The sequence below is a fragment of the Hemitrygon akajei genome, chromosome 14 (assembly GCF_048418815.1).
Source record: "Hemitrygon akajei chromosome 14, sHemAka1.3, whole genome shotgun sequence".
NCBI lineage: Eukaryota > Metazoa > Chordata > Chondrichthyes > Myliobatiformes > Dasyatidae > Hemitrygon > Hemitrygon akajei.
In genome coordinates this window covers 5,842,292-5,986,470 of record NC_133137.1, presented here as the reverse complement: position 1 = coordinate 5,986,470, position 144,179 = coordinate 5,842,292, and the positions used below count along the sequence as shown (strand labels likewise).

Here is a 144,179-nt window from a genome sequence, read left to right as displayed (position 1 = left end):
GTATTAACGTGCTGTAGATTTCTATGTTTTTAAAGAAACTGCCCCTCATCTCTATTCTAAAGGACATTCTTCCATTCTGAGGTTTCTGGTCTCATTCTCCTGCTTTCCCCCCGTAATCTTTGACACCCTTACTAATCGAGGAACTATCAATCTCTGCTTTAAATATTTAAATAAATATTCAGAGGAAATCCAATAGAAAAATTACCTCAGATCCACTGAGTTTAGTTGTGCTGTGAAGTTGAAAGACTCCTTTCATTCTTTGCAGTTAGCAATGATTTCATTTGCAATTTTATTGCTTGATTTTACAGCTGGGTGAACCCAATTTGAATCCGCAATGGTTCCCTAAATTTCTGCCTGCCTTTGGAATCAGCACATTTCCCGACAGTGACTGGGATTAACTGCATGTCACAGTGAGACAGGATTAAGAAACAGAGTCAGGTCGATATGGTGCAGATCTGATTTATGTTCTTCTGAATCATAAAGAACAAACAGAGAGGCGAGGAAATCTGCAAATGTTGGAAATCCGAGCCACACACACAGAACGCTGGTGGAACGCAGCAGGCCAGGCAGCATCTATAGGGAGAGGTACAGTCGATGTTTCGGGCCGAGGCCCTTCGTCAGGACTAACTGAAAGAAGAGATAGTAAGAGATTTGAAAGTAGTGGGGGGAGGGGAAAATGTGAAATGATAGGAGAAGACCGGGGGGGGAGGGGGGGGGTGAAGCTGAGAGCTGGAAAGTTGATTGGCAAAAGGGATACAGAGCTGGAGATGGGAAAGGATCATGGGATGGGAGGCCTTGGGAGAAAGAAAGGGGCAGGGGAGCACCAGAGGGAGATGGAGAACAGACAAAGTGTTATTGTGAGAGGGAAAAAGAGAAAAAAGGCAGGGGGAATATAAATAAATAAATAGATTCATAGATAAATGAAATGAGGTGGGGTAAGAAGTGGGGAGGAGGGGCATTAACAGAAGTTGGAGAAAATCAATGTTCATGCCATCAGGTTAGAGGCTACCTTTCTTTCTCCCTAGGCCTCCCATTGCATGATACTCCCCCTTCTCCAGCCTCGTATCCCTTTAGCCAATCAACTTTCCAGCTCTTAGCTTAGCTTCATCCCTCCCCCTCCTGTCTTCTCCTAATATTTCGGATCTCCCCCTCCCCCGCTCAAATCTCTTACTATCTCTTCTTTCAGTTAGTCCTGACGAAGGGTCTCAGCCCGAAATGTCGACAGTGCTTCTCCCTATAGATGCTGCCTGGCCTGCTGCGTTCCACCTGCATTCTGTGCATGTTGGTCAAATGGAGAGGCCATGTTCCTTGGATTACTGACATTCCGAGATTGTCCAAGAGGATTAGCGGAATAACCTCTTGCACATTGAATTCAACAAAACAGGAGAGAATTCATAAGGAAATTATAAAAATAATCATATGCCTCACAGCCCATGTTATGTCCTTAAACAGCGCCACCTATTGACTCATATGGAATTTAAATCTGAAAACTGGTTGTGACATACAACCTCAGCATTGTGTCATAAATGCACCTTATTATTTGTTGATGTACTAGTGGTAATATTACTTTGTGTTGTGTGTGAGTTATACGTACTGTGCTGTACACTTTGGTCCAAAGGAATGTTGTCTCATTTGGCAGTATACCTGTGCGTGGCTGATACTGAACTTGATTATAGAGTCTGAGAGGAAGATATGGTGTCTACAGTCTGGCAAGTCCCTTCAAACACCTGTTTTACACCTATGCTACCCTATAAACCCATTTTATTGCTCATACCTCCAGATTCTGACACTCACCTACACACATTGACTCTTTATTCCTCTCCACAGACGCTGCCTGGCTACATGTCCAAAGGGGGCTTAGGGGAAATAGAAATTGTCGGAGGGGCATTCAAGATTCTTGGGGAGGGCAGTAAGCCGCAGCCTAACTTGAGGCACGAGACCTGATCGATCGTGTCAATTCACAGCCATTGCCAACATCCGATATGCTTTCCCAGTTTGTGTTTTTCTTATAAATTTTAATTTTGCCCTGTTAATGATGGATAAATACATACGGCACAGTCTCTACGAGTCTGAAGCGGTGAAGCTTTGAATTCTAATCCTGCTAAGAAACAGAAACTATAGAAAGTGCGTCAATACAATGTTACATACCTGGTTTTATTCTGTTCCAGTCAGAATCAGCGATGACCCATGTGTCTTATTTTTAATACTGTACTGTCTAATGAAGCCATGGAACCATCAAGATTGCAGGAACATTTCCGTAAAAGACACCCTGAAAAGGCCACTTATGGTATTTCTCAGTCCCAGACACTGAAAGAACATTTAAAAAGTGTTGCCCACTCGAGTCATTTGCCCAGAAAGCTAAAAATGACTTTGATAGAGGTCTCATTGCTTCTAAGAACATTTCCAAAATGACAGCAAAGTGTGGAAAATCTCATACAATTGTTGAAAGATTAATAATGCCTGCTGTATCAGAAATGCTCACTACTATTCTCAAAATGGATACCAGTATTTTAAAATCAATTCCTCTGAGTAATAACTCTGTAGTTGGTCGTATTGACGAAATGAGTGAAGACATTGAGTATCAACTATGCACAGAGCTACAAGAAACAGAATTTGGGATACAACTGGCAAGACAACAAGGCATTACTAATGGCATATGTACGGTTTATAAAAATGGAAAAATTTATGAAGAGATTCTCTTTTGTAAAAGTTAAAAACAATTATCAACAGAGAATCAATCTATGACAACCTCAAAATGTATATTGAAGATAAAAGTATTTCAATTAGGAACATGATTTCTTGTGCAATAGATGGAGCACCATATCTGACAGGTCACCATGCTGGTTTAGTGACATTTATGAAAAAAGAAATTCCTAATCTGTTTGCAATCCATTGTGTAATTCATCGTCAGCATCTCGCAGCCAAAAACCTCAGCAGTGACTTTTTTTCCAAACATGGCTCTGCTAATACCTACTATTGGCTTTCAATAGGCTGCTGCTTTAAATGTTTCTTTGACACTGGTTGAATTTTTGCTTAAAGTTGACAAGAGTTTGGGAAACAAGATTGAACTTCTACACGGAGATAAGGCATACCTAGCCAATCTGTGTGACAAAATGAACATTCTAAACATGAAACTGCAGGGCAAGAGTTTCAATTTAATCCAGGGAAAAAGTGCGGTGTCCACTTTTATCGGAAAATTGGAAATATATAACCAAAATATTGAGAGGAAAATATTCTCGCAGTTTCCCTGCATGGAAAGTATGGCATTCCCTTTCACAGATAGCGATTTGCAAGAGTGCTGCTTTTATCTGTAGTCACTGAAGAAGGATTTTCAGAATTGGTTCAGAATTGAAAGATCTGGAAATTCTGGACTGGGTAACTAACCCATTTCTTTGCAAGGTTGAAGAACAGCAAGAGAGCTTGCAAGAAGAAATTAACAAAATTCAGAATGATGAAGAAGCAAAAATGCTTTTTAAAAAATGTTGGTTTTTGTTGTATGTGGCTACATTGTCATATGAAGTTTCCTGTCCTTTGGAAAAGAGCCAAACTGCTCCTCATTGTATTTCCATCCTCCTACCTTGTGGAAAGAGGCTTCAGTGCAGTGAACCACATACTCACTAAAAACAGAAACCGCTGGGACATTGTGACACGTGGAGACTTGAGGCTTTTGCTATCACAACTTGAACCAGATATTTCAACTCTTGCTAAAAGCCATCAAGGTCAAGGATCACATTGATATCGAAGCTGCTGTACAGCGCACAGGTATTCTGTAAGCTAGATTTAAAGATAACTAAACATTTAAAGCAGAATCATTTTTCTCATGTTAGCATATGGTAGACGTGTTTTTACACTGGGGGGGTGGCAGAAAGTGGATTGTGCCTAAGAGGGGTGTTGGCAAGTATGAAGGTGCATGAAGGAGGGTGTTGGGCTAAAAAAAGTTGGGAAACTCTGCTCCTGCATTTTACCTGTATTACACTTCAGACTAGATAATTTGCAGTGGACAGTTTTTGGGATGTGGAAGGAATCCCCTGCAGATATAGGGAAAACGTGCGAACTCCACACGGGCAGCAGGTGGTCTGGATAGAACCCGGGTCACTGAAGTTCTTTTAGCTGTAACCCTCTATTATCTATTCTTCACAATCCTTCAACACTAATGCCTTACGACCAGTGAATCAATGTAGTCTTCCAACACACTTGGAATATTGTGTTCAGCTCTAGTCGCCTCATTGTAGGAAGCTTTAGAGAAGGTGCAGAGGAGATTTACCAGAATTCTCCCTGGATGACGGAACATGTCTTATTAGGATAACTGAGCGAGCTAGGGTTTTCCTCTCTGGATTGCAGGGGGTTGAGAGGTGACTTGATAGAGAGGTACAAGATGATAAGAGGAATAGATCAAGTGGAAAGCCAGAGACTTTTTCCCAGGGCAGAAATAACTAATACCTGGCAGCATAGTTTTAAGATGATTGGAGGAAAATATAAGGGGGATGACAGAGGTAAGCTTTTTGAGAGGGGGGAGTGGTGAGTGTCTGGAATACCCTGCTGGGGACAGTGGTAGAGATCGGTACATTAGGGATGTTTAAAAACTCTTAGAGAGACACATGAATGATAGAAAATTTTGTACTATGTGGGAGGGGGGTTGGGTTGATCTTAGAGTAAGTTAAAAGGTAAGCACAACATTGTGGGCCAAAGGGCCTTTAGTGTTCTGTGAGAATCTTTTCAAGCATAACCGCAATAATGTAGGTAATACATCAGCTTCTTCACACATCAAACACCCAAGAACAGCAACGTAATAATGACTAGATTTTCTGTGGGTGGGGAGAGGGGCTGGTGGAGATAAGTTAATCTGGAAATCGCTGATCTGCTGTGTGCTTTGCCCCCTGCTCTGCCCGGTTTACACTTACATCTGTGAGGCTGGACACAGCTCCAATGCCATATTTAAGTTTGCTGACAACACTGCTGTTGCAGGACAAATCAAAGGTGGTGTGAAGCAGCATATAGGAGGGAGATTGAAAATCTGGCTGAGTGGTGCCATAGCAACAACCTCTTTCTCAATGTCAGCGAGACCAAGGAGATGATTACTGACGGCAGGAGGAGGAAATTGGAGCTCCAGGAGACAGTCCTCAAAGGAGATCCAGAGACGGAGACTTTGAATTCCCCGGTATTATCATCTCAGAGGATCTTTCCAGGGTGCGGTGCACGTGTCATTACGAAGAAAGCATGACTGCACCTCTACTTTCTTAGGAGTTTGTAAAGATTCAGCACATCATCTAAAACTCTGACAATCTTATATCAATGTGTGGTGGAGAGTCTGGCTACACCATAGTCTGGTATGACACCAATACCCTTGAATGGAAGCGACTACAAGACGTAGTGGACACAACCCAGTCCATCGTGGGTAAAGCCCTCTCCAAAACTGAGCACATCTACAAGGAGTGTTGTCACCGGAAAGCAGCATCCATCATCAAGGACCCAACCATCCAGGCCATGCTCTCTTCTCGCTGCTGCCATCAGGAAGGTGGTACAGGAGCCTCAGGACTCACACCACCAGGTTCAGTAACAGTTACTACCCCTCAACCATCAGGCTCTTGAACCAGAGGGGATAACTTCACTCACCCCAACACTGAATTGTTCCCATAACCTATGGGCTCACTTTCAAGGACTTTTCATCTCATGTTCTTGATATTTACTGCTTATTGATTCATTTATTTTTCTTTTTGTATTTGCACAGTTTGTTGGTTTTTGCACCTTGACCGTTATTTGTCTTGTTGGGTGCAGTCTTTTGTTGATTTTATTGTGTTCCTTGTATTTATTTATTTATTGATTCAGCAATTCCGTGTGGAGCAGGCCCTTCTAGCCTTTGAACTGTGCAGCCTCAGAATCCCTGACAACCCCAACAAATCCTAACCTAATCACAGGACAATTTGCAATGACTGATTAACCCACCTGGTAAACCTTTGGACTGTGGGGAGAAATTGGAGCATCCGAGGAAAACCCAGGCATTCCACAGGGAGCACGTAGACTCCTTACACACGACGCTGGATTTGATCTCCGAACTCCGTTGCCCCGAGCCATAACAGCTTTGCACTAACTGCTACACTGCTGTGATTGCCCGTAGGAAAATTAGTCTCATGGCGGTATAGTCAATGATTCAAAGTACATTTATTATCAAAGTATGTACAGTATACAACCCTGAGATTCGTCTTCCCACAGACAGCCACAAAACAAAGAAAACAATGGAACCCATTCAAAGAGAACAGCAAGCCCCCCCCCCCACTCCCCCATGGGCAACCAGCTACCAAAAAACCTACAGAATATAAAACAAAAAAGAGAGAGCCCAGGTTTATTTAGTTCAGCTCGTGTTCATTATCCATAGGCCACCCCGATTCAATGGCGCCCATTTCTCACCAATATCGCGGTCGAGGAAGATTGAAATCAGAGGCGAGCGGGCCTTCAGTACCATCCACCAGCCTCTCGCTCGCTGCTGTTGGCGTGTGATGGTCTCGCTCGGGCCTTGTCTCCAGGCTTCTTGGCCTGCGGGCTGCACATTTTGCTCAAAACCTCACCGAACACCCTCGGAGACAGCAAAGCACCAGATGGCTCAATCGGCCCGCTAATACATCACCAAAATGTCGACCACAGGCTCCAACGGTAGCAGAGCCACATTTGAAAGAAAAAGACGTGAAAGAAGTAGTTCTGTGATCTGTCTGGAGGATGTCGTCCTTGGTCAGGTTGTTTGCTCTTTCGGAACTTATATGCACTCTGATGATAAATTTACTTTGAACTTTGTATATTTTTCTGGGACCCTCATGCACCAGACAGGATGGACAGATCCTTATATAAAATGCCTCTTTTTTTTGTACGGAGGGCAATGGTTCAGGTGCAGGTTGATGGGACTAGGCAGAGCAACAGTTCAGCATGCACTAGATGGGCCGAAGGGCTTGTTTCGGTGCTGTAGAGCTGTGTGATTCTATGACTTCCTACAGTACAGCATCACAGTGAGCACCAAGCTCTGGAATGGAACTTGAACCCAAACTATCTGACTCGGAGACAAGAAACCTCCAAGCCAAGCATCTTCAACAACTGCACTATTAGGACACCATTTTCCTCAGCTTGTTTCGGACTGTCCCTTTCATTCTGGTTGAAATGCAATAATTGAATGTGCCTATTTGAGGGTGAGGCCATGTAAATATATAGAAAACGCTTCCCTTAGAGTCAGTTTATCTCAAGTCACGTTATGGACAAAAATCCCCGCAATGCAGACGCTAGCCACTAGAGGGAGCTGTCCACCACCCCCGAGAATGAAGTTAACACAGTTCACATTCCCTGTCCTCTTTAATCCTCTGCCGGCTTCATCCACAGCCAGCCACCGGGGGCTGAGTAGAATCAGATTCCTGCAAAACGACAATAAGAATAATACCAGACCGACCAGCTGTCATCAAATTACCTCTGGCACAATAAAAGCATGCTCAGTCCCAATATCCTCACTGCCGCACAAAAACCGGGACCCTGTGAACAAAGCCAAACCTATATTGGCAGCCTTTATTATATACATTTGGAATCAAGGGATTCAGCTGAAACTTTAGGCTCTATGCAGCCACATAAAAATTGAGTGCATTAATTAAAACAAATTTAGGAGGAAGATTAGAGATCTGGCTGGACGTTGCCGGTACAATCTCTTTCCCTCTCGCTCAATGTCAGCAAATTCAAAGAGCTGATTATCGACTACAGGATGAAGGAACCGAAGGTACATCAGCCCATCCTCATTAAAGGGGTCGGTGGCGGAGAACGTCAGTAACGTCAAATGTCTCGGCATTGTCATATCGGAGGATCTGTACTGGCACTGGCACTTACTGGTACAAAGGCGGCGTGAGCGCCTCTAACTTCTCAAAGGTTTGCACAGACTCGGCCTGTCTCTTTAAACTTTGGCAGACTGGTGTAAATGCGCAGTGGTTGCATCGTGGTCTGGTGTGGAAACAGCGGAAAGTGGTGGATACCGTCCGGGCACCCCAGGGTTACCCTGGGTAGTTCCTCGACCATAAGATACAGGAGCAGAATTAGGCCATTCGGCCCATTTGATCATGGCTGATCCATTTCTCTCTCAACCCCAATCTCCCTCCTTCTCCCCGCAACCTTCTTGAAATCTATCACTTTCTGCTGTAAATACACCCAATGACCTGGCATCCACAGGGGCCCGTGGCAACAAATTCCACAGATTCACACACTCTGGTTAAAGAAATTCCTCCTCATCTCTGTCCTAAACGGATGTCCATCTATTCTGAGGTTGCATCCTCTGGTGCTAGACTCCCCCACTATAGGAAACATCCTCTCTACAGCCACTATTTAAGCCTTTCAGTATTTGATTGGTTTCAAAGCAATCCCCTTATTCTTCTAAATTCCAGCGAGTACAGGCCCAGAGACATCAAATGCTTCTCATTTCATTCCTGGATTCATTCTTGTGAACCCTCTACAGTGCCAGCACATCCTGTCTTAGATAAGGGCCCAAAGCTGCTCACAATACTCCAAGTGAGGCCTTAGCAGTGCCTTAGAAAGCCTCAGCTGTCATAGGGTGGGCGTTAGGAACAGACCCAATTGCAAGACACAGACATGAAGTACTAGGGATGGGACTAGGTGTGTCAAGAAAGCAAGGGAACTGGGGGAGAAATGACACTGGACAAGACACAGGCTCTGGACGAGACTAGGACACAGGGCCTGGGCTAGGACTAGACAGGGGAAGTGGAACCTGGACAAGGGCTCCGAGCTAGAGACTGGACAGGGACCGGGAACCTGGGTCTTGACTCGGGCTCGGACTCCGGATCCAGGCTCGGACAAGACTGGATGTAGGGGGCAGGAAGTGGGACTCCAGGGCCAGATGAGGACATGAAGCTCAGACTTGGTCGAGGGAGAACAGGAACGCAGAGCCGGGACCCCTCCTTGGGAACAGGACATAGGGCCGGGACTCATACACAGAAAGCTGCACATGACAAGACAGTTCCCAATGCTAGGTAGCGGCAAACATCCGGACCTACCTAGTGAAGGTGTGGACACAAAGAGACAGTTCCAAACAATGAAAGATGGTTCCTTATCTGAACACAGCAAGGCTCCAGTCTTACTCCAGTGCTAGAACTTGACAGCAAGAATAGGCAAGAGGGGAGCAGGCAAGGCTCCAGCCAAGGGCTACAGAAAGAAGGGAAGGGGAGGGAAGGGAAGGGGAGGGGAGGAACACCCCAGCCTCAGGGTAACAGCAAAGACAGCCTGACTTACCTCACAGAGGCGAGGACAGGATACCAACAAGACGAACCAGCACCTACACTCAAACCCAGGGCCACTTATATTCTCGGCCCCAAGATGAGCATCATGTGCCTATGATTAACCCCAACTGAAACAAGGGACAGCCGGAAGACCTGGAGTCTGGAGACCACAGACTGGACCGTGAACCGGAACGCAGACTTTACGGACCGGACCATGACATAAGCATTACATCCTCGTTTTTATATTCGAGCCTTCTCCAAATGAAAGCTAACATTGCACTTGCATTCCCCACCATTGACTCAACCTGCAAATTAACCTTTAGGGAATCCTGCACGAGGGCTCTCAAGTCCCTTTGCATCTCGGATTTTTTGTATGTTATCCCCATTTAGAAAATAGTCTACGCTTTTCTTCCAAAGTGAATGACCACACACTTCCTAACACTGCCACTTCTTTGCCCAGTCTCCTAATCTGTCTAAGTCCTTCTGCAGCCTCCCTGTTTTCTCAAAACTACCTGCCCCTCCATCTATCTTCATATGGTTTGCAAACGTGGCCACAAAGCCATCAATTCCATCATCCAACTCAGAGATATACAACATAAAAAGAATCCGACCTGAAACCATTCTCTGTGGAACACCAATAGTCACCGGCAGCCAGTCAGAAAAGGCTCCCTTTATTCCCGCTCTTTGCGTCCTGCCAATCAGCCAATACTCCATCCATGCTAGTATCTTTCCTGCAATACCACGGGCTCTTGTCGTGATAACCAGCCTCGTGTGTGGCACCTTGTCAAGTGGCTTCTGAAAATCCAAGTGCACAATATCCACTGGTTTTCCTTTGACTATCCTGCTTGTTATTTCCTCAAAGAATTCCAATAGATTTGGCAGGCAAGATTTTCCCTTAAGAAAACAATGCTGACTTTGGCCTATTTTACCAGGTGCCTCCAAGTACTTTGAAATCTCATCCTTAATGGCCTGATTCCAACATCTTCCCAACCACTGAGGTCAGTCTAACTGGCCAATAATTTCCTTTCTTCTGCCTCTCTCCCTTCTTGAAGTAACACCTGCAATTTTCCAGTTCTCCAGAACCATTCCAGAATCATCTAGTGATTCTTGAAAGATCATTACTAATGCCCTCACAATCTCCTCAGCCACCTCTTTCAGAACCCTGGGGTGGATTATTGTGGGTAATATTAACTCTCAAAAAATCAGATGAGTTATGATCAAACAGGAAGCAAATATCTTGAAACAGACTTTATCTTACCCATAGTCTCTTTCAAAGTCAAAGTCAATGTCAGTGTAAATTTATTATCAAAGTATGTTTATGTTACCCTGAGATTCATTTTCTTGCAGGCAGTCACAGGAAAATGATGACATTCAATAGAATTTATGGAAAACTATAACCAAAGACTGACAAACAAACATTGTGTTAAAGAGGTACGGAGGTCACAGGCAGTGGTTTTCAAGGAAGCAGTTCGTCTATTCTAATGTGCTGGCATTGGAGAGGGTCCAGAGGTGGTTTACCAGAATAATTCAGGGCGTGAAATGGTTAATGTATGAGAAGCGTTTGTTGGCTCTGGCTCCTTACCCATTAGAGGTTAGAAGAGTAAGGGGAATTTCTTTGAAACTTATTGAATATTGAAAGGCATAGATAGAGTGGGTGCGGAAAGGATGTTTCCAATAGTGGGGGAGTTTAGGACCAGGTGCACAGCCTCAGAACAGAAGGACATCCCTTTAGAATAGAGGTGAGGAGGAATTTCTTGAGCCAGAGGGTAGTGAACCTGTGGATTCATTGCCAAGTCGTCGGGTAGATCAAAGTGGAGGTTGATTGTTCTTGATTGGTAGGGGTGTCAAAGGTTACAGGGTTGAGAAGGATAATAAATCAGCCATGATGGGACAGCAGAGCAGACTTGATGGGCCGAATGGCTTTGTTCTGCTCCTATGTCTTATGTTAGAATAAAGGTGAGGGAGGGGAGAAGGAGAGTGCTCCTGTGGCACTACTGTAGACATGGAGAAGAGCAGAGCAGCACACCAAGCCCACTTCTACACTGCCAAACAGGAGCAATCCAACCATTCCATGACACTCCACCCCACCAATCTCAACCGCTAACTGCCCGTGCAGCCTCTGGCTCCGTACGGTTCCACGCAGCAGGGCCACAGAAAGGGCTGAATGTGGAGATCCCGGGGAGCGGGCAACGCAGACGCAATGGCAAGGATTGAACTCACACAGCTTGAACGCTCCTCTGTTGGAACATGGAGACACAAGAGGCTGCAGACGCTGGAAATCTGGAGCAACACACAAAATGCTCAAGGAACTCAACAGTTGAGGCAGCATCAACAAAGGGAAATGGACAGACAATGCTTTGGGTCAAGACCCTTCATAAAGATCGTAAATAAAGAAGGGAGAAGCCAATATAAAAGGTGGGTAGCAGTTGGAGTAAGAGTTGGCAGGTGATAGATGGATCCAGTTGAAGGAGTTGATGATAGGCAGATGGAGGGCGGGAATGTGGAAATGATGTCAGAAGCTGGGAGGTGATAGGTAGAAGTGACAAAGGACTGAAGGTGGAAGCTGATTGGACAGGACAGTAGCCCATGGAATAAAGAGAAGGGGGTGGGGAGGAAGATGTGGGTGATGGGTGGATGGAGAGTGTAGGGGACGGGAAAACAGATGGGGTGATGGGGGCTGGGGAAAAGGGGAGAGAGGGAAGTGGTTACCAGAAGTTAGAGAAATGAAAGTTTGTGCCATTAGGTTTGAAAGAATATGAGGTGTTGTTCCTCTAATCTGTGGCTAGCCTCAGCCTGGCAGTAGAGGAAGTTGTGGACACACATGTCAGTGGGGGAATGGGAAGTGGAATTAAAATGGCTGGCCACCGGAAGTCCAGGCTGTTACGGGTAATGAGCTGGCAGAGGTGGTTCTCCAATCACTGACGTAGAGGAGGCTGCCGGATGCAATAAATGACACGAGAGGTTCACATGGGAGGCACTGTCTTGCCTCGGTAACCTGTTAGGTCATTGCTGTGTACCAGCAGTGTGTGAAAACACTTGGAGCAGTGCCCCGCGGGACACATCCCACCAAATCCTGGGCATCTGACTAGAATATCCCCCTCCATCTCAGCCGCTTGCGCATACAGGCCTTCCTCATCAACCCTAGCACTTAAACCTCCTCGCTGTCCACCCATTCCTCAAAGTGTCCCCGTGTACATCGTCCCGTGACTCGCTGCCCTCCCCGCGGCTGCAGTGTGGCTTTGCCTTTCAGAGTGACAGGATGCCGTTAACGGGATATTGTGTGTATTAGGCTCTCTCAGCTAACACACACTGCAAAGCGTTGCAGGTTGTCCAAGCCGCGGGTGGCACTAACATAACGTTACGGTCTGAAATACCGGGAAAGGTTACAGGTCTGGGGGTGGTTGCGTAGCGTAGCGGTTTGGATCTCACCGTTTCAGCACCGATGATCCGACTTCAATTCCACTGCTGTCCGTAAGGAATCTGTACGTTCTCCCTGTGACTGCGTGGATTTCCTCCGAGTGCTCCGGTTTCTTCCCACATTCTAGAGTCAAACGGGGCAGTAGGTTAATTGTTCACATGGGTGTAATCGGGCAGGAAGGGCTGTAACTGCTGTATGTCTAACAAAGATGAAAATAACTTAACTGCCATCCCTTTGCCATTTCAGGGATGAATTAATCTCATGGAGTCTTAAACCGTACAGAACTAGGTCATTCAGACCCTCTCAACTGTACTGGTTTGTTGAAATTATTTTCGCTCTTCGTCCTGGCCTTTACCCAGAGCCCTGAAAATATTTTTCCATCAAATGATTCTCAATTTCCTTTTCAGACACTATTATTATTATCATCTGCTTCTTGAGCTCTGAACTCCAGACCACGAGAGCTCGCTTCAGGAACATTGCCTGCTGTCCATCCCAGTTTGATTTTTGTTGGTTACCCTTGTCCTCTGGTCGCTCCACGAGTTACTACACCCTGATATTCTGTGATTTTCCTCCCAACTCCATGGAGAACTTCTCCACCTTCTCCAGGCCGTACACCCTGCCCCCTGGCAGTCATTCTAATGAATGTCTGTGCCCACTTTAAAGCCTTTACATCCTCGCAGGAGTGTTTAGTCCAGAAGGGAGCACAATATTCCTGGCAGAGACTAACAAGTGTTGGCTAATACCCCTGATTTTATATTTTATGTCTATGATGCCATGGATTCCATGTGCACTAGCCCCTTTCCCCAAGTGCCCCTTAACCTCTTTCCCTCCAGTAACTGACTCATTCTGAACTTGACGGGTCAGCTGGTCGAGCAGCATCCTGGTGTGGGTGCTGATACACAGCCTCAACACAAAACATCGACAATTCCTGTCCCCCTGTTGACGCTGCTCGACAGACTGAGCTCGTCCAGTAGATGGTTTGATCCTGTTCCAGGTCGATGAGCTTCCATCAGAACTCATTAGCACTTTAAGCTGAACGTTGACCCTGTTTCTCTCTCCCAGGATGCTGCCTGACCCGCTGAGTAGTTGTCACTTCTTTTTCTTCCGCTGTTGGTTCTCCTTGGATTGTGATTCTTCATTTTGTCTCCCATTGACAGCAGAATAACTTTTCCCACCAGTTAAATATTAGAGAGAGAAATTCTGGAACCGTGAGTGAGCAGTGCACAAACTGAAACAATTCTCAACACTTGACCACCTCAAACCAGTTCTTGGCTGTTACAAGCACAGCCTTTCAGTCAAATCACAATTGCTAAAGTTTACAACATGAGAGTGGGGGGTAACCCCCATTAATTTCTCCTCAGCGTGACTGACTTGCATTCAGTACCTGTCAGGGAATTAGGGGGAAGAGGAGACAGTGAGCTCCAGAGAAACGCTGTGTATCGGACACTAGCCCCTCTTAAGGAGAGTGAGGAGGCCATTTGAAATTTAATTATGATACTAGAGTGTAAACAGCAGGCAGCTAAAAGGTAACGTATTATCACACACACTCAAGGCTGTCACAGTCAAACGAAAACACAGATGGGAGGACCATCTGGAGGTCTGCACGCATCTTTAAAAGAGCAAGTGTTTACTCACACAGTCTTCAGCCGGCCCCTGCTGTTAACCTCCGTAATCCACCACAGCTTGGTTAGGGGACATTCAGCCCATCAAGTTTGCATTGGCTCCTGTCTCACTGTTGGCTCCTCAGCCAAGAACATACACCAAGTGTCTGAACCTGTGGTTCTTCTGATACTGAGCAGGGTTACAGGTGATCAGTTGGGTAAATCTACCCTGTTGGATGACCGTCTAAACCTGGCTCCCGTTCCCTACTAGTGAGTAAACCATTCACTGCTCGATGACCTCTCCCATTCCGAGCCAACTCTGAGGGCTCTGAAAACCACCTCAAACCAGTTATCCATGTGGCAACTTTTCTGACACCTTCTGTTCCCCACTGACTTCCAAATTCTTTCAGATACCTATCCAGTCCCATTTGGATGGCTACATTTGAATCAACATCCATCCCTACCTCAGCTTCTTACTTCATTCCTTCTCCCACCTGGGTTCACTTATCACCTACCAGCTTGTATTCTTTCCTCTTCCCCACCTCCGCTTCTTGTTCGCTTCTTGTTCGGGCTTCTTCTCCCTTCCTGTCCGGTCCTAATGAAGGGTCTTGGCCTGAAACGTTAAATGTTTATCGCCCTCCATGGATGCTGCCTGAAGCCTAAATTCCTCCAGTACTTTGTGTGTGCGCTGCTCAAGATTTCCAGCATCTGCAGAATCTCTTGTGCTCATGTTGCTTGTGGTTCTTTTGCCAGTCAGCTTCGCTCTATGTTTAAGATTAGGAGAAAAAGGTTTAGAGGGAATATTTTCGCCAGAGTTTAGTTGAAGTTTCGAATGTGTTCCTTGAGAGAATGGGGGAAGGCAGAGACTCTCAGAAAAATTAAGACATATCTAGACTAGCACTTGATTTTATTTGTCACGGGAATTCACCTCTGTCCTTATATTCGGTGTCTACATTCCCCCCAGCGCTAATGCTAAGGAGGCGCTCTGTGAACTGTACGGGGCTATTAGCGAACTGCAGAACGCACACCCTGATGGGCTGTTTATTGTCGCCGGTGATTTTAACCACACGAACCTTAAGTCAGTGCTCCCCAAAATCCATCAGTAGGTGGACTTCGCAACGAGGGGGGAGAACGCGTTGGACCTGGTTTACACAAACATGCCCGACGCGTACGGGACAAAGCCCCGCCCCCACCTCGGATACTCAGACCACATCTCGGTTATGCTAATCCCAGCATACAGACCGCTCGTCAGACGCTCCAGACCAGTTCAGAAGCAGGTGAAAACCTGGCCAGCAGGAGCTATCTCTGCTCTTCAAGACTGCTTTGAGAACACTGACTGGCACATGTTCAGGGAGGCTGCAACCGATGGCGACTCTACCAACTTAGAGGGGTACACAGCGTCAGTGACCAGCTACATCAGCAAGTGCATTGATGATGTTACTCTGTCCAAGACCATCACTATACGTGCCAACCAGAAGCCATGGATGACCGCAGAGGTGTGTGCACTGCTGAGGTCCCACAACTCCGCCTTCAGATCAGGCGACAAGGCAGTTTTAACAACAGCGAGGGGCCAAACTGTCCCGAGCCATCAGAGGGGCAAAACGTGCACATGCCCAGCGAATCCACAGCCACTTCCAGGACAGCGGCGACACGCGGCGCATGTGGAAGGGCATCCAGGACATCACCAATTACAAAACAACATCACCTGACTGTGCGGGTGATGCCTACCTCCCTGATGCACTGAATAACTTCTACGCCCGGTTTGAGGCAGAAAATGACGTGGCGGTGAGGAGGTCCACCCCTCCTACAAATGACCGGGTGCTGTGTCTCTCCGTGGCCGACGTGAGAAGAACCCTGTGCAGGGTCAACCCACGGAAGGCTGCTGGACCAGACAACATCCCTGGTAGAGTGCTCAGAGGATGTACAGACCAGCTAGCAGATGTTCTCACTGACATCTTCAACATCTCCCTGAGAAGTGCCACCGTTCCAACGTGCTTCAAGGCCGCCACCATCGTCCCCGTGCCGAAGAAGACTTCAGTGTCCTGCCTAAATGACTACTGTCCCGTTGCACACACATCCATCATCATGAAGTGTTTCGAGAGGCTCATCATGAGGCATATCAAGACCCTGCTGCCCCCCTCACTGGACCCCCTGCAATTTGCGTACCGTCCTAACTGCTCAACAGACAACACCATTGCCATCACCCTACATCTGGCCCTAACCCACCTGGACAAAAAAGGCACATACATTCAGATGCTGTTCATAGACTTTAGTTCAGCATTCAACACAATCATCCCTCAGAAACTGATTGGAAAGCTGAGCCTACTGGGCCTGAACACCTCCCTCTGCAACTGGATCCTGGACTTCCTGACTGGGAGACCTCAGTCAGTCCGGATCGGGAGCTGCATCTCCAACACCATCACACTGAGCATGGGGGCTCCCCAGGGCTGTGTGCTCAGTCCACTGCTGTTCACTCTGCTGACCCACGACTGTGCTGCAACACACAGCTCGAACCACATCATCAAGTTCACCGATGACACAACCGTGGTGGGTCTCATCAGCAAGAACGACGAGTCAGCTTAGAGAGGAGGTGTAGAGCCAACAACCTGTCTCTGAATGTGAACAAAACAAAAGAGATGGTTGTTGACTTCAGGAGGGCACGAAGTAACCAATCCCCACTGAACATTGACGGCTCCTCGGTAGAGATAGTTAAGAGCACCAAATTTCTTGGTGTTCACCTGACGGAGAATCTCACCTGGTCCCTCAACACCAGCTCCATAGCAAAGAAAGCCCAGCAGCGTCTCTACTTTCTGCGAAGGCTGAGGAAAGTCCATCTCCCACCCCCCATCTTCATCACATTCTACAGGGGTTGTATTGAGAGCATCCTGAGCAGCTGCATCTCTGCCTGGTTCGGAAATTGTACCATCTCGGATCTCAAGACCCTGCAGCAGGTAGTGAGGTCAGCTGAGAAGATTATCGGGGTCTCTCTTCCCGCCATTTACACTACACGCTGCATCCGCAAAGGAAACAGCATTGTGAAGGACCCCATGCACCCCTCATACAATCTCTTCTCCCTCCTGCCATCTGGGAAAAGGCTCCAGAGCATTTGGGCTCTCACAACCAGACTATGTAACAGTTTCTTCCCCCAAGCTATCAGACTCCTCAATACCCGAAGCCTGGACTGACACCTTGCCCTACTGTCCTGTTTATTATTTATTGTAATGCCTGCACTGTTTTTGTGCACTTTATGCAGTCCAGTGTAGGTCTGTAGTCTAGTATAGCTTTCTCTGTGTTTTTTTTATTACTTAGTTCAGTCTAGTTTTTGTACTGTGTCATGTAACACCATGGTCCTGAAAAACATTGTCTCATTTTTACTATGCACTGTACCAGCAGTTATGGTTGAAATGACAATAAAAGTTGACTTGACTTGATGTGTTAAGGTATAGATGGCCCAAGTGTTGGTAATTGGGATAAGTATAGATAGGCACTTAATGGTCAGTACAGACACTGTGGGTCAAGAGGCCAATCTGACTCCATGACCCACTAGTGAGGGTCAATCAGGCCCAGTGGTGGGACCACACCTCCTTCAGTCAGGCTGTGAGAGGGACAGAAACTGTCCCAGCCTACAGACCACACCTCCTTCTCACCTCAAGGTCAATGGCTGATGGCCACAGAAGAACAGGAGGCAACCCCATTATTCACAGTAAAATCCTTCTAACTGCATTAAAAGGTTTCATATAACTTAAGCAGATTTTGCCCCAGAAATAAACATGCCAAATGACCTTTGCAAAAACCATATTATCAAATTTCAATATCAATTCCCTGCAGATTCCTTCTTCCATTTTGCTTGCAACCCGGCTGGAATTTTGTGAAGTTTAGTTTAGGCCTTAACCTTCCTCTACATTCCAATCTCCAGGTCATTTATTTCTAACCAGGAAAACTGTGATCTTGGCACTGAGCCTCAGGGCACATCACTAAGATACTCTTGTTCGCAATGCAAACATTTTCTATGACTTGCTACTTTCTATTTATAACGTTTTTTAATCTGGGCTTACTCTGATCATCCTGTTCCATAAAGCTCAGTATTTGTAACCAGCCTTTCCTGTGGCACTGTCACATTCTTAAAATCCAAGCTGATGGCCACTGCCTTTTCCTTCCCGGTTAGCATTAAAAGAATTCAATTAGGTTAGCCGAGCATATTGAGCTGCCTTTTGTTAATTAACTCACATCTCTCTGATGCCTGTTAATTTATTCCATGGTTACTGTTCCTGAAGACCTGCTCACCGCTCACATTATACTGACGGACCTGGTTCCAGTAAACAAGCTGTTAGACACCCTGAGTTCTCTGCTGCTTGCGTAAATCCCTTGTGGGTGCTAATTCTTAAACGGTGCTGGCTTTTTAAAAATCTACGTTAAACTGTTCACAACGAGAAGACTGGAGGCAGGAGCCTTAGATCCAACATCAGCAGGTTCAGGAACAGTTATTACCCTTCAGCTTTTGTGGATGGCTTCACTCAGTTCAACACTGAACCGATCCCACAACCTTTGCATTGACAGTCAAGGACTCCACAGCTCATGTTCTCAGTATCATTAACTTGTTTGTTTGTTTATTTATTTATTTGTATTTGCACAGTTTGTCTTCTTTTGCACATTGCTTTGTTTGTGCGTAGTTTTTCATTAGCCCCTGCTAATTTTAAACTGCCCCTAAACAGAGGCTACAGGGTACAAATCTGTGGGCTTGCCTATCATTCATAAGACCATGAAACACAGGAGCATAATTTGGCTCATCAAGTCTGCTCTGCCATTCCATACCCCCTTAATTCTTAAATCTACCTTTGTAATGTTCCAGAACACACAGCTGTAATGCGTTCCTGCTACGTAAGTTCACTTGATCTACCGTCAGTTCTTAGAGCCAATCTCCCCTAAGCTGTTGTTGCTTTGTTTACATAATTTGCAACCTCGTCTTGTCTTGCCTCTTCCATGACACATCCTACCAGGTCCCACATAGAAGATTGGTGGGTAAAATCAAAGCTCAGGGCATCGGGGGGAAGACATTGACATGGATAGAAAACTGGTTGGCAGATAGAAAGCAAAGGGTAGCGGTGAATGGGTGTTTCTCGGAATGGTAGGTGGTGACTAGTGGGGTGCCACAGGGCTCGGTATTGGGACCACAGCTGTTTACAATTTACGTCAACAATTTGGATGAAGGCATTGAGAATAACATCAGTAAATTTGCTGATGATACTAAGCTGAGTGGCAGTGTGACATGTGATGAGGATGTTAGGAGAATTCAGGGTGACTTGGATAGGCTGGGTGAGTGGGCAGATACTTGGCAGATGGCATTTAATGTGAATAAGTGTGAGGTTATCCACTTTGGGAGTAAGAACAGGAAGGCAGATTATTATCTGAACGGTGTAGAGTTAGGTAAGGGAGAAATACAAAGAGATCTAGGAGTCCTTGTTCATCAGTCACTGAAGGTGAATGAGCAAGTGCAGCAGGCAGTGAAGAAGGCTAATGGAATGTTGGCCTTTATTACAAAGGGAATTGAGTACAAGAGCAAGGAAATCCTCTTGGATTTGTACAGAGCCCTGGTGAGACCACATCTGGAGTATTGTGTACAGTTTTGGTCTCCAGTGTTAAGGAAGGACATCCTGGCTGTAGAGGAAGTGCAGCGTAGATTCACGAGGTTAATTCCTGGGATGTCTGGACTGTCTTACGCAGAGAGGTTAGAGAAACTGGGCTTGTACACACTGGAATTAAGGAGATTGAGAGGGGATCTGATTGAAACATATAAGATTATTAAGGGATTGGACAAGATAGAGGCAGGAAATATGTTCCAGATGCTGGGAGAGTCCAGTACCAGAGGGCATGGTTTGAGAATAAGGGGTAGGTCATTTAGGACAGAGTTAAGGAAAAACTTCTTCTCCCAGAGAGTTGTGGGGGTCTGGAATGCACTGCCTTGGAAGGTAGTGGAGGCCAATTCTCTGGATGCTTTCAAGAAGGAGCTAGATAGGTATCTTATGAATAGGGGAATCAAGGGATATGGGGACAAGGCAGGAACCGGGCATTGATAGTAGTTGATTAGCCATGATCTCAAAATGGTGGTGCAGGCTCGAAGGGCCAAATGGTCTACTTCTGCACCTATTGTCTATTGTCTATTTGATAACTCTCGCACTCGTCTGACCTCCTGATAGTATTTGTGCTGATGTTCTCTGTCAGCCATTCCTCCTCTGCATCTTCAGAGAACTGGTCCGTGGATGTAACTGTCTTGCACATCCATCAAACACCAGCCCTAGTGTGCTTACTGCCCTGCTTGTGATGTGGTCATCACTTACCCACACACAAATTCGTCTCACAGCCTGTTCCACCAGCACATCAAGTTGCAATGCCACTTAAGGACAATTGTGATCATCTTGCATTTGACCAGCTCCCAAGTCATAACATTCCTCAGTCTCAGACACCGGGCAGAAATGGTTTTGCGGCAGTTTTTTTATTGCCTCAGTAAGTGGAATTCTTCCCCAGGGATGCAAGTAAATCACTGCCAGTGGGTGAAAGTCTGTTCCTTCTGGGGTGACACAACAGCAGAACAGTTAGCATAAAGCTGTTACAGTGCTAATAACTTGGGTTCAATCCTGCCTTAAAACAATGCTATTTCTACTTGAAAACAATCTTTATTTTCATTTAAAGAAGTAACTTGAACTATTGGTATAAGTGTTTGCTCCATATTTCTACCAGAAAAGATTCCATTAACTCCTGCTTTCCCATTCCCTTCTGGGGCTCTGACCTTTTGAATTTACTAGATTTTTAAAACCTGCTGGAAGTCAAAATGGTAATTATACACTTGCCCGTGACCCAGGTTCAGCTCTGCTGCTGTCTGTAAGGAGTTTGTAAGTTCTCCCTGTGATCAGGCGGGTTTCCTCCTGGGGCTCTGGTTTCCTTCCACATTTCAAAGACGTACGGGTTAGCAGATGAATTGGCCACATGGGTGGCCTGTGTTCATTGGGCTGGAAGGGCCTGTTACAGTACTGCATCTCTAAACAAACGTCATCATCCCAGAGTACTTACAGAGTATATTGACTGGCTACGTCACAGCCTGTCACCGAATCACCAATGCCCTTGAATGGAAAATCCTACAAAAAGTAGTGGATACGGCCCATTCCATCGCAGGTAAAGCCCTCCCCACCACTGAGCACATGTACGTGAAACGCTGTCGCACAAAGCAGGGACCCCCACCTCACAGGACATGCTCTCTTCTCGTGACTGCCATCAGAAAGAAGGTCCAGGAGCCTCAGGACTCACAACACCTGGGTGAGGAACAGTTAACACCCCTTCAGCTATCGGTCATTTGAACCAAAAGGGGAAAACTTCACTTGCCCCATCACTGAAATGTTCCCACATCAAATGGATTCACATTCAAGGGCTCTTCAACTTCAACTTCAACTTATGCTCTCAATATTTATTGCTCATTTGTTTATTAATATTATTTTTTTCTTTTTTTGATTGAACGCCCAAGTTGGGTGGTCTTTCATTGATTCTATAATGGTTATTATTCTATAGATTTACTGAGTATACCTGCAAGAAAATGAATCACAGGGTTGTATATGGTGACATATATGTACTTTGAACTTTGAACTCATTCTGTGCTCAAGGTCGCTTCCTTGTGTTTCACTCTGGCCTCATTCTGACCATTTTCGCGCTCACCCTCTGCTTTAACAATGATAATGGCCCTAAAAGTCATCTTCACATCTCAATATACAAATGAAAAGGCTGCTGCTCTTTATCCAGATCTCCAGCAGAAACACCACCCAGGCCACGGTCGCTTCTTGCTGTTGCCATTAGGAAGGTGACACAGGAGCATGAGATCCCACACCACCAGGTTCAGGAACAGATATCACCTTTCAACCACCAGAGTGGGTAACTTCACTCACCTCAACTCTGAACTCATTCCACAGCCTACGGACTCACTTTCAAGGATCTGGAGCAGGAAGGCTGCGAGTGAACTGCTGATTTTTCGGAGTGAAGGGAGTTTTTTACTACTCGGGTTAAAGAGAGGCGAGACTGCGCAGGTGTGTGATGTCAACCAGTACAGCACGAAAGGTTTAAAAAGAAGATGGTTGTATCCAGCGGGCAGCGTCAGAGTGGGCAGCAGAGTGATAGGGCTTTAGGTCAACGGGATTAGGTGGTAACGGGACGAGGCAAGGTAGGAAGTATGTTTGTGAGGCAGGTGTTCTGTGCTCAGTGTCAGATATGGGAGGTCCTGGAGTCTCCCAGCCTTCTGGATGGCCACATCTGCACCAGGTGTGTTGAGCTGCAGCTCCTGAGGGACCGAGTTAGGGAGATGAAGCTGGATGAAATTCGTCTGGTCAGAGAGAGCAAGGAGGCCATAGAAAGGAGTTATAGGCAGATGATCACACCGGGGCCTCGGGAGACAGACAAGTGGGTCACAGTCAGGAGGGGGAAGGGGAAAAGTCAGGTACTAGAGAGTACCCCTGTGGCTGTACCCCTTGGCAATAAGTTTGAGTACTGTTGGGGGGGACAGCCTACCTTGAGGAAGCAACAATGGTCGTGCCTCTGGCATAGAGTCTGTCCCTGTGGCTCAGAAGGTAGGGAAAGGAAGAGGAAGGCAGTAGTGTTAGGGGACTCTATAGTCAGAGGTTCAGACAGGCGATTCTGTGGACGCAGGAAAGAAACTCGGGTGGTAGTTTGCCTCCCAGGTGCCAGGGTCCGAGATGTTTCAGATCATGTCCACGATATCCTGTGGTGGGAGGGAGAACAGCCAGAGGTTGTGGTACATATTGGTACCAATGACATAGGTAGGAAAAGGGAAGACGTCCTGAAAACAGACTACAGGAAGTTAGGAAGGAAGTTGAGAAGCAGGACAACAAAGGTAGTAATCTCGGGATTACTGCCTGTGCCACATGACAATGAGAATAGGAATAGAATGAGGTGGAGGATAAATGTGTGGCTGAGGGATTGGAGCAGAGGGCAGGGATTCAGATTTCTGGATCATTGGGACTTCTTTTGGGGCAAGTGTGACTTGTACAAAAAGGACGGGTTGAACTTGAATCCCAGGGGACCAATACCCTGGCGGGGAGGTTTGCTAAGGCTACTGGGGAGAGTTTAAACTAGAATTGTTGGGGGGTGGGAACCAAACTGAGGAGACTGGGGAAGAGGTGGTTAGCTCACAAATAGAGAAAGCTTGGAGACAGTGCGAGAGGGAGGATAGGCAGGTGATAGAGAAGGGATGTGCTCAGACCGAAGGTTTGAGATGTGTCTATTTTAATGCAAGGAGTGTTGTGAACAAAGTGGATGAGCTTAGAGCATGGATCAGTACTTGGAGATATTATGTGGTGGCCATTACTTGGATGGCTCAGGGACGGGATTGGTTACTTCAAGTGCTGGGTTTTAGATGTTTCAGAAATGACAGGGAGGGAGGCAATAGAGGTGGGGGTGTGGCACTGTTGATCAGAGATAGTGTCACGGCTGCAGAAAAGGTGGATGCCATGGAGGAATTGTCTATGGAATCTCTGTGGGTGGAGCTTAGGGGTCAATAATTTTACTGGGTGTTTTTATAGGCCGCCCAATAGTAACAGGGATATCAAGGTGCAGATAGGGAAACAGATCCTGGAAAGGTGTAATAATAACAGAGTTGTTGTGATGGGAGATTTAATTTTCCAAATATCGATTGGCATCTCCCTAGAGCAAGCAGTTTAGATGGGGTGGATTTTGTTAGGTGTGTTCAGGAAGGTTTCTTGACACAGTATGTAGATAATAAGCCTACAAGAGGAGAGGCTGTACTTGATTTGGTATTGGAAAATGAACCTGGTCAGGTGTCAGATCTCTCAGTGGGAGAGCATTTTGGAAATAGTGATCATAATTCTATCTCCTTTTCAATAGCATTGGAGAGAGATAGGAACAAACAAGTTAGAAAAGCATTTAATTGGAGTAAGGGGAATTATGAGGCTATCAGGCAGGAAATTGGAGGCTTAAATTGGAAACAGATTTTCTCAGGGAAAAGTACAGAAGAAATGTGGCAAATATTCAGGGGATATTTGTGTAGAGTTCTGTATAGGTACATTCCAATGAGACAGGGAAGTTATGGTAGGGTACAGGAACCGTGGTGTACAAAGGCTGTAATAAATGTCGCCAAGAAGAAAAGAAAAGCTTACAAAAGGTTTAGAGAGCTAGGTGATGTTAGAGATCTAGAAGATGATAAGGCTACTAGGAAGGAGCTTAAGAAGGAAATTAGGAGAGCCAGAAGAGGCCATGAGAAGGCCTTGGCGGGCAGAATTAAGGAAAACCCCAAGGCATTCTATAAGTATGTGAAGAGCAAGAGGATAAGACGTAAAAGAATAGGACCTATCAAGTGTGACAGTGGAGGAAACTGGAGGAAATAACAGAGGTACTTAATGAATACTTTACTTCAGTATTCACTATGGAAAAGGATCTTAGTGATTGTAGTGATGACTTGCAGAAGACTGGAAAGCTTGAGTATATAGATATTAAGAAAGAGGATGTGCTGGAGCTTTTGGAAAGCATCAAGTTGGATAAGTCACCAGGACCAGTCAAAATGTACCCCAGGCTACTGTGGGAGGCGAGGGACGAGATTGCTGAGCCTCTAGTGATGATCTTTGCATCATCAATGGGGATGGGAGAGGTTCTGGAGGATTGGAGGGTTGTGGATGTTGTTCCTTTATTTTAGAAAGGAAGTAGAGATAGCCCAGGAAATTATAGACAGTGAATCTTACCTCAGCGGTTGGTAAGTTGATGGAGAAGATCCTGAGAGGCAGGAGTTATGAACATTTGGAGAGGTATAATATGATTAGGAATAGTCATCATGGCTTCGTCAAGAGCAGGTCGTGTCTTACGAGCCTGATTGAATTTTTTGAGGATGTGACGAAACACATTGATGAAGGAAGAGCAGTAGATGTAGTGTATATGGATTTCAGCAAGGCATTTGATAAGGTACCCCATGCAAGGCTTATTGAGAAAGTAAGGAGGCATGGGATCCAAGGGGACATTGCTTTGTGGATTCAGAACTGGCTTGCCCACAGGAGGCAAAGAGTGGTTGTAGACGGCTCATATTCTGCATGGAGGTCGGTCACCAGTGGGGTGCCTCAGTGATCTGTTCTGGGACCCCTACTCCTCATGATTTTTATAAATGACCTGGATAAGGAAGCGGAGGGATGGGTTAGTAAGTTTGCTGATGACACTAAGATTGGAGGTGTTGTGGATAGTGTGGAGGGCTGTCAGAGGTTACAGCAGGTCATTGATAGGATGCAAAACTGGGCTGAGAAGTGGCAGATGGAGTTCAACCCAGATAAGTGTGAAGTGGTTCATTTTGGTAGGTCAGATATGATGGCAGAATATAGTATTAATGGTAAGACTCTTGGCAGTGTGGAGGATCAGAGGGATCTTGGGGTCCGAGTCCATAGGACCCTCAAAGTAGCTGCGCAGGTTGACTCTGTGGTTAAGAAGGCATACGGTGCATTGGCCTTCATCAATTGTGGAATTGAATTTAGAAGCCGAGAGATTATGTTGCAGCTATATAGGACCCTGGTCAGACCCCACTTGGAGTACTGTGCTCAGTTCTGGTTGCCTCACTACAGGAAGGATGTGGAAGCCATAGAAAGGGTGCAGAGGAGATTTACAAGGATGTTACCTGGATTGGGGAGCATGCCTTATGAGAATAGGTTGAGTGAACTTTTCTCCTTGGAGCGAAGGAGGATGAGAGGTGACCTGATAAAGGTGTACAAGATGATGAGAGGCATTGATTGTGTGGATAGTCAGAGGCTTTTTCCCAGGGCTGAAATGGTTACCACAGGAGAACACAGGTTTAAGGTGCTGGGGAGTAGGTACAGAGGAGATGTCAGAGAGTGGTGAGTGCGTGGAATGGGCTGCCATCAATGGTAGTGGAGGCGGATATGATAGGGTCTTTTAAGGGGCTTTTAGATAGGTACATGGAGCTTAGTAAAATGCAGGGGTATAGGTAAGCCTAGTATTTTTTGAGGTAGGGACATGTTCGGCACAACTTTGTGGGCCAAAGGGCCTGTATTGTGCTGTAGGTTTTCTATGTTTCTATGGCTCCACAATCATGTTCTCAGTGTTATTTGTCTTCTTTTGCACATTGATTGTTTGTCAGTCTTTGTGTGCAGTTATTCATTGATTCTATTTCTTTGCCCTATTGCAAACACCTGCAAGAAAATGAATCTCAGGGTTGCATATGGTGGCATATATGTACTTTGATAATAAATTTACTTTGAATTTTGATTTGTAACTTCAGGAGCAAGTCAGTTGGCCTTTCATTCACAACAAGTGAAAGCACTTCTGTAGTGCCTCCTCTCACTCAAACTCCAGCCTGCACCTCAGAGATGTTGCAATAAGTTGTGACCTTCACAAGCTCATCCCGTTGATTGGGCCAGTTGGCATCGTCAATGAACGTCACTGGATGGGATTTTTCACTGCACCATCCTTGCTGCCAGTGTAAAATGCTTGTGCTGAATGAGATCTTGAACTCTACCAAAGTCACAGACTGATACATGTGGGACTGTAGAAAGTGAAGCAATATTCTTTTTGTTTATTCAAAGGCTTTTCACAGGCTGCCTGGAATTTTTCATACACACTTAGAAAGCAGTCACACAACATAAACCTTAAAGGCGCAGCAGCCTTAAAGCAAAAATTAATGTTCTTAACCAATGTTACAGTGTCAGATTTTTCTTCTTAACATTTACCATATTGAAGTTGCTATAAAAATGTAAGATGTTCCCATTTTATGATGGACAAACATCAAAGAGAACATGCATTTAGCGTGAGAGAGGAAAAACTTAAATATGTGCAGGGCAATTTTTTTTGCACAGAGAGTGGTAGATGCCTGGACTGAGCTGCTGGGATAATGGCAGATGTTAATATGATTGTGGTGCTTAAGAGGCTTTTAGAAAGACACATTGATACACAGGGAATTTATCATGCACAGGCAGCAGAGATTTAATTTGGCATTGTTTGCAGCGTGGCCTATCCCTGTGCTGTCCTGTTCTATGCTAACGTGATGGTCTTGGCTCGTTTGAACATGGGTTGGTGAGCAACACCATTTAGGTACTGCACATTGTCCCAATCGGAATTAGAAGGAAAATGGAGCTGGGGTGCAGTAAATCACTTGTTGCTGTCCCTACACCAAAGTGGATGGAAACAGTGATGAGGTGCAATACTGGGCAGTGACAATTCATGCCACTGAGCGGGCTCTGTGGGCTATTTCTTTCATGGTCATGTTTGGTCAAGATTTGGGAAAACCAAACGCTGGAGTAACAGGAATCTCAACCACAGAGGTTCAGACATTTCATCATCGGCACAATTGTACGTCTAGCAGTGCAGCAGAGCTGTGGATGTCTGTGGCAGGCACCGGCCACCCACTGGCAGTCAGTATGGTCTGAGCATTACCAAAGCCATTAAGTAAGGGTCACTGGCATTAACAAAACTGCCCAACAAATTCAACTTCAATGGACCCAGAAGCAGCTTATGGTGGAAAGACACTCAAGTAATTCTGTGGTTTGCTCCCTTTGGACTGACGAACCAACCCTGCGGTAACACTCATTAAATCAGACAATTCTACATTGCTACTGGAAAGTATGTCAAATCTTGATTCTTCAAATACAAAGGACCACATAACATCTCTGTTATATACTGAGTCTGTACCCTCTGGTCCTAGACTCACTCACACTAGGAAACATCCTCTCCCATCCACTCTGTCTAGGCCTTTCAAAATTTGATAGGTTTCATTGGGATTCCCCTCATTCCTCTAAACTCCAGCGAGTATAGACCCAGAACTATCAGATGCTCCTCGTATATTAACCCTTTCATTCCCAGGATCATTCTCATGAACTCCGCTGGACTCTCTCCAATGCCAGTACATTATTTCTTAGGTAAGGGCCCAAATCTGCTCATAAGGTCAAGGTGCTCCAGTTTTCTCCTGTTAGGATAATTGGCCCCTAATGGTAGGTGAGTGGTAAAACTGGAAGGGGGGGGGGGGGGTGGCGGAAATGGGTGGACGCGTGGGAAGAATAACATGGGTTGTCTTAGGATTAGTGCGTATGTGCCTGATAGGGCCACTTTTCAAGCTGTATATCTCTATGGCTCCACTCCCATATGCGTATGAACCCTTTTTAAGCTTCAAAGTGAAATCTGGAAGAAAATGACTCATTCTGCGTGATCCGTTGAAGCCAAGCTGAGTAATTTGGAGGAAACTGGTTCTCAAAAAAACAACAATCAATATACTGTATGCAATGAGATTAGGCCAACTCCGAATATTTACCTTCCAAGTAAATGAAGTCAGTGATGACATTATCTGCAGTGTTTTTAACCTGAAACTTTCAAGTCTGCAGAATCAAGGCAAACAAAGTAGAAAGTGATGGAAACACTCAGTCGGTCAGGCAGCAGCTGCGGGGAGAGAAGCTCATTTCATTGACTTGCAGCATTAACCCCTTCCTGACAGATGTGCCTGAGCTGCTCAGTGTTTCTGACATTTGCCCTTCCTCTTTCAGGTTTCCCGATCCATAGATTTTTGTTTGCTTCGAGTTGCTATTTCACACCACATTTGAAATAAAAGTTGAAAGCTAATGTGAAATATATTTTGACATGTTTGATGACCGAGACCGGATTATTCCAGAGAAACACATGTTGGGGTGGGTGGGGGAGCTGGAATCCGAAAGGCTCTGAAGTTTGAAGATTCAGCTGGTACTCTTTGTGGATGAAGCCTCTCACTGGACACAGTGGAGTGCGAGGTGAATGTTTGATACATGAGGGTAAACTTGTGGTTGTAATGTCCCATCAAAGTGGTTGGATGTGGCAACACTGTGGAACTAGCCTCACCTCCCAATCACACAAGGATTTTAGGACATAATCGCCATTCCTGTATTATCACTGGGCTGAAAACTGCCACCAAACACCATCTTTAGCAGCGCCAGTGATACAAGAACTAACTGAAAGGTAAGTGCAAGCAGACTTCTTCCACTGAGAATAGAACCTGAGGTCATGGGTTAAGGGTGAAATGGTCAAGGGGAACAGGAGGGAGAACTTCTTCACTTAGAGGGTGGTGAGAGTGTGGAAGGAGCTGCCAAAAGGAGTGGTAGATACGCGTTTGATTCCAGCATTTAAGGGAAAGTTGGGTGGGTACATGGATGGGAAGGGTATGGTCCGAGTACAGATGGATGGGACTAGGTAGAACAACAGTTCAGCACAGACTAGATGGGCCAAAGGGCCTGACTCTATGCTGTAGTGCTCTGTGACTCTAACCTATTATGCCACAGCATATTCTGAACAGAGGAAAGGAAGCTGCTTTGCCTGGGAAATGTTGGCCACCCAGACCCAGCATCTTAGAGACAAGGTTCTCCCTCAAGGCGTCGGTAGTAGAATAACCATGCACACCCAGCATTTTCCAAACAGGGGCGAATTCCTTCCCTCCATTCAGAACGTGCCGCTGCTTCGGGTCTCAGCCAGAAACATGCATGAACAAGAGGAATATAGTCAAACACATTAAAGCCTACAAGCAAGCACGCTATCTGAGACAGCTGGGGGTTGTTACAGCTTTTCACACGGTCCCTTCGCTAACCATCGTCTTTCTGTCCGTTCTTTGGAGACTGGTAGTGAACCCCTGGTACTGTATTCATCGCTCTCCTGATGAAATGACTCTCAGCGATGCAGCTACAGCACCCTGAAGCGGACGAAGGTTGGCCGCGGCGGACTTCAAGTCAGATTGAACCGTCAAAGCCCGAGAACGGAAAACGACCGGCGTTCAGCCAAGATCTCCCACATGACCCCTGGCCCACCGGCCGTCTCTCTCTCTCTCCATACTGCCACCGACCAGGAGCCTTGGCCCCTCGCCGCCAGATTCCGGAACGGGTGCTGCCTTACAACCATCGGGCTCCCGGACCGGCTGTGGATGGCTTTGCGCGCCTCAGCCCGTAGCAACACACACACTCACACACACACACACACTCACTCACACTCACACACACACACTCACACACACACTCACACACACACACGCTCACACACACACACACACTCACACACACACACTCTCTCTCACACACACACACACACACACACTCACACACTCTCACACACACACACACTCACACTCACACACTCTCACACACACACACACACTCACACATACACACACACACTCTCACACACACACAGGCACACACACACACACACACACTCACACTCACACACTCTCACACACACACACACACTCACACATACACACACACACTCTCACACACACACAGGCACACACACACACACACACTCACACTCACACACTCTCACACACACACACACTTTCACACACACATACACACACTCTCTCACACACACACTCACACACACACACTCTCTCTCACACACACTCACACACACACACACACACACACACACACTCACACACACACACACACACACAGGTTTCCCGTGGGTACCTGCAAAATTGAATCTCAAGGTTGTATCTGGTATACATACTTCGATAATAAACTTACTTCCAACTTTGATACAAGCCTGTATCCAGTTTAAATTTCATCCTCGCTCACGAGGAGTCTTGGGCTCAGTCAGCCACGGGTACCCAGCGGGCGGGAGAGAAGGCCGAGCGAGTAACTGCAGGTCACCCGGAGTCTTCCAAACAGGGACAACTTCCCCCCTCCCCTCAGAAATTCTACAAACATATTCCCTGCGGCGGGTCCTCAGTCTGTCTTAACATTCTCTTTTCTGTTTGTTCAGCTTTTCACGAGCGATGTAATCACCGTTTCCTGATGGGATTCTAAAGCCTTAGTGCTCTTCATTGCCGAGTTACCACTGGTAGCCCTTTGGCCTTGCAGTCAGTAATTAGAAAAGGGCCACCCTGGTGAATACACTGCATGATCCCCGAGTAACTACTTCCTCACCGCACATATATAATCGCAAGAACACCCGGGAGTGAACCCGGATATGGTGCAGAACTAGTGGGGCTCCACTTAAAAATACTAAATGTAGTTTCCGATTGCGGTATTTTATAATCTGATTATAAATTCCTATACCGGGCCTCTGCCATATTCAATATTGTGTCGCCAGCACTAATTACTTTAAAATGCGTGGGATGTTTGAGTTCAGTTATCGTTACATGATATACAGTGTGTGTGTGGGTCACCCTGACTGTAACCGGGGTGTGTGATAATCTCCTCTCCCGTCTGGTTATGACTGCGTGAATTCTCATCCCGGGTCACGGCACCCGGGCTGTTTTGCGCTTGTCACAATGAAGACTTCAGTTGTTGAGATGAACGAGCTTTTCTCGCCTGTCATCACGGATCGAGTGCTGGCCACAGGATGGGTTTACGGAGAATACTGCGGATACCATTCTCCCTGGATGGCGGGGTGGAGATACGTCTCTACCAAAGGAGGGGTAAGGCACCCCTTCCCCCCGCTAGCCTGCAGGTCACCCTCGGACGAGGTGTAGAACCTGTTTAGCCACCCCCTCCCACCCCATCACCCCGGTCAGGGTCACATGAGGCCATGGGAGCCGGTGCTGGATGGAACTAGGAGCAGCTGGAGCACACCACAGGTCCTGGTTATGCAACCACCGAAGCCAGGCAATCTCTGAATGACGGGGACGGGCGGTAATCTTTGAGAAATAGTTATCCCGCAGACTGGGTCCCTTCACTCACGGTAGCAGTGACTAGGGTGAAAGATCTTCTGTTGTAGAAGGCTCCATTCAGGCTAGTTAGTTCATCAACTTGCTCTCCTAATCTAACATGACCATCTCCAAGCTGCTATCTGGTCACTTTGAAATCCCACAATTTTCCACAAAGGAATTTTAACATCCGATTCTTTTTTTTCTTAACTTAATATGCTTTGTTATCACCCCAATCAAGTGGTGGCGGCAACCCTTCAATGATTTAATTTGAGCTTTTATCAGCATGACGGCCTCTGTTCAAGTTGCCTCATGAATTTGCCCAGTGCCATTTAAATAGTCCCGAACCCTCAGGACCCGCCGGCGTATCTCTGCTAACATCCTAATGAAGTCGCCTTGCATCTTTACTTTAGCTTGTTGTCATTCTTAAAATAATACCACCCAGTTCTCTGATAAACACCCAACTAAACCTTCCTTTAAGTTCTGCACTCGCTGTATATTTTAGCAATCTAAAGAGAACTACATACTTGCCATGTTCTGAAGATGCCCCAAAGGAGTTATTGATTGGATTACACTAAATGCAGTCAACCCTGTGGCCAGTTGTTTCAATGAATACACCAGGATTCAACCAATGACACAATTCTAATGTGGGCCTCATGTTCTTAAAGTGAACTAAAGGTACCCATTCTAATTGAGTCAAGCAGGATTGAAGAAATGCTTTGTCACTCCAATGAGGAAATCCTTATTGGGGAGAGTAGATGGGGAGAATTGTTCCTCTTGACTCCACGAGGGCAGGAGACTGAAGGTGTTTAGGTAACCACCCCCCACTGGGATCAATTTCTTTCCTGAAAAGAACATTTGCTTCTAACATTGACAGGTACATATTCATTTCAGTAATTTACAGGACCAGGAACTTTCTGATAATGTTTCTACAGACGCTGGAAGGGAGAGCAAAATCTAATCTCACTTTGTGACCATTTCAGAACTGGGTAATAAGACTATACAATACAGGAGCTGTATTAGACCATTTGACCATCTGCCAATCAATCACGACTGATTTATTACCCTCTCAACCCCATTCTCCTGCCTTCTCCCCATAGCCTGTGACACCCTTACTAATCAAGAACCTATCAACCTCCGCTTTAAATATACCCAATGACTGTGTCTCCATAGCCCTCTGTGGCAATGAATTCCACAGATGCACCATCCTCTGGTTAAAGAAATTCTGCCTCATCGCTGTTCTAAAGGGGTCTTCTATTCTGAGGCTGTGTCACATGGTCCTAGACTCCCCCGATATTGGAAACAGCCTCTCAACATCCACTCTCTCTAGGCTTTTCAATATTCCTACCAGCAATGGGCCCAGACTCAGGGTAAAATGCCTGGTCTAGCACCCTCACCAACAACTGCACATCATAATTTCCTGACGGGCCTGGTAGGTTTGAGCCTTTGACTGATGTAACTACAATATTAATTCTGGTTACGCATACAACAGAAAAAAAAAACAAGTTTGCAAACAAGAACTGAGCTGCATTATTCACTACTACAGCAGCACTTCAAATCTGGAAAACAAGAATTATCTTGAACCACAACAGAGGGAAATCTAGTGAAACACACAGATACAACTTCAGGCAGATATTTATAAATAACCATTTTAAATCTCAATTTAATTATCCTGCAAACTGATCCCAACAGAGTATAATTATACTGAGTGAATACTCGCTAGTCTTTAGAAATAGGTCAAACTATATGATTTCCACAGACAGAGAGACCTGTAGGATGAAACTGAATACTACAATTAAAGGGTGACTCCTGCGACACCATCACAACAGCTGCTTACTAACTAAAACCCATGGAAGTTGCCTTTTTAAAGCTTTTCCTTCAACTATTGGCTCTATTATCTTTGGAATTATAGAATCCTACAGCTTGGAAACAGGCCATCGGCCCGACTCATCCATACTAACTAGTGGACACCCTTCCAAACAAACCCCATCACCCAGCACTTGTCTAAGTGAGTCAAGTGATCATCTAGGTGCTTCTTCAATGCTATCAGCCTCCCAGATTTAACCACTTGGAGGAAGACATGGAGTATTGGGTAACCGCAGACAAAATGCTGGAGGAACTCAGCAGGTCAGGCAGCATCTATGGAGAGGAATAAACAGTCGATGTCTCAGGCTGAGACCCTTTGTCAGGACTGGAAAGGAGGAGGGGAAGGAGAAAGGGGTACACGCTGGCAGGTGTTAAGTGAAGTCAGACGAGGAGAAAGGCAGGTGAGTGGGTGAAGGGGATGAAGTGGGAGGTTGTGGGTAGAAGAGGTAAATGGTTGAAGAAGGAGAAACCTGATAGTAGAGTGGACCATGGGAGAGAGGGAAGGAGCAGAGGCATCAGAGGGAGGTAATAGGCAGGTGAGAAAAGTGGGGAGTCAGAATGGAGAACGAAACAAGAGAGAGGCCAAATGGGGAGAAGTTGAAGGAAGTTAGAGAAATTGATGCTTATGCTGTCGGGTTGGAGGCTAAACAGACAGCATTTGAGGTGTTGCTCCCCAACCTGAGAATGTCGTCATCGTAACAGTAGAATGCACAGTAGAGTATATGTGCAGTTTAAGTCATCCTGTTATAGGAAAGATGTTATTAAACTAAAAAGAGTGCAGGAAAGACTCACCTGGACTTGGGGGCCTGAGTTACATGAGGAGGATGCATAAACTAGGACTTTATCCCCTGGAACATAGGAGATTGAGTGATCACCTGAAAGGGGTATCTAAGATCATGAGGGGCACAGGGTGAAACCATGTAGTCTTTTACCTGGGGAGGGAATGCTATAAGCATGAGGACATAGGTTTAAAATCAGGGGCAAAAGGGACATCAGGGGCAGCAAAGGATGGGGTGTCCTTGGAATGAGCTGCCAGAAGTAGTGGTTGAGGTGAGCACATCAGCAACACTTAAAAGCCAGCTACTTGGATATGAGAGGTTTACAGGGTCTAGGACAAACACAGGAAGATGAGACTACCTTGCTTGGCAACGCAGTGAGCGTGGACCTGTTGGTTGAAGACCCTGGGGTACGACTCTATGACTTTATCTCAGGCAAGAGATTGCAGGTACTTTACACTCTCTGGGCGAAGGAGTTTCAGTTAAGTGGGAAAAGATTCAGATATTATATAAGGGGATCTATTTACCTCTGATATGGAGATAGTTCTTCTGCAGTCTGCCTTCTTGAGAGCTCACATAATTTTATATACCTCAATCATGTCTCCTCTTAACTTCCTCTGCTCTGGTGTGAAAAGACTAGGCTTCCTCTGACTCTCCCTTTACTAAGCTGCTGCATCTCGGGTAACATCCCGGTGAATCTCCTCCGCAGTGCCAGCACATCGTCCCTATGCCTCAGCGACCAGAACTGCACACAGTCCTTCAGCTGAGATCTGACCAAGGTGTTGGAGTATTTATGTCCCTCCTTCTGCATTCAGTGCCCTGCTAATGAAAGCCAGCATTCCATATGCCCTCCTAACCATACTGTCTTACCTGTGTTGCCGCATTCAAGGATCTATGAACTTCTAGTCCAAGGTTCCACTGTTCCTCAAAGTCCCTTAAGACCTGACCATTCATGGCCTTAATAGTGCTCCTAGAATTTGAACTTACCTCGTTGAGCAGGGAACAGCTGGAATCATACCAACCTGACAAAGGGTCTCGGCCCAAAACGTCGACAGCGCTTCTCCCTATAGATGCTGCCTGGCCTGCTGTGTTCCACCAGCATTTTTTGTGTGTTGCTCCCAAATTTGTTCTCTGTTTACTCATCTCTCTCCCTCCTCCAGAGCTTAGGGTAAAGGTAACAATCTTGTTTCTGGGAACTGCTTATTTTGAAAGAGATTCTGAGGTTTCTACCTCCCAGCAGTATGGTGACTGACCTGTGCCAGGGTAAACCAGACGGACCGTGGAGAACATTGAACGTAGTTAGTGTTACTTCAGCTTATCTCAAACGGGGCTGCAATGGAGCTGTTACTGTTCCCTTCAGACACTCATGGTATTCCTGACCTGCTCTGCTCTAGTCAAAGTAGAGATTTTGTGTGGGTGTGGTACTTTTTAAAAAATGCTCTATTGCGTCTCCTTTGAAACGTCTTCACATTACACTGCCAACTGCAGAGGAACGAGAGGCACCCACGGGCCAGCTCTGGAGTTAAAGTTGGCTTCCTATATTGAGAACTCCTTAAAGCCACAGAAGTCTTGGTTACGTGTGCTTCATGTGCGTTATGGTGTTGTTAATGCAATGTACTCATAAAATTCAATGGAGCCACATTTCAGAAACGAGAACCACACAGTAAGAATGAACTCCCATCTCCCACTGTCATTGCAACAGTGACGCTGAGGCTGTGATTACAAGCATAAAGCAAATGCAGAAAGAGAAAGGCCTCATCACCCACCATGCTTTCAAACACCACTTAAACGTTTCATCATTGCAGACAATTCCTTAACTCCCTGAATGCCCGTCATTCATTGTCTCTTTCTGAGGGAGAGGCCCAAAGTCAGTGAAAAGAAAGTTCTCCCTCGATGTTAGGGCAACGCGGGATGCATGCAATCTGGCGGGATTGTTGTTTATACAGCAGCTTCACTCTGGCCCTCGTTAATATGTTCATCCCACAGCAGGAGAGAGATTGAGAATATCCAGATTGGGAAAGGCTGAAAGGACCTTCCTGAGCATTTCAGTCCAGATTCACCACAGCTGTCTAGGCAGAAACCTGAGGCAATTTGATACATGATGAAGGGAAAGATTTCTGATGTTAACATCCCTCATCTCGATCAGGATGAAACAGAAAAAGAATCACAGAGCACAGGAGGTCATCATGTTGTGTTGGCTCTAAGCTGTCTCAGAACTGAACTGTTCCTCTACACCCTTGCAGAGTTTACCCCTTCAATTCCCTGCGGAAACTTATGACCGAATCTGTTTCTGATGCCTTTTCAGGCTGTGTACCCCAGCACATCACTGAAAATGGATGCGGGAGTTAGATCCAATTCAAACCTTGAAGGGTCAGCTGGTGCGTTGCCATGGGGAGAGTTGTGGAGCATCCCCATTGCATTTTTAAGTACAATATCACCACAAAACCTACCAGCAACTGGAGATCTCATTTCCTCTCTGAAACTATTTAGAACTTTGAGAGCATGAATTAATTTCCCATCTGGCATTTCACTGCAACTATCAACTCATTTGTTTCAATGTTGCATTAACCTCGCAGAGACAAATCAAACAAAAGTGCGTCAGTATGATTAATACAGACACAAAACAAATCTTATCCCTGATATTCTGTTTCACAGAAGGCTAAATCCTGTAAAGCCTCATAAAAGACTGTCAAATTATAAATAGCTTGTTACAACTTTACATTTCACCTGTCAATGATGTGTGTGATTTTATTTTGAGCACTGCATACTTATAGATTAATCTCACCACCCTGTTTATATGTACAATCCTTGGTGGGGATCACCTGTATATGATTCTGGGATGATGTTTAATGTGAAATCCAGGTAGCATGACAGTAGAAAGAGTTGCAGTTTGTTACACAGTGCCCCAGCATGGCAGTCACTTGGCATTTCTTCAGTAGCTCAGAACAGAAAAGTTTTGCTCCCTAGCCAGCAAGGCTGTTTAATAATCCCAAGCAGAGTATGAAAACACTGCATCAGTTTGTGTTATTTGGTGGCTCTTTGCCAACTTGGTCCAGAGGTCGTTTCCCTTGGTCAGCGAGACATCATCCGGACAAACTCTGCCGAGGTAAAAGTTTGGAGAAGAATAACGTTAACTGATGAACATGACTTGAGGTACACAGTCTAAGCTTCAGTTCAGATCTCTGTGAAACATGATTAACATGCTGTAGAGAGACAGAAACTGGCCAACGATCCTCAACCCCACTCTGCCCCTCACTTCCCGTCTGTATAAATGTGGTGCAGGAGAGTGGATTGTATGGGGATGGTAAGGATCATATGCAGTGTGTCATTACACGGATAGTGTGCGAGTGTGGCGTCTGAGTTGACGTATGTGTAGAGCACGGTCGTGAGAGTTTACAGTGCTGTGTGAGACGTGTGTAAAAGTGTGGCGAGTGAGGGCAGTGTACAATTGTGTGTGTGCAGAAGTGTGGGAATAGTGCATAAACATGTGTATGATGAGCACTGAATAAGATTGTGGCATGTTTGAGTTGGTGCTCTGTGTGTGAGAGTAGTGTATGAATATGTCAGGATTTGTGCGACTATGCAGAATTGGCAGGAATTTCTGAAAACACTGGAGAAAGCCTCACTCTCTCTCTCAAGTAACATTGTCAGCTTTTTCACATCCTCGGTCAAGGTTATTCCCAGATTACTGAAAGATAGCCCCTCCAAGAATGCAACTTGACATCTTAGAAACATAGAAAACCTACAGCACAGTACAGGACCTTCGGCCCACAAATTCTTGCATCTCCCTGCGTGAGTTTTTCAGCAGAAGCATCAGAAATGGCTACATACACTTGAACTCCCGGTGGTTTAGTACACTTCCCAACTTTGGTAGTGATGAGATTCAAGGTTGTTTGATGTCATTTCCGGTACACAAGTGTAAAGGGAAACAAAGGAATTATTATTCCAGATCCAAAAAAAAAGTCAGAAAATGAAAAGACAATTGGAATGACCAGCCACTCGGTTTCGCAGCTCAGGCTGACGTTCCGCAGGGATGGAGAGTCCCTGGGACTCTTGTGTCATCTTTCACTCACTGGAACCACTTTCATTCCACAAATATTCAGATGCTCAAATGCACGTGTTCCCAACTTAATCGCTGATTTAAGAGCCAGTGTGGAAGCTTGGTAAAAGTAAAATTCATCAATCAGCGCAATTTTTAAAGCTCAATATTGCCAAACTTTGAACTGCAATCTCTTCTGTGAAGAGTTAAGCTGAATATCTGTACACAAGCTAAGTCAGTCCAAACATATTCAAACTAAGAAATACAATTGAGGCGGTAATGACATCTGTTAATAAACTTTGTCACAGTGAGTGAAAACCAGATAGATTAAACATCAGCTTTGTCCCCAGGGTTTGGTAGGTGAAGTAGTGGGGAGGGGACAGGTGAGAGTGGATCAGCCATTTACAGCACAGATTACCCATTTGGGATGACCTAGGAAGTGCTGGGGGGAGGCAAGAATGGAATGAGTATCAGGCTGGTGATGTAGGGGTTGGCTTTGTCCCAGTACACGCAGTGAGTTTTGGACGTGATGCACAGCCCCACTATCTGCTTCTCACCTTCAAAGTCAACACGCCCATCACCGTTCAAGTCCACATCTTTCAGTATTTCTTCAATGTCCCGGTGTCCAATCTGTTGGCCGAGTAGCTTCTTCATGGCTTCACGGAGCTCTGTCGTGCTGATCTCCCCGTCTCCATTTGTGTCGAACTGTACTTAAGGAATCGGACGCAGTCTCAATGGACAGCAGTGTGAAACACCACATGAAACACACAATACGCCATTCCTCCCATCCATTTCCTGCTGGCTGTATGTATCATGCAAGCCTCCAATCCATTCTTCCCTGATTATCCACATCTAATTGCTTTTCCTTCATCCATTTATTCATCTATCCCTTTAATACCTTTGTACTATTTGCCCCAACACTTCCCAGCATAGCGGATCTCACCCGCAAGTACCAGGCTCTACTTTAGCAGGCCGAAGGAGATGGCCTGCCTTGTGATTAGAGAACCGTGTCTGTGCATGGGTGAGTGGGTGGGAGGGAGGAAAGGGGCTTATTTCACTGTTTTTGTTTTGTTGCTTGCTCTGTCCTGCTTCGTTGTGGTCTGCGTAGTTCTGCCAAGCACTGAGGGCATGCTTTGTTGGCGCCGGAATGTGTGGTGACACTCGTGGGCTGCCCCCAGCACATCCTCGGGATTGTTGTTTGTTAATGCAAGTGACGCATTTCACTGTATGTTTCGATGTACTGTACGTGTGATATATAAACTTGAATCTTGGATCTACTTCAATGAATCACACCGGGGATGAACTTTCTTGCTTATTTGCTCTCTGCTGGCTCATACACGGCAGTCACAATATCCTGAGTTCAGGTTCAAGTCCTGAGGTTGGAGTCTATAAAATGGCTGGTCCTCCCAAACCAAGGAAGTGCTGCATTCTGGGGGCTCCAAACGCCTGTCAGAAATCAATATTATTGACATCAATTTACAACAGATGATCTGGTCGTCAGCACGTTACTGAACACAGGGGCGTGCTGTGGGAAATCTTGCTGCCATCATTCCTAAAGCACTGCAATGCCCTGTACATAAACGCCCTCTGCTGCCAGTTGCCACTTTGGGATGTGCGGAGACCTTGAGACTTCCTCAACAATATCAACTATTTCCCAGAACATTTGGCATCTTCGGTTTTCAACCTTCCATGGCGTCACTCTTCTTTCCTCCGTGACCTTCCCCAGCCCTACAACTACAGGAGTTATCTGTGCTAGCCTGAGCTAGAGCTATGGTCACTCGAGCATTAGTCTCACAGTAACCCAGGCTCAGTCCTGACCTCCAGTGCTGTCTATGCGTGGAGTTCGCAGGTTCTCCCAGGAGCTGAGTGGGTCGCCTGTGGGTGAGGTGGCTTTAACCTACATCCCAAACAGTGTGGGAGAGCGGTAGAATCTAGGGAGATGATGGCAATTAACTGGGATTAGTTTAGGACCAGTGTAAGTAAATGTCTGATGTTCCATGTATGGTGAGCTGTATCCATGCTCCGTGAGTAAAATACATGAGTAAAATGGAGCGGGTTCTACTTTTAGCTGTCCGGACCTTAAGCTCTGGAATTTCCCCTTTAGGCAGTTTTTCCTTCTCCCTCCATCCCTCTTCTCCTTTAAGATGCTCCTAAAATCCTGCCTCATTCATCCCAGAGTGTGGACTGGGCATCAGGTTTTGTCTGCAGGTATGAGGTACGGAAAAAGCGATATGGCAAACATTTTGTATATGAAGGGCAATCCTGTATTTACCCTCATACATATTTACTCCATATTATCGGCACTAAGAATCGTGGCCCTCACTGGCCTTCTACCTGAAGAAAGAGCACCACATGCCTTATGCCGAGCAGCGCCCTCGCCCTCTCGATCACTCAGGGAAGGCAGGTGAGCTGTTCAAGCTGCACAGTTCCTGTCCTTTGAAACGAGCCCACAGCTTCCCTTTTCGGAAGAGGAGGAAAGGCCATTCAGCCCAATCTGGCACCTCACCCCTGCCATCCCAGAATGTCTGAACTGCTCAGTTTGGCAGAATATTCAGGGATAAGCTTCCATTATATAGAACAGTTAGAATTGTCCAAAAGAATAGCACATCAGTCTTTGTCATTTTTATGATCTTTCTAACCCTATTTGTTAACCCATTCTATATCTGGTGAGAGAGGATGTGACACCAAGCCAGGTCTTGAAATTTACATGGGGGTTCACTTGCTTTCCCAGCAGAACTTTGCCGCGATCCCCATGGAAACGTGAAGGACTTTGACTCAGAGGTTTCCTCAGGAGACTGGGGGAAAAGGGAGCCGCGCTTATTTAAGAGTTGTGGAAATGGTCACCTCCTTGAAAGCATCCCGGAGCTCTTTCACTCCAATCATGTCAGCCGTTTCCGCCAAAAGCTTGGGTCCCATCAATTCCAAAAAGTCATCAAAATCAACATGGCCGCCCACTAAAAGTAAAACATACAGAAACAAGAGGCCTGGTGACAAACTTACTTCAAATGTATTCATTCTGAGAATGCTCAAGCAATCATACTGGGCCCCTAAAATTATTTTTCAGAATTTAGTGATTAAATATTCAGTGCCTTTGTAGGTCAGTCCATGAACTGCTATTTTAATGAAGCTAGCAATATGTTAAACAGGAGAAATTAATGTATTGAGATATTCGGCAAAGGATTATCACACTGACACCTTGATCCATGATCAACCAACATCCAATATGAATTCTAGGGGTGACATCCACCCTTTTCATCCAGTCCTTGTTTAGGCTGGTCCAAAATACAACAGATAATAAGAATTTCTAATAATATTTAAAATTGAAAATAGTTAACAAAATGAATGTTGGACCAATAGGAAGTGAGTCTAGCAATTAATAATAGAAAACGAGGAGATGGGAAATGAGTGTTTTATGTCAGTCTTCACCACAGACAATGTGCACAACTTGTGAAACAGCTACAAGTTGGGAATCGGAAGGCATGGAGGAACTTGGAAAAATTACAGTGTCTGGAGACTGGAGACCAGAGGCCTATCCTGGAGTTCGAGGACTGTCCATTTGTGTGGTGGGCGGGAGGGGGAAAGGGGCCTGTTTTGCTGCTTATTGTGTTCTGTGTTGTCTTGCCGAACATAAGGACATGGTGCTGGAGTGTGTGGTGACACCTGTGGTCTCTCCCCAGCACATCCCTAGGTGTGTCGGTTGTTAACGCAAATGACGCATTCACTCTATCTTTCGATGTACTTGTGATAAATAAATTAAACCTAAGCCTAAGACTAAGGAAATGGTACTAGGTGAAAAATGGAGCTGTGGACTGACAAGACTCTGGGTCCTGATGGATTTCATCCCAGAATCTTAAAGTTGGCCAGTGAGACTGCTGACATGTTGATTTTAGTTTTTCAAAATTTCCTAGCTTTGAGGCAGGAAAACAGCCAACGTAACTCCGTTATTCAGAAAGGGAAGGAGACAGAAAGCAGGAAACCACAAGCTGAATAACTCAGCAGTGTGGAAATAATAGAGTCTACGTAGACTGGACATGGAGGGGTGGAGGGCGGGGTCTAAGGCCAGAGACCTCAGAATACAAGGAGGTCCCTTTAGAACGGAGAAGAGGAGGAATTTCTTTTGCCAGAGGGTGGTGAATGTGTGGACAGATGGCTGTGAAGGCCAAGTCTTTGGGTGCATTTGGTGAAGGTTGATAGGTTCTTGATTAGTAAGGGTGTCAACGGTTACATGGGTTGAGGGGTAAATCATGATAGAATGGTGGAGCAGACTTGATGGGCTGAATGGGCTAATTCTGCTCCTATGTCTCATGATCCAATATTTAAAAGATGTTACGGAAATAGCAAGGTGATCAGAGAAAGTTAATGTGGTTTTGAGAATCGGGAATCATGTTTGACCAATTTATTAGAGGTTGTCTTTTCCAAAGAAGTGCGAATGATAGGGTATTGGTGGATGCATGATCCTTAGATTTCCAGAAGATTGAAGTGGAAAAGTCTGAGAGGTAACCGGCTGTTGTGGATAGATAATTGGCTGGCTAACAGAAAACAGAGAGTAGGCATAAATGGGAAGTTTATCAGTGGTGTGCCACTGGGATTGGTGCAGGGGCTTCAACACTATCATTTACAGTACATCAATTATTTGGAAGAAGGAATCAGGTTTGATTACTACATTCCCTGACAAGAAGCTACGAAAATGAATTCTGAGGAGGAGAGAACAGATAGACAAGGTAAGAGAACAGAGATTGCCAAATGTATAATGAGAGAAAAATTGAAAGAGCCAACCTTGCGGAAAAGCAGGTTATTTAGGTGCTGAAAGATTGTACAGCTGTTGTTTAGAACAGTAAAAGGGAGAGGCAATGGAAACAAGGAGGATCCGGCTTGTTTTCAGTGTTCCCAGAAACAAGAAGCAGGCACCCAGGAGATGTTGGTACCTGCGTTCCTACTTCATAGGGAAGTCATGTTATTGTTTCAGACAAGAGGGCAGATTATGACCTTGCCCAGTGAGGCCCTTAGCTTTACAGCCAGGAGAGACTAACCAAGTAACAGCCTGACTGAAACCCCTCCAGCATTGAGGGAATTCCTTCTAGCATCAATGTGCCCGGCATCAGCATCAGCCCTCATCAGTACCTGTCTTTCACTTAGGGAGCAACTCCTAAGGCACTGCAGTGATCATGCACACATCCTTGGAGCCTCCATCCCGGTGGCTGGTCCAGTGTTGAAGCACTGTGCTGCTCCATCAGCCTCGTGCCACACATGAAATGCCGTGAGCATTCCGTTTGACCCAGTGAGTGGTCCAAGTAGACCCAGCATACAGATCTGAGGCAGCCCCTCCAACTGGTGTCATCCACTGAGTTCAACATTCAATGGAACATGTCTGGTGAAGTCAACATTGTGTGTGAACTCACAGTTCATGTTAATTTGCTGGGAGAGTTCAATCAGCTCCATCTCGGTTGGCATGTAGCCCATTGTCCGCATGCAGTTGCCCAGATCTTTACAGCCAATGAAACCATCCTTGTCCTTATCAAATTCTCTGAATGCGTCTCTTAGCTCTGTCAACAAAGAACCACATAATCAAAAATAATACTTCATTTACAAGTCAAATCAAAATACCATGAAACCAACATTACATAGAAGACTACAGAACAGTACACGTCTTTTGGCTCTTGATGTTGTGCAATCAAAGATCAATCTAATCTTTCCCTCCAACATAGGGCTCCATTTTTATCAGCATTCGCTTTGTAACTTCAGTGTAGAACACTGCCCACAGAGGTGTTTCACAAAGTGTTTACCTGTGTAAGTGGAGCTATTGGGATGAAAGTCAGGAAGAGAGAGTGATGGAGATGTTTGGGGAAGAAATTCAGAGCTTAAGGCCAAAGCTGGTCCTTCCAAGTTGCAGGGTTCCGTGCTGAGAGATGCACAGAAGCTTAGCGCAGCCTCCACAAAGGCTCTGTGGGGAAGGACCACAGTCTAGGGTCCTGCCACCACTGGACACTGAGGGGTTGGGTCCTGTGTAACAGACTCTCAAATGCTTTTGCATTGTTTAAGGAGGAAACACGAGTGGTTTTGACACATTGAAACATATTTTATTGACTTGATGGTACGATTAATGTAGAGAAAGTCCAGTTATGATTGTATTTCTTGCTTATATTATGAATAAAGTATATGTTTGAAGTTACATACTTTGAAGCCTGCCTGAAACTCACTAGTGTTCCACAGCAAAGTGTTATCCATAACCAAGTGTTGCAAACTGGCACTTTCAAAGACCATACGCACAGAATGCTGGAGGAACTCAGCAGGCCAGGCAGTATCAATGGAAAAGAGTAAGCAGTTGGTGTTTCGGGCCGAGACCCTTCATCAGGATCTGATTTCTGGTTTCTGTTGCTTGGCCAGGAGTTTGTGCTGAGATACTTGCAGAAGCTGCGAGAATTCCATGCAAGAGTTCTCAGGGGTGAGGTCTCAGTTTAGGTTCCTCCCACCACAGATTCGTTGAGTTGAGTTTATTATTGTGATATGTACTGAGACACAGTGAAAAGTTCTTGCTTGTGTGCCATCCAAGCAGATCACTCCATACCTAATTACATCACGGCAGCAGGAAACAGAATGCAGAACATAGTGTTAATACTAACTGAGACTGTGCAGTGCAAGGGTCATGATGAGGTAGATTATGAGACCAAGAGATCATCGTTTAGCTGAGGTCTGTCTTAAAACCCCATGAACTCTTTGCTCAAGAACTATATATCACAACTAACAAGTCATAAGACCATATGATATAGGAGCAGAATTAGACCATTTGGCCAATGTGTCTGCTCTGCCATTTCATCATGGCTGATCCAATCTTCCTCTCAGCCCCAATCTCCTGCCTTTTCCCCGAATCCCTTCATGCCCTGACCAATCAAGAATCTATCAACCTCTGCCTTAAATATAACCCATGACTTGACCTCCACAGCTGCCTGTAGCAACGATTTCCACCGATTCACCTCTCCCTGGCTAAAGAAATTCCTCATCTCCATTCTAAAAGGACAGCCCTCTATTCCGAGGCTGTATCCTTTGGTCTTAGATTCTCCCACCATTGGAAACATCATCTCAACATCCACTCTATCAAGGCCTTTCACCATTCAATAAGTTTCAATGCAGTCACCCTCATTCTTCTGAATTTGCCTCACTTGGAGTATTGTGAGCAGGTTCTGCAGGTGCCAGAAATCCAGAGCAACACACGCACAAAAATGCTCGAGGAACTCATGAGTGTGTGTTGCCCTTTATTACAAATGTTGGTGTGCCACCATTTTGGTTTTAATTTAGGAACCAATTGAAAGATGAGCTAAGCTTTTAGTCAAGCTGATTTGCATGAGACCTCCTCTAGTGCTCTTCCATGGGAGCAGGTGGCCTTTGACCAGGTTCACCGTCCTTGCTCAATAGTTGTGTTGAATCCTATTTAGTAAACGACCTTCATTGGTTTTAAAGTCAAGGCATAATTTTACAAGGGGTTGTAAATCTAATTTACTGCAAATATTGAACAATGAAAAAGCTGTCCATCCTAATTTATATATATTTAAAAAAATAGATATTTCATAAAAGAAAAAGAATTTAGATTGGAAGTTATATCAACAGTAGCATGCACAATATATCAGGAATGGTCCATGAAAGGTTTCAAATCACACAGTGAGTGTCAGGTAGAATTTAAGAATGAAAGGACCATAGTTTTCTGATATAATTATATATTAAAATGTAGATTAATTTGATTTTTATTTAGAATTAGAGCTTTAAACTCCTCTGGAAGGGGATGTTTTAATTAAGAAGGCATTGTTTGTTTCTGTTAATAGTTTAGTGTTTTTAACCTTCCAGATACGTCCCAGGTTAAAACCAGTATTCTCGAGACTGCTGTAAGGCGCGTGCTTGTGCACTGCCTCAGCAGTGCCTTATAAAATGTCATCTTTACATCCTTGCTTTGATATCCTAGTCCTCTTGAAATGAATGGTAATATTGCATTTGTCATTGGCTAAGAAATGAGGAAACCAATAATTTCTGATGAAAGTACTAACTTGATTGTTTTGCATTCGAGTTATCGTACACATGACTTTTCCATGATTATTTTGTTATGTAAAGGGCAGAAGATTTGCCTCTAACAATGCCCCAAAGGGCTTGGTAAGAACCATCCAGTGTCCTGACCACGGCTCCCAAACTGACTTGACTCAGTAAAGTTTCATGGAGGCTTTCTGTATTCCAATGAAAACATCCCTTCTAAGTTACATAACCCACTAAGGTTTATACCAGAGCTCACTGTGTGTACTAGTTTAGCTTTGCTATTGGTCAGTGCTGTCTTTTGCAATCTCAAAGCTTAAAGTCATGGAAATACTGAGCAAACCATTGCAGCAAGACAGTCGGTGGTGTAAAGCCTCTGAAATGGTAGTGCATTTCAAAGTCAAAGTGAATTTATTATCAAAGTACCTATGAACAGTATCTGTCACCATACACTACCTTGAGATTCATTTTCTTGCAGGTATTTACAGGAAAATAAGAAATACAATATAATTTATGAAAAACTATACATAAATAAAGATTAAAGAACAACCAACTTGAAAAATTGTGCAAGTAACGAAAAGTAAGTAATACGGAGAACACAAGTTGAAAGTGAATCTGTAGGTTGTGGAATCAGTTCAGAGTTGAGGTGGGTGAAGTTATACACACCGGTTCAGGAGCCTGATGGCTGTAGGGTAATAACTGTTACTGACCCTGGTAGTGTGGGGCTTAAGGCTCCTGTACCTCCCGCCCAGTGGTAGTATTGAGAAGAGAGCGTGGTTGGGATGGTACGGGTCCTTGATGATGGATGTTACTGTCTCGTTACAGTGCTCCTTGTAGGTGTGTTCTTGGTGGAGAGGGCTTTGTCTGTGACGGTCTGGGCTGCAACCACCACTCTCTGTAGATGTTTCCACACCAGGCTGTGGTGCAACCAACTAGGATACTCTTCACTGTGCACATACATTTAATCTACTCCAGCATTTGCTGATCCTGGGATATATTCCAATTGTTGTAGTGGAACCTTTAGTGGACCACAGCTTGCTGTGGGCAGTCTCATGCAGGCATTATTTTAACTTTGAAAAGAATATTTATTCTTAATATATGCAATACATACAAATGGAAATTGATTTTCTCTGCATTTAAATCGATACATTCCTTTGAAATGCACCAACGGCACTCCTCATGTTTTGTAACAGATGCACTTAGTCAGGTGACAGAGATGGGAAGGGGTCCAGAAAAGGAGTGTGAACATAGAACACGTAACAGAGAAGGAAAGTTTACCTTTTTTTTCAATTACATGGCATTCTGTCCTGTTTATTCATTGCTTTATTATGGGCTCTAGGTAGTACCTCTCATGAAGGACATGCCACGTCATTTTACAGGAAGATTGAAGTTCCTTCCTTCCATTTTGGAATGAGGTTAAAAGGATCTCGAAAGCAAAAGATGAATGCTCTGGGATTAGAACTGGACCAAGTTAATTTTCACAGCACCAGGATGCCCCTGTGCTATCTGACTGCCAGGTAATTGGTTAGAAACCCACTCCAACCCCAGTTCAATTATTGATTCCTTGCCCATTATCACTTCCAGATCGGTTTTAGCATAGAGGAGAGTGGAGTACAATCCCTAGCTTCTGGCAAACGGCCTGAATCAGCGCAAGTGTGACTCTGCCACTGATATTTGATTCCACTGAAATCACTTTATCAGCTACAGCTCTACACCTGCTCGTTAACACAAATACCTGATCAGCCAATCATGTGGCAGCAACTCAATGCATAAAAGCATGCAGACATGGTCAAGAGGTTCGGTTGTTGTTCAAACCCAACATCAGGATGGGGAAGACATGTGATCTAAGTGACTTTGACGTGGAATGATTGTTGGTCCCGGAAAGGGTGGTTTGAGTATTGCAGAGACTGCTGATCTCCGGGGACTTTCACACACAGCGGTCTCTAGAGTTTACAGAGAATGGTGTGAGAAACAAAAAGGAAAATCCAGCGAATGCCAGTTCTGTGGGTGAAAACGCCTCGTTAATGAGAGAGGTCAGAGGAGAATGGCCAGAGTGGTTCAAGCTGACAGGAAGGCGACAGTAACTCAATTAACAACATGTTACAACAGTAGTGTGCAAAAGAGCATTTCATAACACACAACACATTGAACTTTGAAGTGGATGGGCTACAGCAGCAGAAGACAACACCAAGTTCCATTCCCAACCTAATAAAGTGGCCACTGGTTGTACATAATAATGTTAAGTGTTTAGTATAAAATCAGAGAACAAGTCTCTTCCCCAACAATTACAAGCTCAAAGGGAACTCCTAAATGCTACACCTGCTATTTCCCACCTTTTTTCCTTCTGGTTTAAGATGGTGCTGGTGTAGCTTGTTGATGGCAGACAAAGCAAAGAAAGCAACTAGATACTTCATTAATAACACTTTTTTGCTAAACGATCACTGCAAACAATAGACTGTAGCTTCCCTGTCAGAGTTGAGCTTTTGAGCCACCTGTAGAACGTGGCATTTTTACAGTGGGAACTGAAGTCCTGAAGGTGCAGGACAGCTGTGGTGTGGTGTCTATGGGCTGAATCAAGGTGGAGGAGTCTAGGCCGGAGAGTGGGGAATGAGCCAATGTTTGGCTTTTCCTGGAATGAACTTGGAGGCAATTTGTTTCGGCAGAACCGAGGCGAGGCGAGGCGAGCAGAGGCCATGCGGAATCGAAGTGGCGGGGCCCGGACCTGGGCCCAAGAGTGAGGAGAGACCCGAGGTTTGATCGATTTAAGCACTGTGCTGAATTTAGGTGGCAGGGCACCAGCCCGAGAGCTTATCGCAATGGCAGGGTCTGGGTCCGACAGCAAGGTCTGCATGATTTAAATGCCGGGCCAGACTGAAAAGGACAGGGTGTCGGGGCTGGAGACGAGGCACAGGCTGGTTCAAAACGCTGCTCCACGAGGTTTACTCGTCCCCGTGCTGAACTTCAACTCATTACTCTGCTAGGTTTACTCATCTCTGCTCCGAACTGCAACTGCAACTATCACAGTGTCGACTCACCGTAGTGAACTTCAGTTCTGAATGCTGTTTGCTTATTTGTATTGTTAGCATGGTTTTCCTTCTTTTTTCTTTGCATGTTGGGTTTCTTTGCTTTGTGGCTGCCTGTAAGGAGACGAATCTCAAGGTTGCATAAAGTTTACATACTTTGATAATAAGTGTACTTTGACTTGACTTTTTTGCAGAACCTGTCAAATCTGGGACTAAATGTTAAGGGGGGTTTCTGTACGTAGATCTCTGTGCATTGATGCTGTGCCTTGGACTAATTCCTCAGAGGTGACTTAGGCTTTATAATGCACTAGAAGGCTCTCTGTAAAGAATATTCACATTTTGTACTGCAAAGCAACAAGAACCACAGTCATTCCACAGGAAAAGTAGCCAAAATCACCATCAGTGATTAAGGTGTGAAAAAATGCTTCAGGGGAAATTAACTCCCTATAAAGGACAATAAACTCTTGATGGAAGTCACTATCATTAATTACAATTTGGATCTCCGAATGAACACCCCAGTAATCATCAGTAAGAGTTGGGGGACTCAGCTGGCATTGATATTCGAACAGATGAATGCAATTCAGGAGAGTGTTCACAGATTCCCTCCCTCACCAAAATCCAGAATCAAACATTTCAAAGTAAGGGAGGGAATAAACAAATAAATGAAAAACAATCTCTAGCAGCTAAGGGCTGTATGAAACAATGATCTCAAATGAAATTAAATGGTGAAGATGAAAGGTGTGCAGAAGTGAGACGTAGGTGATGGCTCTGTGGTTGCAGTACAGCCCATTTATATTTCAAGCTTCCTTCTGTGTTACTTGCTCACTGGCACCATCAGTCACTCCTTGTCCCTGAGTAATGCATTTCAGCCATAATTCCAATTTCTTGCATCAGTGCTGTCTTCTTCCTCAATTTCCCACACCTGCAGTATCCATATTATGTTCACCAATTTCACAGTAATTATTGGCAAGCTACGGCCAGTAAGCTCATTGTGATTCCCCAAACCAACTTCATGGACGGCAGCAGAATGGAAGGATTTTCTTACCTGATTTAGAGCCTGGATACTGATCTGTTATTACAGAGATTAGGAGCCACTGCATTGCTAGAGTCCCTAGTATTAAAAGCATAATTTCGCTACACAATTATCATACATTAGTTCCACTTGTGAAGGTTTCATGGATACAGTCCTCTGTAACTCTTAGAAAATAGGGGAAGCAATATTATTCTATTCATAATTATCCTTGAACAACATGATGATTAAACACACACACACATGCACACGTACGAACACCAGTATAATGTAATAAAACTTCCAGAGTTCACTTTATAAACAGCTCCATAAAAACAACAAATTATTCTTCACACTTTAGCTATTTCTCATAATTCTGTACATAAGAATTAATTGTTTTGTCACTCTTGGTATTCATTTAGTAATTTGCAATGGTTGGGAATGCACTGTTCAAGTAGATAGAGGAACCAGATTCAATCATAACTTTGAAAGATAATTGAATTTAAAAAATGAAAAAGGAGGAATGCAAGACCAGGCTAGAGAAGATAGAGATCCTCGGCAGAAAGTGCTAATGAAGGTTCTCAGCCTGAAACATCGACTGTTTATTCCTCTCCATAGATGCTGCCTGACCTGCTGAGTTCCTCCAGCATTTTGTGTGTGTTACTCCGCATTTCCAGCATCTGAAGAATCCCTTGTGTTAGAGAAGCAGGGGAATGGGACTCACTGAAGAGCTCTTTCAAAGTTCTGGCACAGGGGTTCAATAACCTGTCCGTGCTGTATGATTCAATCATATTGATTAGAGTATGACCATGCTGTCTCTTAAAACAATATTCATCTACTGAGACATCTGATCATGTACTCTGGAGTGGCTAAAATGAATTCAGCCATTTTGGAAACAAGTTCCTAGTTCAAAAACTCACCCTTTTGCCATAAGTTCATCAGACAAAGGAGCAAAATTGGGCCATTCAGCTCATTGAGTCTGCTCTCCCATTCCATCATGGGTAATTTATTATCCTCCTCAATCCCATTTTCCTGCTTTCTACCCATAACCTTTAGTGTACAGACTAATCAATAACTTATCAACCTTGCTTTAAACATACCCAATGACTTGGCCTCCACTTTGGCAATGATTCCCAGAATCTAGTTATTCTGTGTTCAAATAGGTTGCGTGAGGGAAGGAGGGAAAATGTAAATGCAGCATCTGTGCAAAACAGTCTGAAGGATTTGTTATGTGGTACTTAAAAAAGTGCAAAAAAGAGAAGGCTGCTTGTTTTTAACTATGTATTTCATACCAACATGTAAAAGGTTTCAATGTATCTCAAAATTCTGAAAATTAAAAGAATTGCTTACCTTCAATTTCTTCTGCTCCCAGTTCTCTGTCCTAGTGGCAAAAGAGTTTGCATTAGAATGGTTTAAGGATTGCGATGCAAATACAATTATGTCAAAAAGGATATTTTCCACTTCACGTTCCTTTCAACAAGGAGAGGCTCTTGATATGGATTCATTCCCAGAGGTACCAGTGCCTGTGTTGTTTGATTCTTTTAATTATTGTAGGTAGATGTTGAACATTTCAACTGTCATGCTCTAGACGGGTGCACCAATTGAATCCAAAAGTTGAAAGCAAATGGAGCATTTCAAATAAAGTATTATTTCAAATACACATTATTGATGTCATGCACTATGCACCTCAGTGTTAATGGCCACTGAAAATCAAGGTACAATCTTCCTTGCTGAATTAGATCATATTAAAAATTTTGCCTCTGGACAGCATGCAGAGAAATAATTGGAGATGAAGCACGATACAGTGGACTCAGTGAAGAGCAGCACTCAAGAGTGTACAGCTGGGAAAACAAATTGTGCACCTGGTGGTTTCCTGGGATGTTCCCTACAAGAGGTGCTCTCTTCCCACGGATGCTGGACACTGGGATTTTCAATAAATAAAGAGCAGCAGAGCATGATAATTCACAAAAATGAGCGGGAATGAAATGTGGAGACTGTGAAGCTTTACATTAGCAGATGCTAGGTGAAGTACAAGCCCAGAGTCCAATCAGCAGAATATACATGGATCCATTTATATTCTTCCTACCCTAACCAATTTTAGTCTTCTTATATTCCCATCAATTGCCCCAAGGGTCATTCAACAACTAGCAGTTTACAGAGGTCAATTAACAGCAGCACACACATTTCTGAGATGTGTGTGGAAACCGGAGGGCCCAGAAGAGATGACAATTAACCATTAGTTTAATTTGTCACATACATCGAAATATACAGTAAAATGAGTTGCTTGTGTTAAATGAAGTCAGTGAGGATTGCGCTGGGCAGCCTGCAAGTGTTTCCATGCTTCCGGCGTCAACATGACACTCCCACAACTCCCTAACCTTTAGGAATGTGGGAAGAAATTGGAGCTCCCAGTGGAAATCCACGCAGTCACGGGGGAAATGTACAAACTCCTTACAGGCAGCAGTGGTAATCAAACTCCGATCTAACCGCTGGTGCCATAAAGTCAGGCGGTAACCGCTATGCCACCGTGCTGTCTCTGCAGCCAATGCAGCGGCAGGAAGAACATGCAAACTCTGCAGTCTTCGTACGGCTGGCAGGATTGAACTCGTGCCACTGGAGTCCTGAGGCAGCAGCTCCACTGACTGCAGTATTGTCTCAGTAACAGACAAATGCCAGGAACACTCAGTGAGTCAGGAAGAATCTGTGGAGCTAGAACCAGAAGTAACGAGCCCCAAGTATAAAACTTTCTCCAAAGACGCCATCCAACCTTTTTCGTTGAACTTGGACATTCTGCTGTATCTTACAAGATTTATTTTATTTGTGTAGGAGAAGCATTTGCAATTTTGCTGCTGGTTTAAGGGTACAGGAGCTGAGCTATGTTTAAGTACTTGTTGATATTTATGTATTTAGGCATTTTTTATTCCATACCTGTACTTTAACCTCTAACTTTATTTTCTATACAATTCTTTGTTCTTTATAATTGTAGAACATTGTTTTTTGTTGCATGTTGCAGTAACACACCACAGCAAATTCCTAATACAGTGGATTGTGGTTAATTGGGACACATCAGGACCAGTACATTTTGGCCCAATTAAGCAGCTGCCCAAGTAGCTGAAATTTCATGGAAATAGTTAAAAAGGTATAAAAATAAATCAAACTAGCATTTAAATGAGTAACAAATTATGTATTTAAATGAAAACAGAATAAATTATAACATTACCAATACTACCACAGTACTATAAAACTGTTTCTAATGGTTAACAATGGAGGTATCCATCCAGTGTATGTCACCATGTTCTTTTGACTATAAATGAGCAAAAACAGTGCAGATAATGGACTGCCTTCACACAATTCTCAAAGGTTCCATCCTTCAAATCTTCATTTTCATTGTAATATTCAAGATGATTGTCAATACCTTCAAATTATTTGTAGTTTCTAACTTGTCAAAGTAGTTTCATTTCCACTCCCAGCCTCTTCTGGTGTCTCCAATCCTGAATGCTTGAAACTGCAGTGTGCAAAACAGTTCTGAAATGCCTTACTGCTCATTTCTTGCCAACTATCAGTGACAAAAATCACTGCTTTTTAAACAAAAGCAGGTGCAGCTGATGCTACTTAAAAGCTGTTCGCTCTAAGCACGATGTAGTGTCTAACAGCCACAGCAAGTGCATGCAACTGATGTTAGTTAGAAACTGTTCGGCAACAATCTCGTGTCTCAATTAAGCTGCGCAGTGTCCCAAATAAATGATGGGAATCCCAGCTGTTTTCTCGGTTAGTTTTTGTTAAGCGTTGTCCCAAGTAAATGACTGCCCTGATATTTACAGGAATCCACTGCACACGTGAACGTACATGGTGAATAAAGTTGACCCTTGGTCCTCGATCCTTAAGCTTTATTTCTTTATAGTGGTCAAGCCATGCAGCAATTTAAACAAAGCCTTGTACATCAGAGAACATGAGGAGAAATGTAGTTCAGCTACACAAAGTTCATAGAGACAAGTAGCTTAACAGACCAGATCTCATACTTCATCTCTGCTCACACACACAAAATGCTGGAGGAACTGAGCAGGTCAGGCAGCATCTATGGAAAGGAATAAACAGACAACAATGAAGGGTCTCGGCCCAAAACGTCAACTCTTTATTTCTCTCTATGAATGCTGCCTGACCTGCTGAGATCTTCCGACATTTTGTGTGTTACCCTGGATTTCCAGCATCAGCAAAACCGCTTGTGTTTATCTCTATTTCTGCTGTGGTGCATTTCTTGTGTGCCTTGACAGCCATTGCTCATACAGAAGTGGCATGTAGGCCAGCCACAGCAGAATGGGAGCATTTACACTTATACAGTACCCTTCCAGCTCAGGTGGTCACCTCACTTCACAGCTAAGTGAACACTGCTGAGCATTGCCACGGTGCAATCAATATTGCAGCCCATTTATTAAAGGCGGATCAGCCGTGATGGAATGGCGGAGCAGACTCGATGGGCCAAATGGCCTAATGCTGCTCCTATATTTTCTGGTCTAAAAGTAAGTTCATACAAAAAGCATAAGGAAGTGACTAAACCATCAACATTGGTTAAGCACGCATGACTGGTCAGGGCACGAAGATTGTCAGTACTCTTTTTAAAGAGATTTAGCACGGAATAGGGCCTTCCAGATATTCAGGCTGTGCCAGACACCAGCCCCCAATTTAATCCTAATCTAATCATGGGACAATTTACAATCAACCCACCAAACAATACGCTTTCGGATTGTGAGAGGAAACCTACGCAGTCACGGAGAGAACGTACAAACTCCTTACAGGCAGCGGTGGGAATTGAACCTGGGTCGCCTGTTCTGTAAAGTGTCGCGCTAACCACTATGCTACCATGCCGCCTCTTCTTTGCAAATTTATCAGGAAATTTTTCTGCATGATCTCACTTTAATATCTCATCTGAAAAAACTCTATCTCTAACAGTGCAGCACTCTCTCAGTCCAAACTGGACCTTGTGCTACACCTGCCCTTACACTTCTTCCCTCACCACCATTCAGGGCCCCAGACAGTCCTTCCAGGTGAGGCGACACTTCACCTGTGAGTCGGCTGGTGTGGTATACTGTGTCCAGTGCTCCCGGTGTGGCCTTTTATATATTGGTGAGACCCGACGCAGACTGGAAGACCGCTTTGCTGAACACCTATGCTCGGTCCGCCAGAGAAAGCAGGATCTCCCAGTGGCCACACATTTTAATTCCATGTCCCATTCCCATTCTGATATGTCTATCCATGGCCTCCTCTACTGTCAAGATGAAGCCACACTCAGGTTGGAGGAACAACACCTTATATACCGGCTGGGTAGCCTCCAACCTGATGGCATGAACATTGACTTCTCTAACTTCCGTTAATGCCCCTCCTCCCCTTCTTACCCCATCCCTGACATATTCAGTTGTTCGTTTTTTTCTCTCTCTCTGCCCATCACTCTGCCTTTTCTCCATCTCCCTCTGGTGCTCCCCTCCCCCTTTCTTTCTCCCTAGGCCTCCCGTCCCATGATCCTTTCCCTTCTCCAGCTCTGTATCACTTTCGCCAATCACCTTTCCAGCTCTTAGCTTCATCCCACCCCCTCCGGTCTTCTCCTATCATTTCGCATTTCCCCCTTCGTCTCTTACCTTCAAATCTCTTAGTATCTTTCCTTTCAGTTAGTCCTGATGAAGGGTCTCGGCACGAAACATCGACAGCGCTTCTCCCTATAGATGCTGCCTGGCCTGCTGTGTTCCACCAGCATTTTGTGTGTGTGTGTTGTTAGAATATGTGCTCGCCAGGCTGCAGAAAGCCATTGTGAGCAATTGGGTCCCAAGAATCTGAGGAAAGTTTATTTTGCTGTGTTTCTTGGCCAGGTTCTTTGCGGAAGTTTGAAAGTTAAATTCAAACTTCCGGTGCTCATTATATGATGGAGCCTAAACACAGCTGGAGAGTGATAAAACGGCTTCTAGAGGCAACCTCCTGCCAATAATGTGTTTAAGAGTCATAATGCCTCCCCGAGTTATAATGTTACTATAACAATGCTGGTGATGTAATCACATTATAATCGATATCTGTGGGTAGCTTGTTACGTCTGTATGGTGTCAAAATGTGCCTGGACAACAAAAGCAATTTACACTCTTGAAATGGCAAATTTTTCAATATCCACAGCTTGAATTGTTATTTTATTTAAACTGAGCAACAATACCACGCTAAATAACAATACAAGGATGATCAATAAAAGACATAGTTGGTTATATGAATCTCAGGGAAGCCTGTGCTCTCCATGAACACTCTTAAGCTGATGACGATGGCCGAGTGCAGCATTTAAACACACACCCTGTTAATAAGATCAAATGACCAACGCCTTGAACTACACTCTGAGGGTCAGAAAGACCCAATAATAATCACCAAATGATGTACCTTATAACTCACATTTTAATCACATCTAACGAAGCCTAGCAAGTAACCGATTTTGAAGAGCAAATCTTTACACTCAGCTCAATCATCAATTGTAGCAATCGCTCTGAGCCCAGGTTAGTTGCTGAGACTAGGTATCATCTCTTGCGTTATGTGCTCACATTCAGCATATTTATGAAGTTTGAACACTGTGCAATCTGAAGCAAACATCTCCACTTCTGGCCTTATGTTGGAAGGAAGGTTATTAATCAAGCAGCCAATGGTTGGGCCTTGGACAATGGCCTGAGCAACTCCTGCAGTGATGACCTGAGCTACAATTAATGGCCTCCATCAACCATTGTGTGAGCTTTAACTCCAACCATTGGTGTGTTTTACCCTGATTTTCAGTGATTTTGGTTTTACCTGGTGCCACACCCCTCCAGGTGATCCCTTGATGTCAAGGACATTCAGTCTCACCTCACCTCTACTAACAGAGCAAGGCTATGGTGAGATCTGGAGTGTTCCTGGTGAAACCCAAATTGGGTGTCAGAAAGCACGTGTTTAAATGCTGCCTGATAGCACTGTCAATAGCAACATTAGGGCATTATCAATGGCAACAGCCATCACTCTCCTGGTTGTGAGTAGTCTAACTGGGCAATAATTAAACTGGATTGGATTTTTATGCTTTTTTGTGAACCAGACATACCTGGGCAATTTTCCACATTGATAGGTAGATACAGAGTTAGACATAGTACTGAAACAGCTTGGCCAGAAGCACAGCTTGTTGAAGGAATGCAGAATCTTCAGTACTATAACTGGGGAGTTGCTTTGTCCAAAGTGGTAGTTAACAGCCAAACATACTGATGGTTCTGCAGGCATATATAAGCAAGACCAGATAAGGACACTCACATGGCAATCTGGCAGTTTCATGGTTAATGTTACCATGCCTGCTTCTTTTTAAACCCAGATTTGCCCCATTACTTGAATGTAAGTTCTCCATTTGCCAAGGAGCTCACGTCTCTGCATCAATGGTCATCCCACAACCCATCAGCCTTTCCTTCAGAACATTGGAAGAAGGAGTGGCCATCAGGCCCCATCAAGCCCTTCCCCCCATTCAGTATGATCATGGCAGACAGAATGGAGATGTGGATTGTTTTCACCAGTGGGAGTGTCGTGAACAAGGGGATATACCTGGAAAATAAGTGGTTGGTTATTTAAAACTGAGGTGCCTTGACATTTATTCTATCAGAGGCCACTGAATCTCTGGAGTTCTTTGCCCCAGAGGTGGTGGAAGTCACATCATTAGAGGTATTTAAGATAGACCCCAACTTAATAATTGGTCCATAACACCATAAAAGATAGGAGAAAACCAGGCCATTTGGCCCATCGAGTCTGCTCCACCATTTCATCAAGGCCTTGCAATATCTGATTGGCTTCAGTGAGATCCCTGTCATTCTTTTAAATGCCAATGAGTACAGGCCAAGAGCCATCAAATGCTCTTCATATGATAATCCTTTCATTTCCAGAATCATTTTCGTGAACCTCATCTGAATCCTCACCAATGCTTACAAATCCTTTCTTAGATAAGAAGCTCAAAACTCACAAAACTCTAAGCAAAGCCTCGCAACTGCCTTATAAAGTCTCAGCATTACATCCTTGCTTTTATATTCTAGTCCTCTGAAAATGAACACTAACTTTGCATTTGCCTTCCTTACCACCGACTCAACTTGCGAGTTAACCTTTAGTGAATCCTGCATGAGTGCTCCCATGCACCTTGGATTTTTGAATTTTTTTGCCCATTCAGAAAATAGTTGATGCTTTTATCGAAGTGCATGACCATACAATTCCGAACACCGTATTCCATTTGTGACTTCTTTGCCCATTCTCCTAATCTGTCAAGGTCCTTCTGCACCCTCCCTGCTTCCTCAAAACTACCTGCCCCTCCACCTCTCTTTGTATCATTTGCAAACTTGCCAACAAAGCCATCAAATCCATCGACAATATCATTGATATATAACATAAAAAGAAGTGGTCCCAACATTGAACCCTGCAGAACACAGATTCTCCTTCATCAATCTTGCTTGTTATTTCCTCAAAGAATTCCAACAGATTGGTCAGGCAAGATTTTCCCTTAAGAAAACCATGCTAACTTTGACCTGTTTTATCATGTGCCTACAAGTACCCTGAAACCACACCCCTGACTCTAAAATCTTCACAACCACTGAGGTTAGACTAACTGGTCTATAATTTCCTTTCTTCTGCCTCCTTCCCTTCTTAAACACTGGAGTGACATTTGCAATTTTCCAGTCCTCCTGATCCATGCCAGAATCTAGTGATTCTAAAAAGATCATCACTAATGCCTCCACAGTCTCTTCAGCCAGCTTTTTCAGAACCCTAGGGTGAAGTCCATCTGGTCCAGGTGACTTATCTACCTTCGGATCTTTCACCTTCTCCCCAAGTATCGAACGCGACTTTCTAAATCTTCAGAAGTCGAATCGATGCAAGATAAGTTTTCAGCATGTTCGTCCACTCTATCGTTGATCCGACAGTTTGGCTTCCAGCTGTTTGAAAGCGGTTCTAAGTTCCTTTAAAATATCGTCTCGGAGTTGTTCGAGCGCAGCGCGGGTCTCAGCCGACAGAGCCGGAACTTCCTTTCTCCCGGATTTAGAACTCTTGCTAGACATTGTAAGGTAAATGTGTTCACAGGCAAGTAAAAGAAACCGAAAAAGTTCCTAACTAAGGTTTAAAAAATGGAGACATTTAGTGCAAAGATAGCGACAATAACGGAACAAAAGTTCGGAGCAGCTAAGCAATCGCCATCTTACCGGAAGACCCACCTTCTCCCTAGTAAGAGCAATTGCACTCACTTCTTTCCCCTGACACTCTCGAACTTCTGGCATATTGTTAATGTTTCAATAGTTGGGTCATCTCGCAGACCTCAGATATTATCTGTTTCTCTTGTCACTGACATTGTCTGGCTTGCTGAATATTCCCAGCATTTCTTGTTTTTATTTCACATTTTCAACATCTGCAGTTTTTTTTTAATTTTCAGGAACCTACATCGTTCTGGCCAGTGATCACTGCTGTAACGTAGGACAAGGAGCAACTTGAGTAATGGCTTTCAAATTTATGAGCGGGATGCAAAGGGGCTCCAGTGTAGCTTGGGCAAGTGGGCATCTGCATGGCAGTTGCAGCCTAAGTGAGGTTACTCACTTTGCTTCCAAAAGCAGATGACAGATTATTTTTTATTCATGATAATGATCCCAAGGAATGAAAGGGTCAATATATGAGGGACGTTTGATAGCTCTGGGCCTGCACTGGCTAGAGTTTAGAAGAATGAAGAGTGGATCTAAATGAAACCTATAAAGTATTGAAAGCCCTAGATAGAGTGGATATGGTGGGGATGTTTCCTTGAGTGGAGGAGTCTGGGACAGCCTTACAATACAAGGATGTCCCTTTAGAACAGAGATGAGGAGGAATTTCTTTAGCCAGCGGAAAGTGAATCTGTGGAATTCATTGCCACAGATGGCTGTAGAGGCCAAGTAATTGAGTATATTTAAAGCAGAGGCTGATAGGTTATCAGTAAAAACATCAAAGGCTATAGGGGGAAGGCAGGAGAATGGGTTGAGAGGGATAATAAATCAGCCATGATAGAATGGAGCAGACTCCATGGGTTGAATAGCCTAATCCTGCTCCTGTGTCTTATGGTTTTATGGAAAGGAGATGAACAAACAGACCTGGTGTCCTTGTATACTAATCACTGAAGGTAAGTATTCAAATGTGGGGAACCACTGTACATTTTAAGTATGGGTTCCTTGTGGCCAAAACTCTATTGAACACAAATTCCAAATGTGGAGTGGACTCCAGGTTGAGGGTGGGGGGAACAGGTAGTGGTGAGAAGAGAAAAAACAGCAAAGAATTATGCACCAAATCGTTCTCACAGATCTCATAACAGAGCAGCAGAGGCAATATTTAGATTGCCAGGCCATTGTGTTAGGACGGACTGAGGAAATATTGGAGAAGGTAAAAGATCAATAAAATTCTACAACCCCAACACGGCAGAGGTAAGTGTGAGCATACTGCACATGTCTCACCTTGACAGGGCTTGGGATTCCTGCTGGGTTTGTTTCTGACAGAATAGTACTAGAACCTTGCACAGTCACCCTGGGTAATTTAAAAGCACAGGTGAGCTGCATGTTGCCACTGAACGTCATCAATGTTTACAGATGCATCCGCTTGATACGGCAACTGCTCTGCCCACGACTGCAAGCAAGTGAAGAGAGCTGTAAACACAGCTCAGCATATCACGGACATCAGGTTCTCCTCCATAGGTTCTGTCCACTCCTCCCAATGCCTCGGTAAAGCAGCCAACATAATCACAGACCCCACACACCCCAGTCACTCTTTCTTTTCCCACCTCCCATTGAACAGAAGACACAAAAACCTGAAAACACATGCCACTAAGCCAAGGACAGCTTCAATTGTACAGTTATAGGACTAGCAAATGATTCCCTTGTATGATGAGACAGAATTATAAAATTATTGGCAAAGTTTTTCACTGTAGCATGGTATATGTGACAATAAAACAATTTGCCAATGTTTTTTCTCAGTAAAAGAGCTTTTATTATGATGATAATAAAAGGAGAAAGTACTAGAAACTGCCAGCAGGTCAGGCAGCATCTGTAGAAATATAAATTGTTTTATTAGATCAGGTCTTCAGTGCTGCCTGACCTGCTCTGTATATCCAGCATTTTCTGTTTTTAGTTTAGATTTCCAAAATCTACAGCTTTTACCTGAATTTTTATTTACTGGCATGTTACAGTAGTTTTCACAGTGCTAGGATGTGTCAAAATTCATAGATATTAAAATGGAAATGCATTTACTCAAGTACATACAACATTACAGCACAATAGGGGCCTTTCAGGCCACGATATGCCAACCTTTTAACCTACTCTAAGATCAATATAACCCTTTCCTCCTACTTAGTCCTCCACTTTTCTATCATCCATGTGCCTACTTAAGAGTTTCTTAAATGCCCCCAGTCTATCTGTCTCTACCACCAACCCTGACAGGGCAGTTCATGCATCCACACTCTGTGTGGAAAAAATGTTACCTCTGACGTCATTCCTCCAATCACCCTCAAATATAGGGAATTAAGCTAATCAATCAACCCATAGCATGGCCTAGCAACGACTGAGCGGGACAAAGGACGAACCCCTCTCATGAGAGCACAGACAGGGAGCGTCATTTCAAATCGCATCCACAAGTCAGCACCTTGGACAGCGCAGCTGCCCCTCGGCGCTCCCCCGCAAGCTTGGCCGGGTGCTGGAGCTGAATTCTCGGGGTGCAGACAGAGCCCGGCGCCTGCTGATTCAGAAGCGCGCACTGACTTTGACACTCAGCACACGCTGACAGCTCCAGTGACATTTTTTTTTTGTTCAGTCCCAGCACAGCTTAGTTAAGAAAAAAAAACAGCACACAGCATGCTTAATGCCGAGTGCGCTGGTGACAGGCAAATCAATAAAGGAGGACTACCAAGCATTCAGTTGTGGATTCCATCACCCTGCGTTTATATCCCCCACAGATCACAGAGTTAATGTTAGTGCTGGACTGTAATTTCAAGTTGCATTCCCCCCACCTACGCATTTGTTCTGGCCAGAGACTGACAACGATGGCATGTTTACTCAAAGTGGCTGACAATAATAAACAGAGAACACCATCACTGATACCCAGGAGATATTAGAAGGGAATGAATCACATAAAAAGGTTAGATGAATTCATAAACATGGAGCAGAAAGTCAGCACAGTTACGTGATTCATAGGACAGCATAACAGCTTCAAAATTACCACATCTTCATATTTAATATGGACTTTACATTACGTTCCCATCAACTGCCCCCACACCCGGTTTCCATTCCCTTTCTCCTTAAAGTGGTGAGTCACGCAGAAGGATAATTACTTGAGTATTGGGATCCCTCAGACACCTCAGCTCAACAAACAGCATCCTGCTGTACCCCCTGATTCCCAACATAAAGACAAGGGATTCTGCAGATGCTGGAGGAACCCAGCAGGTCAGACTGTAACTATGGAGGGGAAAAACCAGTCAATGTTTCGGGCTGTGACCCTTCATCACTGAGAAAAAACTCTCAACATACTACAAATCCTCAACACGGCCCCTACAATGTCTTGACATTCTCCCTGCAGCATGTGCCTGCATTTGAACACACCCGTAGTGGTTAATGTAACACTAATACAGCACCAGCGTCCTGGGTTCAATCCCTGCCGCTGTCTGTGAGGTGTTTGTCCGTTCTCCCTGTGACCGCGTGGGTTTCCTCTGGGTGCTCTGGTTTGCTCCCACGTTCCAAAGTTTAATTGGTCACATGGGTGTACTTGGGCAGCACGGGCTCGTTGGGTTGGAAGAGCCTGATATATGCTGTATGATAACGCTTCATGAAGGGTTTAAATTAACCCTGTTGCTTTATTCCCCAGTTAATAAAGCCAAGCAAATCACATCTTGCTTTAAACTGCCTTATCATTGTGATTTGGATCCTTCACCTCTGCACATTAACTTTAAAATTCTACATCATTCGTTTATATTATTCTTCTTCATTCTTCTGAACAAAGTGCATCACCTTACAGTACACGTAAATTTTTCTAATCATCCATCTGTTCATTTCACTGACTTGAAGTCTGCTACTAACCCACTTCACTGCTTATAGTATTTTTGAAAATTGTCATCAAGCTTAGAAATTATCTCCAAGTCCAGATCATCTATCAACATAATCAACAAGAACTCTATTCTCTTTAGCCGCCATAGAATATCTTTTCGTAATCTGTAACATAATACCAGCATCACTCACTGTCTTCTGTACCTTCACTAATATCAGAACCATGCTGACACTATCCAAAAGCTTTAATTTGCTGATATATATGATAATCTCATTAATGACTTTTTGAAGTCTAAATATGCAAATCAATCACAGCTTATACTATTGTACGAAGTACACAGTGAGGACAGTTTAACATGACTTGCCTGTAATAAATTTGAGCAGTATTTCACCACTTAACCTGCTTGCTTAAACGTCAATTCAATTAAATCAGAAACATGCTGGAAAAAGCAGCAAACTAACAAATCTCTTTCCATGAATGCTACCTGACTTGCCAAGTGTTCCCTGCATTTCCTGCTTTTATTTCAGATTTCCAGAATATGTCGTTTTTGTGTTCATTTTCACACACTGCTTATTAATTTGACCTTGTATTCTCTCTCTAAGCTTCCCCACTAGTCATGACTGGTCTAAAGTTAATCAACCTCCACTTCCAAACAAATGCATAACATTTGCAATCATTCAGTACTACAGCACCACCTCCTTATCTAAAGATTGCCAATCCCTCCAATTTCCACCACACTTTCCTCTCGGAAGCAATCCATTCAGACTGAATCACTGTCGATCTTAAACACTGTTATTAGCCAGATTTTGGTCAGTGTAATTTGTTACTGTAATCAGGCAAACTGTGCACTTCTCATCACAAAGGGAAGAGAGGCAGAAAATATAAAAGCAACCATTACAGGCTGGCGTCTGAGTTCCAAGCTCTGGTGAGCAGGAGCATGGAGCTCCACAGGGCTCAGACTTCCTGCAAGCAAACTGAACAAATGAGGTGACAAGACTAATCATCTTCACTTCTGTGCCGCACAGCACTGTGCAAAGGCCAGCCTCTTCAGCACAGCAACAACGACCTGCACTTACACAGCGGACGTCCCGTGGTACTGTAGCAAATTCAGCTTGGCAATTAGCTACCTGAAGTATGAGAACCGATGAGGTAGGCTTTCAAAAGCATCCGTCAGGAGGGGAGAAAGAAGTCTGGACGGAAAGATTCGGAGAAGAATTTAAGGACATACGCTCAGTAGCCGATTTACTAGGTACAGGAGATACTTGATAAAGAGGCCGCTACATATACAGTGTAAGCTCGTGGTCTTTTGCTGCTGTAGCCCGCTCACTTCAATGTTCGACATGTTGAGCATTTAGAGATGCTCTCCTGCACACCACTGTTGACGATTTGAGTTACTGTCCCCTTCTTGTCAGCTGGGCAATTTCCTCTGTCCTCTCTGATTAATAAGATGTTTACAACCACAGAACTGGTGCTCACTGGATTTTTGTTTTTTTGTTTTTTGCACCTTTCTCTGTAAACTCCAGAGACTGTTGTGTGTGAAAATCCTTGGAGATCACCAATTTCTGAGATATTCCGAACCAGCCCGTCTGGCACCAACGATCATTCCACAGGCAAAGTCACTTAGATCACATTTCTTCCCCATTCTGATGTTTGTCCTGAACCTCTTGACCATGCCTACATGCTTTTATGCACTGATTTGCTGATTAGATATTTACATTAACAAGCAGGTGCAGGGGTCTACCTAATAAGGTGGTTGGTGGGTATAAGAACACAAGAAATAGAAGCAAGAACAGGCCATTTGCCGCCCCCCCCCCCCAGTGTCTGCATCACATTTCAATAATATTTTATCTGCATTCTAAATCTATTATCACCACAGTCCAGTATAGAGTCTGAGAGCAATACAGCAGGGATACAGGCCGTTTGGCCAAACAGGTCCATGTTGACAACACTGCCCACCCAGCTAGTCCTAATTTCCTGTGTTTGGTACATTTCCCTCTAAGCCTCTCTACTCTGTGTAACTTTCTAATGCTTCTTAAATGATGTTTTTGTATCTTCCTCAACCATTACCTCTAGCAGCTCCTTCCATATTCTCACCACCCTTGGGTGAAAAAGGTTGCCCCCCCCCCCACCAGTTCCCTTTAAAACCTTTTCCCTCTCGCTCTAGATCTATGCCCCTTAGTTTTGGTCTCCCCTACTCTGGGGAAAGAACTACTACCTTTCAACTTTTCTATAGCTCTCAGTATTTTAAAAATTTCATTCTCCTAGATCCAAGGAGTAAAGACCCAGCCTGGCCAACCTCTCCCTATAACTCAGGCCCCCTACATCCTTGTAAACGTGTTCTGTGCTCTTTCCAATTTAATCACATCTTTCATTTACTTTCCAATTTAATCACATCTTTCATTTACTTTCCAATTTAATCACATCTTTCATTTAATAGGATACCAAAACTGTACACAGTGCTCTAAGTATGGTCTCACCAAAGACTTATACAACTGCTAAATAATGCCCCAGCTCCTGTACTCGGTGCCTTAGCTGATGAAGCCCAGCATGCTAAACACCTTTCTCCCCACCCTATCTACCAGTGATGCTGTTTGCAATGAACTACGCACTTATACCCCTAGGTCCCTGTGTTCCTTTACACATCCTAATGCCCTTCCTTTCACAGTCTAACTGAATGATGGGACACTTCAGTGTGAGGTGACACCTTGTGGAAAGTTAAACTAATTTAGTGCAAGTCCTAAGTTGGTTTAACTTTCCAAAATGCATCACTTCACACTGAAATTAATTTGCTGCTCCTTAACCCTCTTCCCTAACTGATCAAGGACTCTCTGTAATCTATGATAACCTTCTTCACTATCAACATTTCCTAATTTCATGTCATCAATATTTCACCCTCGAGTACTGTTAATGTTTTTATAGTCATCAAGGGATTCACTTGCTCCCAACCTCCTAAACCCAATGTATGCTTCTTTCTGTTTCTTGACCAGAACCTCACTATCTCTTGTCAGCCAAGGTTTCTTAAACTTGCCAAGTTTATCCTCCAACTGGATACTTACTATCACACTTTTAAAAGCTTTCCACTTGGCATAAGAGGAGGAAGATGTCATTTCCTTCTGTTGCACTTACTGCACTAATCTAATATTCCTTGTTTTTTCAATATCTAACAATCATTGATCACTGGCTTGGATATACACAATGACTGACTCACCAAGCCTTCTTGGGCAGAGAATTCCAAAGATTCAATATGCTTGGGTAAATAAAATAAATTTCCTTCTCATCTTAGATCTAAATAGCTGAACGATTAATGTGACCTTCAATTCTGGACATCACAACAAGAGCAATCATCAACCCCACATTTATCCTGTCCAACAGCTGAGGTAAAGAGGCTTCGTGGGAGGAAATTAACTGTCAATATTCACTTCTGGTGTCTCCAACTTAGAATTTTTGTTTATTCCAATGAGATAACCTCTCGTTCTTCTAAATTCAAGACATTCTAAGGCGAGTCCACTTAACCTCTCCTCGTTCAGTAAAACTTGTCATGCCAGGAATTAATCTGGGAAACTGTCCCTGATGCTCCCTCTGTTAGAGATACATGTTAGGAGACCAGGCTGATACACAGTGTTTTACATATCATCTCACTGTAACCTATAGATGTCTTACCTTTTCTTACAATAAAGAAAGCCAACATACCAGTTAGTTGCCTTCCTAATTGTTTGTATGCACGTCAATGCCTTACCATGTCTCACCATTTAAAATACACTCTTTCTACTTTTTTCTACCAAGGTGCGCAGCCTAACAATTTTCTACATTATATTCCATCTGCCATCTCTTTATCATTCATTTAACCTCTTTATATTCCCTGAAGTTTCTCCATATCTTCCAGCACCTTTAAATCCACTTAGCTATGAACCATTATCTAGTCTGGGTCTACATTATAATTGATCTCCTCATCCAAACAGTTGACATAACTGCTGGGGCCCCAACATTAGTCCTACAGCACCTACCTAGTCATAACTTCCAAATCCGATTAAATCAAAATTGAAAGTACAAAGTAAATTTATTATCAAAGTACATGAGATTCATTTTCTTGTGGGCATTCCCAGGAGATACAAGGAAATACAATGGAATCAATGGAAAAATGCACAAGTAAAGACTGCCAAACAACCAATGTTCAAAAGAAGACAATCTGTGCAAATACAAAAAAATAGTAATAGCAGTAAATAACTAAATAAATAATACTGAGAACAATTTGTAGATTCCTTGAAAGTGAGTCCAAAGGTTGAGGAATCAGTTCAGGGTTGAGGTGAGTAAAGTGACCCACTTGTTCTTTCCCGATGAAGGGTCTTGGCCTGAAATGTCAACTGTTTATTTCCCTTCATAGATGCTGCTTGACCTGCTGAGATCCTCCAGCATTTTACGTGTTGCTCAAGATCTCCAGTATCTGCAATATCTCTTTTCCATTTGTTCTTTGCTTTCTGTCCATTAACCAAGCTTCAACTTAGCCAATATTTTATCTTCAATATTATGAGCCCCAAATTAATCTTTTCCATAAAAGTCCAAATACACACATTAACAAATTCACTCTTATTCATTCTGCTGGTTATAGCCTTAAGAAATTCCAACAAATTTATCAAAAATGATATCCCTTTCACAGATCCATCCTGACACTGCCTAGTACTATCATTACTTTTCTAACTGTTCTATTATCACTTAATAGTTCCCAGCATTTTCTCTACTATTCTGCACAACTGATCCACAGACCATGCTTTCTTTTTCCCTTCTTTCTTAAACAGTAGGGTTACATTTGCTACCTTCCAGTCTACGGGAGACAATCTCACACCTGTGGAACTTTGGAAGATGACAACCAAAACTGAGCGAGGACTTTCAAAGTTGTTAGATGCAGGTCAGCAGGTAATTGGGATTTACTGCCTTTCCATTCCACCAAAGTCTCCAGTAACAATTATCCATTGATTTCTTTGAGGTTGATCTTCACTGGACCTACTGTTCTTCACTGTTTCTGGGAGATTTTATGCATCTATTTCCATGAGGGCAGACTGGAAATTCTGAAGCTCTCTATCTATTTTGCAGTGGCCATCTCAAAGCAGAAGAGAGATACCACCAACATCACCTCTGCAAAATCCTCATAATCCACTGGACTCTGGTGCGGGACCTGGGCACCCTCGTAGATGGTTTGCTGAACGGGGTCAGCGATCATGCTTGTGAGAATGCATGTTCCAGTCAATTAGTGTTTCAATGTGATTGTATTTAATTCCTTTCCTCCTATTTCAGTCTTGTCGATGCTTGGCCAAAGTCAATACACTCTGCTTACCTTTGGCCTTGCTCTGGGAAAGAAGACTACTGTTTAGATTGACGCTGTTTGAGGAGCAGTATTTTTTTTAGAATTAAGTTATTGCTTCTGAGCCACAGTGCGGCACTAACTTTCCGTTTGAGAGTTTTAGTTAATGGCCCTATTTGCCCAGCGTTTATTGTTTTTGCCTTTGATTCTGCACAGTTCTTATTAAAAGTCAGTGATCTGTTCATCTGCTTCAGTGTCTCTCCCTCTGCACTTGGGCTGTAACTGCACAGCCAGGCAGACTGCCTCGTCTGCTCTCACAGCCACAGAGTCCTGAACAGATTCTCTGTGCCAAACTCTGTCAAGGCTGTTCTCAAAGCCTCCTTGAAAAAAATGCAACATCTCACTGCATCCGGGGAATCTTGCTGCACAATCATTGGGAGGTCATGTCAATCCAACACAAGTGATGGAAGGAGTTCACCGCCTCCCAAGCCATCCACACACACCAACCTGACAGCCACCTGCTGCCTCACCAAATCTGAGGGTCACACAGTGGCTTCACATTCCACTGAATTGGGGTGGAAGTAAGCCAATCTCGATCCTGAGGCACCAGCAAGAACATCTTTGAGGAAGGTCTCATCATCCATGGTTCCTCAGCAAATTTGGGCTTCCAGTGGGACGAGATTAAAGAGCAGCCACACTGAACCATAGTGCACGATAACACATGGGCAAGGATTTCAAAGATGGGTTGGTGTCAGCATGCTCTTCAGATGCCACATGCAAGTAGGATTTTTTTCATCTTAGTCCATCCTATTGAATAATATAAGGAATGTCTGCCATTGGAGGCAGATTATTCAATGTTCTGCTCATAACTTGACCCTACAATTTTAGTCACACTCAACACTTCGATAAATTCCTTGTTTCATGGAAAGTCTCACTCATCTCCTGCCTTCAGCCACACAATCTTCTGGAAGCTTCACCCACTATATCCAATTCTAAACCACTGTGGGAACCACGTTAATAAAAGTCATTTGAACTCCACCCCCATCATTCGCAAACACCGTAAAGCCATGTCGTAAGCAGCTGTGTGCTACGAAAGTCATTTGTGTCACCTTAGACGAATGCCCTAATAAAAGCACAGGCTTTTCATCAAATAGTACAGCAGAGACAAGACCTTCAGCCCTCCAAATCCCTGCCTGACATGAAGCTGCCTTTTACACTAATCCTAGGCTATTCCCAATCTTACTCTTCCCATCATCCCCATCCATTCACCTGCATTTTAGGGGCCATTTACACTGAACCAAATTGACCTACCAACAGCCTGTCCTTAGAATGTGGGAGGAAACTGGAGGACCAAGATCACGGAGAGAACCTGCGAACACCACACAGATAGTACCAGAGGACAGGATGGAACCTGGGTCACTGGAGCTGTAGACCGCAGGTTAACCAGCTGTTCCACTCTGTCCCTCAGCTGGCTCATCTCCCACAGCAATACAAGTTGATAAAAGTCCTGCTGGATCAGGTTCTCAGTCCCCGCAGTGACCAGTGATAAACAATATGAAGTCTGATTAATTTCCACCTGGAACCTGACTGGGGTATATGAATTGATGGGAGTAGGAGAATTTAGGGTGGGCGATTTATCTTTTACACCCTGTGTGTGGATGGTTGGAATCTGGAATATTCTGCCTGACGGGATGGTGAAGAGAGCTGTTGACGTATTTCGAGGAGCACTCGAAAGGCCATGGTACACCAGGAGACGAACCGGGAGGTGGAAACGATATTAGGCTAGTATTTGACAACGGGGACGGACACGATGGGCATGGTTCCGTGCTCTGTGCGTCTGTGGGGTATTTTTTTTTAACTACATCTTGCCATCAGAGAAAACATGGGTCTCCCAAAATCATTTGGAAAGCTGCACAGGAAGATTGAGTAGGGGATTAAATCTGTGAAGGATCAATAAAGATTAAGCGTGATCCAGAGAAAGTTGGACGCTGCCTCCTTGATCCAGCTTCTTGGAGCTGCGCCTGGAGACAGACCTGCGACCCAGTGACGGGGACAGACCGCGGTCAGCGCTCTGAAAGGCGAAGTGGGATCTTCGCTGGGGACCAGGGTTGAGCGGAGGCAAGGACTGGCGGGGTTACGGCACCATACCGTTTACTACTGTGTCGAGTCGAGGCGCCAAACGCCAATAATGTGCTTTCCTTTTTCACTAAACGAAGCCTGTCGAGTAATTTTGTTCTTGGCTCTCTTTGGGTTACCACTGGTACGGGGGATATGTATTAATTTAAAAAGGAGAGCTCTCTTGATTCCGAGCACGAATAAAAGCGGGGCTGTTGTATACACTAACGTACTGAGTGCAACATTTAATCTCTTCTATATTAAAGGAATTAAGCAGTGTTGAAATTGTAATAAATTTAAAGAAACAAAATGATTTACCTACAAAAATAAGAGTGTTCAATCTACCCGCTGAAAATGAGTTTAGATTTAATGAAACAGCCCAGCTACGAGGAAGGGGTAGGGGGGAGAGTGAAAGGGAAGGGATATGTGACAGGGTCTGAATGCAATGAAGCGAGACCTTCTGATGGATGTGTATATTCCAATTAAGACTTACGTACAGCCTGCCTCTCTGCGAATCCCTTCCTGAGGAAGATACAGGCTGGCCCCAGGAGATTGTGCATGAGCGCGCAGTTGTGTGCCAGGGCGAACAATGGCTCCTGGTAATCGTCGGCTGCAGGGGGCGCCGCCGCTCCATCGGCCACCTTCTCCTCGCTGGTCCTGACTACCTTGTAGCTGCTTCTGTCCTCTTGCCGAATCTTTCGCACCCGAGCACCAGCCAGCACACACACACATATGAAACAGATTAGAACCCAGCGGCCTGGCCATTCATCTCGCTTCAAGAAAATAAACTGATCACTTTGCTTTTTAGAAAGACCCATGCATTTCACACCTCTGCTCTTCAGTCTGGTTAAATTAGGGCGAAAAAGTTCTTGCATGCGAACAAACATTACACTGATTAGGATTTCTTTTTTAAAAAAAACCTCCCTCTTTACTGTTCTATTTCAATATTCGATACACATGCGACGCAACTCCCCGGCAAGGGAGATGCTGTTCAGTGAAGAGAACACGGTGCTGGATATACCTGCCCGGTTTTAATCGCAAGCAAAACAAGGGGGAGACACGACACGTGCACAACACAGGGACGGACTGGTTCAAGACGAGTACAATCACACCACGAAACTAAACAGTACTTGGTAATATGCTATCCTGAATTATTATAAATTTTGTCTTAGACTCCAATGGAGCTCAAAGCTGTTTCCTTGCTCTCGAGCTAGGGGTGGTCTCTGTCGGATATATTGATCCTCACCCCGCGGCCCCATCGACCCCTCGGCCACCCGCGCATTCGGTTGCACACACTAATACACCGCATTTATACATTACAGAAGCAGCGCCTTCTAAACTGTGTCACATACCTTCTGAGACAGATTCCTGAGCGGCGATTTGACACAGTTCCCCATATTTCCTCACATGGGGTAACACCGGCTCTGTTAGTCAGTCCCATCAAACGCAATGTTTATAAAGAAACCAAGCCTTTCTCGAAGTCTTATCCATGGGCTATGAGGTTCTCCGGGGCTGCATGTGGGTTGGAGGCAGGAGATGAAACGTGTAATCCATTGAGGATTAATGCCCCACCAGGCAAACTAATGAATGACTGTGGTGACGGAGGATGGATTTTGAGCGGGATTTAGTGGCTGGGATGAATGACTTTACCTACCAGGCGCGGAATCGAACTCTCGCCCGGTCCTCCTCACACTGATCGGCAATGCGCTCCTACCCGCGCACGGTGCAAACTGCAACTCTTCAAGGCCGGGCTGACTGGACGCCTGTGACGAGGCAGGCAATCGACGCAGCATCGATCAAAGGCAGGACTTGTTTACGGCTGGAAACGCAAACTTTGTGGAAGTTGAGCCGCGCCGCTGTGCCTGGACGTCAAACACTCAGCCCAGATGAGCCGAGGCAGGGAGCGAACACAGGTCACTGTGCGAGATTTACTTCTGTTTGGTATTCCCAGTCAGGCGAGAAAATGAGAAAGGAAATCTTCAGCGCATTAACGACGCGGCACATGATGATCCAAGCAACTCCCGGAGCAACAGGAACACTGCAGTTGTAGGGCTGCTACACCACAGGACGGTCACAACCAACCGCATCGGTCCTCTCCACTGTCAGTCACCTAACTCATTTTTGCTGCGTAATAATGTACAATTCAGCAGGTAGGATACATAGCACAACAACAGAGACACGGAGCTAAAACTGTATAATTTAAAGTGATCTTGAAATAAAATGCACAAATACACCACACAGCGGGAAGGAGGTCCGGGAGATTTTGGTCCCGCTCTACCAGGTTCAGCGACGGTTCCTGCCCCACAACCATCAGCCTCCTCATCATGGATAGCTTCACTCAGCTCAACTCTGAACTGCTCACACTCGCTGTCAAGGGCTGTACAACTCATGTTCCAGTAGCATTTGTTTACGCGTTTCTTTTTTATTTGCACAGTTTGTCATTGACTCTATTGCATTTCTTTGTTCTGCTGTGAATACCCGTAAGAAAACGAATCTCGACACACACCTACTTTGATATTAAATTTACTTTCAACTTTGAACCCCAATCCTTCTGTGAGCCATTTTTCCACATTAGTTGCCACCAAATCCCAAGAACTTTCTACAGGGGCACAATTGAGAGCATCCTGACTGGCTGCATCACTGCCTGGTATGGGAACTGTACCTCCCTCAATCGCAGGTCTCCACAGAGAGTGGTGCGGACAGTCCAGTGCATTTGTAGATGTGAACTTCCCACTATTCAGGACATTTACAAAGACAGGTGTGGAAAAAGGGCCCGAAGGATCATTGGGGACCCGAGTCACCCCAACCACAAACTGTTCCAGCTGCTATGATGCGGGAAACTGTACCTCAGCATAAAAACCAGGACCAACAGACTTCTTCCACCAGGCCGTCAGACTGCTGACACAACTGTATTTCTATGTTATATTGACTACCCTGCTGTACATACTATTTATTATAAATTACTGTAAATTGCACATTGCACATTTAGACGGAAATGTAACAAAGATTTTTACTCCTCATGTATATGAAGGATGTAAGTAATAAAGTCAATTCAATTCAATTCAAACAAAAAACTCTCAGAGCAAACATCAAATTGCAAAAATAGAAATCCAAAATAAAAAAGAAAAATTGCGAGAAATACCGGAAAAACACCAGGTTAGACTGTATCTGTGGAGAAGTAACAGCTGAAGTTTCAGATGGAAGATTCTTCAACAATTCTGATGAAGTGTCTTCAGCTCTCTCCATAGATGCTGCCTGACCTGCCGAGTCTTTCCATCATTTATATTTCCAGTCTCTTAGAAATTCAGTAATGAGAATGAAAATTGAGAATAACTCATGTTCTCAGTTTCTTTTATTTACTTTTTAAAAACTATTCGCACGTTTTGTCTTTTTTTGCACATTGCCAGCCCTTGCTTTTTGTCAGTATGGTTTTTCATCAATTCTATTGTATTTCTTTATTTTCCTGTAAACGCCTGCAAGAAAATGAATCTCAGGGTAGAATATAGTGTTATATTTGTACTTTGATAATCAATTTACTCTGAACTTTGAACATCATGTTCCCCCAACATAGATTGAACGAGTACAGACCAAATTTACAAGGATGTTGCTGGGTCTGGAGGACCTGAGTTATAAGGAAAGATTGAATAGGCTGGGACTTTGCTTCTTAGAATATAGAAGACTGAAGGGAGATTTGATAGAAGCATACAAAATTATGTGGGGTGTAGTTAGGGTAAATGGAAGTTGAGATCGGGTGGGACTATCACCAGACGTCATGGTTTAAGGGTGAAAAATGACCAGTTTAAGGAGAAAATAAGGGGAAACTTCTTCACTCAGAGGATCCTGAGAGTGTGGAATGAGCTGCCAGAACAAGTGGTGCTTATGAGCTCGATTTCAACATTTAAACAAAGATAGTACACAGATAGTAGGGCCGTGGAAAGCTATGGTCCCGGTGCAGGTCAATGGGAATAGGCAGTTTAAATGTTTTCAGCTTCAACTAGATGGGCTAAAGGGCCTGTTTCTGTGCTGTACTTCTCCGTGACTCTTTAACATGTGCTTGGATTAATTCACAATCTCACAGTTTACCTTGGGAGTTTGCCTTAATTTGGATACTTGTTTTGCCTTAAAGAATACCAGGGAGGTCACGGGGTAGACTATAAAAACAGTGTTATCGATGGAGAATCATACAAAATCTTAAAAGCTGGTGGCCCTTCAGCCCCTTATATAGCAGATTGTAAAAATGCTGCTTAGCCTCATTCCAACAGCCAGTTCTGAAACTTGGTTCTTCAGCTCATGATACGTATCCTAGTACTTTTTAAAAGGCGTAACCTCTACCAAGGTTTCAACTATTGAGTTCTTGACCCCTTGATCTCCCTCCCCACAGTAATATCTCCACCATTGAACTAAAGTAATTGGTAGGAAGATTATATGATTTTCCCCCCTGAAATGGTGGCAGAGGTAGAAATTCCATGTGCCTGCAGAATTGTGCTGCGCAGGGGAATGGACCTGATGCTGGAAGGCCGGATTGGCCTGGCTAATCTGCAGCAATCCAAATCAGATAGTTCATCACACAGATAGTTTTTCACACAGAGAGTGGTGAATCTGTGGAATTCTCTGCCACAGGAAACAGTTGAGGCCGGTTCATTGGCTATATTTAAGAGGAAGTTAGATATGGCCCTTGTGGCTAAAGGGATCGGGGGGATGGAGAGAAAGCAGGTACAGGGTTCTGAGTTGGATGATCAACCATGATCATACTGAATGGCGGTGCAGGCTCGAAGGGCCGAATGGCCTATCTCCTGCGCCTATTTTCTATGTTTCTATGTTTCTATCACTGACCTATGATGTGGAATTTGTTGCTTTGCAGCAGTAGTACAGTACCAATATATAAAAATTCATAAATTGCACAAATCAATAAATTGTGGAAAACAGAAAGGAATAATGATGAAGTGTTCATGGACCATACAGAACTCCGATGGTGGAACAGAAGAAGCTGTTTCCTGATTATTGGCTGTGGATCTTCCCTGATGATCCACAAGAAGAGGGCACGCCCCACATGGTGAAGGCCCTGATGGCTGATCAGATCCGACGGGCCGAATTTCCTAAGTCTGCTCCTATGTCTTGTGGTCTTAATGATGGACGCTGCCTTCCTGAGGCACTGCCTCTTGAAACTGTCCTCAATGGTAGGGAGGGCTGTGACCGTGATGGAACTGGCTGAGTTTATAACCCTCATACAATCCTGTGCTTTAGAGCCTTCATACCAGGCTGTGAAACAAGCAATCAGAAATGTTCTCCAATGTACTGTACATCTAGAGAAATTTGTAAGTCTTTGGTGACATACCAAACCACTTGCTAACTACGAATAAAGTTCAATTTCATTAATGTATTGGTAAATGGTTTATTATTGTCACATATACTGAGATACAGTGAAAAGCTTTCTTGTGCTCCATCCATATATATTTTGCCATACATAGTTACAATGAGGTAGTAGAAAGAAATGCAATGTTGCAGTTACAGAGGGAGGTGCTGTGCAGATAGGGAGAGAGGCTGCAAGGGCCACAGCGAGGTATATGGGCAGATTAAGAGTTCATTAGAGCAGGAGAGGTTTGCTCATGTGACTGCTAACAGTGGGATAGAAACTGAGTGGTGTGTTCTCACTGGCTTTTGCATCTTGATGACGGGAGAGGGAAGAAGAGAGAATGATCAGATTGGAAGGTGTCCAGGATTATGTTAGCTGCTTTCCCCAGGCAGCGGAAAATGTCACTGGAGTGAATAGAAGGGAGGCTGGTTTCTGTGATAGGCTGTGTTTAATGTCTTCTGGATTAATTCACAAACAGTATGAATTGGAAAGAGAGAGCAAATTAATTCTTCTTGTGGGTCAACTATATTACAGTCAGAGAAATATCTCAATTAATTAGGCAGCCAAGTGGAATATTACTGAAAGTGTCTCACACAAAATGCTGGATGAACTCAGCAGGGCAGGCAGTGTACTGTATATGGGAAAGCGTAAACAGTTGATGTTTTGGGCTGAGACTCTTCATCAGGACTGGAAAATAAGATGAGGAGTCAGAGCAAGAAGCGGAGGAAGGGGAGGAAGAAGCACAAGGTGCTAGGTGATAGGTGAAACTGGGAGAGGGGAAGGGGCAAAGTAGAGAACTGGGAAGTTGATTAGAGAAGAGGAAATCTGTTAGGAGAGGGTAGAAAACCCTGGAAGAAAGGGAAGAGGAAGGAACACCAGAGGGAAATGATGGGCAGTTAAGGAGATAGGGTGGGAGAAGGAAATGGAAATAGGGGAATGGTGAAGGGAGGGGGGCAATTACCAGGTCCAAGAAATCAATGTCATGCCATCAGGTTGGAGACCACTTTTTAAACTTTTTTTAAATTCTTCTAACTCCTCTTTTAATATTCGTATATCTGTGCACTTGGACTGCAACTGTGACACTGTAATTTCCTTTGGGATCAGTAAAGTATTCATCTATCTATCTAACCAATATGTCAGTCCGTGATCGCCCCTACTGCCACGACGAGGCCACACTCGGGTTGGGGGAGCAACACCTTTTGCTTTGCTGAGTTCCCCCAGAATTTTCCGAGTGTTGCTTTGATTTTCGACATCTCGGCTTTGTGATTACTGAAAGTGTAATTCTTTGATTGTGAGAGAAGAGAAGTGAATGGTCCAGACTTTCACTAATGTTAAAATGAGTACTTCTTCAATTTGGCCCACTGGAGAGGTAATTAAATTTTAAATATCCAAATTAAGTAAGCAGGAGACATTCAAACCTTCCATCATCACCGACAAAATGTGTTCTGAAGAGTAAGAAGAAGGATGGAAGGGAAATTGCATTAGAGTATGTAGCATGTTTCATGACCTTGAGACATCCCAAAGCACTTTACACCCGATAAGGTAGCTTTGAAATGTAGCAAATCCAGCATCTGATTAAAGCCCAATAAGCTTTTACAAAGGGCTCTGAGATAAATGATCGGAGTACTCCCTTGTGGCGTTGCCAGGGGTTTAATGGTCACGATGCCTGGGAGAACAACCTCACTCTAAAGTGTTACAAGGCCCTTTATTTCCACCTGACAGCCTAGCATTTGATCTAAAAGACGGCATCAGCAACGGCAATCCCCCAGCTGAATTTTTTAAGTGTGTCTCTGAATGCCCAGGGACACGTTCATTTCTAAAGTAAGGAATGTGAAAATTAATTCATGCAGGTCCAAAGTAAAAGGGGTATGTAGAATATTCTGAAGCTCAGTTTAACGTAACCAACAATACATGACAAAAAATGTATATCAGATTTATTGTATTGTGTTGAAATATGAAATACAAAACTTGTCAATTTGTTTGATCAAAAATGTATTTGATTTTTATGTCTAGAGATACAGTACAGTAACAGATATTGTCCAATGAGCCTGCGCCACCCATGTGACCAATTAACCTACTAAACCATACATCTTTGGAATGTGGGAGGAAACCAGAGCACCCGGAGGAAACCCGTGCACTCACAAGGAAAATGTACCAACTCCTTATAGTCCGCAGTGGAACTGAACGCTGGCTGCTGGCATTGTAAGTGTTACACTAACCGCTATGCTTCCACGCTGCCCCTAGTAATCTGTTTATTATTTGAAAGTATTATTCTGCATTCCTCCATTATTCTGCAGGAATCATGGAACACTAAGAGTTCAAGAGGGGACCATTCAGCCCCCTGATTCAACTACTGACCAAGATGGAACTCCCAGCCTTACTTGTAAGGTTCACCTTTTTTAGCCGGGCCATTATTACATCTCTGCTCGTGGGAGCTTGCTGTGTGAAAATTGGTTGCTGCATTTCCTACATTGCAACAGTGACAACATCTCAAAAGTACATCAATGGGTAAGAAACACTTTGACATATTGTGAAAAGTGGTAGGAGAGGCTCCTGAGTGCATTTTGGCAATTAAAGGAAGTCACAAAGAATTATTATGGGACATCCTTAGGGGTTTTATTGGAGATAACTAGGAACATGTCAGCATTAGAAGCCCTTAAGTCAATGGGTGGAGTAGGTTTCTGAGAATGTGTCACCAAAAATCATTGCAGGATGTTGCCGGGAAAAGGAAGGCAAGGGTTAATGGTAAACTAACATCAGTGGTGAGGAAGGTGCTCAAGGCATCATTGTAAAGGCTGAGATAACAGGGCACTTAGTAAATGGGATTAGCCAGAATCAGCATGACTTTATGACAGAGAAATCACTCTTGACAAACAGGAATTGCTTTGATGGTATCCTTGGTAGAACAGATAAAAGAGAAAAATTCTACATACTGTAAACACAAGAGATTCTGTAGATACTGGAAACCCAGAGCCTCACACACAAAATGCTGGAGAAACTCAGCAGGTCAGGCAGCATCTATGGAGGGGAATAAACAGTTGATGTTTCCGGCCAAGACCCTTCATTAGGACTGCAGAGGAAGGGGGAGACTCCAGATTAAGGAGGTGGGGATTAAGGAGTACAAGATGGTACTCCTCACATAGATACGAGGGGTGCACCCTTTGAAAATGTTTCACATAAAAATTACAAAAATAAAAGCAAATGGCATTGAGGGAGAGTTACTGGCATGGTTTCACATTTAGTTAACAGACAAGAAACAGAGTTGGGATTAATGCATCCCTTTTGGGATGGTAGACAGTAGTAAGTGGGGTGCTTTTCACTAGATATATATCAAATTACTCGGATGAAAGAAACAAATGTAATATTTCAGAGAGCGCTGAAACACAAGGATGCAGAGTGGCTTCAAGGTGACAAATTGCGAGCAAAAGCTTGGCCACTAAAAAATAATGTGGATGAACGCAGAATTATCGACTTCAGTAAGAAAACCGGAAAGGCAGTGTATTATTAAAATAACGCTGGTTTGGAAAACCTTAATGCGCAAGAGACTTACATCTCCTTGTACAGAAGCACAGATAGCATACAGGCAGCAGCAGTAGGTGGTGAAAGACAAGATGGGACATTGATCTGTGTTGAGTACAGGAGCAGGAATGTTTTGGTATAATTATACAAGCACTGGTGAGAACTGGCTTGAGTATTATATGCAATTTGATCTTCTTGGCCGAAGATAAACCTGCCATAGAGGGACTGCAAGAAAATTAACCAGACTGATTCCTGGAACAGCAGGACTGCTAAAGAAAGAAAGATTAAATTCACCAGGCTTATTTTCACTAGAATTTAGAAGGATGAGAGGGAACCTAATTGAGAATTTTAAAATGATGACAGGGCTCAGTGGACTGGGTTTCGGGAGGATGCTTCCACTGGCTGAGCAGGTCACAGTCTCAAGTTACAGGGCAAGAGACTTGGGACTGAGGTGAGGATAAATTCCTCCTCTCTGAGCGTGACAAACCAGTGGAGTTCATTATTGTGGGGGGGGGGGGGGTGGCTGTAGAAGATTTATTGCTGAATACATTGAAAGAGGCAGACAAATTACTAGAGGCTAAAGGAGTCAACTGCAACATCAGAACCAGGTTTAATATCACTGCTCATGTCGTGAAATTTGTTGTCCTTGCAGCGTCAGAACAATATATTACATAATGATAGAAAAACACATGAACTACAGTATTTTTATATATTAAATAGTTAAATAAAGTAGTGGGGTAGTGTTTGTTGTATTGAGGTATAATCACTCATGATCATACTGTACAGGAAAGCAGGGTTAAGGGACAGAAAGGTCATTCCTTTTTAATTTTTCTATGAATTTATCAGACAGTATTTACAGGGGAAATTCTGTCTAGTTTCTGAATTTCACAGGTATCTACCCTGGTATGGAGACCAATGCACAGGATCAAAAATGCTGCCGGGCCCTGTAGATTTAGCCAGCTCCATCATGGACACTAGCCACACCAGCACCGAGGGCATCTTCAAATGGAGATGCCTCAAGAAGGCGGCATCCATCATTAAGGACCCTCACCATCCTCTTCCCATTACAACATTGGGGGGGAGGTACAGGAGACTGAGGATACACATTCAACATTTTAGGTACAGGTTCTTCCCCTCCACCAGCAGATTTCTGAGCTGTCCATGAACTCACAAACACTACCTCACTATTTTGCCCTCTTCATGCACTATTGTTTATTTTTTAAATATATTTCTTATCGTAACCCATAGAGATTTTTATATGTATTGTACTGGTCTGCTGCCGCAAAGCAGCAAATTCAACGCCACATGCCAGTGATTTTGATAGGCTTCTGATTCTGATAGGATTCAAATTCTGATATGTCGTCGAGTTTCCTTTTTGCAACATGCAATTAGTCTGCCTTTGTTTTAGGTGACTAGTGAATCAAAACATTCAGATGATAGGATGTAACTAAATGACACCACAAAGGCACAGGCAAACCAGAAGCTACACAGCTACAAGCACAAAATACAATTGTCAATAAGTATTTATCAACACCGAAGAGATCTGTGACAAAGGGCGATGTGATGTAAACATAGTTTTGAACAGCTGGACGAAGAGGCAGGAAATTGAATCTGATGGTGTGGAATGAACAGGATGTCTGTTTATCCAGCATTTTAACCCATCCCATTCAACTCCATCACTAGATAGATAGATAGATAGATAGATACTTTATTCATCCCCATGGGGAAATTCAACTTTTTTTCCAATGTCCCATACATTTGTTGTAGCAAAACTAATAACATACAATACTTAACTCAGTAAAAAATATGATATGCATCTAAATCACTATCTCAAAAAGCATTAATAATAGCTTTTAAAAAGTTCTTAAACTTAATGGGAAGTGGCACTGCGAGGATACCCACTGTAAGCACAAGGGACATTCATGAAAAAGTCACCTACTGAAGCATCAAAAGTACTGAGACATAAACTTCATGAAAATAGTAAATGGACATTAGCAGGATAAAGAGTTTAGCTTTATTTGTCACCCATATTGCCGCGGGAATCGAACCCCGATCTTACAGCCCATGTTGTAAAGAAGCACTGTGTGAACTGCAGTGCTATTGTGCCATAGGGGCATTCGGTCACTTCATTCACAGGCCAGGTACAGCTTACCCAAAACTATTCTCGTCCCTTTCGAGGGCTCTCCCATCCTCCTGGGAAAGGGAACTAACCTGCAGAATATCTGCTTTCAGATTGTCCATCCCCAGCAGGCACCAAAGCGACGTCGGTTCCTGAGTCTGAGTCACAGCTCACCCAGTCCCACTCACCATTTATTTATCTCTTGTTGAATTCTTTACTCGATCTCTTAGCCTCAAGAAACAACATGTATTCATCCAACTATTTATTTATTACTCAGTCCAAATAATTATTTCTGATGTATTTAAAGCTCTTAGCTACTTCTGTTGTCAGACCTTGGTTTAGCTAAGTTTACTCTTGCGTGTTATGGTTTTGTGTCTGTAATCAACATTAAATAATCAATTCCTCTCAACTAAAATAGAACATGGATTAAGCATTCTTTCAGGATTGTTTCTAGTCTTTAGTTACACCCATAAATCCCAGATTGAACCGTTCTTTTCTGTTGTATCAGGTAGTTTTTCTCATATTCCCAAGCACCATGCAACAAAAGCCTCACTAGAGCTTTTTTTAATTCAGTTTTGGGATGTGGGTGATGCCAGCAAGACCCACATTTATTGCCTGTCTGTAATTGCTCCGCAGACCCGCCTTCTTGAACCATTGCAATTCTTCTGGTGAAGGTTCTTTCGCAGTGACTTCCGGGAGGTAGTTCCAGGTTTTGGACAGCCACAATAAAGGACCAGCGATATACTTCCAAGTCAGGATGGAGTCCTTCTTGGTGATAACAGTCATGGTTTTGGAGAGGCTGTAGGATAGCCAAGGAATGCAGCTGAAGGACATCTTGTAGATGGTACCAGTAGTGAAAGGAATGAACAATGTGTGTGGTTGACGAGGTGTCAGTCAAGTAGACTTCTTCATGTAGAGGGAGGTGTATCATGGGGCATTGTGGAGGGGGGGGGGTCATTGGAAGTATCTGAGGAAGTGGTAAATGCATTTTTGATAGAGCGAGGTAACGATGGCCTTGAGGAACTGGAAGACTTCAGGGCTGGGGCAGATTGGTCATGATTATTATAGTTCTGCTCCTATTTTCTTGTATTTTCATGCTCTATGACTGCCTTGTATCGAATTCCTTGGGAGTCATTGGCAGTGTATTCAACCAGGCACATGGATGAAACTCCTGATGCCTGCCTGGAAAATTCTGGAAACACCTCTGGATGTCAGAATATTACACACCAAGGGATACCCACCCTCCTAGTTGCTCTTAAAGCCTCAGTATTTACCTTAGAGTTTAGAGTTTGTGTTGAATAGCTTCCTCTCACGTATTAGAGTAGAGATGAGGAGGAATTTCTTTATCTTGGGGGGGGGTGGGTGAGTGATTCTGTGGAATTCATTGCCACAGATGCCAGTGGAGGCCAAGTCATTGGGTAGATTTAAAGCAGAGGTTGACAGGTTCCTGATTAGTGAGGGTGTCCAAAGTTATGGAGAGAAGGCAGCAGAATGGAGGTGAGTGGGATGATATATCAGCCATGATGGAATGCGGAGCAGACACAATGGGCTGAATGGTGCAAAATCTACTCCATGTGCCATTTTATGGTCTCACTGTCTTACTTTGATGGCAGTAAACTGGACACCGCTAACACCATTGAATGTCCAGGATGGGTAGTTAGACCCTCTCTTGTTGGTCATAGCCATTGCCGGGCACTTTGTGGCACAGAGTTACTTATTACCTAAATGTTGTCCAGGTCTAACACATCTAAGCATGTGCTGCTTTATTTACAGATGAGTTCTGAATGGAACATCCCCACTTTTGACCTTAAGATGTAAGGATACTGTCGAGGGAAATGCTTATTGTGATGTCCTTTAATAACCACAACCATCTCCCTTTGAGCGAAATAGAACTCCAGTCACTAGAGGGTTTTCCCTTGACATCACTTGACCTATGGCTCCTCGATGCCACACCTGTGCTTCCATCACTGGCATTCAACTCTTTGGTGCATGTTTGACCTCCGATGTGCAATAATTCCTGAAGATCCTCCACAAGGTGTCACAGTTTCAAGTTCCTGGGCATCAACATCTCAGAGCATCTGTCCTGGGCCCAACTTCTTGATGCAATAACAAAGGAGTCATACCAATAGCGATGCTTCATTAGGAGGTTGAGATTTGGTATGACACCAAAAACATAAACAAATTTACCACGGAGCGCATTCTAACTGGTTGCATCACCACCTGGTGAGATGGTGGGGGGGGGGGCACTGCACAGGATGAGAAAAAGCTGCAGAAGACTGTTGACTCAGTCTGCTCCATCATGAGCACTAGCCTCTCCACCATTGAGGACATCTTCATAAAGCGATGCCCCGCGAAGACAGCATCCATCATGAAGAGCCTTCACCATTCAGGTCATGCCTTCTTCTCTCTTTTTAAATCTTTTTATTAATTTTTTAAACAAACATAAATGAAACATGAATACAAAATGTTTGAGAGTACATAATTAATAATTTAAGTAGACATTCAAATATATAATAATCAATATATATAGCCTCCCAAACTCATGGTATTTATGAACAAAAGAGACAAAAAGAAAAAAAAACAAAAAAAGAGAAAAAAAAACACTAACTAACATGGGCCATTGCATAATGTTAAATACATACAGTAGTGCCAATAACTCCGAACCTCCATCCAAATAATTAAGGATAATCAAAGTGAGGTTTAGGAAAAGACAATTTAACTCATATGAAAATGTTGAATAAATGGTCTCCAAGTTTCTTCAAATTTAACTGAAGGATCAAAAACAACACTTCTAATTTTTTCTAAGCTCAAACAAGAGATAGTTTGAGAAAACCACTGAAATATAGTTGGAGGATTAATTTCTTTCCAATTCAATAAAATAGATCTTCTAGCCATTAATGTAACAAATGCAATCATTCGTCGAGATGAAGAGGACAAACGACTATTATCCACCATTCAGGACATGCCTTCTTCTCATTACTACCATCAGGGAGGGAGTACAGGAGCCTGAAGATGCACAATCAACATTTTAAAAACAACTTCTTCCCCTCAGCCATCAGCTTTCTAAATGGTCCAAGAATCCATGAACACTACCTCACTACTTTGCTCACTCTTTGCACTATTTAGTTATATTTTTACATATTCTCATTGTAACTCACGGTAACTTTTATGCATTATACTGTGGCTGCAAAACGCCAAATTTCACGACATATGTCAGTGTTAATAAATCTGATTCTGAAAACACAAACTGGAAACTGGAAATCGGTTCATACTAAGTGGCAGGCGCAGTGTGATCAGGTAAACTGGGGCTTAAGGAGCTGGAATTTAAAAAGCCAATGTGCTGGGAAGTGGGGAAGGGGAGAAGGCAGTGGGTGAAGTTAGTGAGCACACAGAAAACCAGGCAGTAAATGGAGTGCCTCAGGCGACAGCTTTTAAACAGCCAATAATTTCCACATTTCATTGTCCCATTGCCCTGCAACTGACACCTATAAAGCAAAAGGATCAAAGGGTTAATTTTATTATCAAAGTATATATGCCGACTACAACTCTGAGATTGGTCTTCTCCAGATAGCCAAAAAATTCAGAAAATCATAAGCTGCTGAAAGAAAGCCATCAATTCCCTCGCACGGAAAGAAAACGAAACAAAAACTCACAAGCCCCAAACTCCCTAGCCCCTCCCAAACAGATCACCCAAACCTCCAGCCGCCCATCGGCACCAAGAAAGGATAGGTGAACACAGGAAAAGAAACAGAGAACTGAAAGAGGCCAATATGAACTAAAGTTAGTCTGAACGACAGTCCAATCCATACAGCCATTTTTTCTTCAGCGGTTTGATCAAGTGCGTGGACGTCTGCAAGTGAGACTGGGGGGAAGAATTTAAAAGGAAGTCAGCTTTATAGAGCGAGTGTCGGAGGAGCGGGCAACGGAGCAGAGGGAGTCAGAGTAGGAGGGCTTTGGCTCAATGGGGCTTAGGCGATAATATGTCGAGGTAAGTTACTTGTGAAGGATAGGAACAGGAAGTATGTCTGTGAGGCCAGTGTTCGGGACTGGGTATCAGATGTGGGAGCCTCCCAGCCTCCCGGATGGCCACATCTGCACCGGGTGCGTTGAGCTGCAGCTCCTTAGGAACTGTGTTCGGGAACTGGAGATGCAGCTCGATGACCTTCGTCTGCTCAGGGAAAGTGAGGAGGTGATAGAGAGGAGCTATAGGCAAGTAGTCACATCGGGGCCTCGGAAAACAGTTAAGTGGGTAACAGTCAGGAGAGGGAAAGGCAAGAGTCAGATTCTAGAGAGTACCCCTGTGACTCTCCCCCTTAACAATGTATTCCTGCTTGAGTACTGTTGGGGGAGACCTGGGGGAATCAACAGTGGCCGTGCCTCCAGCACACAGTCTGGTCCTGTGGCTCAGAAGGGTAGGGAAAGGAAGAGGATGGCAGTGGTGATAGGGGACTCTATAGTTAGGGGGTCAGACAGGCGATTCTGTGGATGCAGGGAAGAAACTCGGATGGTAGTTTGCCTCCCAGGTACCAGGGTCTGGGATCTTTCTCACTGCATCCACGATATCCTGAAGTGGGAAGGTGAACAGCCAGAAGTTGTGGTACGTATTGGTACCAACGGCACAGGTAGAAAAAGAGAGGAGGTCCTGAAAACAGACTACATGGAGTTAGGAAGATAGTTGAGGAGCAGGACCTCAAATGTAGTAATCGCAGGAATACTGTATAGTATACAGGAATAGAATGAGGTGGAGGAAAAATGTGTGGATGAGGGATTGGAGCAGGGGCCAGGGATTCAGATTTCTGGATCATTGGGACCTCTTTTTGGGCAGGTGTGACCTGTACAAAAAGGATAGGTTGCGCTTGAAACCAAGGGGGACCAATATCCTGTCAGAGAGGTTTGCTGAGGCTATTGGGGAGAGTTTAATCTAGAATTGCTGGGGGGGTGGGAACCAAACTGAAGAGATGGTGGAAGAAGCCATTGGCTCACAAATTGAGAAAGTTTGTAGACAGTGCGAGAGGGAGGATAGGCAGGTAATAGAGAAGGGACACGCTCAGACTGATGGTTTGAGATGTGTCTATTTTAACGCAAGGAGTATTATGAACAAAGCTGATAAGCTTAGAGTGTGCATCAGTACTTGGAGCTATGATGTGGTGGACATTACAGAGACTTGGATGGTTCAGGGGCAGAAATGGTTACTTCAAGTGGCAGGCTTTAGATGTTTCAGAAAGGACAGGGGACAGGGAGGGAGGCATAAGAGTGGCATTTTTGATCAGAGATAGAGTCCCGGCTGCAGAAAAGGAGGAAGGCATGGAGTTATTGTCTATGAGTCTCTGTGGGTGGAAGTTAGAAACAGGGTCAGTAACTCTACTGGGTGTTTTTATAGACCACCCAATAGTAACAGGGACATCGAGGAGCAGATAGAGAGACAGATTCTGGAAAGGTGTAATAATAACAGGGTTGTCATGGTGGGAGAATTTAATTTCCCCATTATTGATTGGCATCTCCCTAGAGCAGGGGGTTTAGATGGGGTGGAGTTTGTTAGGTGTGCTCAGGAAGGTTTCCTGACACAATATGTAGATAAGCCTACAAGAGGAGAGGCTGTACTTGATCTGGTATTGGGAAATAAATCCGGTCAGGTGTCAGGTCTCTAAGTGGGAGAGCATTTTGGAGAGGGATAGGAACAGACAAGTTAGGAAAGCATTTTATTGGAATAAGGGGAAATATGAAGCTATCAGGCAGGAACTTGGAAGCATAAATTGGGAACAGATGTTCTCAGGGAAATATACGGCAGAAATGTGGCAAATGTTCAGGAGCTATTTGCGTGGTGTTCTGCATAGGTATGTTCCAATGAGACAGGGAAAGGCTGATAGGGTACAGGAACCGTGGTGTACAAAGGCTGTTTAAAATCTAGTCAAGAAGAAAAGCTTATGAAAGGTTCAAAAAACTAGGTAGTGATAGAGATCTAGAAAATTGTAAGGCTAGCAGGAAGGACCTTAAGGATGAAATTTGGAGAGCCAGAAGGGGCCATGAGAAGGCCTTGGCAGACAGGATTAAGGAAAACCCCAAGGCATTCTACAAGTATGTGAAGGGCAAGAGGATAAGACATGAGAGAATAGGACCAATCAAGTGTGACAGTGGAAAAGTGTGTATGGAACTGGAGGAGATAGCAGAGATACTTAATGAATACGTTACTTCAGTATTCACTACAGAAAAGGATCTTGGTGATTGTAGGAATGACTTACAACAGACTGAAAAGCTTGAGCATATAGACATTAAGAAAGAGGATGTGCTGGAGCTTTTGGAAAGCATCAAATTGGATAAGTCACTAGGACTGAATGAGATTTACCTCAGGCTACTGTGGAAAGCGAGAGAGGAGATTATTGAGCCTCTGGCAATGATCTCTGCGTCATCAGTGGGGTTGGGAGAGGTTCCAGAGGATTGGAGGATTGGAGGGCTGCAGATGTTGTTCCCATATTCAAGAAAGGGAGTAGAGATAGTCCAGGAAATTATAGACCAGTGAGTCTTACTTCAGTGATTGGTAAGTGATGCACCATCAATAACTCTTGGAGATGGGAGGCAAACGATAGGCTTTTATTAGCAGCAGAAGTGACCACGACATCTTGGAGACTGAGGGAGGAGCAGTGCCTCCAATCGCCTTTATACAGGGGTCTGTGGGAGGAGCCACAGGAGCAGTCAGCAGAGGGGCGTGTCCAGACAGGTATACACATAGTTTACCACAGTTAGATGATGGAGAAGATCCCAAGAGGCAGGATTTATGAACATTTGGAGAGGCATAATATGATTAGGAATAGTCAGCATGGCTTTGTCAAAGGCAGGTCATGCCTTATGAACCTGATGGAATTTTTTGAGAATGTGACTAAACACATTGATGAAGGAAGAGCAGTAGATGTAGTGTATATGGATTTCAGCAAGGCATCTGATAAGGTACCCCATGCAAGGCTTATTGAGAAAGTAAGGATGCATGGGATCCAAGGGAACATTGCTTTGTGGATCCAGAACTGGTTTGCCCACAGAAGGCAAAGAGTGGTTGTAGACGGCTCATATTCTGCATGGAGGTTGGTGACCAGTGGTGTGCCTCAGTGATCTGTTCTGGCACCCCTTCTGTTTGTGATTTTTATAAATGACCTAGATGAGGAAGTGGAGGGATGGGTTAGTAAATTTGCTGATGACACAAAGGTTAGGGGTGTTGTGGATAGTGTGGAGGGCTGTCAGAAGTTACAATGGGACATCAATAGGATGCAAAACTGGGCTGAGAAGTGGCAGATGGAGTTCAACCCAGACAAGTGTGAAGTAATGGCAGAATATAATATTAATAGTAAGACTCTTGGCAGTGTGTAGGATCAGAGGGATCTTGGGGTCCAATACCATAGGACACTCAAAGCTGCTGCACAGGTTGACTGTGTGGTTAAGAAGGCATACAGTGCATTGACCTTCATCAACTGTGGGATTAAGTTTAAGAGCCCAGAGGTAATGTTGCAGCTATATGGGACCCTGGTCAGACCCCACTTGGAGTACTGTGCTCAATTCTGGTTGTCTCTCTACAGGAAGGATATGGAAACCATAGAAAGGGTGCAGAGGAGATTTACAAGGATATTGCCTGGATTGGGGAGCATGCCTTATGAGAACAGGTTGAGTGAACTTGGCCTTTTCTCCTTGGAGCGTCGGAGGATGAGAGGTGACCTGATAGAGGTGTATAAGTTGATGAGGGGCATTGATGGTGTGGATAGTCAGAAGCGTTTTCCCAGGGCTGAAATGGCTAGCACAAGAGGGCACAGTTTTAAGGTGCTTGGAAGTAGATACAGAGGAGATGTCAGGGGCCTGTGTTTTTTACGCAGAGAGCGGTGAGTGCGTGGAATGGGCTGCTGGCGCTGGTGGTGGAGGCGGATACGATAGGGTCTTTTAGAGACTCCTGGACAGGCACATGGAGCTTAGAAAAATAGAGGCCTATGGGTAACCCTGAGTAATTTCTAAAGTAAGTACATGTTCGGCACAGCATTGTGGGCCACAGGGCCTGTATTGTGCTGTAGGTTTTCTATGTTTTATAAATCTCAGAATTCTGATAACATCTCCGAGAGCATTGGGATCCAGCAGCCCCTCCGAGGGCAGCGACTGAAACCAGCGGCCCCTCCGAGGGCAGCAACACAAATCAGCGGCCCCTCCAAGGGCAGCGACTGAAACCAGCGGCCCCTCCGAGGGCAGCGACTCAAATCAGCGGCCCCTCCGAGGGCAGTGACACGAACCCATTGGTCCCTCCAGTGGCCTCTCCGAGAACCACTCACTCCACTCCGCGTTTGCCTCAGTTTTTCAAACTGGAAAGGTGCAGACTTCAAAGCGCCACGCTGAAGATGAGGACCACTCCAGCCTCTGGCAGCCAATTCAGTATCATTCTCCCTCTCAGCATTCAACACCCACCAATGCCAACCTAAAGGGAGGAACGAGTGAACAGCCACTGTAGTGTAGAGGTTAGTATGGCACTGTTACAGCCCAGGGCGTTCCAGAGTTCAGAGTTCAATGCTGGCACCCTCTGTCAGGAGTTTGTACATTCTCCTCACAAATGACATGGTATCTTCCAGGTGCTCTGGTTTCCTCCCACAGTCCAAGGGTGTACCCGTTAGCAGGCCATTGTAAATTGTCCTGTGTTAGACAGGTGGGTTGCTGGGCCACGAGGCTCGAGGGTCTATTTCACACTGTATCTCTAAATAAATAAATAATCCCAAGCACAACGACTTAAAGTGCCCAGGTGGATTGAACTGTCATTGCCACGAAATGTCCACTCTGCTTTTCTTTCCCCAGATGCTGCCTGGCCTGCTGAGCAATTCCACCGTTTTCTGATTTAATTTCCAAATACCAGTATCTGCAGGAATCTACGTAAATTTCAACCTTGGGTGATGGTCCTCAACAATAGCAGCCCCCCGTCAGACAAGCAGTCACACCATTCACCAGCCTACAGGCTCCCACGTTTGGGATAAGAACACAAGAAATGGAAGCAGGAGTAGGTCATCTGACCCATCGAGCCTGCTGCGCCATTCAATGAGATGGTGGCTGATCTGGCCATGGATTCATCGTGATCTGGCCACGGGCTCATCGTGATCTGGCCACGGGCTCATCGCGATCTGGCCACGGGCTCATCGTGATCTGGCTACTGGCTCATCGTGATCTGGCCACGGGCTCATCGTGATCTGGCCACGGACTCACCGCGATCTTGCCACGGGCTCATCGCGATCTTGCCACGGGCTCATCGTGATCTGGCCACGGGCTCATCGTGATCTGGCCACGGATTCATCGTGATCTGGCTACTGGCTCATCGTGATCTGGCCACGGGCTCATCGTGATCTGGCTACTGGCTCATCGTGATCTGGCTACTGGCTCATCGTGATCTGGCCACGGGCTCATCGTGATCTGGCTACTGGCTCATCGTGATCTGGCCATGAACTCATCGTGATCTGGCCACGGACTCATCGTGATCTGGCCACGGATTCATCGTGATCTGGCTACTGGCTCATCGTGATCTGGCCACGGGCTCATCGTGATCTGGCTACTGGCTCATCGTGATCTGGCCACGGACTCATCGTGATCTTGCCACGGGCTCATCGTGATCTGGCCACGGGCTCATCGTGATCTGGCCACGGGCTCATCGTGATCTGGCTACTGGCTCATCGTGATCTGGCTACTGGCTCATCGTGATCTGGCCACGGGCTCATCGTGATCTGGCTACTGGCTCATCGTGATCTGGCCATGAACTCATCGTGATCTGGCCACGGACTCATCGTGATCTGGCCACGGATTCATCGTGATCTGGCTACTGGCTCATCGTGATCTGGCCACGGGCTCATCGTGATCTGGCTACTGGCTCATCGTGATCTGGCCACGGACTCATCGTGATCTTGCCACGGGCTCATCGTGATCTGGCCACGGGCTCATCGTGATCTGGCCACGGATTCATCGTGATCTGGCCACGGACTCATCGTGATCTTGCCACGGACTCACCGCGATCTTGCCACGGGCTCATCGTGATCTTGCCACGGGCTCATCGTGAACTGGCCACGGGCTCATCGTGATCTGGCTACTGGCTCATCGTGATCTGGCCATGAACTCATCGTGATCTGGTTACTGGCTGATCGTGATCTGGCCACGAACTCATCGTGATCTGGCCACGGACTCATCGTGATCTGGTTACTGGCTCATCGTGATCTGGCCACGGGCTCATCGTGATCTGGCTACTGGCTCATCGTGATCTGGCTACTGGCTCATCGTGATCTGGCCACGGGCTCATCGTGATCTTGCCACGGACTCACCGCGATCTTGCCACGGGCTCATCGTGATCTTGCCACGGGCTCATCGTGAACTGGCCACGGGCTCATCGTGATCTGGCTACTGGCTCATCGTGATCTGGCCATGAACTCATCGTGATCTGGTTACTGGCTGATCGTGATCTGGCCACGAACTCATCGTGATCTGGCCACGGACTCATCGTGATCTGGTTACTGGCTCATCGTGATCTGGCCACGGGCTCATCGTGATCTGGCTACTGGCTCATCGTGATCTGGCTACTGGCTCATCGTGATCTGGCCACGGGCTCATCGTGATCTGGCTACTGGCTCATCGTGATCTGGCCATGAACTCATCGTGATCTGGCCACGGACTCATCGTGATCTTGCCACGGGCTCATCGTGATCTGGCCACGGGCTCATCGTGATCTGGCCACGGATTCATCGTGATCTGGCCACGGACTCATCGTGATCTTGCCACGGACTCACCGCGATCTTGCCACGGGCTCATCGTGATCTTGCCACGGGCTCATCGTGAACTGGCCACGGGCTCATCGTGATCTGGCTACTGGCTCATCGTGATCTGGCCATGAACTCATCGTGATCTGGTTACTGGCTGATCGTGATCTGGCCACGAACTCATCGTGATCTGGCCACGGACTCATCGTGATCTGGTTACTGGCTCATCGTGATCTGGCCACGGGCTCATCGTGATCTGGCTACTGGCTCATCGTGATCTGGCTACTGGCTCATCGTGATCTGGCCACGGGCTCATCGTGATCTGGCTACTGGCTCATCGTGATCTGGCCATGAACTCATCGTGATCTGGCCACGAACTCATCGTGATCTGGCCACGGACTCATCGTGATCTGGTTACTGGCTCATCGTGATCTGGCCACGGGCTCATCGTGATCTGGCCACGGGCTCATTGTGATCTGGCTACTGGCTCATCGTGATCTGGCCACGGACTCATCGTGATCTGGCCACGGACTCATCGTGATCTTGCCACGGACTCACCGCGATCTTGCCACGGGCTCATCGTGATCTTGCCACGGGCTCATCGTGATCTTGCCACGGGCTCATCGTGATCTGGCCACGGGCTCATCGTGATCTGGCTACTGGCTCATCGTGATCTGGCTACTGGCTCATCGTGATCTGGCCACGGGCTCATCGTGATCTGGCCACGGGCTCATCGTGATCTGGCTACTGGCTCATCGTGATCTGGCCATGAACTCATCGTGATCTGGTTACTGGCTGATCGTGATCTGGCCACGAACTCATCGTGATCTGGCCACGGACTCATCGTGATCTGGCCACGGGCTCATCGTGATCTGGCTACGGGCTCATCGTGATCTGGCCACGGACTCATCGTGATCTTGCCACGGACTCATCGTGATCTGGCCACGGGCTCATCGTGATCTGGCTACGGGCTCATCGTGATCTGGCCACGGGCTCATCGTGATCTTGCCACGGACTCATCGTGATCTGGCCACGGACTCATCGTGATCTGGCTACTGGCTCATCGTGATCTGGCCACGGGCTCATCGTGATCTTGCCACGGGCTCATCGTGATCTGGCCACGGGCTCATCGTGATCTTGCCACGGACTCATCGTGATCTGGCCACGGGCTCATCGTGATCTTGCCACGGACTCATCGTGATCTGGCCACGGACTCATCGTGATCTGGCTACTGGCTCATCGTGATCTGGCCACGGACTCATCGTGATCTGGCCACGGGCTCATCGTGATCTGGCCACGGACTCACCGCGATCTTGCCACGGGCTCATCGTGATCTTGCCACGGGCTCATCGTGATCTTGCCACGGGCTCATCGTGATCTGGCCACGGGCTCATCGTGATCTGGCTACTGGCTCATCGTGATCTGGCTACTGGCTCATCGTGATCTGGCCACGGGCTCATCGTGATCTGGCCACGGGCTCATCGTGATCTGGCTACTGGCTCATCGTGATCTGGCCATGAACTCATCGTGATCTGGTTACTGGCTGATCGTGATCTGGCCACGAACTCATCGTGATCTGGCCACGGACTCATCGTGATCTGGTTACTGGCTCATCGTGATCGGGCCATGGGCTCATCGTGATCTGGCCACGGGCTCATCGTGATCTGGCCACGGGCTCATCGTGATCTGGCTACTGGCTCATCGTGATCTGGCCACGGACTCATCGTGATCTGGCCACGGGCTCATCGTGATCTGGCTACGGGCTCATCGTGATCTGGCCACGGACTCATCGTGATCTTGCCACGGACTCATCGTGATCTGGCCACGGGCTCATCGTGATCTGGCTACGGGCTCATCGTGATCTGGCCACGGGCTCATCGTGATCTGGCCACGGGCTCATCGTGATCTGGCTACGGGCTCATCGTGATCTGGCCACGGGCTCATCGTGATCTTGCCACGGACTCATCGTGATCTGGCCACGGACTCATCGTGATCTGGCTACTGGCTCATCGTGATCTGGCCACGGGCTCATCGTGATCTGGCCACGGGCTCATCGTGATCTTGCCACGGACTCATCGTGATCTGGCCACGGACTCATCGTGATCTGGTTACTGGCTCATCGTGATCTGGCCACGAACTCATCGTGATCTGGCCACGGACTCATCGTGATCTGGTTACTGGCTCATCGTGATCGGGCCATGGGCTCATCGTGATCTGGCCACGGGCTCATCGTGATCTGGCCACGGGCTCATCGTGATCTGGCTACTGGCTCATCGTGATCTGGCCACGGACTCATCGTGATCTGGCCACGGGCTCATCGTGATCTGGCTACGGGCTCATCGTGATCTGGCCACGGACTCATCGTGATCTTGCCACGGACTCATCGTGATCTGGCCACGGGCTCATCGTGATCTGGCTACGGGCTCATCGTGATCTGGCCACGGGCTCATCGTGATCTGGCCACGGGCTCATCGTGATCTGGCTACGGGCTCATCGTGATCTGGCCACGGGCTCATCGTGATCTGGCCACGGGCTCATCGTGATCTGGCTACGGGCTCATCGTGATCTGGCCACGGACTCATCGTGATCTGGCCACGGGCTCATCGTGATCTGGCTACGGGCTCATCGTGATCTGGCCACGGACTCATCGTGATCTTGCCACGGACTCATCGTGATCTGGCCACGGGCTCATCGTGATCTGGCCACGGGCTCATCGTGATCTGGCTACGGGCTCATCGTGATCTGGCCACGGGCTCATCGTGATCTTGCCACGGACTCATCGTGATCTGGCCACGGACTCATCGTGATCTGGCTACTGGCTCATCGTGATCTGGCCACGGGCTCATCGTGATCTGGCCACGGGCTCATCGTGATCTTGCCACGGACTCATCGTGATCTGGCCACGGACTCATCGTGATCTGGTTACTGGCTCATCGTGATCTGGCCACGAACTCATCGTGATCTGGCCACGGACTCATCGTGATCTGGTTACTGGCTCATCGTGATCGGGCCATGGGCTCATCGTGATCTGGCCACGGGCTCATCGTGATCTTGCCACGGACTCATCGTGATCTGGCCACGGACTCATCGTGATCTGGCTACTGGCTCATCGTGATCTGGCCACGGACTCATCGTGATCTGGCCACGGGCTCATCGTGATCTGGCCACGGACTCACCGCGATCTTGCCACGGGCTCATCGTGATCTTGCCACGGGCTCATCGTGATCTTGCCACGGGCTCATCGTGATCTGGCCACGGGCTCATCGTGATCTGGCTACTGGCTCATCGTGATCTGGCTACTGGCTCATCGTGATCTGGCCACGGGCTCATCGTGATCTGGCCACGGGCTCATCGTGATCTGGCTACTGGCTCATCGTGATCTGGCCATGAACTCATCGTGATCTGGTTACTGGCTGATCGTGATCTGGCCACGAACTCATCGTGATCTGGCCACGGACTCATCGTGATCTGGTTACTGGCTCATCGTGATCGGGCCATGGGCTCATCGTGATCTGGCCACGGGCTCATCGTGATCTGGCCACGGGCTCATCGTGATCTGGCTACTGGCTCATCGTGATCTGGCCACGGACTCATCGTGATCTGGCCACGGGCTCATCGTGATCTGGCTACGGGCTCATCGTGATCTGGCCACGGACTCATCGTGATCTTGCCACGGACTCATCGTGATCTGGCCACGGGCTCATCGTGATCTGGCTACGGGCTCATCGTGATCTGGCCACGGGCTCATCGTGATCTGGCCACGGGCTCATCGTGATCTGGCTACGGGCTCATCGTGATCTGGCCACGGGCTCATCGTGATCTTGCCACGGACTCATCGTGATCTGGCCACGGACTCATCGTGATCTGGCTACTGGCTCATCGTGATCTGGCCACGGGCTCATCGTGATCTGGCCACGGGCTCATCGTGATCTTGCCACGGACTCATCGTGATCTGGCCACGGACTCATCGTGATCTGGTTACTGGCTCATCGTGATCTGGCCACGAACTCATCGTGATCTGGCCACGGACTCATCGTGATCTGGTTACTGGCTCATCGTGATCGGGCCATGGGCTCATCGTGATCTGGCCACGGGCTCATCGTGATCTGGCCACGGGCTCATCGTGATCTGGCTACTGGCTCATCGTGATCTGGCCACGGACTCATCGTGATCTGGCCACGGGCTCATCGTGATCTGGCTACGGGCTCATCGTGATCTGGCCACGGGCTCATCGTGATCTGGCCACGGGCTCATCGTGATCTGGCTACTGGCTCATCGTGATCTGGCCACGGGTTCATCGCGATCTGGCTACGGGCTCACAAGGTGGCAGGAAGACTAAGAGTTTTGCTTCACACATCACAGATGAGTAAGGACAGATGGTGAGGGAGGGTCAGCAGTGGAGGGCATAGAGATGTTTCTGCTCTTCCTGGCCAGATACTGATGCTATAACTCAGTGGCTGGCCAGCAGACTACTTCCATAACAACAGCAAATGGGTGCTTTGTCAGTCTATTCTCACACGCAGACTGGACTGGAACTATCACAGAGCCTTGCCCATGGTGAGAGTCACCTGCAGGAAGCACTGCACGAGTCCAGGCAGGGCTTCATCGACACTTTTCAAACCAGGAGCACTTCCTTTAACAGGACGTCCGATAGCCTAGGCTTGTCTGATCGGCAGACCCCTGACCTGCTCCCCAGGAGTTCACGGCTAGCAGAGGAATGCAGAAGAATCACGGGGGGGGGGGGGGTTTGGTGGCAAGGGGGAACAAGGAACTGCAGCTCCAGCTCACATGCCCTCCCCTAATCCACTGCCCCCACCCAGCTGAAGCTGCCACACGCTGCCTCTTTGGCTGAGTGCCCCCACAGAGCATGGATACAAATACCTAAGACAGGGTCCACATTGGCTACGACGAGATCCAGAGGTTGTCTGAAATTACCTCAGCGAGTGAACAGTCTGCTTCTTCCTGAAGACACATAAATACCACCACGTAAGAGTGTAAAGAAAAAGTAAAGCTTTTTCATTGCCAAGGGATTGTGCATAGATACATTACACACTGACAGCGTTCAATTTCCTTTAGAAATCTGACCCATGTTCTCACCTTGCCCATTTTTGACAGTGGTCTTTTCCTTACTGATAAGCTCCAATCAACCGGGCCGGTGAAAGGGATGATAGGAGGAACAGTTTGTGAACCTTACTGATATTCAGACAAATAATATGTGCCATCACTCTTAGCATCAGTTAAGAATACACACAGTGGCCACTTTATTACATACAGATGTACCTAACAAAGTGGGCACTGAGTGTGTGTTTGTGCTCTTCTGCTGCCGTAGCCCATCCACTTCAAGGTGCTGTTCTGCACACCACTGTTGAAACACGTTACTTGAGTTACTGCCGCCTTCCTGACAGCTTGAATCAGTCTGGCCATTCTCTCATCAACAAGCCTGAAGAACTGCTGCTCACTGCATGTTTCTGTTGTTTTCGCACCGCTCCTCTAAACTCGAGACTGTTGTGTGTGACCATCCCAGGAGTTTCTGAGATAACTCAAAACTACCCCGCCTGGCACCAAATTATCATCCTACGGTTAAAGTCATTTAGATCACATTCCTTCCCCGTTCTGATGTTTGACCTGAACAACAACTAAACCTCTCCACCACATCTGCATGCTTTTTATGAGTTGCTGCCACGTGATTGGCCAATGAGATATTTGCATTAATGAGCAGGTGTAGAGGTGTAGCTGGTAAAGTGATCACTGAGTGTATACCGGAGCAGAAGCCACTCTTCATCGATCCTGAGGAATGGCTGAGTATCAGTTTCACCTCCATCTCCTTCTTGGAATCATCTGAAGTGCTCTGGGCTCGGACCCCAGTGCCACCTCCTGTTATCCAGAGCTGAGAGCCCAGTCAGCACAAGTGTACTGGATTATAATCAGGGGAACGTCCAGGCGAATGGGGTTGAGAGGGATAATAAATCAGCCATGATGGAATGGCCGTGCAGACACGATGGGCCAGGTGGCCTAATTCTACCCCTATGTCTCATGGTCTTATCCAGAGTTGGCTGGGCCCCTGAACCTCACCCTCCGCATGTTCAGTAGCACATCTAGTTTTCTCCTCATCACTCCGGTCTGTCATTGGCCATGATTTGAGCGCATATCCCTTGGTGATAGGTTGCTGTGTTTTCAGAAGTGAAGAAATCAGGCAGAGCAAATGAAATCATTGGGGCAGTGAAGTGAGGATCCTGTGAATTGATTCATGCCTTAACAACCGCCTGTGATTGAAACATCTAGTGGCGGCAGAGTGTTCCTGGGTAAAACAGTTGCGAGTTTCACTCTCCGTCATCTCATTTCTGTGGGCTCAATTCTTCAGACTCCTCAAAGCCATCAGATTTTTACTGATTCCATTGGTGAGTTTCAGGAAAGTTCCGTGCATCTGAATGAGCCACTAATGTGTTGGAATTCATCACTATCATACAGGACTGCAAGAACTGTGTCTGAGTGCAATGTGAAGCAGCTTTCTAATTTCCCTCATTTTGTATTTACACATCTCATCTCTCCCTCAACGTATTCCCAAACCCACAGCCAGAGACTTTAAATCTATCTCCATGATCTAATGGGTTCCTTGAGTTCATCTCCTGTTCTAAGTAGGGCCCAGCTATGTTGCTTAAGATTAAATCTATTAACTGAACACAAAATAATTCATGAGTCTAGTTTAATATCTTTTAATATGATGTTTTTTTAAATAAGTAGCTACTGATCTCAGCAGACTAGCAAATTAACCTTAGTAAGAGTATGTATGCTCTCTCCCTTTTTCTGGCAGCCAGTGCACAGAACCAACAGCAAACAGAAAGTCTCGTAGCCACACACCTGGATGGTTAATGATCCAGCGGTTCAGCTAATGAGTGGGGGCAGTATGGGATGTAATGTAACAAACAGTATACGGTGGAGCAAGCAAGCAAAAAGCAAGCATTTAATATTCAGTGCATCACGTCAGAGAGTTCCAGACCTCAGCCCACCATGTCAATGCCAGTCTATTGACCATCCACACCAATTCCATTTGCCCATTAGGTCCAAATTCTTCTTAAGTGCCTGTTTAATTATCTCTTAAACATATTGATTGTGTCTGACTCTACTAACTCCTCTTGAAGTGAATTCTAGATATCAACTACTCTCTGTGTAATAACAACTTTCCCCACACACCCCCTTTAAATCTCCTTCCTCTCCTCTTAAACCTATAGCCTCCTATTTTTGATATCCCAACAATGGGAAAATATTCTATCTGTCTAATCTATACCTCTAATAATGTTATATATGTCTATCAGGTCATTCTTCAGGGAAAAACAAGCCCGGCCTGTCCAATGTTTTGCTGTAACTGAAGTCCTTCAATCTAGGCAACATCCTGAGGAATCTCCTCTGCACTCTCTCCGGTGGAACGACGTCATTAATAGAGTGTGGTGACCAGAACTTCATGCAATTCTCACTGTATGCAATCTGTACTGTATGCAGCCTAACCAGTGCTTTGTAAAGTTGCAACATAATGTGACTTTTACATTCTCTACCTCAGTCTCGGAACACAGGAGTGCCATGTGCCTTCTTCACCACCTTATAAACTTGCTGACACTTCAGCAAAACGCGGACCTGAACCTTAAGGTCCCTCCATTCCTCAGCCCCCCACCATTTCGTGTATACATGTCTGCCGCAGCTTTTACAAACATTTGACTTGTGTATAGTTCGTAGATACGAGGGAGTATTTGAAAGGCTGCCAGGGTGATTTGTTGACTGCTGGGTGGCTGTAGGCATTTTCTGCTGCATGGAAAACGATTTGTGGCTGTGTTTCAGACTTGAAAATAGTTCAAGTTACAAGCAGTTCACACGAATGGAACACTGGCATAACCTGAGGAGGATATGTACTGTATTGTATAGTACTGAAACTGTACTGTATGCACTTTGTTGACTTCCTAATCTACATCACACCACACCAATCAAAGTGAAATTCCATTAGCCAGCACTCCTAGCGTTCTACCCAATGCTACAGCTGATATATGTCCTGCTGCATCCTTGAACACCCTCAGGATGTTCCCTCCTTGCAATCTAAAACCACCAATTTTCACGTTGTAAGCAAACTTATAATCATATCACCAAGTCATTTACATCAATTACAAGCACAAAGGTACCAGCACTCCCCGTGTTACACCGCTTATTACAGAATTCCAGTCAGAAAAACACAACCACCCACAGTCACCCTCTGTCTCTCATCACTAAGCCTATGGTGGGTGCAATTTGCCAACGCATTTGCATTCCTTGCTCCCTGGCCCCTGCCAACCAACCGGGACTTTGTCAAAAGGCCTTGCTAAAGTTCAAGTAAACCACATCCACTGCTCTTCCTTCAATTTTCATGGTTACATCCCCAGAAACATCTAACACGTTTGTGAGACATGATCTCCTCTGCACAAAGCATACTGACTCTTCCAGAGGAGTGTCTTTCCAAGCCCCACTATTCAGGACATTTACAAAGACAGGTGTGTAAAAAGGGCCCGAAGGATCATTGGGGGTCCTGAGTGCCCCAAACCTCAAATTGTTCCAGCTGCTACCATCTGGGAAATGATACCGCAGCATAAAAGACAGGGCCAACAGCCTCCGAGACAGCTTCTTCCACCAGGCCAGCAGACTGATTAACTTAATGCTGATACAAATGTATTTCTATGCTATACTGACTGTCCTGTTGTACATACTATTTATTATAAAGTACTATAAATTGCACATTGCACATTTAGATGGAGATGTAACATAAAGATTTTTACTCCTCATGTATATGAAGGATGTAAGAAATAAAGTCAACTCAATTCAATTCCTGGTCCTCAGAGCCTTCTCCAACAACCTCCCCTCCTTTGATGTGAGGCTCCTGGTTATCATATCCTTTTTGAACTAGGAAACGTTAATTCTCCTCCACTCATTTGCTACCTCACCTGTGACTAACAAACATTATTTATTTAGAAAGTTCAGGATCTCATGTTTTAGAAAACTTCCTCAGTCTACCATTCAACAGATTATGCAGGCACATGCCACATCTCTGTTCTTGTACAAGAGGCAAAGTGTACTAGAGCAAGTCATTATGAACCTTATGACTCATTGGTCTGGTAATGACTGAAGTTCTCTGTCTTTCTGGGTACCACACATCAGAGACAATGTTGATGGGCTATGGAGAGAGTGTAGAAGAGGTTTACCAGAATAATTCCAGGGATGAGGAAGTGTGATATACTGGAGAAGCTAGAGTTGTTTTGCTTCAAACAAAGGAGTTTGTTATGGGATCTAATAGGGATATCTAAAATAATAATCTAAAATAGGGATCTGATTGGGGCAGCATAGCAGTTAGTGCAAATACTCTACAGTGGCAGTGATCACTGATTGGGTTTCAACTCCTGACTCTGGCCGCAAGGCGCCCGTGCGTACACTCTGGGACCATGTGGGTTTCCTCCAGCTGTTCTGGCTTCCTCCCACATCCTGAAAACATTACAGATAGGGTTAGGAAGCAGTGGGCTGTTACGTTGGCACCGCAAGGGTGGCAAGATTTGTGGGCTGCCCCAGTACAATCCTCGACAATTTGATTTGATGCAACTGATGTCTGTTTCGATGTACATGAGCCAAATAAAACTAATCTTTAAAATAGAAGAACATGGAGCGAATGGGGAAGCTGTTACCTTTGGCAAAGGGATCAAGAATTAAGAGATGTACATAGAATAAAGGCAGAAGAACCAAAAATTAAATAAGCAAGTTTTTTTTTCAGGGAATGGTTACTGTTTGGAATGCACAGCCAGTGAAAATGGTGGAGAGGGCCTCAGATGGAGCATAGAGAAAGGAATAATAATTTGGAAGGAACTATTCTGCAGGGCTCTGGGGAGAGGAACTGAAGAGGTTCAAGTGGGATTGTCCTCACGTACTGTTAGTTTGGAGATGATGGACCAAAAGGCCGTCTTCCGTCCTGTCACCAGTCAATCCTTCTAAATGTGAAAAAGTAACGCAGTACTGTATTTCACTTAACCAGGAATAGTCAAAAGTAAAGAATATTGTTCTTTTGTCTTCAAGCATTTTGATCCCAGTCTCATGAAATATAACCTGCATCTTCTAGTTTTATGATAAACTGCTTAGACTTTCAGTCAATGCCCTTGAGTTATATTCCAATTTAATTATTCTTGTTCATAGCACATCTCCATTAATGAATATTTTCATGAAGATTAAGAAAGCTGAACACTATGTACTCTTCACTTTATCAGCGCTATTCAATGCTTATTTGTCTGTACTGTAAAATCTCTCTTATCAAAACTTTGGAAAAATGCAATGAGTTTATCCCCAAATTCCATTTCTTCATTTACAATGGGCTTTCCTTCATTATGTGCACTATTTGCGTTTTTTTTTGTTTTATTAGATATTGGAATGCACAGGCTCATAATATCAATGCCCGTGAATGCTGTTCTTACCCAATTGTTACTATTACAATAGGGGAATTTTGGATCACCTGTGTTAAAGTGTGCAGCACTATTGGGCTGAGAATTGAGTAACTATTTTTTAATGCTACAAGCTATTCCCAGCCTCTCTCTCACTCTATCAGGAATGAATAAATAGAAGGGATGCTGGACAAGCCCTTGCCAAATATCCTTACAATCATTTTTCCACTCATCATGATCTTTTCAGAGATAATCCTTTCAGTTAATATAATGAACGTTGTGAGAGCTGGACAAAGCAGAACATGAAAAATGTTAACCTTCAAAAACATCTATTAGCCAGTGCTTAACAACCGTGAGATTCCCAGCACGACAGCTTACTGATGATCTCTTTCCCTTGCTAAGTATTTCCAGAAGCCTGCTCTGAACACTTTGGCAAATCACCTCTAATTGCCTTCGACATCTTCATTCCTTGACCAGCGTAGGCTGTGGGCACTTCTAAACAAATAACCATCGTAAAGCTGGGAAGGTTATGCACTTGCCTTCAAATTATTCAATCTGCAGGGCTGCTGATGGCTCATTCTCTCTCCTTTATTACCTCAGGAGCACTGGAACAGGGGGACACCATTCTGCTGCTCAATCACTCAGCAGACCTTGGGGAAATCCGCACTTGATTCCATTTCCCAGGCCTTGCACCATTTCTTTTCACACCTCACTTTCTCTCCTACTTTTTAACCCCAGATTTGGAATCATTAAGTGATCAGAATCAGGTTTATTATCACAGACACACAGCATGTCATGAAATTTGTTGTTTCACAACAGCAGTACGGTGTAATATATATGCTATAACTTACAATAGGTAAATTGAATTTAAAATATAAATAAGCAGTGCAAAAAGAGAGCAAAAATTAGTGAGCCAATGTTCGTCATCCATTCAGAAATCTGATGGCGGAGGGGAAGAAGCTGTTTCTGAAATGTTGAGTGTGCGCCTTCAGGCTCCTGTACCGTGTCTTGTATGGTAGTAACGAGAAGAGGGCATGTCTGGTTTGACGGAGATTCTTATTGAAGGATGTCTCCTTTTTTAAGGCATTGCCTATTGAAGATGTTCTCGATGCTGGGGAAGCCCATGATGGAAGTAGCTGAGTTTACAACCCTCTGCAGCGTTTCCCCCGATCCTGTGCAGTGGATCCAGTTAGACTGCTCTCTACAGTACATCTGTAAAAATTTGCTCCTGTCTTTGCTAATTGTTACAAAAGAACCTCAAACTGAAAAAAAAACTCCATGTTAATAGGAGGCCTCCATATCTTTGCATCTGAGCTCTGTAAAAGTCAATCAAAATCTGTTCCTTTCAATTCTTCAAACAGCAATAGCTTAAAAAATCTGCCGCATACTTTACTGCAAAACTGAATTGCACTGGCAATGGACATTGTGTATTTCACTTGAAAAGAATCCAGATTTCCAATGCAAAAGACACTGGGGAAATAAGTGTTATATGTTGATGTTCCAGACAATTGTTTCTTCTTTTTTATCCAAGTCCAATGAAAAGATATCACTTCCTACCCATGACGTTATTTTTCCCTTTGATTTCAAGTAGGACCACTTTCTCACCCTCTTACTACAGTTGCCTTCAGAGAACATGCTTTCTCCTTTCATGTCAAACCCTTTATTCACTCAAAAATACTCTATTCCTCTGAAATTCTGGAGATTACCCAAGACTTAAATGCAGCTCTGACGTATGGAGTTTCTTCAGTTGCCAATTTTGGGCCGTTGCTAGCCTCCGCACTATCCTGGATGAGCACATAACGAGAGCTGGTGAAAGCAGGAAGAACAGCTTGCAAGCAAGCCAGGTCTCACACCCTTGCAGTCTCAAAATACTTACCCATTGGGATGTTCTGCTCTTGTGGGGTACCTGTGTCTGCCTTCTCGGGGTTTGGAATAGTAAGATTTAAAGGAAGACTTGGATTTTGATCCACCATTTCATAATGCTATCGTATCTCTCCCATCAAACAAAAGATACAAAAGCCTGAAAGCACATACCACCAGTTTCTATCTCACTCTTATTGGACTCTTGAAAGGACGTCTTGTATGAAAAGATGGACTCTGAGCCTCACAGTCTGCCTAGCTGCAATCTTTTACCTACACTGTACTTTCTTGGCAGCTCTTACACTTTATTCTGCATTGTTATTGTTTCACCTTATTCCAGCTCAGTGCACTGTGCATTGATGCGATCAGGATAAATAATATGCAGGACAAGATTTTTCCACTGTATCTTGGTACATGTGACAATAATAAACCAACACCAATATCAGGACCACTACTCTCCATAGAAATTAGATTTGGGAGCTCTTTAATCAGCCATGCAGACTTGGACCTCTCCAATGATAGTCCCAAATCTAGTATCTTGCAGCATTTCAGAACAGCCCTGCCCTGTGACTTGGCGCCAGTGATCCTACTGTAGACACTGCACGTGAAACTGTTCAAAACACTTCATCTGACTGCAGGGAGCATTCTGTCAACTCTTGAGTGAAATAATGGGGCCGTGAGGATGACAGCTTTTGACATACACAGGAATTACATGCTTAGCAAGTCAGGTTGCATCTGTGGAGAGAGAAACAGAACATTTCAGGCCAATGAAATTTTATTTGCTGGAAGATTATTAATCCTAAACATTATCTCTGTTTCCCTCTTCACAGATGCTGCCTGAACACCTTCAGCATTTCCTACTTCTTTTTCAGATTTCCAGCATCTGCAGTTTTATGCTTTATCCATGGCATACAATTGACTATTGCTTGTGGGCTACCCTCATCCTGACGGAGTTTCCCTTAGTTCCAACTTCCCAGTGCACTGAGGTGTCGCCTGGGTGGAATTCTGCCAGCAGCAGGCTCTGTCCACTGAGGCGCCAGTGGGACACAGGCTCAACAAAACCCAACAGTCAAAGCCCGCCTGGTCTGACGAATCTCGGTTTCTGCTGTGACGTGCAGATGGTAGGGTCAGAATCTGGCATGCAAGCAACATGAATCAATCCATGGACCTATCCTGCTTTGTGTTAACAGTTCAGGCTGGTGGAGGTGTAAAATGGTGCAGTGAATGTCATTGTTGGTACACAGTTGGTCCTTTAATAACAATTGAGCATCTTTTAAAAGTCATAGCCTACTTAAGTATTTTTGCTGACCACGGCCACAGTCTACTCTTCTTCTAATGGCGTCTTCGAGCAGGATAACACACGTCATCTCGAGCTGGCCCCACAATCACTGGCAATGAGTTCAGTGTACCCCAATGGCTTCCACAGTCATCGGATCTCAACGCAATGGGGCATCTTTTGGATGTGGTGGAACAGGGGATTTGCAGTGGGACTGTGCAGCCAGCAGCTCTGCAGCAACTGTGTGATGCTACCATGTCACCATGGACCAGACCCTCCAGGGAATGCTTACAGCACCTTGTTGGATCCATGCCACAAAGAACTCAGGCTCCCCTGGAGGCAAAGCGGGCCCTAACAGGAACTGGAAAGATGTCCTTAATAAAGCGGCCACAGCGTGATGCACCATCAATAACTCTCTGAGATGTAAAGGCGAGGTATCGGCTTTTATTGACTGGAAGAAGAAACAAGCAGTGATTGACCACCATACTACATCCTGGAGACAGAGAGGCCGGGCTCAGACCTCAATCACCTTTATACCGGGGTCTGTGGGAGGAGCCACAGGAGCAGTCAGCAGGGGGCGTGTCCAGACAGGTATATGTAGTTCACCACATTCACCCCTCCTTTGTTTTAAAAAGAGTCCCCATGTGGCGAAGTTTCGTACGCGTATATTCCAGGCGCCTCGCACACGCGTGAGGGATCACTGACGCCTAGTGGGCTGACACCTCCAGTCAGGCCGGAACCAGCACAACCTCCGTCTCCGGTGCAATCACCACCGGCACCTGTGCAATCACCACCACCGGCACCTGTGCGATCACCACCACCGGCACCTGTGCAATCACCACCACCGGCATCTGTGCAACCACCACCACCGGCACCTGTGCAATCACCACCACCGGCACCTGTGCAATCACCACCACCGGCACCTGTGCAATCACCACCACCGGCATCTGTGCAATCATCACCACCGGCATCTGTGCAATCACCACCACCGGCACCTGTGCAATCACCACCAGCATCTGTGCAATCACCACCACCGGCATCTGTGCAACCACCACCTCCGGCACCTGTGCAATCACCACCACCGGCACCTGTGCAATCACCACCACCGGCACCTGTGCAATCACCACCAGCATCTGTGCAATCACCACCACCGGCATCTGTGCAATCACCACCAGCATCTGTGCAATCACCACCACCGGCATCTGTGCAACCACCACCTCCGGCACCTGTGCAATCACCACCACCGGCATCTGTGCAATCACCACCACCGGCATCTGTGTAATCACCACCACCGGCACCTGTGCAATCACCACCGGCACCTGTGCAATCACCACCACCGGCACCTGTGCAATCACCACCACCGGCATCTGTGCAATCACCACCACCGGCATCTGTGTAATCACCACCACCGGCACCTGTGCAATCACCACCGGCACCTGTGCAATCACCACCACCGGCACCTGTGCAATCACCACCACCGGCATCTGTGCAATCACCACCACCGGCACCTGTGCAATCACCACCACCGGCATCTGTGCAATCACCACCACCGGTACCTGTGCAATCACCACCACCGGCACCTGTGCGATCACCACCACCGGCACCTGTGCAATCACCACCACCGGCACCTGTGCAATCACCACCACCGGCATCTGTGCAATCACCACCACCGGCACCTGTGCAATCACCACCACCGGCATCTGTGCAATCACCACCGGCACCTGTGCAATCACCACCACCGGCACCTGTGCAATCACCACCACCGGCACCTGTGCAATCACCACCACCAGCACCTGTGCAATCACAGCCGGTGCTACGTAGATCGCAGCGACAGATTCGACCACCTGATAGACTTAACCTGCCACAGGAGCAGTCAGCAGGGGGCGTGTCCAGACAGGTATATGTAGTTGACCACACAGCGTTTATGTATGTTGATAATAAATTTGGTATACTGTAATTACTGTCAAATCATTACACAGAGCATTGAACTAGAAAAAAGTAAACTTTAACAATGTAGAATTAAGCTTAAATCTACCGAAAAAGTAGTGTTAACTGATCCACCACTCTCTGGGCATAGAGAGCCCAGGATCAGAGCAGTGCATATAAGCACTGTAGATCATATTACACAGAGCATTCTGAAGATCAAGAATATATTAATTATTTTCATATACCTGCACTGTGCATGATTCAAATATGTGATTTTAGTGTTTAGTTTTTTGGAGTTAACAACCACATAATTAGATATATGGATCTTCACAATAGGTAAAATAGTTAATAATTGACCTCCCTCACATTGCAGCAGACGATCCTGGGTGAGTGAATGCAGGCCACCTCCACTCCTTTTTCCTCACCACTGCCCCCTCCAACCTCTCTCCACTCCTTTTCCCTCACCACTGCCCCTCCAACCTCTCTCCACTCCTTTTCCCTCACCACTGCCCCCTCCAACCTCACTCCACTCCTTTTTCCTCACCACTGCCCCTCCAACCTCTCTCCACTCCTTTTCCCTCACTACTGCCCCCTCCAACCTCACTCCACTCCTTTTTCCTTATCACTGCCCCCTCCAACCTCACTCCACTCCTTTTCCCTCACCACTGCCCCTCCAACCTCTCTCCACTCCTTTTCCCTCACTACTGCCCCCTCCAACCTCACTCCACTCCTTTTCCCTCACCACTGCCCCCTCCAACTTCACTCCACTCCTTTTCCCTCACCACTGCCCCCTCCAACCTCACTACTACTTCCTGCAATATCATAAACAGAGGATGCAGAAACTGCCCCCCCCACCCCACCCCTGCAGGCCAAGCAACACTTGTGAAAAGAGAAACGGGGGTAATATTTCAAACCCTTCATCAGAAGTGTGTTTTATTTTCAGATCTCAGCAATCAGCAGCTGCTTGATTTTCATATTTCCTTTGAGTTTATCTGGTCATGAAATCCTAAAGCAATGGAACTGTACAGCCCATCCAACAGCCGAACAATCCCGCTTTTTTTCGTCCCTCATACGGTGTTCACAGGACAACGTGCGACCCCGTTGTTTAGTGAAAGTGGGAATTTGTACAGGAAAGTGCAGCCAGTCCGGACTGTGTCTGGAGTTGTTCTCTATCACAGCCCACAGAGGGAGCTCCTGCAGCTAACAAGCATCTCCGCTCTGCTCCCATCATTGGGCTTGCTGCCATCCTCCTTTCCTTGCTAAGCTTTTCCCGTTGACATCTCTCCAGTGTCTCCAGCATGGTCTGAAGATGGTCTTCATATAGACAGGCAGTCTGTCGGGGCAGAGTGCAATGGCCAAGTGGACGGTCCCTCTCTGTCTGAGAAACAAGTGCAAGGGAGAGCGTCACCTCCCGAAACTGGAAAAGCAGCTGATGCTAACCTCAGACCACAGGGAGGTGAGATGACTCAGCGCATTAATGGAAAGGCAGACATTCAGTCTGTTGTCCCCCTGCTGACAGATCATCCGATCAATGCCTCTCCCACCGCCTTCCCTATCCTGGGAATTTCAATTAATAAAAACTATATCAAATTGCCAGTTGAATTTTACTATTTAAATCTCCTTCCATAACCTCTTTGAGGGATTAGTTCCAGATTAGGCCACAGCAAACTGCTGCACACAGTGGTTTTGAAATAGTAACAAGAAAGGGGGGGAGGAGGGAGGAGAAGGGTGAGGGGGCAAGAGAGGAGAAAAGGGTGGGTGAGGAGATGGGGAGGGGAGAGAGAGGGAGAAGGGGAGGAATAGGGAGGAGAGGGAGAGGGAGGAGAAGGGAAGAGACGGGCAGAGAGAGGAAGTGTTAGTGAGAAAGGAAACAGGAAAGAAGAAAAGTGGGGCAATCGAGGAGGGAAAAGAGATGAAATGGGGAGGGGAAGAGGAGTGAGGAGGATAAGGCCAGATTGGTAGAGTAAAGGAAATGGAGAAGTGGAACCAGAGAACAGCATTAGGCAACAAAATTCAAATCTTACAAGGTCTTTCACTTTTTCCCTGCTGAAGGGAAATTACATTTTTGGCACAATGTAGAGAACTGGTTTTCTTGAGGGGCTGCCTCAGACAGCTCTCCTCTTTGGGCAGGTGGGTTGTGATAGTGTCCCGACAAGCTAACGGTGCGCTGCCTCCTGCAGTGAGCCTGGGACTGAGGAGACAGGACCCGCGTGATCTCCGGTGCACACGGTGACAGTGGTCAGAGATTCTGTGTGCTGAATCGCTGGCACGCTTTCTGCAAAAGGCCCCCGCTTTCAACCCTCGTCTGGACACCTGTAGGCCTTTGCTGTCACACTTCTTATAATAATGCAGGAGGCCATTCATCCATCAGTTCCATACTGTCTCCTAGAGAAATGACCCATTATTCCCATTCCCTCTCTCCTGTTTCCTCACCGACTTTCCTTTAATTCATACTGGTATCTATCTACACCAGGGGTAAGTTACAGTAGCCAAATCATTAACTGTATCACCATGTCTTTGGAATGTGGGAGGGATCTGCAGCAGCCAGGAGAACGTGCAAACTCCACACAGACAGTCAGGATCAAACCCAAGTTTCGGGAGCTCTGAGACAGAAGGCACTTCTTGTGCATTAAACAACAGCCATCATGCAATTCTTTACTTCAAGTTCATTTTACAAATATTCTTCATTATGAATGTCTTACATTATGCAATAATCACCCTGTGTTCCAAATGCAGCAAGCATTTCTCTGAGTCGGTTGACACAGCAGAGTTGCCCCCTCAAGGAGCTGGTGAGTGGGTTCAATCCTGACCTCGGACTGTGTGGGCATTCTCCCAATGACGATGTGCATTTCAACGGAGTGCTCCAGTTTCTTCCTACTTCCCAAAGGCACGGGGGCTGACAGGATAACTGGCCACTGTAAATGGTTCGTTAGTGTGTAGGACAGGAATAAAATCTGGCATAATTAATGTGGAAAGAATACAAAAGTGGGATTAGTATAATTGGATGGTCGGCAGTTTGTATGGACACAGTGGGAAGAAGGCCCCATTTCCACGTGGTACCTCACCTCGGCTCTCTACCACCAATTAAAAATAAACACAGAAATAAGATTATCTTTATTTGTCACACGTACATCAAAACGTACAGTGAAATGAATGGTGGCACAGTAGTGTAGTGGTTAGCACAATGCTTCACAGTACAGGCGACCCAGGTTCAATTCCTGCCACTGCCTGTGAGGAGTTTGTACCTTCGCCCTGTGACCACGTGGGTTTCCTCCCACAGTCCAAAGACGTACCGGTTGGTCGGTTAATTGGTCATTGTAAATTGCCCCATGATTAGGCTGGGGTTAAATTGGGGGATTGCTGGGTGGCGTGGCTCGAAGGGTCGAAAGAGCCTATTGTGTAATAGATAATCAAAATTCAATAGATAAATAATCAATAAATAAAATGCGTCGTTTCCGCCACATCAAGTCAGGGAGGGTTGTGCTGGGCAGCCTGCAAGTGTCACTACACTTCTGGCAGCAACATAGCATGCCCACAACTCACTAACCCCGACCGTACGTCTTTGGACTGTGGGAGGAAAATGGAGACCTGGAGGAAACCCACGCAGTCACGGGAAGAACATAGGAATTCCTTACAGGCAGCAGCGGGAATTGAACCCCAAACCCTGAACCCTGATCTTACTGCTGGCAGTCTAACCACCAGGCCACTGTGCCCCTCTCCTCTGTTTTAAACAGAGGAAAGAGGGGGTAAAATGTTTCCACTCAGAGGGTGTTGGGTGTTTAGAATTCACTGCCCGATGAGGTGGCAGGGGCAGATTCACGCGGCAATGGGAAACGTATGTGGAGAGTCACGTGCGGCAGAGTTGTGGTGAAAAGTGAGATCAGGTGAGGTTTCTTTTTTTCCATTGGTACTGACGTGATCGGCTAAATAGTTTCCTTCTACACTGTAAATTTTTAATGTATCATAAACTTTAAATGGAATACTAATCACTGATGAATTATCCATCCATGCCCTTAACTTTGTACACTGATGAAATTTTAATTTCAATAAAGACCAAAACAAATACCTAAAAATAAATACTGATTTTATCTGCCAGAATTATTTATAACAAGAATTTTGATAATGCCTAAAACAATTCCTCTAATGTTGATCAGCGAATTCCCAGAGTAGCACATGGCAAGTTCGCTGGCAAAATGTCCATGGATTACCCTCCATTTCAGAAATTCTACTTTTCTTGGAGATTTCCATCGCTTGTGGCACATTCCCCTTCTCTACTGTTCATTCACTTCTTTTTCATTCAAGTTCACCGTGGGCAGATCTCTGATGTCCATCCGTTCTGATGAAGGATCCACATTACCCAGCCTCTTCTTCCACAGAGGCTGTCCCATCTGCCGAGCTGAGATTTTCCAGCATTTTTGATATTTATTCCAGATTTCCGGCATCAGCAGTATTTTTTTTTTTTGATTTTCATTTACTTACCCCTTTCCGTATTTCCTCTGTGTTTGGACCATACATAAGACAAAGGAGCAAAATTAGGGTACTCGGCTTGTCAAGCCTGCCATTCAACCATGAGCTAGAGCTCAAAAGTTCAAAGTGAATTTATTATCAAAGTACATACACTTCACCATATACAACCCTGAGATTCATTTTCTTGTGGGCATCCGTAGTAAATATAAGAAATGCAATAGAATCAATGAAAGACCAACCAGCAACAGGACTGATAACAACCAGCGGGCAAAAAAACCCAAATTGTACAAATACAAAACCAAAACAAAAATTTCTGTGGTGCACCTGGCTGACGAAAATTGTGGAGGAGATATTGTTGGCAATCCGAACTGACTGGGGTCTGCAGGTGAGGAAATCGAGGATCCAATCACACAGGGGGTACTGAGACCTAAGCCTTGAAGCTTACTGATTAATTTTGAGGGGCTGATAGTATTGAATGCCAAACTATTGTCAATGAAGAGCATCCTGATGTACATACCTTCACTTTCCAGAGTTCCAGGGTTGAGTGAAGAACCAAAGAAATGTCATCTGCTGTTAACCTGCTGCGTCTTTCTCAACCCCATTCTCCTGCTTTCTCCCCGTAGCCATTGATACGTTTACTGATCAAGAGCATATCAACCTTCGATTTAAATATATCCAATAACTTGGGCCCCACATGAATTCCATGGATTCATGACCGTCTGTCTAAAGAAATTCCTCCTCATCTCTATCCCAAAGGGCTATTCTGAGGCTATGTCCTCTGATCCAAGACTCTTCCACTATTAGAAACATCCACTCCATGTCCACTTGATCTAGACCTTTCAGTATTTGATAAGTTTCAATGAGATCTCCCCTCATTCTCTAAACTCCAGCAAGTACAGGCCCAAAGCCATCTAATGTTGCATCAGCTCTTTCATTCCCAGGATAATTCTTGTAAACCTTCTCTGGACTCTCTCCAATGTTGGCACACCCTTTCTTAGATATGGGGCCCAAAACTGCTCCCAATACTCCGAATGACCAACGTCTCTAAAGTCCCAGTTGCCACTAGAGGGCTTTACATCACCGAGAGCTCACATCATTGTGTTGTATCAGGAAAGTTAATTGGAGAAGACGATAACATTCACAAACTTCGGCTCTCAAAGCACACCATGATCGATGACCCACTTCTAATGTGTAGTTGTTGCTGTATCAAATGCAGCCAGTTTTCTCACAGCATAGTCCCACAAATAATACTGACTACATAAGTTTCAGTGATAACTCTCCAAAGTTCAAAGTCCAATTTATTATCAGTGCTTACATGTCACCACATACAATCCTGAGATTCTTTTTCTGTGTGCATACTCAGCAAATCTATAGAACAGTAACTGTAAACATCAGGAACTGTTAACTGTAAACAGACTGTGCAAATGCAGATATAAATAATGAGCATGAAATAACAAGATAGAAGAGTCCTTAAATGAGCGTTCCTATCCCCTTTTGATCAAGAGCCTGATGGTTGAGAGGGAGAAACTGTTCTTGAACTTGGCGGTGTGAGTCATGAGACATTTGTATCCTCTACCTGATGGCAGCAGTGAGAAAAGAGCATGGCCTGGGTGTTGAGGATCTCTGATAATGGATGCTGCTTTTCTACGGCGATGTTTCATGTAGATGTGCTCAATGGTTGGGAGGGTTTTACCCGTGATGTACTGGGCCGAATCCACTACCTTTGGTAGGATTTTCTGCTGAAAGGCATTGGTGCTCCCATACCAGGCCGTAATGCAGCAGATCAGCACACTTTCCACCACACATCTACGGGAATGTTCCAAGGTTTTCAATGACATGCCGACTCCTGAGCAAGTTCCTCCAGCAACTTGTTTGTGGCTCCAGATTCCAACATCTTCAGCGTCTCGTGTCACCTCTGTGTATCCATCTACACCAGGGCTTCCAATAATTTTTCGCAATAATATTTATATGATGGGTTCAGGGCAGTTGCTCTGAAATAGTGACACCCAGGAATTTAAAGTTACTGACCTTCTCCACCTCCGATGACTACAGGCTCGTGGACTTCTGGTTTCCCTCCCCTGAAATCTACAATCAGTTCCTTGGTCTTATCGACATTGGGTGAGAGGTTGTTGTTATCACACCACTCAGCCAAGTTTTCAATCTGCCTCCTGTATGCTGATTCATCACCCCCTTTGATGCAGCCCACAACAGTGGTGTCATCAGCAAACTTGTATCTGGTGTTGGAGCTGTACTTAGCCTCACAGTCATAGGTGTAAAGTGAGTAGAGCAGGGGGCTAAGCACACAGCCCTGTGGTGCTCCCGTGCTGATGGAGATTGTGGAGGAGATGTTTTTGCCAATCTGAACTGACTGGGGTTGACAATTGAGAAAATCCGGGATCCAATTGCACAAGTGGATACTGAGGCCCAGGTCTTGGAGTTTACTGAATACCTCTCACAAGTGAGAAGAACTGAGAGTTAAACATTGAGTAGGGCAGGAGACAGTAGTTGGGGGCTCCAATTTAATCTAAAAATACCTCTTCTTCCTAAGCGGTCCATCAGGATCGAGGATAACTTGTTTCCACTCCAGCTAATGAGGCCAATGTGGAAAACAGACTTTCCCCCAAGTGGAGCAGAAGGTGTCTGACAGGACGGGCAGGTGGGTGCTTTGTGATGTGCTCCATTTGTCACTTCCAGTTCAGATGATGGGTCTTGTCCCGTAACATTAGCTGTCTGTTTCTCTCCACCGGTGCTGAGTTCCTCCAGCAACTTGTTTGTTGCTCCAGATTCCAGCATCTGCAGCGTCTCGTGTCACCTCAGTGTATTCATTTACACCAGGGGTTCCAAACCTTTTTTATGCCATGGACCAATCCCGTTAAGCAAGTGTTGGGAATCCCTGATCCACACTACTCCCATTTTATTCTCCCCACATCCTCGTCACTTCCCCCCACCCCACGTGCTTTCATTCACAGGGCCAATTAACCTGCACAACCTGCTCGTCTTTGGGATGCGGAGGAAACTGGGGCACCTGAGGAAGCCCCCGCAGTCAAAGGGAGAACATTCAAACTCCACACTGATGGTGCCCTATGTTGGGATTGAAACTGGGTCGCTGGAACAGTGAAGCAGCAGTTTTAATTGGCCCTGTACTGCCCTGCACGGTTTTGATATTTTCTATAACATAAGACCTTAAAACATAGCAGCCGAATTAGGCCATTTATTCCATCGAGTCCGCTCCACTATTCCATCATGGCTAATTTATTATCCCTCCCAAACTCATTCTCCTGCCTTCCCCATAACCTTTCTTGTTCCTACTAATCAAGAACCTATCAACCTCTGCTTTAAATATACCCACCAGCTTGGCCTTCAGAGCCATTTGTGGCAATGAAATCCACAGATTCACCACCCTCTGGCTAAAGAAACTCCTCTTCATCGCTGTTCTAAAGGGATAATCTTCTATTCTGAGACTGTACCCTCTAGTCCTAGACTCCTCCACTACAGACAGACAGACAGACGTACTTTATTTACTTAAACATCCCCCCTCCATCCATTCCATCTAGGCCTTTCATCCCAGTGCTTTTTCTCCACTTAAGACAAGGAAAAGGTGACAGATTCCCAGTAGTCAGTAAGGATGCTGCATCTCTTCGGGATGAGTTTAAGCACATCCTTACATCTTTCCACCTGGGGTAGAAGTGACTAGCTCGCTCCTAGCCACAGCCCACAATGTAAAGTTTATTGGTTTAAACTGGAGACAATGAAGAGTCACCAGTAGCAAAAGGAAAACAACAAACTGTTAACTCTACCTGCACAGAGGTGACTGATCCAAATCGACACACCTGATTATAGTTAACGGGTAGTGAATTTATACTGATTCAGAATGAAGATGATATGAACGAAGCAAAACTGCACCTTTACTGCAAAGTACTCTGAGTGGTTAGAATAGCTACGTTTCTTTAATCACAGAGGGGCAGGCACTTCATCAGAGACGCCCACTATAACTCTGCCCTAGCCCAGACCTCATCAACAGGGACCTGCACCCTATGATTCAGGCAAAGAAGTTCCTACGGAATGACACCAGACTGGAAGACCTTCCTACAGAAATCCCACGAACAGTGGGAACACTTAACCTTAATGACAGGCTCCCTGGAAGAAGTGAACCCTTACATGAAGTTTGGCAAGGATGATGCTGAATCAAATTGCAAACATTAATTCAGTTCGACTTAAATGTTCTTGCTTTTTCTTACAAAGGTTTGGTAAAGATGCAAAGTAATCTAACTATTTAAAAGAAGAACGACTTACATTAACGTTGGAAAACATCTCAGAGGAACACTGATGAAGCAAAATTTAACAATGGGCCATGAGAAGCTTTATCAGAGTTATGTTTTATGGAGTCTTAAAAAAGGAAACCTAAGGCAGGTAGTCTGAACTACATTGCAAAACTGTGGACCATCCTGATTAATCGGAGTAGCCATATGGAAAAACACCTCCGATCACAAGCCTATCCTGCAGTAACAACATCAACTGTTTCTGGAAGGTCATCAGTCTGGTGAGAGACATACTGTAGTTTGCCCAAAACTTACTGGCTTTCCAATACAAGAAGAAATCCATAAGGGAATGCTGCCAATTGGCACATTCCAGACTGCAGGAGTACGTGCTGAGACACACTCTCAGCCGAGAGCAGACAATGCAAATGCTTTGGGGGGGAAGGTCCGACTGACGCAAGTGGGTGGGTGATGACAGATGCTAGAACCTGGAGCAAAGTATGTGTCCAGATGAAAGCTCTCAACTCAAAAATCCAAAGTAAATTTCATATCAAAGTCACCATACACAACCCTGAGATTTATTTTCTTGTGGGCATTCACAGTAGAACAAAGAAATACAACGAGATTGATGAAAAACTGCACACAAAGACTGACAGGTAACTAATGTGCAAAAGAAGACAATCTGTGCAAATACAAAAAAAAACCAAATAAGAAATAAATAACCAACCAAACAAATAAATAAAATAAATACCACTGACAGTCCTGGTTGTGCAGAGCGATCAGCTGTCTATTTCTCTCCACTGATGAAGCCTGATCCACTGACCACTCTGGGTTTTCCACTGAAGGGCAGGCTTAGCAAACACATGAAGGACGTTGGTGCTTTGTATATCAAATATAATAATTGATGGCACTATGAATGTATTTACTTGACAACTCAATGAAGATAAAGGAGGTCATGCACTGTTTTTGTGGGGGTTTTTGAATATTTATTCAGGAATAAAGGCTATTTCTGAAACATAACAATATATACACTCTGACAGAAACATGTTGGTCTTTCAGTGTGAGATTTCATTGAAGCAATGCTACTGACTGCAGCAGTCCGTCCCGAGGGATACCCTGAGGTTTGGTGCAGCCACCACAGAGGTTCTGTGGGGTAAGGCCGCATTCTAGGCTCCTGCTGCCACAGGACGCTGAAGGGCTAAGTCTTGTGTAACAGACCCTCAAACTCTTCATGGGCCCATTGTTTAAGAAGGAAACATGAATGGCATTAAAATGTTATAATCAAATATATTGAACTGATAGCACAATAAATATGGAGAGAGACGAACACGTGTAGTGACTGCAGGTATTTTGAATAAGGCATATCTTTTGAATAAACAGGCATACATCAACCCACTGGAACTTATTCGCCTACAGATTCCACATTTCCGTTTCACTAAAGATGTGTGCTAGGTACATGTGTCGGATCATGTCCCCTTCAGAAAAAAAAGAACAAAGTTGTTAAATAGCAAGTGTTTCTATCCAAAATGTGCTAAGATAGCGGTTGAGCTGATCCGGACTGAAACAGCCTAAACTTAACTATTGCCCGGCATTGAGAGACGACATCACCCTTACGCAAGGCAGGCAGACCGATGCAACTGACCCCGCATCACCCTGTCGTGAAGGAAAGGGATGGGTCGTTAGTGGGACATCTGCCCTTAGGAGTGAGGGGAAGGGTTGCTCACATAGGGGTGATTGAGACCACATGCACTATGAGGGGTGGAGGGTGATTTGAGACCCCGTGCACAAACAACATACAGGGGAGGGTAGTAGGGTTGGGTGTGGGAGGAGTTAGCCAAAAGGACGCTGAGGCCATTCTAAAAGCCCCTGCAGGAGGGGTCTTCCGTTGCCTCTCCTACGGGCATGAGACACACACGGGTGCCCACACACATACGCACTACTCAATCCACAACCTCCATCCACCACTGACCCCACACAGCAGCCCACTCCAAACGTAAAAGGTTGCTACAAGTTCTTCATCACCTCTATTTAGGCTAAAACAGTCAGGAGTGGCAAAGAGGTCACCTGGAGAGGACGGAGCCCCACAGGTACAAACCACCTCTCTACACAGAGGCTACACAAAGTCTGGCAGGTACTGGCCTTAATGTGCTACGTTCAGAATGGTACAGCCCCTTTCTACAGATCAACAGCTGATGTTCTCATTATAACCTGTGCTGCTGCAACACCATAAACCTGCCTCATAGACAGCTTACATGCACGTGTTCTGAACTACTGGGCATGATTTTCTGCACTTTAAGCTCCAATTTGCATTGGAAGGGATGGAAATGAGCATTGTATAAATACATCCGAGTCCAGGGGTGTCTTTGACACTGGCAATCTTCAGAAGCAATAACGTGGATCGGCGCCAGAAGGATCAGTCTAATTTCCTCAATGAGGCCATTTCCATGGCTTCCAGCACAATTATGCAGAAACCCATTGTTGTGCAAAGTCAGAGGAACACAATGTTCTACGTTCTTCATTTGCTTCCAAGTTAAAGGGCCTTCTGCTCCAGAACCGACTGCAGAACCCCACCCTGTCAGAACCATCATATTACCTGTGGGAGCATTGAATTGCTGAACAGCTCACTCAGTGACCGTCATTCCAAAATGAGTCCTGGGCCGCTAGCTTATTCAGATGATGGACCAGCAGGCCAGAGGCACTTGTGTCCCAATGTATCAGGGTGTCAGCCAGAGAGAATATGGAGAGGGACGAGATGGTAGTTTGCCCAATGTCTCCAAAGGCTTAGGTTATGAAAGGTTTCAGTGACAGAAGTCTGTAACGTGACCTTCGCTGCAGTCAGTACCTGGACTGCTCCCGTTTGTCACTTTGGTCATTGTCCTCCAGGATGTCCTCTCTACTTTTCCTCCTGTCTTGTGTGTCCTCGACACAGGAGGTCTCCTCATACCCAGTGATTGCTCACACCACTTACCTTAGGTCAATTAACTCTGAATTGCAGAGCACCTAAAATGAAGGGCTGCACAATTAATTTCTGGCAGGACTTATTTGACATAAACTGTAAAAAAAAATCTTGTGTGCAGAGGAGGGCTACCTAACCTATCCTTTCCAAATCTCGTTGAATGCTTGCTGCCCTGCGATCTAACACAGCGTGGCATGGTACGGCAACTGCTCTGCACGTGACTGCAAGAAACTGCAGATTTGTGGACACAGCTCAGCACAGCGCTTGAACCAGCCACTATGGATTCTGTCTACACTTCTCACTGCCTTAGTAAAGCGGACAGCATCATCAAAGACCCCATGGACACTGGACTTCCTCACTTTCCCCCTCAACCCATCGAACAGAAGATACAAGCGCCTGAAAGCATGTAGGACAGCTTCTACCCCACTGTCATCAGATTCTAGAATGGACCGCTTGGACGATAAGATGGACTCTTGACCTCACAATCTATCTCGTTATAATCTTGCGCTTTACTGCCAACCTGCACTGCAATTCTGCAGCAGCTTTTACACTTCATTGTTAATATTTTACCTTAGTCTCCCACAATGCTCTGTGTAATGATTTGATCCAAATGAACAGCATTCAGGAAAAGCTTTTCACTGTACCGTGGCACATGTGACAACAATAAACCAATTCCAATGCCAGTGCTGGGTAAATTAACAGTCAACTTGTTCAACTAACTAAACTAATATCCCGAGGCCATTGATTAGATGCAAGTTTGAATCAGATTTCAGCACACGGGAATTCAAATTCAACTAATGATATAATCCAGAAGAAAAAGCTAGAATCACTAATGATGACCATAAAACTGAAAAAAAAATTGGAGAAAGACTTCTTCACAAATGCTCTTCACAGAAGTGACATGTCTTCCTCCCAAGTCTGCCCTACACGCAACTCCAGGCCCACTTTTGCCACTTCCGTGGTTCAGGAGCAACAAAGGATGGATGATAAATGTTAGTTACACTCACATCCCATGAACAGATACATATATCTGAATAAAAGTTTCAAATCCAGGCCTACTTTCCTGCAACTTCATGCACTAATCCTTCCAATCAGATTGCTGCAATGCCACACAGTCCTGAAACAGTTCTTATCAAAATCACAGATCACATTCTATATGATACTAAGCCCCTCATCCTTCTGGACCCCTCCCATCTACCATGCTCCTTCACAGCTTCTCCAGCTCAGTAAGACCACAATCAGTTTCTTGAAAGATTGGGCATGTTATCTAAAACTTTGCCAAACTTCTATAGATGCACGGTGGAGAGGGTATTGATTGACATCACAGCTTGGTATGGAACTACTAATGTCCATATATGTGAACCAAGAAGCCATAAGCTGATAGAATTAAATATGCTTGTCAGTACTGCCCTGAAACCAGGGGCTAGAAACAAGCTGTGCAAACACCACGGGCACCCCAATACAAGCATCATCATTGCTTTCTAACTGGCATTAAGTAGGGAATAACAGGATGATGGGCCAATATAGACAGCCACATATCTCCAGGGTGACCTTATCCTGATTGGGACAAGGTAAACGCAGGAGAGAGGAACGGAACTTCATCAAGATTGACATTCCTGGAGAGAAAACTAGCATGAATACAACAGTGAAAGAAAATCAACAAAACTGCAGATGTTGGAAATCTGAAATAAAAATAGAAAATGCAGGTCAGGAATGATGTGCAGAAGGTATCTTTCTGAAACGTTAATTCTTCCTCGCTGCCCGATTATGAACATTTGAAATTTCTACTTAGACTAAAATTTTAACATGCGCATATTTAAAATGGAAAGGTGGATGTAACAAGGAGAACAAAAGGATAAGAAACAGACAGTGAAATCAATCCCTGATCTCTTCGCTGTAATGGTTCATTTTCAGATGCTACAGGCCTCCCCCTTCTTTTCCAGTCCTGAAGAAATGTTGACATGTTTATTCACTTCCATTGATACTGCCTGACCTGCTGAGTCTCTCGAGCATTTTGTGTGTGTTGCTCTGGATGTACAGCATCTGCAGCATCTCTTGTGTTTATTAAAGGACAATGATTGGTTAAAATCATGGGAAGTTTATCAACAGTTAAACACAAGTAACTCTACCATATCTGTACTCAGACCAAGAGAAATCATATTCTACAATAATAATCAAATTATACAATAATTGTATTTCACAATAAGTTATAAACCTACTCCAGAATAATTGATAATCATATTCCAAAGAAACTATAATAATCACCCTTCGTAACTGAAATAATAATATTCCATGATAAATGAAACACAACCTTTGATTACAGAGAAGATCATATCCTGGTATCTGCAATAATAACATTGCGGTAAAGACACTTCATGATAAATCTAATAATGACACACAATAATCATAAGCACCCTTCATGAATTATATCCCATAATAAATGCAAATGTTATCACAGTAACTGTAATAATCCATCAAAGCCAAGGCATTTATATTCCAACATAAATATGATAATCTTGTGGAAATGTAATAATCATATCCTATGATAACTGTGATAATCCTACTCCATAGCAGATGTTATAAATTATATCCCACCACAATTGATAAACAGACTCCAAAGTAAATGTTGCAATCACAAGTCAAGATAAGTGTGGTAGCAGGCATAACCTTCCAGAGTCAAATTAACCACATGAAAGATAAACTTTTCAGAAATCAGCCTGCTAGTTTTTCATATTCTGATTGCTGAAATGTCAAAGAAAGAATATTGCAGTGATAGTATGGCCAGCCTCCACAGCGATATTCCAATCAGTCTTACAGCACAAATCAACTGATAATATTGAAAACAACTTATGGTGTTTCAGCTTGAAATCAAGGACAGTTTCAATTCCTTATTTAAACTGGCAGATGGATGCTGGAAATAATTATGGCGTTGCACCAGTTTTAATTGTCTAATTCGTACTTCCACTCTGATGAACACTGTCCCCATATATCCAATGAACCAGTCTACTGGGATATTAATTATAATTTTTTGAGAGCTTCAACCTGACTTATTGGAGTTAATCGTACATTGAGGGAATGGTGTAAAATGGGACATTTTGGCTACGTATCACCAAGCTCTTCAGATCTTCGCTTTCAATGAGAGATCCTACATTGCTCAACTTACTAATGTGCTTTCACTCAAAATGAATTCACCCCAAATGCATTTTCATAATGATTTCTCCCTAATATTGGCACTGCAGTCAATGAATTGCCAGGTTAAGGTTTCATCGTGAAGCCTATAGGGTTGAGTTTGAAATCACAGCATCCTGGTTCAGACACACAAGTGCAACCACTGACATTAAGACAGAAACACTTACAATGAATGACTCAATAGAAATTAAAACTGGGAGATGTATAACGGGTAACTGGCTCACTGTAATACTGGAGTCACAATAAACTCCAGCATTAAGCCCTGATGAAGGGTGTCAGACCAAAATATTGACTGTTTATTCCCCTTCATGGATGCTGCCTGACCTGTTGAGTTCCTCCAGCATTGTATGTGTGAAACTGTAACTCCATTATCTGAGGTTGTGCAATATAGATCTCTAAAAACAGACATTTCCTACCATAAAGGCTGTAAGATGGTTCAGCTTTTCTGAAATTGTAAACATTTATTCCTCCCCTTTAGTGCTTCAGACTTTCCGTGGCATGTTGATTCTGTAAAAATCGTCTCCCTGCTGGATATTCCCCAGAATTTCTCACTGTTTTCATACCAAACATGCACACATCCATATCAAAGGTGCCTGTGGAGAGTCCGTGATAATGACCACACCAAAATTAAAATAGACTCATACTCTGCAATGCTGGCGCCACCCCGTATATATCACACATTCCATAATCAAACATGAGTGTCAACTTCTTCGGATTTCAGTGAGATACCATAAAAATATTTGCGCTCTATCACGACAATGCTGATGTGCTAACTCAAAGCATTAATTTTAGCAGTTAACAATTTCCAACACTGCTCAGTGACTGTGCAGCCAAAATAACTTGACAAGTTATTTGTGCTCACAGACACATACCTTACAAACCTGCTTCTGGAAGGACTACCTGGTCTCACAAAGACACGTGCACGTACTTTGTTTTTGAAATACCGCTCATCAACAAGTGGCCAGGATATGAAAAATGCAAGTCATCAAGGTACCCTGGCCTGATATAGAAACAGCTTCCTCCCCTCTGCCATCGGATTTCTGAACAGTCCATGAATCCTTGAATACTTCCTCATTAATCCTTTTGTTTTTGCACTATTTATTTTGTAATTCATAGTAATTCTATATTTTTGCACTGTACGGATGCCATAAAGTATCAAATTTTACATCATGCAAGACAGTAATAATAAACTTCATTCTGATTCTACCTGTACATATGAAGGAGGGAAGTTGGATGGAATGGAATGCCACTGCATGGTTTGGATTCACCGAACAGTACAAGACCCCACTTCACCCCTTAGCTAAATTAGGATGATGCAGCCCCACCTTAGTCTAATTCCAAATGCTCTCTTTTTAACATTATTTTTGTGATCTGGGCATTGCTAGAAAGTCCAGCATTTATTGCTATCCCTCACCGTCACAGAACATGGAAACAAGGCTTTCAGCTCAAGTTGTCCATAGCAACCAAGATGCCAAACTTAGCTAGTTCCATTTGCCTCTGATCTCTCTAAGCCTTTATTTATAAGCCATGTACTTATCCAAACGTCTTTTAATTTGATTACTATACTTGCCTCAGCTACTTTTTCGAGCTGCACCATCCAGAAATTGCCCCTCAAGTCCCTTTCAAATCTTTGTCCTCTCACCTTTCACCTATGACCTCTAGTTGGCCGTAAGACACAGTTTTTTTTTCTATATTATTATGCTTTACTGCTGCTGCAAAGTCAACACAGGCTGGTGATATTAAACCCGATTCTGATTCTGAATTTGGATTTTTTTTTTGATGGGCATCATAGCTCAGCTGTTTCTTTTCTCCAAGTTTTAGATTGTTACCTGAATTTAAACTCTACTGCTGCCAAATTTTTGCTCCAGGCTTCTGAACCATCAGTCCAGTAATTTAACCACTACCTCCCCATGCATGGTACAAAAAGGGGAGCTGATTCAGAGTTACTTTGGAGTGACGTTACTCCGTTGAGGCACCGGCCTACCATCTTGACTGAATACACTGTTTCTATAAACAGATCATGCAAATTTTTCACTGCATAAATCAGGGTAACTGAAAAACAATTAACAAAGATAACCCCAAAATTACGAGCTCCTGAAATGCACAAGAACCTGCAATGATTGTCACCACATTTGCTCGTCCCACTTTAGGAAGCAGGTCAGCATAGCAGTAGGGTAAAGCAAGAACAAAACAGCTCTTTATAAGATCAATTAGAGAAAGCTTAGAAAAGAACAGAAGCAGGTCATTATGTAAACGTCACTTAATAAATTTGGAGCATTTAATTTCTCCTTAGTGTGGGATGATGTAATGTGATGTTGAGTGCCAGCCAAGTGAAATGCTATTCCTGGGATCTTTGAGATTTCCCTAATCACTGCCAAGACTTCCTTTTTCTTTACTGGTTCAGAGCATTGAAATAAACTAAGGCAGCAAGTCAGCTATGAGTAGTGGTCCTCTTGCCTTGTAGCTGGTTCTCCCATGTTCTCGTCAAACTACTTTCTCAACTGTGACTGGACCATTGGCCCCTCATTCTGCACAACGAGGATTTTACAGGCAGTGCCTTCTGGAATTTGAGAACAACCCTGCCTGAACCATGCAATGCCAAACTATTAATTCTGAATGCATCTGATTCTGTTATTTGGGCTTTCATATCAGTCATCCTTCCCAATTGCAGGGAACTGCTCCGGTCTCCAAGCAGTCAACTGTCAAAATGACTGGTCCCTTCCAAGGATGTGTTGATAATTAATAATTTCACATTGGTGACGATATCTTGGCTGAATTAGGTAAATGAGTATTAACTCCCAATATGATGTTTCTTATGGTCATATATTGCTAACATATAAATCAAATGAACTTTACAAAATAAATTTCTATTAATGGCAAAACAGCACGTGATCTTGTAAAATTATTTTGTTTTCTTCAAAACAGCCTTGCTTTACATGGGGTGTCCGTGGAAGTACAGTAATATTAATAAGATCCTTATAACTGTTTATCTCTTACCAGATGCTGCTTGACTTGCAGAGTGAATCCAGCTCTGTTTTGGTTTTATTGTAGATTCTTTGCATCTGCAGCATCATATATTTGAATAATCCATAATTATATCGTTCAGCATTTGAGAATGGTTCCAAGAGGTTTTAATAAGCATTACTGACAAATGTAATCTTTTGATTTTACAAAAAGAACTGCATTCTAACTTCCCATTAGCAGATAGGTTTATCTTTAATTTTCCTCATACTCTTGTGACCAAACTAAACCAAGCAGATCCAACCTTTGGCCATCTTCACCATCGACCGACAATCTCCACTCTCTTCCCAAAGGAAGAGGTGTCACTCCTTGCTTGGCAAATCTCCCTGGTGACCTGATGAAGAAAGGACCATTTTGTGTAGACCTTCACTGGCCCACCGGTATTCAGATTCACAAAATCATACAGCACAAAAACTGTTCCTTCACAAGATCATGCCAGCATTAATCACCTATTTATCCTTACATTTCAATCAAAATCTCCTCAGATTCTACCATTTACCCACACACTAGGGGAGGGACTGTATCATGAATTAGGGCTCACAATAACCTAGTTGGTTGTCATCCGTCTCTCTCGAAGGACAATGGGTGATGATCATCACCACAAGCCTGGGTGGAAGGTATGGAGATCCTGAGAAGCCCAGTCAAGATCCCCCTCTTGGCCTCACCAGTGTCGTCCAAAGGGACAGGTTACCGTTGCTAACTAACTTACTAACCTTTGAAATGTTGGAGAAAACCAGAGCCACTAGAGAAGCCCAGGAGGTTACAGGGAGATCGTGCCAACTCCCTGCAGACAGCACAAAGATCTACATTGAATCCAGGTCTCTGAAGGCATGAGGTAGGAGGGCTACCTACTGTGCTGCCTCACCATTACCACGAGTTTGCACTGTACCGGGGGAAAAAACCCTTATTTTCCAACCTCTGACTGCCTGGGTAGAAGGGAAGGAGTCTAATTTTTTTGTACTGACAAGTGTGTGACAGACAGGGATATGGAAATAAGGCAGTGCAAGCTGTTAGGGCTGTTTCCCAGATGTAGCAACAAAAACAAACAACAAACAGCAGACAGAAAACAAGTCAGTGAATTAAAGTTTTGATCATATATTTATTTTGATGTAAACATAGACTATTGGGCCCATCAAGTCGAATCCCTCCTCACTTTATCCCCCCATCACAATGCAGCTTTTTCTCTCACCTTCACACCATCATTTTGCTGCCCACCTATATTAACAAACCCACCAGGACATTTTGGAGATGTGACAGGAAACAGAAACACCAGGGCGGTAACCCAATCACAGCGCCAGAGGTCAGAAAACAATGGTGTCACTGGAAGTAAGAGACAACGGGATTAAATGCTGCACTACACTGCCACTCTAATCTTTCTCTAACATCAGAAATCAAAGCTTTAGCCATACCAACAGGACTTGTGCTTTAATGTCTAGTCATCCTTTAGCACTGTGGGGTTCAAACATACAACCACCAGATTTAAAAGGAAGAATGGTCCCAAATCAAGTAAGAATAGTCCAATAATTGCAAACCAGAATGAGGCAAATAAACAACATTTATACACGGTTGTCTTGGAAGACAAGAATCAGTCAGGGTCTCAGTCATTCTTTGAATGAAAGGTTATTGTGAGCCCTAATTCATGATACAGTCCCTCCCCAGGTGAGAGTGTTCTTGTGAACTATTTGCAACCCAGACAGTTCCCCAGTCATAAATGCTGCCAGGACCCTTGTTCCTACAGCCGGCAAATCTATCACACTGGTCTTCCAAATAACTGTTTGTATGGACGGATAGTGTGTCCTCAGGCGCTCATAGGCTGGGGGTCGATTGCACGACGAGAAACTCGAAGCACAGGCATACAACTAGTGAAGGTGTCTGCAACTTGACAGCAGGCACAGTATTATTTATTGTTTTTATTTGCCCCATTTGCCTTTTGCACGTTGGTTACTTGCCAATGATTTTCATAAATTCTATTGCATTTCTTTATTTTCCCGTAAATGCCTGAAAGACAATGAATCCTGATGGTGACACTTGCACACTTTGATAATAAATTTACTTTGACTTTGAGACAGGCAGTGACTACAAACAGCCCTCGTCCCACTATGGTAGGCAATTCTTCACACTCAAGCACAGAAAATGTGAGATATTTTCCTTCTTTGGAACCGGCTGCTCTCCTTCAGTGGTCCTGATGTAAACAACACAACATCCAATTATCTTTACTTGCCCTTTCCACACAAGTCTAAATCACACTCCAACCCACTTCTTTTCAGAGGTCTTGATCAAAATAATTTTGTCACCTTCAGCAGGAGATTCCTTCATTTCACAGGTCCCCTGTGCTGTGAGAGAAACAGCCATTTCACTGCTGAAGGTTGCTCATTTTAATTCTCACATTCTCCTTAACATTCACAAGTGAAGTTAGATAACTGATTACATTCCTTCCCCCTCAAAATCTATTTTATTCATAAAATATACAGGAAATCCAGTGAGGATGTGTCGTCGTCTGCTTTCATTGACCTATCAATTCAATGCATTCTCTTACAATGTGTCCTCCTGAAATAATCCATTGGTGAAGTGCTTGTGACACAGGGCCCAGCACCTTCCCCACGGAGCCTCTGCAGTGGCTGCACCAAGGTTCACCGAGTTCCTTGGTAGGAGCACCTCGCAACGTGGCAGTAGGCAGCATTCACTTTCACACATCTCTTCGCACTGGAAAACCAACAGGTTCCTGTTGTTATTGCAAGATCTGGTCGAGTGGGTCCACAACTACTTCTCACTCACCAAAGAGCTCATTTTTGACTACAGGAGGTCCATGAGCCTGTCCTCTTTAGAGGATCAGAGGTGGATAGGGCCAGTAACTTTAAATTCCTGAGCGTTATCACATCCAAAGATCTGTCCTGGGACCAACACACAAAGAAGGCACAGCAGCACCTCTACTTTCTTAGAATTTTTCCCAGATTTGGCATGTCATCTAAAACTTTGACAAACTTCTGCAGGTGTACATTGGAGAGTATCCTGAATGGTCACATAGAGCCTGGTATGGAAACTAATGCCCTAGAACAGAAAAGCCTACAAACAGTGGTGGATCCAGCCCAGTCCATCACAGGCAAAACCCTTCCTACCACTGAGCACATCTACAATGAGTGCTGAACAAGAAGGCAGTGCCAACCATCAAAGACCCCCACCATCCAGCCATGCTCTTGAGCTGCTGGAGCTTTAGGTCCCACAGCACCAGGTTATTACCCCTCAACCATCAAGCTCCTGAACCACCTTGAATCTGAACTGATTCCACAACCTGTGGTCTTGCTTTCAAGGTCTCCGCAACTCATTTTCTCATTATTATTTATTTACTTATTTATTTTGTGTCTGCACAGTTTGTCTTCTTTTGCATGCTGGTTGCTTCTAAGTCTTGGCTCCTGTGCAGTTTTTCGTCGACTCTATTGTATTTCTTTGCTCTACTGTGAATGCCTGCAAGAAAATGAATCATGGTGACATATGCAAAGTTTGATCATAAATGTACATTGACTTTGAAGTTCTGGGCAGACCAATGCTCGTCTTTCACAGAGTTGATGATTTCCGAGCAGCAGTTAACATTTGTCTCAGTAAACGTCCCTGGGAGTAGCCGACAATGCACAGGCAGTCCCCACTTAAACAAGGGCCACTGGCCCGTGGCGATGTCAGCTTCACTGCAGACATTAAGGGCTGTGTGTGCTTGGAGAGAGACTCTGACAGTGTGGGAAGGATCGGTCGGGGAGAGCCCCTCTCTCTACCAGTCAAGCGAAGTTAAGGTGTTGGCATTCTACCAGATGACTTTGACAGTCTGCTCGAGCAACCAGTTCACAGGATGCATCGTGTCCTTCTCCTACAGGGTCTTTGGGACATTTGTGCTTGAAGGTATCTCCCTGCCTGAACTTTCCTATGAAGCCAGATGGTGCAGTAGGAGCGACATCGACACAGAATAAATAGTTCGTAGAGTTTTAGTAAGAACTGTCCAGATCAACGGAAAATAATGAACACTATGCCAACAGAGCCACTAACTAAGAGCTAACGGCGTCATTGCGACTAGAAAGCAGTAATTTAGAACTAAGTTAATAACTGCTCCTTTACAGCGTCTCTCTAAATCACTAATCTTCCTTCCCGGAAGGCAGACTATGGTAAGCAGGTAGCGTTGCTATCGCTAGGCTTCAATCAAGGCGTGACAAGGCTTTTGACAAAAGTAAGAGAGTTAAATACAATTACAAAGAAGCCCTAATCGGCAGGAGTGTGTGTGATTGCAGTCTTCTTCCAGCTGCCCTCCTGCGAGGGCATCCAGACTCCATGGCAGAGAAGACGATGCACTTAAGACAATGGCCGGAATGTCGTCAGTGGCAATGCTGAGACAGCCAGCCATTTGTTCTGTAGGGGAGAGCTGCACACGTCGATTCGCCAGAGCGGATATTTCCGTGTTTTACATCTGCCATGAGAAGTTGCCTGTCCACAGAAGAAGACTAAGGCCTGAGCTCTGATGATCACAGTCCCGCCTCCAACTATACTCGTGCGTGACACCACTATGGGGACTACACGTCCCACCTCCAACCATACTCGTGCATGACACCACCATGGGGACTACACGTCCCACCTCCAACCATACTCGTGCATGACACCACCATGGGGACTACACGTCCCACCTCCAACCATACTCGTGCGAGACACCGCCATTGGGACTACAGTCCAAGGACGATGAGCTGCATTCCTGCTAAAACAACACACTGGCCTTGACTTTAGTGAGGTTGCCAATGTGGGAAATACGTCATACAGTGTCTTTCACACTATGAATACTGATTGATGCAATTCTACACACTTAGGTTTAAGGTAAAAAGTCACTTTACTGACGTCAGTTTCTCTGTGCCACTATGCCCAAAGCTTGAGTGAACTGTGTACCTCCCAGTTCAGGAAAGGATTGATCACCACTCGGGAGGATGGGGGCGAGGGGTTGGGGATTGCGGGTGTGGGTTGTCCTCCTGCGATGAAGCGGGCAGTATTGCTAAGGAGAGAGCAGCCCCATTCTTCAGTAGCACTGCCTTCTGGTGGCAGACAGGATTGTGGAGTGGTGTGGGGGGAATCGCCTGCTCCTGAATGTGGCTAAGACTCGGGAGATGGTGATTGATTTCAGGAGGAAGAGAACTGTGTACATTCTGCGGAAGAAGTTGAGTGCTGAGATGAGTCGATACTCATGGGTTAGTGAGCTACACACCGGTTCGTTCTTCACCCTCGGCTCTGATGCCTTAACCTGTTTAATTTGGCTCAGCGCTGAAATCGACCAAACATCAGTTCATTATCCGCTCTTGGGCCTGGACCACGACGTTCAAACCAGCCCCAGGCCCGCTCCAGCAATGGCCACCACAGATGCAGCTGCAGTCCTGTTGGCCGAAGCCTGCAGGATACCACAGGATACCACGGCAGACCGTGCAAACGATTCAAAAGCACACCTCCGGACAGAAACTTACAGGCAGCAATTGTAGTCGTGGAAAAAGTATATTAAGTGGAATTGTTAGTGGTTTTGTAAGCTGTCTGCAAAACTTTGTCATTTCTTGCCGGTGCCACCTTCACCCTCACATTCCCTCAGGCTTAGTAAAGTCCTGGGAGATCTACCTTTTTTGGATTGTAGTCTCTCCCCGCCAGGTAACCCGATTACATTTTGGAACACAGAGCTGCAGTACAGGGCGTCTCATTTGGTCGTATCCTACTTTACCTCAGGACTGACTTCAACAGCTCTGTCTGTCTCCTTCCTGGGCTGGCAGCTCTTCAGGTTTTTTAGCCTCGCTGTGAAGAATTTGCACCTTAATCCTCAAAAAATGCTAGTGTTACGCAGCAGGCCAGGCAGCATCTATAGGGAGAAGCGCTGTCGACATTTCGGGCCGAGACCCTTCTTCAGGACTTCTCCCTATAGATGCTGCCTGGCCTGCTGTGTTCCACCAGCATTTTGTGTGTGTTGCTTGAATTTCCAGCATCTGCAGATTTCCTCGTGTTTGCACCTTAATCCTGTCTGTTCTCACATCATTGGCTAATCTGTGCATGTGCAATTTCTCAGTGTGACTGGGAGTCTGGTCACCTGAGCCAACCCCGAGAGGTCCTGGTTATATGTGTATGGAGTGGAAAAAAATTATGCCCGGCAGCTCGTATCAGAATGGCTCTTTGTAAATAAACGCACTATCTGCCGTTACTGCAGGATATGAATGTGCAGACTCCTTGCAAACATCTAAGAGAGTGCAGGTAACACACAAAGCTGAGAATCTGGTTTAACAGCAGGTACCTTCCTCCCCAACCCAAGACCAATATGTTCTAGCTACACATGTTGAGTAAGTTCTTGGACTCATATTGACTTTGCTTGGGTCCAATTTTTTTTCTCTCTCTGAGCTGAGTCCTGTTAACTCCAATCTGCCGTACCTCCTCATGGACCGATAGGGCTTGGTATGACCTAGATAGGACCCTGAGTACAATTTGTAGGAGCACGGGGGCGGTGGGGTAGCCTACTAGAGAAGAATTCCCACATTTTGGGGTGGTATTATAGCGGTTAGTTGAACGCTATGACAACGCCAGCAAACTGGGCTCAATTCCTGCCACTGTCTGTAACTTTGCCCTGCAACCAGCTGGATTTCCTCCGTGTCTCCTGTTCCTCCTGCATTCCAAGGACCTACGGATAAATAGGTTAATTAGTCACATGGGTGTAATTGGGCAGCGCGGGCTCATATGGCCGAAAGGGCCTGTTACCGTGCGGTATCCCTGACTAAGTCATAAATAACGAATGTTTTCTGATTAGAATGTCAGTACGCAACAGACATAGCCTCAAGCTCAGTAACTTGTAGAGCCAGATGGTGAGCTCTTTTTGCTTCATGGGAGATATCCAGACATTGTCGAGGCGGGCCCAGATAAAAAGACAATGTATCCCCTCCCTCACACCCATCTCCCCTCAAAGCACCTCTTTGGGGGCTATGGATCGTCTCCTTGGCTTCCAGGAGCAGAGGTGCAGCTGCGAAAGTTGCTGCCTTGCAGTTCCAGTGGTCCCGGATCCACCTGACCTCCAGAGCTGCCTGCAGGGAGTTTGCACCTTCGACCTGTGACCATATGGATTTACCTGATGGAGGGTCTCAGCCTGGAACGTGAGCTGTTCATTCCCCTCCATAGATGCTGCCTGATCTGTGCAGTTCCTCTGGTATTTTGTGTGAGTGGTTCTGGGTTTGCCCCAGGAGCTCCAGTTTCCTCCCACTTTATAACTTTTTGAGGTAAGTGAGAGAATCTGGAAAGGGGATGTTGGGAGAAAGAGGAGGGAATAAAACTGAAGAGTGTAAATGGATGCCTGATGGGTGGTGGGGTGGAGATTCATCTCCACTGAAGGAGGTGTAAGGTGCTCTTCCCTCCGCTAGCCTGCAAGTCACCCGTGGGCAAGATGTAGCACCTGCTTAGCCAACCCCCCTCTCCCCCCACCGGTCAGGGTCACATGAAGCCATGGGAGCAGGTGGTGGGTGGTCATATCACAAGTCCTGGTTATGCGACCACTGACACCAGGCAGACAACCTCTGAAGGGTATTGATAATGGTTGGGGCCACCCACCTTGTAAAGACACTGCCCAGAAGGAGGCAATGGCAAATCACTTCTGTCGAAAAATTTGCCCAGAACAATCACGGTCGTGGAAAGACCAGGATCACCCACGTCATACGACACGGCACATAATGACAATGACAACTACTGGGACTCGACTGACTTTAAAGCTTGTTTCATGGTGTACAACTCCATAGGTATAACAACCCAGTATCACATTTACTGACAATGCTGAAGTCTGAGAGTATTCAGCTGTGTAAACACACATGAATTAAGCAAATCTCAGAATCACAGTGACCTCTCAGCTAGAAGAACCAGTTTGGAATGCAATGCTGATTGAATGCCACGTTTTCCACTTTCCTCATCCAGCCAATCAAATACCCCCGGAATTCCCATCCAAAATAAAGTGCCAGTTAGAAGGGAAAACTGTCATTCCCAATTCAGAAATTTGTAGTTTCAAGTCACACTCCAGAGATCTGAGCACAATATTTATGCATAATGCTAGTGACTGCTGGGATACCATCTCTTGATTGAAATGCTAAGAACATAAGAAATAGAAGATGGCCACTATCCATAAGATCATAACTAATCTTTTCTATTCTCTATTCTGGGTACCCTCTTACTCTTTCCCTTCTGCTCTCCACCTCCCTTTGGTGCCCCACCTCCTTCCCTTTCTCCCACAGTCCACTCTCCTCTCCAATCAGAAGCCTTCTTCTTCAGCTCTTTCCCTCTTGCACCAATCACCTCCTAGCTTCCCCACTCACACACCTGAATTCACCTATCACCTTCCAGCTTCTATTCCTTCATCTCTACTTTCTTATTCTGGCTGCTTCCACTTTTCTTTCGAGTCCTCACGAAGGGTCTCAGCCAGAAACATTGACTGTGTATTCCTCTCGATAGATGCTGCCTGGCCTGCTGAGTTCCTCCAGCATTTTGTGTGTTGCTTTAGATTTCCAGCACCTACAGAATCTCTTGTGGTGTTTTCACTCAGTGCCACTTCCTGAGATAACCCCATATCCCCTGATTACCTCAATATTCAAAAATCAGTGTCCTGAATAATCCTACGGCCTTCTTAGCTAGTGAATCCCAAAGACCTTTATATGAAAGAGTTTCTACATATATTTGCCCTTTACATTCTGACCACCTTCCGTGGTTCCAGATACCTAGCTGGGTGAAGCATTACCCCAATATCTACTCAGTCACGCTCTGGAGAAGGACAACTCTGATTTTAAACCTCCGCTACCTTGCGACCATACCCACGCATGGGAAAGGCTTTGGGAGTAAACCCCGAGGAAGAAATCCGGTGCCGGGGTCCCTAAGGCAGTTTGATGTTGTTTACAACTTCACCCTGGCAACCTCTGCGATGACACTGGTGCCAAGCTGTATCGACGCTTGCCCTTCCCTTGGACTACATCAGTGACGTGGAGAGGGGGGATCCCACTGTACAGGCAGCAGCCGGTTCTTCATATCTTCCCACCAGTGCTGGATTAATCTAGTAGCAAAAGTACGGGCCCCGCATTTTTGATTCTGGAGAAATGGCATCTCACCATATTCTCAGGACGATCTGGCAGGGCTGTTGTTTTCATGTTGGGGGAGCTGCATGATGTGTGTGTGCAGGCGTGTGTTGGCTCTTTGCTGTGTCGTGGTGACCGTCGTGCTATCTCCCACGCTCCCAAGCCGCTGCAGCGTGCGCTGTTATACCGCTGGAGGATGCGCCACCACGGTGAGCCTGCGACACACATGTTTTGTGTGACCCAGTTCATGATTCCTCATTTTTTTTCCCTGATTTTAAGTAGTCCGAACCAGCTCAGGAACATACAAGATCGGATTAGACTGTAAGTTTCAACCTGTATTTCCCAATTGAAATGAGTTTCAATAAACAACTAAACAGATAATTTTCAGAACACCATTCCTAGTTGGTTGTTGAGTGCATGTGATCCACACACACTCATAGCCACAACAGTCACATAAATTTGTTATTGTTCACTAGTCTTTGTTGATACCGCTACTTAGCTTTTGTAACATAAACAATTTGTTTTCAAATGCATATTTCATTATTTTTCCCATTGCAGATGGCAATGAGCAATAGAGCCAGAGATATTGGACGTCATAATGCTTCTGGAAGTGCAAAACTTAAAGTGAAGGAAGAAAAAGAAAGAAGCGACCAACTTGTGATATCAAAAACACGTAAGTTGACAGAATATTTTAAAAATGAACTAAGGAGCACCATGGGTCAAAACAGATTGAACAATCTCACTCTAATGAGCATTGAACATGAACTTCTGCGTGAAATAGACATTTCCAGTATCATCAACAAATTTGCTCATGCTAAATCTAGAAAGTCTAACTTTTAAATTGTAGCTTTGTTACTTTTGACATTTGAAATTGATACCTACATGTAAGTTATACTGTTACTGAAGTGTCAGACATTTGTCGTATTATCTGGCTGTACAGCAAATGAAAAAATTGAATTACTTAACTATGCAAGTAAATAATTTATGTTTTAATACTCATGTGCATTTTTTAAATTTAGGGCCCCTTTAGGTTACAGGCCCCGCACTAGCTTAATCCGGCTCTGCTTCCCACCCACAATCCACCAGAGGTGCAAACTCATGATCCGCTGGGATCGACAGCTGCCTACGACTACCACCTGGTCACTCTCTATAATAACTTTGTAGGGCTCAATAAGATCAAGAAAGTTCACCATCCCGGGAACTTCTCTCACATTCCCACCATGATAAACCAATCTTTCTTTAGATAGAGAGAATATGTAGTGCACTCATTGCTTTAAATGTGTTCTCATAAGTGCCCTATAAAATGGGAGCATGATTTCTCTACTCTTGTACACAAGGCATCACGGTTACATAGCGGTTAGCTGTGTAGCTTAGGGCGTCAGAGGTCAGAGTTCAATCCTGACGTCCTCTGTACGGACTCTCTGTACCCCTGTGGGTTTTCTTCCCATAGTCCAAAGTCATTATACATGATTAAATTAGGGTTAAATCAGGGTTGTCTGAGGTCGCTGGAAGGTGCAGATCGAAGCACTAGAAGATAGATAGATAGATAGATACTTTATTCATCCCCATGGGGAAATTCAACTTTTTTTCCAATGTCCCATACACTTGTTGTAGCAAAACTAATTACATACAATACTTAACTCAGTAAAAAATATGATATGCATCTAAATCACTATCTCAAAAAGCATTAATAATAGCTTTTAATAGCTTAATAGAAGTGCCTATTCTGTACTGTATTTCTAAATAAGTAAAATAGATCCTCTTTAGATAAAGGACATTATTTACCTTCCCAAGGGTTTGCTGCATTTGCACATTAACTTAGAGTTTTATTTACAAAGACACCCAGTTTCTTTTCATCAACACCACTTTCAACACCACTTTTCATACCTTTCACCATTTAGTAAATACCACACTTTTCTATTTTCCCTACCAAAGCAGTTTTCCACATTACATTCTAACTTCTCATTAACATAAACTGCTTGCATCTCAGAATCCTTAATGCAGAAAAGCCAATCTGCTACCCAGCACTGCATCACCAGCAAACTTGGATATATTATACTTGATCCTCTCCTACAAATCAAAATGATAGGTGATACCCTACCAGCCTACAGATCCAACGTATAATCCTCCGTAACTTCCGCCACCTCCTACGTGATCCCACCACCAGCCACATCTTCCCCTCCCCCCCCACTCTCGGCTTTCTGCAGGGATCGCTCCCTACTCGACTCCCTTGTCCATTCATCCCCCCCATCCCTCCCCACGGACCTCCCTCAGGGTACTCATCCCTGCAAACGGAAGAAGTGCTACACCTGCCCCCACACTTCTTCCCTCACCACCATCCCAGGCCCCAGACAGTCCTTTCAGGTGAGACACCACTTCACCTGCAAGTCAACTGGGGTGATATACTGTATCCGGTGCTCCCGATGTGGCCATTTATACATTGGGGAGACCCGCCGCAGACTGGGAGACCGTTTCACCGAACACCGGCGCTCAATCCTCCAGCAGTGGTGGGATCTCCCTGTGGCCACACACTTCAATTCCACAGACCACTCCCACTCCGACATGTCTGTCCATGGCCTCCTCTACTGTCAAGATGAGGCCACACGCAGGTCGATGGAGCAATACCTTATCTCCCGCCTAGGTAGCCTCCTACCTGCCGGCATGAACATCCAACTCACAGACCTCCATTGATACCCCTGCCCCCCCCCTTATCCCCATCCCTATCTATTATTTTAGTCTGGTTCTCTTTCTCTCTCTTTTCTCCCCCCCTCACTATCATCTCCCCCCAGCCCTACCTTTCTTCCTCTTTTATTTCCCATAATTTTCCACCTTCCCCCAGCCCATTTCCCTCCAGCCTATCACTTCCCAGCTCTCTACTTTATCCCTCCCCCCACTTCTTAGCCCCCCTCAACCATCCCATGTTACTTCACTCCTGATGAAGGGTTTTGGCCCAAAACGTCATCACTACCTCCTCCCATAGATGCTGTCTGGCCTGGTGAGTTCTGCCAGCATTTTGTGTTTTTATTTATTTCCAGCATCTGCAGATTCATTCGCATTGCCTAATATCACCAGCATATGTTGTGAAATTTGTTGTTTGTAGCAGCAGTACATTGCAATACATAATAGTCATAACTGCAAATTACAGTAAGTATAAATATATTTAGAAAGTTAAATAAGTAGGTCAAAAAAAGAAAAAGAAGTGGTGAGGGTCCAATGCCCACACGTACAATATCCCCAATAGTATGTAATTGAATTTTAATATGCTCCGGAGTGGCACTTTATCAAAGACCTTCTAAAAAGACAAATATACCACATCCACTGGTTCCTCTACTGTGGTTCTGCATTTGCAACATTACAATGGTGACTGTACTTTCAAGTTGCTTTGTCACTTGTAAAACATCCAAGGATATCCCGAAGTTGTGAAAGGTGCTTTTGAAAATGCTAGTTTCTTTATTAAGTTTCATTTCATGCCCTATCACAAGCCACATTTGAGCGATCTTTAATTTCTGTAGCCACCCTCCAACCCCATTGATAACTGAAGTGGGTCTTTAGTATGGTGAGAAGAGCCCTGGTCTGACAGCTGGGATTCAGTCTGGTTGAGATTGCGTGGCCTTATGCAGTATGTACCATGCAACCAAAATACTTGCTTGTTCAGGTAAGGAGACCTGTCAGACTGTAATCAACCCAGAAGTAAATTCTTCAATAGTGTGCGATCGCAGCCTTACATTTTATCATGTTATCATTGTCCATTCATTTACAAGCTTGAATTATGCTTTCCATAACAAAAGATCTTTGGGGAAAATAAGGCAGAAAACATTGGCAACAACTGGAGCAGTGGATAGCTTCTGAAAAGAGAACGGAGTGACATCTCTGAACTCTCCACAGATACGGACCATGTCCATCTGATTCTTTGTTAATTCCAGTTGCTTGGATCTCCAGGTTCTGAGATCTGAGTAAAGAGACACCATCCCTCAAACATTCTCTGGCCCTCTGTCCACCCACCTGCTGCCAAATCATGAAGACTACATTTTTAAAATGAGTAATAGAATTACTCATGAGAGTGGGACATTTTTAAAAAACTTATAAAAATGGACAAACCTGCACTACACATTGGGAGTGGGTGTCGATAGGATTTTGATTTTAACAGGTATAAAATGGGAATATTTGTTCAATTAATTCTGAAACAATTCTCACCACTTTTGCTTCCCCTTAAGTAGAGCTGCACTATCTAGAATCAGAAAGAAAGAACTAAATGAGCCAAGAAAAGAGATGAACCAAATTGAAATTGCTGTAAGACCAGCTGCTGTGCTAGAAAAGGAGTTCCTTTTGTGAAAAAGCAAGGATTTTTTCAAACTGTTTGGACATCAAAGAGCTGCTTTCAAAATGTAGCCTCTGCTGGAAATCTTTGTGCAGGAAGCACGATCTCACCGAGAGCAGCAAGGTAAATCAGTAATGCTAAATCCATGGGTCATTATGTCACCTAAAACAGTGATACATCATGTTTAAATTGTCAAGATGCCTCGAACTACATGTAGAATTATACCATATTAATCTCTTATCTTTAATTATAGTGAATAATTGTGACAACCCCATCCCACTTTCCTCTCCTGACGCTCCTGTCCCTCTCCATCGACAGGAAGCCACACATGGAAGGAACACGGCCGGTTTTATCTCTGGTCGGCACCACCTAACATTTCGATGAGGTTTTTGCATAAAATACAACATGCAATTGACATTTGGCATTGTGTGCATACCTGCGACTGAACTGGTGCCAGAAGGATGCGGCTCATCATGGTGGTACATTTTGCCAGACCTCACTGTCTAAATGGAGAATGCCTGGTTGGACAAGGTACCCAAGCATTATTCACAATTCAAAACAGCAATGGAGGAAAAGGGATGTGTTATTGTTAAATGGAACTTAGCACCTGTTCTATAAGATTACAGGTGTTAAGAATATTTAGAATAGGGAAAAGGTGTCTTAAAGAGGTATTTATGAAAAATCTAGGATTTAGGAGAAAGCAGAAGAGGGGTTCAAAATCATAAGAGGTGTTAGTGACGAAGATACGGAGAAGAGAGCACTGAATTAAAAACCAAACATAAGAATTTTTCATAAACATTTGCGGTGATCTTGAATGTGCTGCATAAATTCATATCAGAAGCCTCTACATAGAAACTGGCATTAGCACGACAACTTCTTTCTAGGCAGGAACGTTCCAGAATGCTATTAACGAGATGGTTTAACATTAATATAATCTCTAGAGCAAGTAGAGATTCTGAAGACTCTAAATAACCTTGGGCTCAAACTGAGAAGTTGAATAAGACTATAGAACCAAAAGACTTAGGGGCAGAATCAAGTGATTTGGCCCATTGAGTCTGCTCCAAATAGTGAATTAGGGCCAAGTGTGTAAGCTTTTCCCATATGGCTGTGGAAAACTTGGTTCCATCACTACTTTACTGTGGGCTATGCATCTTATTTAAACAAATATTATCCCCATGTTAGGAATCTGGGAGATTCTTACTTAAAGGGTCCCTGCAAAGTGGAACTGTAAATCCTACTCCAAAGCAGAAAGAAAGAGTTTCATTTGCAATTTACAAGTGAAACCTTTGTATTAGGATTAAGGAGCACAGACACAAGAATTTCTCTTTCTGAGGTCTGAAGGGTGTCTGGTGCCTACCTGCTGCCCTGGGCTTTCTGCAAGCCTGGCTGCTACAGGTGATGCACGAAGGGTTTATTGCCAAAAGGCAACCCAGAGACAACTGCTTGCCAGGCTGAGGAGATCCTGGGTTCTACTAATTAATTGATTTAGCCACGACTATATTACCTAGATAACAGATACAGGGTTAACGAAAACTCGCCAAACTGAATTAGCTATATATTCTCCTTCTACGATGCGACTCCATGCAGTGGTCTAACAATTAAAACTGCATCTCCGTTTTACGCTTAGGACACTATCGCAACCTTAAGTATAGAGAAAAGGCGCCCGTAGGTCTTTGGAGTTAGACGGGAGCATTGAAGCCACTTGTCTCCTGATTAGTTATATGATGGGAAGTTCAGTGTGGTCTGGTGTGATGCTGTATGCAGCGGAACAGCCCTTGGCCCCCTGAGTTAGCGAGCTCCGCGAATGGTGATTGCTGGATTCCTTGCCCCATACCCAATCACTGTCAGTGCAAGTGGCCGCGAACCAGACGTCCCGGCTCTCCATACCCGAAGCCAGAGCGCCTTTAACTGATCCGTTGCAACAAGTACAATACGACAGATAATGTGGTCAACAGCAGCCCGGCCATGCCGCCAACAATGTGTTTAAACGGCGGATCCTAAAATTACGACGCGGAATGTAAGGACAGAGCCCCGGGAACCAGAAGACGGGAACGCGGAGAAAATCGAAACTTCTGACCAAGGTTGCCAGGCCTTAAAGTGTTAACTGATTCCTTTAGACAGATGCTATCTAAGGTCAGGTTTGTTGCCATTCAGCGCTGGTGGATAACTTCAGAGGAAGTTACTTTAAAAGTTTGAATTGGCCCAGCCAACATTTCAGGCAGCCACTTCTAACCTCGCCTCGTGTCAGATCGGCTCCGAGGCATCGCCAAGAGCTCGATATTACTCTGATAACTTATCTACAGGCAGTTTCCGCTCCAGGAAACAATGCAGTGAAATGGTTGGGACAGGTGCACACTTGGGCAAACGGGACAGCGAGTTAAACTGACCCAATAAATACGCTTATTGGCAAGCTGGTATTCTGCAGAGCGCGGCGCGGGGAACGAAGTGGTTTCGAGTGAACTTCTCAGCGCACCTGTTTAAGAGTAGTTTGCATCGGAGAACCATTTCCCGCCCTCTGTGAAAGTCAACAGAAAAATCTGTCATTTGTCGAATCGATGTTTGTGACCCGTCCCATAACCCTCCGACAAATGATACATTCTCCGCAAAATGCGTGACAACAAACAGATCCCCTGGGCAAATGTATACCATCCTGCATTTTAAAATCAGATTATTTGACAAACTGTTTAAATCTGCAGCAAAAGCTGGAGGGACAATAATTCATTTACCTGACCAAACACCGAGTCCAACATGGGGCTCAGGCCGGGGTCGACGTCCACCGACTGGAAGCTGGCCTTGCTGGATTTGGAGGAGGAGGGCGACGCCGAGCCGCTGAGGAGCGAGCACTCGCTGCCGCTTCTCTCCAACGCGCCTTTCCTGCACCGAGCCACCTTGCTTCCCGGTGCCCGCTTCCTGCGCTCGCTCGTTTGCCCCTGCCCTTCCCCCCGCTCTCCTCTGCCGCCGGCTGCCTGCGGCTTGCCGCCCGTGCCTCGCTTCCTGGACGCTTTGGCGTCCGCTGCCGCCGCGGTGCCGACTCCCCTGGCCGAACCTCCCGCCGGCGGCTGCTCCTCCACCGCGTCGCTCCACTGACCGCGTTCAGCATCCGAGTCCCTGCCTCGCCTGCGGGGCGCATTTCCCACGTGAAAGTCTCCTCTCGCCGCTCCGCATTTCAGCAGGGAAGTCTTGGAGTCGCTTTTGGTTATAGAAGAACTCATTTCCTATGTTATCTCTTAATATTATTATTATTATTGTTGTTATTATTCTACATCACCGAGCTTTCTGGGGCATGCCAGTCCTCTACACACATTGTACAGTATAGGAGAAGGCAGCGGCAGGTCTGTCCTTTAAAAAAATCTGCTTGCATCCTGAACACCCATGTGACACGAACACAATCCCTCAGAGGGGGGGATTGTGAACCGAGTTAATCAGTACTCTCCATGGCCCAGTTACATTACGTTTGACTGACAACGCGAATTTGAAACAAATCAGACTCAGGCACTTATGTAAAGGTTGGATTTTTTGGCTTCAGGTACAAAAGCAGATTAAAGTCGCAGTGGAAATATAAATAGATTAGAGTCTGGATGAAACACTGCCGGATATTCAACACTCCAAGTCTGATGGAAGACAACTGACTTCTCTTTGACTTTCTACCTTAAAAGATTTGAACTGCTGGTTTAATCTGAATTTTGCGACATCAATGACATTTTAAATTGCCCTTAACATTTTTTAATGTCAAATCGTTTAAATTACGCGACTGGGAATTAAGAATAAACCCTAGCAAAAGCAATCACCTTACTTGATCCTAATCTTCTCCCTTAGATAGACAGCACCCAAACTCGATCTAATGACAGGGTAAATCGCTTAGCTGAGAATCTCCTTCAATTTTAATCCTGTTTCATACAGAATAAAATTCGTTGAAGATCAGACAACAATAGTTTTAAATTTGCTTCGGAGTTCTGAGACCTGAAACCGGGTTGAGTCTTGTGTTGTAAACGGATTCGTTTCCCTCTGTTCCTGCGAACCGGCAAGGCGGAACATCGTGTTTTGGGTAACGAATGAATTCAGAGTGAAGATTACTTCTCACAATGGAATCAAATTAAAATTGCTTAACACATTTTGAAAAGGAAATAATTATTAAAACATAACTTCCAAAAATGGTTATTGAAGTGCCAAAGCAATTCTCTTGTGAAAGTAGCAATCGGCGCCGCGAGAGCCACGAATTCCACGTTGCGCAGCTCAGGCGTAAAACACACACATTTGATCTCTTCTCCGCTCTGACCAGGTCGCTAAAACCCGACTCTGCTGGTCACTTTGGAGTGAGGCAAATCACTCAGAGTTTTCCCCAAACAGAATCTCTGGATGGTGAGCGCGGGTTCGATTTCAACCTTGAGGATAAATTTGGATAGGTACGTGGACGAGGGGGGTATGGATGGCTATATTCCTGCTCCAGGACGATGGGACTAGGCAGAATAAATAGCTTGGCAAGGACTAATTGGACAGAAGAACCTGCTTCTATGAAGGAGTGGAGGGTTAGATGAGCGTTGA

The 144,179-nt window shown here is 45.0% G+C and overlaps 1 protein-coding gene across 3 annotated transcripts; it reads right to left on the bottom strand.

Moving 5' to 3' along the window:
* Positions 1-26,859: 26,859 nt before the first annotated feature.
* On the bottom strand, positions 26,860-143,091 carry LOC140738260 (calcium-binding protein 1-like). Of its 3 annotated transcripts, XM_073065417.1 has the most exons (8): positions 72,768-73,112; positions 72,466-72,625; positions 71,611-71,808; positions 52,003-52,033; positions 44,007-44,150; positions 41,452-41,561; positions 39,165-39,312; positions 26,860-37,666 (listed from the first exon to the last, which is right to left on the bottom strand). In XM_073065417.1, exons 2-8 carry the CDS (start codon positions 72,508-72,510, stop codon positions 37,641-37,643), a joined length of 702 nt encoding a protein of 233 aa, XP_072921518.1. In that variant the 5' UTR covers positions 72,511-72,625; positions 72,768-73,112; the 3' UTR covers positions 26,860-37,640. The 3 variants fall into 3 exon arrangements, with proteins under 3 accessions (XP_072921518.1, XP_072921519.1, XP_072921517.1); XM_073065418.1 differs by having other exon boundaries at positions 71,607-71,808; positions 72,466-73,109; XM_073065416.1 differs by lacking the exons at positions 71,611-71,808; positions 72,466-72,625; positions 72,768-73,112 and adding an exon at positions 142,364-143,091.
* Between the last annotated feature and the right edge of the window lie 1,088 nt (positions 143,092-144,179).

What these genes read in the sequence shown, in the direction of transcription:
- LOC140738260 (XM_073065416.1), bottom strand. Translation starts at nt 142,849, where the DNA reads ATGAGTTCTTCTATAACCAAAAGCGACTCCAAGACTTCCCTGCTGAAA. An exon ending in TGGACTCGGTGTTTGGTCAG is followed by an intron (nt 52,034 to 142,363) that starts GTAAATGAATTA and finishes TTTTGCCACTAG; the next exon opens with GACAGAGAACTGGGAGCAGA. An exon ending in GGGAGCAGAAGAAATTGAAG is followed by an intron (nt 44,151 to 52,002) that starts GTAAGCAATTCT and finishes CTTTGTTGACAG; the next exon opens with AGCTAAGAGACGCATTCAGA.